At 45.0% G+C, this 138145-nt stretch overlaps 16 protein-coding genes and 3 non-coding genes across 27 annotated transcripts; 8 read left to right on the plus strand and 11 right to left on the minus strand.

Annotated features, from left to right (window-relative positions):
* Nucleotides 1-764: 764 nt before the first annotated feature.
* Nucleotides 765-4556, minus strand: LOC131258578 (prion-like-(Q/N-rich) domain-bearing protein 25). The gene is made up of 6 exons (XM_058259926.1): nt 4313-4556; nt 3393-3677; nt 3084-3323; nt 1697-2275; nt 1457-1603; nt 765-1362 (listed from the first exon to the last, which is right to left on the minus strand). Exons 1-6 carry the CDS (start codon nt 4539-4541, stop codon nt 1259-1261), a joined length of 1584 nt encoding a protein of 527 aa, XP_058115909.1. The 5' UTR covers nt 4542-4556; the 3' UTR covers nt 765-1258.
* A 9744-nt stretch (nt 4557-14300) lies between these two features.
* On the plus strand, nt 14301-15925 carry LOC131261474 (polyadenylate-binding protein-interacting protein 2). 2 transcript variants are annotated; one of them, XM_058263515.1, is made up of 3 exons: nt 14301-14510; nt 15083-15533; nt 15639-15925. In XM_058263515.1, the coding sequence occupies exons 2-3, from the start codon at nt 15127-15129 to the stop codon at nt 15790-15792; spliced, it is 561 nt and encodes a 186-aa protein (XP_058119498.1). In that variant the 5' UTR covers nt 14301-14510; nt 15083-15126; the 3' UTR covers nt 15793-15925. The 2 variants fall into 2 exon arrangements, with proteins under 2 accessions (XP_058119498.1, XP_058119499.1); XM_058263516.1 differs by having other exon boundaries at nt 15663-15925.
* Nucleotides 15926-17859: 1934 nt separating this feature from the next.
* LOC131272204 (uncharacterized) lies at nt 17860-22306 on the minus strand. 2 transcript variants are annotated; one of them, XM_058273862.1, is made up of 7 exons: nt 22239-22306; nt 21872-22168; nt 21491-21784; nt 21139-21417; nt 18971-21076; nt 18670-18874; nt 17860-18588 (listed from the first exon to the last, which is right to left on the minus strand). In XM_058273862.1, exons 1-6 carry the CDS (start codon nt 22243-22245, stop codon nt 18690-18692), a joined length of 3168 nt encoding a protein of 1055 aa, XP_058129845.1. In that variant the 5' UTR covers nt 22246-22306; the 3' UTR covers nt 17860-18588; nt 18670-18689. The 2 variants fall into 2 exon arrangements, with proteins under 2 accessions (XP_058129845.1, XP_058129846.1); XM_058273863.1 differs by having other exon boundaries at nt 17860-18363; nt 18664-18874.
* Nucleotides 22307-22696: 390 nt separating this feature from the next.
* Nucleotides 22697-27750, plus strand: LOC131266044 (uncharacterized). 2 transcript variants are annotated; one of them, XM_058268403.1, is made up of 8 exons: nt 22697-22994; nt 23060-23590; nt 23675-23962; nt 24044-24424; nt 24498-24767; nt 24888-25058; nt 25181-26782; nt 26936-27750. In XM_058268403.1, exons 1-8 carry the CDS (start codon nt 22697-22699, stop codon nt 27136-27138), a joined length of 3744 nt encoding a protein of 1247 aa, XP_058124386.1. In that variant the 3' UTR covers nt 27139-27750. The 2 variants fall into 2 exon arrangements, with proteins under 2 accessions (XP_058124386.1, XP_058124378.1); XM_058268395.1 differs by having other exon boundaries at nt 24498-25058.
* Nucleotides 27751-28470: 720 nt separating this feature from the next.
* On the minus strand, nt 28471-31334 carry LOC131266061 (N(G),N(G)-dimethylarginine dimethylaminohydrolase 1). The gene is made up of 6 exons (XM_058268414.1): nt 31261-31334; nt 31007-31049; nt 30552-30771; nt 30276-30476; nt 28891-29115; nt 28471-28784 (listed from the first exon to the last, which is right to left on the minus strand). Exons 2-6 carry the CDS (start codon nt 31045-31047, stop codon nt 28659-28661), a joined length of 813 nt encoding a protein of 270 aa, XP_058124397.1. The 5' UTR covers nt 31048-31049; nt 31261-31334; the 3' UTR covers nt 28471-28658.
* A 614-nt stretch (nt 31335-31948) lies between these two features.
* On the plus strand, nt 31949-37392 carry LOC131260770 (RNA-binding protein cabeza-like). 3 transcript variants are annotated; one of them, XM_058262586.1, is made up of 7 exons: nt 31949-32089; nt 32364-32561; nt 32872-32989; nt 33742-33776; nt 35185-35294; nt 35374-36101; nt 36185-37392. In XM_058262586.1, the coding sequence occupies exons 1-7, from the start codon at nt 32080-32082 to the stop codon at nt 36225-36227; spliced, it is 1242 nt and encodes a 413-aa protein (XP_058118569.1). In that variant the 5' UTR covers nt 31949-32079; the 3' UTR covers nt 36228-37392. The 3 variants fall into 3 exon arrangements, with proteins under 3 accessions (XP_058118569.1, XP_058118570.1, XP_058118571.1); XM_058262587.1 differs by having other exon boundaries at nt 33745-33776; XM_058262588.1 differs by lacking the exons at nt 31949-32089; nt 33742-33776 and having other exon boundaries at nt 32410-32561.
* Nucleotides 37393-37511: 119 nt separating this feature from the next.
* LOC131271431 (transcription factor GAGA-like) lies at nt 37512-41371 on the minus strand. 3 transcript variants are annotated; one of them, XM_058272858.1, is made up of 5 exons: nt 40740-41371; nt 40482-40655; nt 40209-40395; nt 39999-40148; nt 37512-39916 (listed from the first exon to the last, which is right to left on the minus strand). In XM_058272858.1, the coding sequence occupies exons 1-5, from the start codon at nt 40953-40955 to the stop codon at nt 39147-39149; spliced, it is 1497 nt and encodes a 498-aa protein (XP_058128841.1). In that variant the 5' UTR covers nt 40956-41371; the 3' UTR covers nt 37512-39146. The 3 variants fall into 3 exon arrangements, with proteins under 3 accessions (XP_058128841.1, XP_058128840.1, XP_058128839.1); XM_058272857.1 differs by having other exon boundaries at nt 39999-40136; nt 40206-40395; XM_058272856.1 differs by having other exon boundaries at nt 40206-40395.
* Nucleotides 41372-42532: 1161 nt separating this feature from the next.
* LOC131272734 (CLIP domain-containing serine protease HP8) lies at nt 42533-46340 on the plus strand. Its single transcript, XM_058274569.1, has 4 exons — nt 42533-42687; nt 42761-43032; nt 44848-45167; nt 45246-46340. Exons 3-4 carry the CDS (start codon nt 44868-44870, stop codon nt 46227-46229), a joined length of 1284 nt encoding a protein of 427 aa, XP_058130552.1. The 5' UTR covers nt 42533-42687; nt 42761-43032; nt 44848-44867; the 3' UTR covers nt 46230-46340.
* A 2181-nt stretch (nt 46341-48521) lies between these two features.
* On the plus strand, nt 48522-50734 carry LOC131272790 (lysosomal acid glucosylceramidase-like). The gene is made up of 3 exons (XM_058274645.1): nt 48522-48738; nt 48854-50297; nt 50361-50734. The coding sequence occupies exons 1-3, from the start codon at nt 48669-48671 to the stop codon at nt 50458-50460; spliced, it is 1614 nt and encodes a 537-aa protein (XP_058130628.1). The 5' UTR covers nt 48522-48668; the 3' UTR covers nt 50461-50734.
* A 381-nt stretch (nt 50735-51115) lies between these two features.
* Nucleotides 51116-66493, minus strand: LOC131259151 (myogenic-determination protein). Its single transcript, XM_058260579.1, has 5 exons — nt 65903-66493; nt 64871-64993; nt 64691-64771; nt 52232-52310; nt 51116-51712 (listed from the first exon to the last, which is right to left on the minus strand). The coding sequence occupies exons 1-5, from the start codon at nt 66491-66493 to the stop codon at nt 51216-51218; spliced, it is 1371 nt and encodes a 456-aa protein (XP_058116562.1). The 3' UTR covers nt 51116-51215.
* A 4157-nt stretch (nt 66494-70650) lies between these two features.
* On the minus strand, nt 70651-70815 carry LOC131261589 (U1 spliceosomal RNA). Its single transcript, XR_009178205.1, has one exon. It is a non-coding gene; the product is annotated as a U1 spliceosomal RNA (small nuclear RNA).
* An 814-nt stretch (nt 70816-71629) lies between these two features.
* LOC131271390 (glutathione-specific gamma-glutamylcyclotransferase 1) lies at nt 71630-78360 on the plus strand. Its single transcript, XM_058272804.1, has 4 exons — nt 71630-71923; nt 73690-74706; nt 76952-76987; nt 77731-78360. The coding sequence occupies exons 2-4, from the start codon at nt 74524-74526 to the stop codon at nt 78250-78252; spliced, it is 741 nt and encodes a 246-aa protein (XP_058128787.1). The 5' UTR covers nt 71630-71923; nt 73690-74523; the 3' UTR covers nt 78253-78360.
* On the plus strand, nt 76482-76646 carry LOC131261588 (U1 spliceosomal RNA). The gene has a single exon (XR_009178204.1). It is a non-coding gene; the product is annotated as a U1 spliceosomal RNA (small nuclear RNA).
* A 35-nt stretch (nt 78361-78395) lies between the features above and the next one.
* LOC131271389 (26S proteasome non-ATPase regulatory subunit 13) lies at nt 78396-80474 on the minus strand. Its single transcript, XM_058272802.1, has 5 exons — nt 80269-80474; nt 80035-80148; nt 79678-79962; nt 79116-79269; nt 78396-79056 (listed from the first exon to the last, which is right to left on the minus strand). Exons 1-5 carry the CDS (start codon nt 80370-80372, stop codon nt 78571-78573), a joined length of 1143 nt encoding a protein of 380 aa, XP_058128785.1. The 5' UTR covers nt 80373-80474; the 3' UTR covers nt 78396-78570.
* A 605-nt stretch (nt 80475-81079) lies between these two features.
* LOC131272809 (lipase 3-like) lies at nt 81080-88306 on the minus strand. The gene is made up of 4 exons (XM_058274670.1): nt 87899-88306; nt 83032-83419; nt 82758-82957; nt 81080-81745 (listed from the first exon to the last, which is right to left on the minus strand). The coding sequence occupies exons 1-4, from the start codon at nt 88304-88306 to the stop codon at nt 81200-81202; spliced, it is 1542 nt and encodes a 513-aa protein (XP_058130653.1). The 3' UTR covers nt 81080-81199.
* Nucleotides 88307-90267: 1961 nt separating this feature from the next.
* Nucleotides 90268-90432, minus strand: LOC131261585 (U1 spliceosomal RNA). The gene has a single exon (XR_009178202.1). It is a non-coding gene; the product is annotated as a U1 spliceosomal RNA (small nuclear RNA).
* Nucleotides 90433-90834: 402 nt separating this feature from the next.
* Nucleotides 90835-92376, minus strand: LOC131272521 (histone deacetylase complex subunit SAP30 homolog). The gene is made up of 3 exons (XM_058274277.1): nt 91900-92376; nt 91562-91777; nt 90835-91484 (listed from the first exon to the last, which is right to left on the minus strand). Exons 1-3 carry the CDS (start codon nt 92077-92079, stop codon nt 91359-91361), a joined length of 522 nt encoding a protein of 173 aa, XP_058130260.1. The 5' UTR covers nt 92080-92376; the 3' UTR covers nt 90835-91358.
* LOC131272518 (integrator complex subunit 15) lies at nt 91811-93857 on the plus strand. Of its 2 annotated transcripts, XM_058274275.1 has the most exons (3): nt 91811-91895; nt 92581-92710; nt 92778-93857. In XM_058274275.1, exons 2-3 carry the CDS (start codon nt 92635-92637, stop codon nt 93815-93817), a joined length of 1116 nt encoding a protein of 371 aa, XP_058130258.1. In that variant the 5' UTR covers nt 91811-91895; nt 92581-92634; the 3' UTR covers nt 93818-93857. The 2 variants fall into 2 exon arrangements, with proteins under 2 accessions (XP_058130258.1, XP_058130257.1); XM_058274274.1 differs by lacking the exon at nt 91811-91895 and having other exon boundaries at nt 92410-92710.
* Nucleotides 93816-94716, minus strand: LOC131272520 (ribosomal RNA-processing protein 7 homolog A). Its single transcript, XM_058274276.1, has 2 exons — nt 94668-94716; nt 93816-94607 (listed from the first exon to the last, which is right to left on the minus strand). The coding sequence occupies exons 1-2, from the start codon at nt 94690-94692 to the stop codon at nt 93865-93867; spliced, it is 768 nt and encodes a 255-aa protein (XP_058130259.1). The 5' UTR covers nt 94693-94716; the 3' UTR covers nt 93816-93864.
* Nucleotides 94717-138145: the final 43429 nt, after the last annotated feature.

A 138145-nucleotide genomic window follows, 5' to 3' on the forward strand; every position in this document is an offset into this window, starting at 1 on the left:
ACGATGACGTCAAACGACGAACTCATGCCGGAAGCTCCCCGCCGTAGTTCTCGTTAGGGCAAGGAGCGAAACAAGCTTCAGCCATTATTACCGCTGGCGAGCCGGAGGAACAGCAGGAAATAAAAATGGATGAACAAATGGGTTTTGTTCGGAGCTATCTTGATCGAACATTAGTATAATTTAGAAGTAGCAGACATGTGGCTATTTCAGAAACGGACCCTCTTCAAGATTGGGACGCTAGCGAACGCTTGGATACATTTTTCGAATTTGAAGTATCCAACGTTGAAAGCAACTAGGTGTATGTTCGAAAATCACATGAAAATTTGTGAAAGCTCCACATGTCAAGATACTAGAGAAAGCTCGTTGATTTTTACTTAATGTGTGCTATAATATAAAGCATGTAGTTCAAACGAGCTCCGTACCTTATGGTAGGATGTTTTACGTGCCCTTTTTAGGATTTTTTTTATGGACTTTGAAATCAAATTACTTTAATACACTTGAGTGTAGTATGTTCTCTTGAATATTTTGATAGTATATTTAATTATAACTCCGCATTGCCATCATGCCCGAACTATCGTCAATTTCTTGCAACTATGGTTAACATATTTAATAGATGCACGTTGATTGCAAATTAAAAAATTCCAATTTCTTTCATTATTTTAAAAACGAGCACACTCGCATTCATTCAAAAAATCAACAGCAACAGTCCGCTACAGAAGCAGCACTTATTGCTTTTTTATTATTGTTTTAAACTCTAACTCGTTTACCATAATATGCTATCATTTGTTTTAGCTCTTGGTTGTCACGTTCGTACATATGATTAATATTTCTGCGCCTTACAGCTCACACGCACGGGTAAATGGTTTTTTTCATTACTACCGACGGGTTTCTCTCTAGCTCGTTCTCTACGTGTTTTTTTTACTTTTTTTTCTTCTTTTTTAATTATTTATTGCTATGTGCAGTTTGGTGTATAAATAGTTGCGAATATTGCTCGTTCGTTTACGCTCGCCCTTTCCGCTAACGAAATATTCCGCTGCTGGTGTATGCAATTATTGTTAGTGATTTTCGTATGCTTTAAACTTTGTTTTGCTACTTAGAAACCATATTACGTCCACCCATTCATTAAACGCATGGAATCGGCTATATTTAAATTATTTCGTGGCGAAACAACCGGAGCACCATTCGCCATCAAGTTGTGACTATTCCAACGAACGCCATTTGTAACAATTCGGTGCATCCTTTTCTCTCCTCCCCATGCTTAGGCGTAATATGCGTCACGTAATGCCGAACCCGTGATGAGGACAGCGGCACTGGTCAGCATGAGGGTGATCACCTTCAGGGCGCTGGGACGGTCGGAAGAATCTGGAGAAAAAAAAGATCGGAGAGAAAATCCGTATGAAAAAGTCTGACCAACTAGTCCAGATCTGGGCACATAAGCTGGAAAACCGAATCGTACTTTTGCCACTTGGTCTAATGCACTTTTGCTGCTCCACGTCCGGCGAGTAGTCAAACTTACACTGACAAGCCGAATTGCGACATTCGACATTGTCCTGCCCATCTTCGACGAAGCACTCGCTGGATTTTCCACAGCGTTCCTCGAGAGCTGCAAAAGGATGAGAGAGGAAAAAATGCCGTAACCATTAGGAACCGCCCGTCGTCATCCTCAAACGTTTCCCTCAACCGTCCTTCGCCTTACCGATTTTGGTGTTACATTTGCCATCCTTGAAATGGTCCTTTTTCTCGTCGCACTGACAGCTGCCCCCGATGCACTGGCCCAGCTCGCCGAGTAACGGCTGGCACTGCTCGTCCGCGCTGCACTCGTCCCCGTACTGTTCCGCCTCCTTCAGGCAGCGATTGCTGGCGGTCTGGAAGTGATAGCCCTGCTTGCAGGTGCACCGTTTCGGCTCGCTGGTGGTGCTCTGCTCATCCTCCGACGGTTCCCCTGCCACGCACTCGGCGTCCGCGAACGAGCAGTCGGCCTCCGTCTCACACTCACCACCCTTGGCCGCCTTGCAGCGCTCGTCCACGTAGAAGTAGTTCGTCTGGCAGACGCACGTCTTCTGGTCCGAGCAGCGTGCATTCTCGAGTGCGCAGTCCGCGTCTCGCTCGCAGTACGCCTCGTGGCCGGTCTTCTCGATGCAGAGCTGCGTTTTTTCGTCGTACTCGGCGTACGGGTGGCACGTGCACCGCTTCGGCGAAGCCGCCGGACAGTACGCAGCACCGTACGGCGAGCACTGGCTTTGCTGGGTACAGGATGTGTTGATGCCCAAGGCGGCTGTGGAAGAAAACATAAGTTAACAAAAACGGTTAAGTTTGTCGAACAATCTAATTAATTTTAATGCCAATCGCGATAATCTCCATATTATAACTTCGTCTTCCCGTTAAGGACTTAACAGGCCTGTGACCTTTGTCTACGTAGGAACTCACTCCTTTTGTACAGGGAAGAGTTGCCAGCTAATTAACCCTGAACCTAGGTTCATTTTATGAGCACACTTCTAGTTTCAAACAACAGTTCAACCTTTTTCGAGCAAAAGTCAGCCATTGTGAATATCTGACAAAATAACTAATAACTCAAAAAGAATTTATATCTTTCCAAGAAAATTAACCATTGCGTCAAGGTTCTACAAAAGCACTGTTAAAGATTCTGTAGTATACCAAAAATTTGAACAGATAATAGCCATGTGATTTTTAAAAAAATGAACGTTAAATACCAAATAGACTTCCATTTGAACGGTCATGAAGTTACATTGAAACGATAAAGTTAACGTAGTGTTAATAATATATAAGAACTCAGTACGTTATTGATCATTTGATTGATTCAAAATGAGCTCCATCGTTGCCAGATGCTTAACATCATCGTTTTTGGCCTAACGACCATCCTGACGACTTTTCGCAAGCCCCAAAAGGTTATTCCCAAGAGACTATTCTCAAGAAGTTCATCTCAGAAAGCTACTTTTAGACACCAACTTACAAGATTCCTCAACTCAAGACTCTCTTCGTCAAAAAGAGGTTTCGAACTTAAACAAAATAGAGACTCATCACAACGCGAGAAAGTTCCTATTGCATGCATCCTATACACTTACGCTTCAAACACGAGCGCATGTTGTTGTCGTAGAACTGATCATTCCGGCAGGTGCATCGATTATTTCGGTACTCATGATCCTCCTGGCAGTACTGCATGTCGTGTGCGTATTCGCCGAGCTCCGCCATACAGCGGCCCTGCACGTTATAGTAGCCCTCCTTGCATTGGCACTGCCCGATTCGGCACACCGAGTAAGGCACATCCGTACACTCGACGCCCTCCTCGAGACAAACGTCACCATCTGAAATGAAGGTTTACAGGAACATTAGCAGGCTCCCATCCTCAAACTCTGCCAGCAACAGACACGTACAATTGCGACAGTTTGCACAGTCCTTCGCCGCCCGCTTAACGTTGATCTGTACCCGCTTGGACGGACCGACTTGGGTTTGCTGGTCGGTGTTGGTCTCGGCGTCGCGCGTTGGCGGCTCCTTCGCCGGGGACCCTTGCTCGCTCGGCTGACCGGCCACGTCGACCGACGTCTGTATGGCCGCATCGCGGAAGGATTTCGTCTGTGCGGCCGCATCGGTGCAGACCTGGTTCACGCACTGCAAGTTATCCCCGTCACAGTCCTGGTGCACGATGCATTCTTCACCTTCTGCGGAAGCAAAGCAAAGATAATAAAGAGTTTGTTTTTATTACTTGCGACTGTTTGAGTACCTTAAATGAGACAAAATTTGCTTGAAAGGCAAAACATTCAAAACCAAATGCTTGTAGCATGAAAGCACCTCTTGTCCATTTCCAATGTTTTTGTATGATACTGCTGTTTCAGTGAATCTTATAAACAAAAGTTTTGAACTTTAATTCAATCACGACGAAGTCCCTTGTCAATTCTGTGATCAATAATGTTCCCGTCGAATCGAACGCAAAACTTTCCTTGCAACAATCTAACCTACTTTCGCGTCATTTCATTGTTCTCATCCGTGGTCTCCGTTTGCTCAAGTGTGCAATATCCGTTTCGTTGTTACAAGCTCGGTAAATCGATAAACGATCAGCGATAGGCAACCCGTTCGTTTGCCGTCCACTTGATTGAATTCCATTTCGCGGTAGCGATTGTTCGTCCCGACGGCGACAGCGCCGTTTCCGCAGTTTTTCGGGCATAATGGGTTTCTCCCGGGTCGCACATTGTCTGCCGCACCTCACCCACCCGGGCATCCCGGCAGTTAGATGAATAAATGAAGCACGAAGAACACTCACCGCACACGGTGAGTACAATGGAAATGCACTACTCACTTGTCACACGCCGGCGGCAAACGTTGGTGCTGCGCCGGTAGAAGCCGTCGGCACACTCGCACGTTCCCCGGTGGCACACGACCGCCTCCCGGTTGTGGCTGAAGAAGCAGTCGATGTCCTCGCTGCACGGCTGCCCGAGATCCACCAGCTTCCGGCAGCGGCCGCGCACGTACGTGTAGTCGCTGTCACAGGTACAAACACCGGCCTCACACCTGGCGCCGGTGAGCATATGAGAGCACTGGACCGCCTCCTGACACGCTACGCCATACGCGGACTCCGGCAGGCAGCGCGTGACGTCGGTCGAGAAGACATAACCGGCCGGGCACTGGCAGTAGCCGAATATCGAGCAGTGCGCGTCGGCGACCTTACTGCTGCAGTCGGTGCTGGTGTCGCATGGCCAAATCACACTACGGGAACCTAAGGGGAGTGGGGAAATGAAGAACGGTAGGAAAGTGTGAAAAGTCAGCACCTCGACCAAACCACCAACGGACCAACAGAGCTAAGCGTGTGCAGAAAATCCCTATTTCGCAGTCGGGCTATACCATATCCACCGGGACCGTGATTCCCACTATAGCCTACTCTGACTCGGATAGCGTTGCAGGAAGATTTACGGCGATGGATAAACGAAGCCGACAGGACGCCCGATTGATTCGTAGGAAACCGCGGTTTCACATTCCTGCCCGAACGTATTGACCTTCGCGAGCCGTGAGGTGCTTGCCTTATTCCTGACGCCATAGTCGACCCCTCCGAGAACTCCTCTCGTTTCGTTCCCCGTTTGCCACCGAGCGCGAAGATTTCAAGGACTTTGGACTTTTATGAGCTTCCGTCACGAAAGTGTACGCGCACGACCTCAAAATACCGTCCCAAGCGGATGAAATAGGTGAACAAAAATTTTCTTACACCAATAATAACACCCAGCTAATGTGCCTAACCTATCATATGAGCGCAGGAACTAGGGTTCCCCCGGTCCCAAATGAGGCCTTTGGATTTAAAAATTACAATAAGTTACTTTATTCGACCTTATTTACGAGTTGATCAAGAAAGAGTCCTATTTTAATGCCAAGATTTTTAGTTTTTGCTTTTGAAAAGTCATTTTTTAACAATGTCGTGCTATTTCATCAAAGCGCTTCATAGACTTTAAAATTGGTTTCCTTGGATGCTATTTCCAAAATTTATATGTATATAAAGTCTTTTTCTTCTAGAACTCTCTCTGGAAATGAATGATTCTTTAAACTCCTTGTCTAATCGAAAGAATTGGCAGCACAGACTCTCGCCTTAAATATGTAAGTTTGTTCAATTTTTGAACTGGTTGAACTTGGTGTTAACAAGTCCTGGGTGCAGTGATTTATCATTTTGGCAATGATTGTCCTCCCACACTCGAAACACGCCTCGTCGTGTCGCGACTCGCTTTAATGACAACGAAAAATGGCCAATTTCTCTACCCACATCGGGTCGATTGCAACGATAACGAGCTGCGTCATTAAATCACCCATTGACGGGGAAATGAGGCTCCCGTTTGCAACACATTCATTCACCGGATCCGAATCCATACAGCGAGCCAATGGACTCTGAAGACCATTTATTGTAGGTGCACTGATAAGATACCAAACTATAGCAGCTGACACTCATTACGATGGCTTCGAAAGGTCGTTCAGCGGCTTATCATTGGTACTTCAACGGTACAACACATCGTTCACTTTATTCAGACTCAATGTGTTGTATTTTATTAATTAGAACTTTACCACATATTATGTATGACAGGTAATGTATTACTCTACATTTTAGGTGTCAAGACAAACCCACGTACGACGAATAAACCACTAGTTCTCCTAGCCTTATAAACCACTAGCTTCATACTGTCTTGTTTTACCTTGCACCGCCAAACAAATAAACCAAAGAACCAGAGTTAATCTAGACATTTTGAGCCGGTCACTAAAGGATATGCGCACCAGTAAAGCCTAAAACGTTACTTTCCTCACCGGGAACTGGTCGCGTACTGTACACAAAGGTGCCTTGGTTAACCACTTCTAAGTCTGATCCAGATCCAAACTTATCAACCACCCAAGTGATCACCATTCCCGTCAACCCTATCTCTCTTTCCCTATCACTTGGCGTAGATTAGGTCGTGTTTCTATCATCGAGAGGAACACCTGTTTTCAATTCGTTATCTCGACACATTGTTCCCAATCAGCGGCATCATGCGGAATATCGGAAAAGCACTGTTAATCACTGTAACTATCACTCGATTGGAATCTACCCAGGGGAGAAGAACTGTAGAATAGGTCCCTTCCACGCCTGAACTCTTGAATAGTAGAAAGGTGGACTGCAACTTATTGGGATGGCAGTCAGCCACGCCGGAGCCATCCAGTACACTTACGGACGCTCACGTCGTCGTAGGTTTCCTCATGGAAGCAAATCACTAACGGATGCGCGATGCACTGTTCCCTGATAATTATTTGTAGGCCAAAGATGACCAGAAGCCCAAAAGGACCGGGATAGGTCCGCATCGCGGCTTGCAAGAATTCAACGGATGACAATTGGTTCCTGATCTGACTTCGGGCAAAAGTTGCTACCGAACTGGTCCGATGCGTCTGTTCGTCCGTTCCGATATGCGCTGCTACTGCGGAGCGCAGCTCACCATGAGCCGCTTTGGAAAATGGGTTTACATGAAGACGTAGAAGGAGAAGAAGCGGAATTTACGAACGAGACTGGTCTGTCGGTCAAAAAGAAACACAACCATGTCGGAACCACCCGGACGACCTCAAAACCGTTGACAGACCCGGGCTTTCCCAGCTTGGAACGATACGGTACGGACCTTACTAGAAATGGTACATTCGGTTGGCACGTAGGTTGCACGTTCGGGGCCGGCAATAATTATTCCGCACCTCCGGCGACTCCTCCAACGCTCTGAAGAGTGCAGTTTTAAGTTAGCATGCTAAGCTTCACGGGGGAGGAGAAGAAAAGTATCGCATGAGCGGAAAGACTGGCCGCCACCTACAGGAGGAATGGAGACTCCTTGGAAAAGCAACCATCCAAGATGCATGTGCAATAAAATTCCAATTGTCGACCCGCTCCCGCGCCACTCGCGAAAGGAAAACGGATAACCAGGGTCACCGGCATCTACACGGTAGCGCGCCACATTTCCACCGCGCACTGCTAGACACCGCATTTAGCGAGTCCGTGGCTCAGGTGGCCTTTGATAGGCAGCAGCGAACCATCAATTTTCCTCTGGCATGTTGTTGCATTCCAAGGTGGGGCGCGCGAAACATGTCCGCAATCGGACGGGAGTGAGAAAGGCGAGCGGGGGAAGGGGAAGGGAGGTTGTGCGCCGAACAATAATTTACCGTCGAGATGCTCATAAATCTTTTCCGTGATTCGTAAGGACCAACGGACGCCAGGAGTGCACCGCAGGATACAAGGTTGTCGGAACATGAAATGAAAGTGTTGCCCGTGAAATTGAACACGTAGCACATACCAAAGATTGGCGTTGGCCCCGTTGAGTCTTTTCGACTGTTACTACCTTACGTGCTGACCTCTCGTTGCCCAGGGCATAAAAGTTTAGGTTACGGGGTTGCAGAATTATTTTTTTACTGAAACTGCACGAATTACTTGCAATACTAGCGTGAACTATAGCAATTTAATGCATCCTGAATAATAATATGTATTAGGCATTTTAAACTATTTCTGTATGTAGCTTTAGGCGTTTATGTTTTCGTTTCAAAATTGGGCCAGAAAATGACGAAAATGATTTCTGCAAAATTCAGTCGCATTTTCCCTTTTTTCTGGTTAAATTGCTACCCCTTCTCTATTGCCTTGTACAAGCTTCGGAGGAAGTGAAGAAATACGTATACTTTTGCCGGTCATTTAGTTTATTTTATTCCTTTATCTTCTAAAATTGTTGTAAAGTTTTTCAATAAATCAGTAACTATTATACGCGATGCCATTTTCCTATTTTGTTGTTAATGAAACATTGACATTAATATTTTTGCTGTTTTTTTTTTATTAACGTGTATGTCATTCGAAATCCGTGTTTATCTTAAGGCGTTTGTGGTTAACAATACTGTTTAACCCGATCAAAGTGGCTATGCAGCTCGATTCTATATCGCCGAGGAAATCTCTAACAAGCTTTGACATTTCGTCTACAACATGCACCGAGTGTGTTGGCCATCCAAAATGGTTGGCACAACCAAGGTCCTAGGGGGTCATGCTCGTAATTGTACCATGGTTGGCACGGATGTTTTGTCGCTCGTTACCAGTCGAAAGCGGGAGTTAGCTTTCCCTAGAGATAGAATAGGAGAATCGCATCGTTCCTACCCCATCGCACGGACGGATAATTGAAGAGTAGTGCTGATTGACAGGTTACATTATTCATCGCTAGCCGTCTACCCGAGGAATGAGGACGGGTCGATTATTGCAAAAACGGAATCCCATTTCCCGCCGACCGCCACGGCGGACACGTGTCGTTTTCCGTGCTGGCCAGAAAAGCCCACCAGACGGCCAGCTAGACGGTATGGAGGGAAAGTTTGTCAGCACACGCGTTACGGTTTTCCACTGACCACCTGGTCATGACGTCGGTTCGGTACGTTCGGGGCGATGTTGGGCCCGATGTATCGATCGGTGTGGAATGGAAAAGCGGAAAACCAACACGCTACTTTTCCGCCCACACGGCCAGGTCAACCGACGAATGTCACCAAAAGTGCGCCCGTTTCGTGGTATTTGTTTTCTGTTGTTGTTGTTGTTTTTTTTTTTTTAATTTTACTTGTCCCTTCATCACCTTCCTGAACGGAACAGACCATTCCGTTTTCGTTTTCGTTTCACGGCGAACAGTGGCGTCATATACATTTCACCGTCGACCCGATCGAAAGCTCGCCTGACGTCAGCAAGCGTGACAAGTTGACAGACTGCCGAAAAAATCTAATGTAATTATTCCGCACAACGAAACTCGTTATTGTTCCATTTTCCGCCGTTGTCGTACGTACATTTTCCCGCCTTTTTGGAACTCCACCTTGTACGGGGCGTTTTCCCGTCCGGCGTCTCCTGCCACTTATTGCCTCCTCATGCTTGTCCGGGAAAAGCATTGAATCGATTTTAGACGTTTCCACGTTCGTGCCGGTGGTCTTTGCGCTCCTGTCCCCAATCCGCTCTTCCAATCCGATGCAAACAAGCTTCAGCCATTCTTTCACCCTACCTACTTCATCCCACCTTTCCGGCTCTATCTTCCCACCGTCCTCTCTCTCACACTCTCATTCTCCTAACCGCAACCCCCAAACCGGAGGACGAATTATGCGAAGTACCATCCATTTAATCTCTAGTGTCATTTCGATCGTATCGAAGCGGCCCCGACCGATCATTACGCTGCTCTATTGTGCGCGGCAAAAATAAACCTTTTCCCCCGCGAGTGCTTCTGTGGCGCGTGTCCTTATCCTTCCCCGCCCGATCCCGCCTTCATCCCGTCGGCAACAACCACTGGGTTGGAATTGAATGGATAAACATTTTAATAGCATTACCCGAGCAGCGCATTGTAAATGAAAATCGTCGGAAAAACAATCGTACGTTACGATTGGGGCCCGCGTACAACTCCACGCCACAAACGGTGTTGGCAAAGGGAGAGGGGCAAAGCAGGGTCACAGGGCACGGTCTGCTCGCCCTGCTCAGGCTGTAGAGCAAATAGAAAATCCCTTTTTAAGTGGACGATCGAAGCGAAAGCGTTCCGCACAAAGTGCTGTTTTCATGGGTATATGATTTTTGCAAAGAAAAATAAAATTAAATAGAAGGAAGAATAGGGGGGGGAAAAAATCGATAAACAAATATTCGCAGGTTGGAATATTCTCGGCTAGTTTTGTTTGTATCTTATCGCTTACTTATACGTATGCAAAGTGCCAAGATTTACGAGTGGGAAAAAGATGTGTGGCTAAAGTGGGTTGCGAAAAATATAACATAGGGTTGCAATTACCAGTGGAAAGATGAATCGCGAAGGAAAATAATGAAATAGAACTGTTTTAGCATTTGTGCCATAAGTTTCTCTAGATCAGTGCAATCAGCAAACCATAGTTTTGCGATGGCATAAATATTTCAATCAAAAATGAATCTTCATGATACTCCGACGGTACTGAAAACTATCTACAAAAGTAAATTATTCGTGTTCTATAAGGAACTAGCGTTGCGGGCTTACCAGCGTACACCGGTCCGAGTACCATCTAAACCCAAATCAAACATGCAGCAATCGCTTCTATCAGGTGTCCTCTAGTGTCACACATTTTTCACCGACTTTTTTTTTTCTTCTTTTTAAACTAAAAGTCACTCATATATTATCACCAATGAAGGAGACACCTAAAGAATATGTGTTGTTTGGTCTGAAGGGGTGTGCATAGAGCGTCTACACTTCACACACCTTTCGGCTTAGTAAGAAGCACTAGCAAAGGCTTGCACCACTTGCGACCAACTGCGTGATCGAGTTTTCGGCTCGAAAGACTTGGCGGACCGTCGCGACGATGGGTGTGTCCGCACAGTCCTCGGTTAATTAGTTAATTAGTAGTATTCGTATCCATTCACTTGCTGCGGTGCTCCAAATAGGGTTTTGATATCTTTCGTTTTTTATGTATGCGTTGTCGTTAACGATTTTACTTCCTGTGGTACCTTAAACTAGACACTAATTTTTGTTTTTATGCAGTAGTTCACAGCACTAACAGAAATTTTATTTCCGACGTTGTTCCCCAATAAAGATTATGTTTGTTGGTTCTGCATCTAAATTATTTAGAATGCGACAACTTTTCCCAACCAAGCAAACAAAAATTCACCCTCTTCAAACACAAGCCGGAGTTGTTCGACAAAACACTGATGGTCACAACCGTATTCCACCGTGCTATTTTCCACCCTACCGACGCCAAAGAGGAAAGCCACAAATAACAAAAACCAAGCCATGCTTATAACCTTCCGTGCTCATTCGTCCACCGTCCAGTTTGGTCGCCGAAGGACGTGCACGAACATGCTGTGCACGCTGTTGCTTTTAACCTTTAGAACAATCGATTATGATTACAAATGCTTCCAAGTGGACGAAACCGTACTGCTGAACCAACGCGGTGAACCCGCCACCCTTTTTTCCCACCCACCGCATTCAGTCGCCCTGACCAGAACATCAGCAGCATGGGCATATCGTAGACACTCACACCGTCAATGGTCCACGGCATGGGGACCGAAAACTGACCAAATGATCACCACACGGTGACGATGACGACGACGACGACCACGACGATGGACAAACAGTTCCCTTCCGCTTGTCGCATGGTCAGTCCGCACAACCTGCACCCGCATCATCACCACGTCCGCTTTCCACCAGAACGACCTGCTGACCACCGAGCGGAATACGGGCCGAAACCGTGCACATGGTACATCGTTATTTGGAGCAAAACCGTTCCATTTGTTCGCCCTCTTTGGAACATCACTCCAATTACTCTCCATCCAAACCTCGTCCAGTTTGCTTAGCGGTTTCTTTCATGTTCCTTTAATTTCCATTTCAAATGTGGCTTGGCGGTGGCGTAGAGAGTGAGCTGGTCGGTTGTAGAGCGCGTGCCACAGACCGTTCTGCCAACGCTCCAGTGCAGTAATAAAACACAAATGAAGAGCTGAACTCTATGGCAAGAGGAAATACAACGACGAAAAAAGCCTTTCACCACTCCACTCGGTCCATTTACGACCTAAGCAAGGAGGTTAAGTTTACGTTCCGTTTGTGTAGTTTCTGTATCCTTTCCCTTGTATCATCCATGGCCATAGTGTACGGCGCATCCACGTTGTGCCTTGTTTGTGGTGCAGAAGCATAGGAGCGATTAACGATTGGCGACGGCTTTATGGGCCACCATTGTTGGGAACGTAGGTTAGAAACAGTCGCAGGCCTTATCTTTTTGTTCACTCATTTGATTAAAATCACGCAGTGAAGAGTAAAACTTCTACCTCGATAATTAGTTCACTTATTAATACCAGCTAATCTAAACAGTTTGATCTGTGCAAAACGCTTAACCACAATTATTTCCGCTCGACTCCGTTAAACACCAGGCGCCTCCATTTGCAGTGGATTTTGAAACTTCAAATGATAGCGAACTTTTTCGAAACTTTTCTTAAAATTTTGGATTGGTAAATTATTTAATGTAAGTGGCACCTCGTTTGACAAGCACGTACCGCAATCATGATTGACCAACAAAAACCGTTACTTATCGTTCGTTCAACTTCACATGACCGTGACACCGATGGACCTGTTATGCCGAATGTTCGGTAGAAACAAATACACGTTTAAGTTTGCCTTGGCGCACTTTTAGGAATAGTTAATTTTATAAAGGCAGGCACACAGTTTTGTGTGTCGAACTCCTTTGAATACAATGTGTCAATGGGGCTGAATACAAACACTTTGTATAACTCCCGCGAAAGCTCTTCCGTTACTGGCTAGTACGGGCTGAGAGTGGCAATATATTTTCCACCGAAGCCTGATCAAGTTATGCCTTCGGCATACCATTTTTCCTGGGAGTTTCTCTCTCGGTTCCTGTCCCTTTTTCACAAACGGTCTCTACCTTTTCGCTACGGTAGTAATATACTCTATTAAAGGACGGTGTTTCTTTCTCTCGAAGTTGTCTCTTTTACTGTTTTGCTTATTCTCTCTAGCACACACTTTTGCTCCCTCCCTCTCTCTCTATTTATTTTTCTTTCTTTCTAACTCTCTATGTTTCTCTATCCTCATTTCTTACAATTGACATTTGTGCAGCCCTTATCATTTACGATTATTATGTTGCTTACTTGCTCATGATCATCTCCAAAGTACTAAGTGTATTTTGGTTGAATGAGAACAATCAATATTTTTTCGATTTTTTTTTATGTTTCATGAACTTTCGTTCTCTATGAAGATAAACGCTCATCTCCTAACGGCCTTTTGTGAATTGTGTATGCTAGAAGGAATAAAGTCATCATTTTATCCATTTATATTTGGGTTGGTATGCCCCCGCCCAAACTAAAACATTTACTATGCCTCGGTAGCCATTAAAATTTATATTATTCTTCAACAAACACACATGATGCCATCCCAATAGGAGTTTACATGAAAGAGTAATACGCTCACACACTCATACAGACGACTTAGTCACGTAAAGAAAACTTTATTAATCATTGAATTTCCAATTTAGAACTAGCCTGAAAAATTAATACGTAATCTAATTCAGTACGACCGATAACCTATAAATAGACCTCGTTGTGTTGTTATGGTATGTATCAATGGAAGTGTAATAGATACATTTTAAATTAAGCCAGCGCTGGTCAAAGTTGACGCTGAATACAGGCCCGCATACCATTCTTTCGTTGTTGCTGTTGATCTTACATGAGAACTAAAAACAGATCAATTATTTGGTTGCTGACGTACTTTATAAAGTTATTAATTGACTATTATCTGGCATGTGTAGTGGTAATCGAGCAATACACTCAATGGTGTCCCATCAGCTGTATGCATAACCTCAAAGCATTCTTTACTTATTTCCAGCTACTTAGTGTATCAAATTACTTACACTAATATACGCCATTTACACTACTTTAGAACGAGATCATTTATTACGACGCACAGTTTTTGTAGCTTTACTTGTTGTTTTTGTACGTAAAAATTTCCACTCGTGTATTTAATTTTCGTTACTTCATCATTTGTCTATCTATTAAGATTATCTAGATTAGAATTAAGATTTGAATCTATTAAGATTATCTAGATTTGGAAAACGCATAATTCAAAAATCGACAAATTTTAACGGATTTTACAACCGCCAATTTGAACTACATGCGCTAAATTTCTCCTGCATAGCTCACTAGGCATACTCCGTCAACTCCTGCCGATTCTTTGGAATCCGTCTAGGGATCGAATCTTCCGACTCTTCCGAATCCCGATTCTGCCAACACTAATCGAATCTTCAAGACCAAAAAAAAAATAACAAAGCAATCGTGCAGCTCTGCCAATAGTAAGTCTACGAACGCTTTAATAGCTCGATAAAGGAGAATCCATTTTTCTCTAGTAGACGTTTCTTTGGGATACTGCTTAAATTTAGGTGCGAAATTAGTGCTTGAAAGTGAAAACAAACTTACGTCCCATTTCGGAAACCCCCTTTTGGCTAGCTGAAATTCCAAGTGGCCCGGAATTGCGACGTTATTGACTGCCTTTATTTAGCAGATTCACCTTGAGGTAATGGGCTTAAAAAGATGGAGGTTCTACCGCGACGGAAGTCTAGCTTTGTTTTCTCTTCCGCTTGGCAATGGTGAAACGGAGCGACAAAGCATTGCGCTAGTGCTTCACAAAAAACAGTTTGATTGTTACAAAGAGTTGTGCCATGATTGTGCATTACACCTGTGTAGCAAAAAGCATATTCAACGATGAACAGCCTTTGCACTTAAAATTAAATTTCATTGCAATTCACCTTGAGATAGTAAAAGTTGTCCTAGGTGTATCTTCAATGCAATCAACGACACGCAAACGGGTTAACAATCTGTGCATCATCCAACACAGCAGAAACGCTGCACAATATATTGCAGTGGTGCGTGTGGGCTCTCGAGTTTGTGTGTTTTTTAATGCTGTAAAGTAGGGTTCTCATCGCAATTGTTTATAATTAGACAAAAGCAAACATAAACAAATCATACATTGTATTTATTTTTCATTGGGTGTTGTTTTTTTTTGTCATGTCACTGATGCGGCGTATTTATATAATTAAATATGAAGTTCATGCTCTCTAAAAATATGTTGTTTTTTTATTGTTACAGAAAACTTATTCTTCATAAAGTACCAGTTGGAATTCACCAAACAAATGAAAATGAAGATGCCTGACAACAGTATCGGTGGAAGCAGCTCAAATAGTTACACGCATATTGCCATCGCCGTCGGAAACGCATTAATCAACGCGGGTATCGGTGGCGGTGGCGGAGGTGGTGGTGGAGGTCAAGGTGATGGAGCTGGAACTACGTACTTTAGTGACCCATACGACTCCGAGCCCGAGAGCATGAGCACACCACCGAATGAAGACCATTCGGCCGGCCCCGGGGACGACTTTGCCGAGTACATGTGGATGGAAAACGAGGACGAATTCGACGAGCAGGAACTGCAGCGGCTCGAAGAAGAGGAACTGATGGACCAATGCATAGAGGCCATGATCCTTGACGAGATGGCTTCTGGCGAAAGGATGACAACGGTGACCGGCAGTGTCCCAAGAGAAAGGTACGCTTGTCTGCTTTAACACGAACCGTTGGCAGAAGAGGAATCCCTTTTACTTATTTAATCTTTCTTCCCTATCCCCCAATATGTCCGTCCTTTCGATTCTAGCGGTCTGATGAATATTCTTTCTAGCCTACAGCTCGACAAAGGCTCACAGCAGCATCTATCGAAACACGTAAACGTTGAACAATCCACACTAAATCCCTTGGCCGCCGAATTTGTGCCATCGCTACGCACCCTGATGGCCCCGATCTCCTACTGAAAGGCAGTGGTTGTAAAGCATCCTAAAGGTACGCAAATACTCAAGGCTAAAAATGTGAATAATGTCCGATTTTGTACCGCTGTTGGCCCAAACACAATGAACCACAAACCCGTTACTTATGTAGCGATGCGAGTTTACTTTTCCATGAAAAGTAACCATACCTTAAAGCAATGTTCAACTTTTCAATTCAATACACACCCTGTACAGACCGAACGAATCGGCAGGTACTTCTTGATGGAATTCAACAAAAGCTTCAGCCTTTGTACTTACGAAGGCATAGAGAAGAATTTATAGACGAACATCCAAATTCAATCCTCGACACAATCAAAAGTACCCAATTTAAACGAAATTTTCTTCCCTCTCGCTACCATCACACTTTGGTATGTGATCGTTCAGCGAGAAGATCCAACGCTTCCTTTATGGCAACGAAAACACTTTAGCCTTATTTGTACGCACGGTCAGGTTGTATCCTTTCCACTTGACCGGTGCGATCCCTTAACAATCTAAGCGTGTTTCGAGAGTGAATCGACGGATCCAATGCCATGCCTAAACGAGGACCGAAAGTAACAAATCATGTTTTAATTTGCATAGCTTTTTACTCGCACATTTATTAATAACGTCAATTTTTTTATCAGTTGAGTAGTGCCAGTTCCTTTATGTGTTGCAAACTTTTTTTTTTCTTCCAATTTACAACTATCATACAGATATGTCGATTTATTTTCCTAGTAAAAACATAGAACGGTTAACGATGTGTCGCGAAGTGAAAACACATTGTCCGTAGGTCCGTCTCGTACTAGATTGTTGTTAGTGACTAGCTGTAAGAAGGGGTGGTAAATCCTTAAAATTACACACAAAAAAAGTATAAAAGAGTCAACAAAAAAGTCTGCTGTATGTGTTAGTATTATGATTGTTCGTGGCATACAGGATGGAATGCACCGGAGTGCAAGCACCTCGATTGAATTGCCACAGGAAGAGTAACATTTCTTTCGTTAAAAGAAAGGTTGATACATCAACTGTGATACGACTAACGTTGATTCATATCCGTTAATGGATTAAGTTGAAAAATAAGTTTTGTATGTTCCATTTTTTTTCTTCATCACCGAAACACACCATCCGCTACGGCAAGGGCATCGTATGCAAAATCGAAGGCCTTCTCTAAGCGTGTTCAACGGGATCGAAGTAATGTCTATCAGGGATCTGTTCGATTCGATTGAACTATGTCCACTTGCATTTACAATAGGTTGGTTCGAGCGATCTGTTGTATGTCCTTATGGGCGTTTCTAGCCACCACGATCCACGGTGACCGTGCGCTTAATTTGTGGTATGGGAACGTTAGTTAATTTTGGCGACTTTATCCTCGGTACACATCGCGTACATGACACGACAATTAGGTCTAGTGCTGCAACAGCGAAACGAAAAATAACGATAACTTAAGCGCAAACAGGTTATTTAGAGCGAATGTTTTGAATTTAACAAAACCCTAATTGTGTGATAGAGTAGTAAGAAAAAATTAACAAAACGAAGCTAAAAATTAAATAAAACAGACTGAAGTCTTAAAATTAACGCAATCATTTCGTTATTTTTGTATGGATATCACAACTTACTTTTAAGTAAGTAGTTACAACAAAAACTATCAAAACACTTGCATAAGTTTAATGATAATTATTAATTTCACAATTTAAAAGACAGATTGATAGTGGTTGAATTCTTTAAAGTTAAGAAAGTACTCATCATATAAATACACTTTTGTTTTAGAGTATATTGATTATGGTCTATCTACAGATAGTTTTACCTGACTCGTTTCCAGGGGAAAACGTTGTTTTCCGTGCAGTCTTCTATCGTATTTCTCTTGGTTGGAGATTTGCTTCCGTTTATAAATATATCTTCGAGCAGGGCACCAGACGCTCCTACCTGGAAAGGAAGCTGGTACCACTAGCCGAAAACCGGTAGCGAGAAGAGTTGACGTATGTAACTTCTTTTATATTCGTAGATTAATTGTGAAGGTGAAGTATAGTTCGCTTTATTGAATATTATGATGATTCCCTACGCTAAACTATTTACATTTGTAAAGCTACCACATGATAGTCGCCATGCCATATCATGCCTAGTAATGAATTTTGTCACTTTCTTAACTTAAAATGCTCGTGAAGTATTAACCTACTATTAATCTACTATTATGTAATTTTCATCTTGGATGAGTGAAGCAAATTGCTTCAGACAAACTAATTGTGTTTCAACTTTCACTATTTCAACAGCTCTCTGATTCAGAGCCTTCAATTCGTCATTAGGTTTTCAGAATCGTTTAAGTTTCGTTTAAATATACGCAAACGAATGACAAACGAATCCAATTCATTGAAAGCGCTAGACGGCAGTTTAAACGATCGTTGAATAAACGATTCTTCTCGACTGTTGTTTTTACTATTAATTCTGAGGACAGTTTTCCTCATACTTACTGTTCTACTTAAAATATATTTTAACTGCAGTTGACAGATGGTAGCACTAAACTTAATCACTAGATTAACGTTAGGGTATTCACTGCCACTCGGAAAGGATTCTGCAAACGGACTGCTTCTTCTTCTTGGCGTAACGACCTCTTGGTCATGCCTGCCCGTTTAAGGGCTTACGAGACTTGTTTCCCTGTTGTACGTGGATAGTCAGTCCTCTCGTACAGGGGAGGGGAGGGTCCGGTCTCGGTTGGGATTCGAACCCATGCCGTCGAGGTGGTGAGCCCCGGCGCTCATGGGACGATTTTCTAACCGGCGCTACCGCTCGGCTGTCGCGGACCCCCATCATTAGCTATTCATAAACAGTTAGGAATAGTTGGATATCAATTTGCTTAAAAATCATAAAACGACTATGTACTTAAAATACACTTACCATGCTTTGTTGTTGTCCGCTTACATTGCCACGGCCTTGCAGCGTCCTCCACTGTGCAGGTAGGTTATTTTGAGGGCTGCTTGTACTGCCACCCTGTCTTTGTAGTCGATGACACATGTTTCCTGTCCATTTATAACTCGTGTCCAGATGAAGCGTACATCTCCACACGATTTAAACGTGTCATAGATGGCAACTTCGGAATATTCTACGTGCAGAAGAGGATAAAAAGTTGAGCTTTTCAGTTACATCGAACACACAACAATGACAATTGGCAGGCCAACAGTACAATCGGCACACTTACTGTCGGCACAGGTTACACTGATGGCATGGTCTGAACGTTCCTTGTACTGTTTCTTGAATTGGTCCACCCGTATCAGCTGGCCCAGCAAGATCGTGAGATGCATATCCAATGCCCTAATCGCTTGGTAGTTAGTTTCGTACTGAATAACAAACCCTTTCGTGTTTTGATTTGAATTGGGGTTTAGAATTTGTCTCTTCTGCTCACTCACCAGCACAATGTTTCCGTATTTGCTGAAAAGTTCCCTTATGCTTCGATCATTAAGTTCCTGCGGTACATTACTAACGTAAATCCTGTTATCATCTAAAACATAACTATCGTCTATCTTACTACGTTTCCTCCTTCTTTTGCCGCTTGGTTGCGACTTCGACTGATCATTTGTTACTTCATCGGCTGGTTCGTTGTCCATTTGCCGTTTTCTCAACGCATTTTCCCGTAGCCTTTGGGCGGCACCGTTGAGCACCATCGAGCGGGATTTAACTGCAGCAGCATCATCCGATCCTGGCGAGGCGGAGCGCGAATTGATAAACATTGGAGGTGGGGACGGTGCTGGTGGTATATCTATTCCTTCTTCTCTGTCCCCGTCATCGTTGTTTGCTACTAAGACGGTACTATTATTCGCATCCGAACTGGTACCGTGTGGGGTTTCCACATCCTGGGTTAGTATCACTATAGTATTTGCTTGCGAGATTGTCGACCCCCAGGTATCCTCAGTGTACGCCGGAGCTATACCATCCTGACCCATTGTGCTGCGATAGTACGTCTCAATGACGGATAACATTTTCACTTGTTCCGGGTACGTGAAGAGCGTGAAAATATTCGTGTATTTGAACCCGTTCCGTCCGGCGATCAGATACCGAATCTTTTCGTCAGCTTGCAGTGCCAAAAAGAAGGGAAAATTCAAGCAATGATTAACGATATCCTGCACAACGTTGAACTGGTCCAGCATTGGCAACGTGGTAAAGTTTTTCGACTTGATCATCGTTTGTTCTACTGCTTGCATCAGACCTCTCATGCGAGGCGATATTTGAGGCCCACCGTGTTGCATCGGTACGAGCCCACCCATGAACGAGGGCCCCCCAACTTGCATGATCACCGGTGAGCGTTCCGGAAGAGGCACAGGTGCCGGTACTGGTAAGGGTACTTGAGGCATTCCAATTCCCGGTCCCACCGGTCTCAGTGGCAATGGGCCCATCACGTTTCCCATACTGTACGCAGGATTAGCCATGGCCATCAAATTGCCGGCGTTGTTAAACCCGGTCTGTGCGGTACCAGCAACGACTACAGTAACAAGCGGGGCTATGTCAACCGGAAATCTCCCTACACACAGTACTTTATGTGCCTTAATTAAACATGGCTCGTCAACCATACATACAATAGCTTCTTGGACTTTAGGCCGATAAACGTACTTCACGGTTCCAATCATATTAAATCTATCGTAAATATCTTCGTCCATGATTTCCTCGGTAAGATTACCAACTCTTACGCACAGAGCCGGATCGTGGAAAATCTTTCTATCCGCCATTAGGAGGAGCAGCCGCTTAGATCCCATGAATCTTTGATTCATTTTAACCACTCGCTTCGCCTCGAGCTTCGTGTCGAAGCTGATACAGGCGAAGCTGATGGGTGCCGTGGGGTTCGGCTTCAGTTCTCTTATATTGATTACCGTGCCGTATTTTTTGAAAAATTCCCTAAACTGGGTAAGCCCAAATGTGGACGGATAGTTCCACACCTGCACTTCGTTGCGGTAGAAGTGAGGGTTTGGATTAAAATACTTGTCATTAAAATCCGTCTGCAGTTGGACACGATTCCGGCGGTCTTCGGTATCAATTATTTGCTGCAGTAGCGTTTCCTTTCGCATCCGTTTCGGGTGCTTATCGTCAGTATTCTCCGGTCCCACAATCATTGGCAAATGATACTGCCGTGACGTGTATGACCGGATGTGTACGTTCTCGCCCGCTATGCAGGTGACGGACTGGGCCGCCTCCTCGGCCGCTTTGGCAGTGCCGAGGCGGACAATCGTATTATAATTTACCGTATCCAGGCGCTGTATGTACTGTACAGCACCGTATTCAGAGAACTGTTCAAAGATCTCGTCGTCTGTTAAATCTGAAAATAAAAAGGAACATAATAAAAGCAATCGCTATCACTCTGTGTATATTGCTACTTACAAACACTCGTTCGTTTGAGAATTATAGCACGTTTTGAATCATTAGTGTTGTGGCGTAGCTTATGATTGTACACTTCCAAGCCGACGCCTTGAAAACATAACGGCGCGCTCAAAAACGCAGTGCGTGCCATCTTTGGCTGCTGGTACGTTACATAGCCAATGTTAGTCATTACACATGTGGCCGATTTCTGCATTTCCCAGTCAATGATTTTACCGTATTTGCCCAAAAAATCGAGCAGATCGTCTTCTTCGGTGTCTCGAGGAATATTCGTAACCAGTACTAAAAATTAAAACAGAAGGAATAAACATCAACTATCGTTTTAACATTCACGGGCGCTGCTTTGTTTACTCACATGTTGTTTCATTCTCTGCTGCCGGATCGTAAAATAGCTCTAGGCCATCGCTTTTCTCCACAAGGCTCGCGTACACCATAGGTGTCCGCTTCTCGAGGAACATGCTTATTTTTCGCTTTACCGCTACCACGTACGCTTCAACTCCTTTTAATGGACGATACTGTGTCTTCATTGCATACTTGACCGAGTCGTTGCTTACGAACGAAACATACGCATATGTATTGGACGGTTTTTGCACGCATTCCAGTGGTCCAAACTTTTCGAAATATGTGTAAATATCTTCTTCAGTGACATCTGGAATAGAAAATCATCTTGCAGATGAATCTCGAATGATCGCAGTAATAAGAAACTGCTTTGCTTCCGGCCCCGAAAGATACCTACGTTCATTGAGATATCGCACCACAATAGTCAACAGTGGAGTAAAATACTTCTCCGCCGCCGTGCTTACTACAAGCAATCGCTTTTCTTGGAACATTTTACGATTAAGCGTAGCTAGAGATTCTTCCTCAAGTGCCTTCGCAAACAATACGAAAGCAACTTTGGTGGGACAATAAGAGCATTTCTCCAAGCGAAACTCGAAGCCAGTGATATCACCATGTCTGGAAAGGTGCGCTCGAAGTTGCTCTTCGGTGGCTTTTTTCGGGATGTTCCCGACATAGTAGTCGTGACGAACTTTTCCTGAAAGCGAACGCAACAAACGAAATTTATAATATTACGTGCTACGAATGTATTGTTTAAGCACACTTACCAGCCATTGCATGAAAATGGTAAATGAATGTTCAATAATAAGTTTTTCCTAAAAATTTCGGAAGAAACTGTGCGCATTTACTTCATAAACAAGACAAATTTGTCTGAAAACACCTTTTGATAAGACATGAGCTGTCAAAGTTAACCCGGTCCTCGCAGCCATCGTCGGTGTAATATGGACTGGTATATTTTGAAGTAAAAAGAATATACGATCGAATCTAGCATTCAATGGATGTTCATGGATTTTAAGTGATGAAAATACGATTTTCAATCACGAAAACAGATTGAGAATTAATAAAATAAATACAATGTATTTACACCGCACTTCAAACGGCGTAACACCACAAACGATCTAGAACGGTGTAAAGTAGACGTCAAACTTCATGCGACTTCTTTGCTGACGAAAGTTTCAGTGGTTTGGTTATCTAGAGTGCACAGTTTTCATACGATAGTGTGACGATGAATCCGAAAGAAGTGGTGTACATTTCCAATATTCCCAAGCAAGCTACTTTGGCAGATTTGCATGGATTTCTTAAATCATCGGGTAACATCGTCGGGGCGGCGTTCATGCGGGAAAACCGCAACGATTGCCGTACGAAAATTGCATTTGTTTTGTTTGAAAATGAGCGTCAAGCCTTGGAGGCCTGCAACCTAGATCAAACGCTATTCCAAGCGCACCGCTTGAGCGTTCTTCTATCCAACGATGACCGGAAGTTCCTGGCTGGGTATACCATCATGATAGAGAATACTTCTTCCGGTAAGTCGTGATTTAAGTTCTTTCTCAGTGCAACAGCACTGACTGCGGTTTCGTTTCATTTCAAGATACAAGCGAAGAGGATCTTTTCGAAGCATGTTGCAAGTACGGGAGTGTCGAAGCCGTCCAAATACCAACCAATTACTATGCGTTTGTTGGTTTTGCTGAACGATCCGCCGCACGGGCCGCACAGCAAAAGTTGGACAATGGTCTGCTGAAAAATAATAGGGTGCAAGTGAAGGTGCTCAACGAAGATGTTCAAGTCCGGCTGGAAGACCTGGACAACTTTAAAACGCCTCGCGTTTACAATGAGCTGCTGCGAGCTAGACAGCAATATTACAATAATCAACCTATGCAGCAGCGAAGTCAACACTCGGCACCTGCTAACATCCCTACGGTGGATGTCGATCAAGAGGACCACTATTTTGATAACAGTGAGATGGATGGTGAAGGGTTTCATAATTTCGCTAACGATTCCAATGAGTTTCAACCTATAATGGATAATGCATCCGCTTTTGAGGAAAATAATGCCTTTCAAGTATATCGGCGCGATGTTAAATTTGGAAAGCAAAGATTCACACCGGCGAATAAAACATCAGGTATGTATGTCTATGAAACAGCATGTAGGAAAGGCCCGTTCCATTACTTAATTCCTTATAACATGATTCTTTTTTTATCACCAGTTAAAGTAGAGAACGTTCCTCGCGACGTCTATGATGAAGATGTTGTCATCTACTTCCAACAGTTTGGATCCATCGTTAGCATGGAGAGAGGAATTTGTATGAGTTCGATATTCACTAAAGTGTACACCATCACGTATCAGGATGAGGAATCGCAACGCCGTGCGATAAATTGCTTTCGCCGGCAGGTGACACTGTCCGGTGTTACATGCATGATCTATACGATGAAGCCAGGAGAGGCGCTTCATCCGGTCAGATCTAAATCTGTATTGGTCAGCTACCTATCGATCCGTAAGTACAAACATAGTGACTAAGAGCACATTGGCCACATCAATAACGGATGCCTTATTTGTTTAATTCCGCGATTGATAGATGTCCTGTATGACGAAATAATCGAAGCTTTTGCAAATATTGGGGATGTGCTGTATGTTGAGAAGCGAGTGCGCAATAATGGCCCAACCATTGTGCACTTCTGCCACCCCATTAGCATTAATGAGGCGTGTCGGATAACCAATATCGCCGGCAATGTGGTCTATGTGGTTCCATGCAGCCAGAAGGAGTTCCTAAAGTTTGAGGCCAACATTGCGGCATTTAAGAAAGCAGTAAAGGGTAACTTTAAAGGAACGCCGAAATGTACCTATTTGGCGGAAATCGAAGCTAAAGAGGAGCAAGAAAAAATCGAAAACATCATGTACAAAACGGTTCACGATCCGCACTATCGCAATCCCAATCCAAGGAAGTACGCATTTGAAGGTAACGGGCTTTGTACGCAGTGGACTTTCAGTCCGATTGGATACTGATCGATCATTACATCGTTTCATTTTAGTGGTACTGTATAACTGCCCCAAAGGTACCACGATTGAACATGTGAAGAACTATTTCAAGCGGGCGGCGGAAGTCCTCACAGTGCGACAGGAACCCAGTCCATTCGATCCTAATTCGTGTAAAGTTTACGTTAGCTTCGGAAACTATCTGGACGCTTACCGTGCAGTGCGTCTCAAGGGAAAGCTCGATGGCGAGTTCGTGTACAAGCACATCGCTGCCGAGAGTCCCAAACTGGATTGCTCCGAGGCGGTAAGGATTGTAGTGCACACGGGTAAGTATCAGTTCCATTTGCGGTGCGATGGTGCCGTCTTTTTTCAGTGTCCAGCTTATATTGTCCATGTTCGTTTCGATTTGCTATTAACTGTTTCTATTTATATCTATCCATTAATAGAGGATAACATAAGCATATCGCGTTTGACACGCGGTTTCTCCAACATTGGAGGTTTGTATTTTGCCGACAAAATCGGCAGAAATGAATTCGTCGTCATCTTCCGCGATGTCAAGTATGCAAAAAAAGCTTGTGCTATCAAAAAATTCGGTAGCATTCGGATGGAGGTTTGCTGTAAGTACACGCGAACAATGATGTTTTTTTTATGTATTACCCAAAATAGGGAAAAATATAACATGCGACAAGCACACAGAAATGCCTTAACTCCGCTCGTGTTTTACATACAAAACTTCCAGGCATGAGGGAATTTCTTCGAAATAGAGAAGAAGTGAACAAAATAATGGGAACGAATGCGGAGAGCAATCTACCCGGGACAGAGCATGACGATGATGCTAAAAATCAAAGACCGTTTGTGCTACTTTCGGATATTCTGGCAGCAAACATACGCAACGAACCTCCACCCGTACCGGAACCTCCAATCGTACAATTAATCAAAGCAGAGACGAAACAGGAAAAACCACAAATCAAACAAGAGGAACCACCAGTTATTCGTATAAAGCAGGAAAAACCCGACTCACCGGAAGTTTCTAGACCCGAAACGAATTCCACCAACATGGTACCATCTGCGAGCACTGAAACTATACCATCCCAACCACAAAATCATCCAGGACCAAACAAATCGCCAGACCTTCGACATTTTCTCGCCGAGAGGCGAAAGCCGGATTGCAATGAAAAGCTCAACGACCTGGAGGAGATGGAGCGCATTATCAAGCAAAAGGAAATGGATATCAAGCGCCGCCTGGAGCAGTTGGAACGGGACGAAGCGAATGTAACGGCATTACTTCCGTCGACCAGCCGATCGGCACAGCCAGCAGACGAAAGCTCTAATGATGCTGGAGCCCAACGTAACAGAGGTTCCCAGCGCAATTCATCACCCTCCGAACGGAGCTCGAGTGCCTCAACAAACCAGCGAAGTTCCGCCCGCACTGCCGGCGGTGGCGGCGGGGACACCTCCAGTCGTCTAATGGTGACGGAGAAGAATCGTTCCATCTCTCCGTCGGACCGTTTAGCGCACGAGCGGTACGTACAAATACGCGAGGAAAAAATTGCTATCTCGCAAGAGCTAAACTCGCTGCGCCAGCGGTTCGACTATCGCAAAAGCTCCCGAGTAGAAGCACTTCAGGACCTGCTGGCCGGACTCGATAAAGAACAGAGGGACATCCAGATTCAACTAGAGGCAAAGCGACGCTTTCAGCTCCATGGTGAATACAGCTTTGGTGGAACATCTTTCGACCAATCACCGGTGGGAAGACGACACTCAAAGAGCAGATCATATTCTAGGTCTCGTTCCCCATACCGTTCGCATTCTAGGTCACGCTCACGCCATCGTACGCGCTCTCCTTCAAGGTCACGATCGCGATCAAGCCAAAGATCCCAACCGTCTCGTAGATCACGCGTATCTCGTTCACCTGGCTCGTCGTACCGCCCATCGTATCGTACCACAAGGCCCCGGACAAGATCCCGATCCAGGAGCAGAAGTACACGTTCTATTTCACCCCAGCATCGGGGGGCGTCCCTGGAACGGGATATGTACAATATCGGTCGTTACCATACGAGGCATGGCAAGTTCAGTGTTTACGTTGGAAACATCAGCTATAAGGTGAAGAGCCGTGAAATAGAGAAGAAGTTCAAGCGCTACGGTAAACTAGAAGATATTGACCTCTCGTGCAGAGCTCGATGGGGAGAGATTTACTTTGATTACGCAAACAAGGAGGATGCGTTTTCGGCGCTTGAAATGAACAATGTCTTGCTGGGAGATCGTCGGCTACGCGTTGCATTCAACATAGATAAACCAGCTAACAGAGAACAATATTCTCTGTTCTTTCGTATCAGAGAGTGTGAGTATCATTTTATTAATGATCCTTAAGGTCGATGGAAACGTCCCGTCCATATTGCTGAGGCAACTAGTCAACTAGTACTATTGGACGTTTGAACTCGTGGATCACCTATCATAACACTACGACTCGTTTTCTCCCGTTCTTATTTTACAGCGACAACCGAACAGATTCTTTACCAGACATATGAACCGTTCGGTGAAATTGATTTTATATGGTACCCGGAAAAGGCCATGTTCGGCACCATTACTTTCCGGCGCCCCGAAGCTGCTAAAGATGCACTTGCAGTACGGGATCTAATCGATGGAGTGCCAATAACTACAAGACCGTTTATAGATAAAGTTAAACGAGGCGAGTAAGTCGCGCGGATCGGTCTCAACAGTGTGCATGAAATCAAACTGTTAAAAGATGAAAACAATTTAGATAAAGCTTCAAACGGAAAACCTTAGCATATATTACAACAAAAATAGCGTTAGTGAAAGATAACGTTCTCATTAAGTACAATGAAACCGTCGAAGGAAATAAAATAACATTTCCCATCATGGTGTGGGGAATTTTGATATATGTTTTATCTGGCATAAACCTGCCCCGCTTCCGTACGGCTTTCTGAAGACTGTCATCGGAAAAACAAGCACATCAAGACACGGCTGAAACAGAATTAATGTTATGTAAATCATAAAGAATCCTCGAGAAGGAATCAGAAATGCAAACAATCGCCACCCATCTAAACTTATCCGTATATAACTGCAAGAGCAATTGCACGCAATCGAAAGTTAAAGCTACGGTCAACTACCCAATCAATACAAACTACTGAAACTCTCAATGGTAGTTTATCCACATTAGGGCATTTAAACATTATTACATTCAAAAACTGAATGCCGAATGGAATGTGCTGTGGTTTCTCACAGAAAAACATTTCTTTTTTTCTTTTTTTATGTATTATTTTGAAGACCGAAAATTATGATGCTGTTATCAAATGACTTTATTGTTCATTAATTATTTACTATCAGATCGGTAAAAGGTACGCAACGAACATTAATAGAACCGGGGGAATAGTTTTGCTTCTGCGTTTTGTCACTAAATGCATTTGTTGTACTGGAAATTTAATGCTTTATCATTATGGTATGCATATTTTGTAAATATCTAATATGCAGTTTTTTTTGCGTTATGCACTTATTAGATTCTTAATATAATAAAATACAGCTTTCTCTATCAGTATCCGCACTTACTCGAGATTCGACGTAGTGCGTAGCGCGTCTGGAGATTTAATTTGGATTATTTTTATCATTTTGAGGCCCGTTATTCCAACAAGATCGAAATTATGTGATATAACATAAGATTGATGAAAGCCAAATTTAAACTATGAGCATCATAATGCAGCATACCTTGTTGTTATAACTAGGTTGTTCGTTTTGCGACTATTTGCTTTAACATAGACGGATGGTAAAGCGGTGGAATATCTATTTTGGTGACTAGTACCGAAAGGCATCGAGAGCAAAGACAGATTAAAACTTGAAAATTGAAAATTTAAGTAGGTTACTTTAACATTGTCCAGAAGCCTTTACCACATCGAAAGAGATAATACAAAAATGGCTTAAAATAACGTTCGTAAAGAGAACAGCGCGTAAGAGCAGCACAACCAACACAAAACATGAAACTAAACAAAGAAATAAATAAAGACAAGCACAAAGATTACACTTTCTACAGGGAATATTGCCTCTGTCGGCATGTTATACAACATCGAGTCGAAGCATTCAGATGGACTGAGATTAAACAGCAAATAATGATAACTTCAAAATGGAAAGGGCTAAAATGAGTGAAGATCAAACTTTGCATCAATCGCATCAAAGCAAAATCCAGACCTCTCCCACCCGCCCGTTCAGAGGCTCTTGATGTGTTTGGAGCGTTTCACCAGAATGGAGCAAGCAGTAAGACCGTTGGAAAATTTTCCCATCTCGGACATGAAGAGCATCTGCCGTGGAGAATCGATTTTCTGCGAAAGAATCTGAGAAATGAAAGGTGCACGATAAGGTACGAGACCGCCGGTCAGTTGTGGTAAGGTACGGCACAGGTGATAAATGGTAGGGAAGCAAAACACGCGTTCATCTCACCTGAGCGGAAGCGGGAATTTCTTCGACCGATCGCGTGACCAGTGTGCCATTGATATACAGAACGTTGGCCGCAGTCTCCTCCTGGAGCGTTAGCGTATGATACGTGAAGGTGGCTTCTCGCTCGATACGTTTTAAAATTTCTTGCGATTCTTTGCTCCTGCTGACGCAGAGTACGTCCGGGCCACACATGGATACATAATACTTCAGATGATGATGCTCGGTTACCTAGAAATAGTAAAAACAGTATCACTTTTATGCCGCCCCAATATCGTGAAAAGGATCACTGTATGGAAGAAGCAGAAAAAGTATGCTGTAGCTGCATTTTAAACGTTAAGCAAGTTGTGCGGACAATGTTTTACCCACCAACAACGTCCCGTAATAAATTAAAACAGAAAAAGCTCTAGCATATTGACTATCTATAAAATATTCATGTTGCAAAATGTAAAAAAGTACCCATATTGCCCAGAAATACATGCCTTGTAAACATAACAAATATGGTTTTATAAATTTATACACATAGCGTCTATTAACTGAAGAGTTCTCGGTTTATTTAAAATTTGCGTGCATGCAAACTACAACGTGCTGGCAAGAAACCTAATGATTTTAACCGATTCAGGAGATCAATTGTTAGAGAAGTAAAATTGATTAATGCTTCAAATATAAGAATTGTTAAAATTTGGCTGATTTCATTCTAATATATTCATAACCATGTGACTGTGTAAATCAACCTGTATGACTCCACTGATTAAATCCAAGGTAATAGTGTTCACCACGTCATTAACGTCTTCTACCTATATTACAGTAACGTGTATAAGGTGCGTATGAGCCCGTCGATTCGATACCAACACAATCCGGTTACCGGGTTTACCGAGTCGGTTGAAATTTCAAGAACAGTGTTTTAACGTAAGGATCGGAAGAAAAGTGAAGGTGTTGGCGAAGAGAAGAAAAAGAGAAAGAAAGGTGAGAGAAGGAAAGTAAGATTCGAAGTGAGTAGGTAAGGCCAAAAACAGTTCCAAAATCTCCAGCCAGAAAATTCGTTCCATTTTGGCATTGGTTGCAAACTTTAGAACTAACGTGTTGATGATTCTATTTCTAATTCCACTAACTTTACTAGTACAGGCACACGTGGTAAGTTTGCTTATATCAGATATTTTTGTAAAAATATGAATCTACCAAAAATAAAGGGAAAAAATCGTAACATAGCAACGAAAATGAAGTTGGTACATATTTACATTACTGTTACAGTAGTATCAAAGAATTTATGATCGGACATATTTGGTACATCGCTAGCTCCATAATCATAAGATGATCAAGGGGAAAATGGAAAGAAAACTAACACTCAGCTGTTCTATGACATTAGCCGTATTAAGTGCAGCGGAAGGTACCTTAATTGGAACACACGGGTATTCTGGGAAGGCAGCAGCAACAGCTCGAGCGCCCGCTTCATTGGTCCACTTACTTAGACCAACAAAAAACTCTCGTCCGGTAAAAAGGACATCCCCACCATCCAGTCTTGCGTTTGGATCGGCTATTTCTGCCAATGGAAGATCCAGTTCTTTCTTGAGCACAGCCCGGACAGCTTCGACCTACAAATGTAAGGTATTAAAGTATAAGAGTATATTCTCTGAATGAAATGAAGCAAAGAAAGAGCATTCACTAACTTCCTGTGCACGGTTGGGATCGCCGGGACGACAAATTAGTGCTATTCCATTACAAACCACCGCGCAGTCTTCCACGAAAGGGCATTCGGGTAAACTCTCATCCGGTGGCAGCTCAATCACGTCCAGCCCCAGGTCACGTAGCGTTTTCACGTAGTTTTCATGCTGCAGTTTGGCCTCCTCCAGATCGATTTCACCACGTGTCCTTAAGGACAGTGGAATTCTGCAGTAGACATAGAAAAGACAATCATTCAGTTATTCGGCAAATCATTTCCATTTCGCAACCACCACGACACGACGGAAACGAAAAACAAGCTGGCAGTATGCTACTTTGATGGGCGTTGTTCTACCGGTGTTAATTGGGCGATGTTTCGAATTTATGGGCACCATTAAGTACTTACGCTTACGGGTCATGGATCAATGCCAAGAGCTCGTTAGAAGTGCAACATTACACTTACCTAGCGGTAATGGCATGTGTATAGCGGAATGGTGACGCCATGCCTGGGAATGCTCACGTTGGTCAAATTAGTACGGAATTGAATAAACGACACAGTTAGCTACCGGGATACTCTATGGGCACATTCAACACAAAACAAACAACGCTACACTGCTGAATTAAATTGTACGGGGTGGATAGGACAGGTATTTGGACTGGACCGGGATATAGTGTATTAGAAGCACAGTCAATGGACATCCACAGGAAAAGACGCACTCAAAACAATCACGCCATCAATCGATTAATCTGATTGCTTGGTAGGCGACCCGAATGGGACCTTAAATAAATTTACCCTACTCTAAACCTAAGCAATGCGAGACCTCGAACGAGAATGGATTGCAGAGGAGCGTTTTTGTTGATCTGTCAGAGAATGACGTTTATTGTATTTGTCCATCGAATTTGAAAATGTTGTTTTCATTTTGATTATGTTTATACAAGTAACGTTTAAATAAGCATTATTTAAGCACAAAAGGAATATGCTTGATGATAAGTCCTAATTCTTGTTAATGCTAAAGGTAAATCTTTTAAATTCGTTTAATGTAATGAATAGGAACCATGCATTTACCAGCCCGTGAGTTTGACGTTCGAGTTTGAAATTGATTAACACACAGGGTGATTATACGCCATCAGTGGTGGCGTAATTGTTTAGACCAGTATTATGCACAGTTTGTTTTTAGTTACTATTTATTATTAGCAACAGTTTGGGTTTTCTTTAAAAAAAAAAGAACCAAGTTTAAGCCTAATAATATATGCTATCCTTTACCATAATAAAGTTTTTCAAATTCATACTGCTCTTTCTATCCAACGAAGCCAAACGTTAGCCCACCAAAATGGCGGGCACGGAAAGTGTTGAACCTGATAGTACATCTCCCTTGTTCAGAAATGCACGACAACTAGACTCGGTCTGTGAAAAATTTGTGCGCTAAAAAAAGTGACTTCAGCTGAAAACAACATCCAACGCGGTTCGTTTCGCCCAGCAAGCGTCGGGGCAGAAAAGTGCATTTAATTCAATTCAAATCTCGCGACAGCATCACAATGGCTGACCGTAAGTTTGGGCATAGAGTATGGAATACGGATAGCAATAGTGATACGGTATTATTGGGCTTTTAGCAGCCTCTTCCGATTGTAGTGCGGTAGTGGCGGCGTCCATCTTGAAATTATTGCTCAGCATGCGTCCGCGATATCATAGCTACCTGGGGGTTGTCTTTGCAAAAAGAGTTCTCACGACCGCAAGGGTTGCAATTTTGTTTGCCAATAGACGGCGGCACACGTTGAGCTGACGCGATTTGATTTGCATTCTTTCATTTTAATTGTGACAGAATACGGCGGCTACGGCAATCAGGACTATGGCGGTGGCGTTCAGTTCAATGTACCGCCGCCATCGATTAACCAGAACTACAGTCAGCCTCCCCCGATGAATAAGTTTGGTGGTGGTGGCGGCGGCGGCGGTGGAGGTGCCGGTGGCTACGGGCCCCAGAGTACCGGTGCCGTCGGCGGTGGATATGGTGGGCAAAGTGGTAAGTCCGCTTCGTTTCCAGTTCGGGTACCATGAGGGATGTTTTAAGGAGTCGCGAGGGACGGGGTACTGGTTTCCGTAGAATATGTAAAATTCAAGGGCACTACCGAACGTTCAGGGAAGAACAAAATCGAAATGCCGATAAAGATGGTAATGACCGTGAAAAAAGGCGCGTGATATTTGTATCTTAATTTACACGTACCAATAACGGGTTTAGGTGCTTCTGTTGATAAAAAGAAAAACATATCTTAGCAGGCGGCACGACAATTCTGAAGCTAATGTGTGTTCTATATTTATCTCATCCAACGCAGATTACAATGGTGGCGGCCGTGGTAGCGGTAGCGATGGTGGATACGGTGGGGGCGGCAGTAACCGCGGTGGCGGAGGCAGCTACGACAGAAGAGGTGGTAACCAAACCGGCGGCTACAGGTGAGCATCAATCGTAGAGTTCATAGGTTATGAGCGTGTATGTCCCACTATCCTGCCGTTTCTCCAAAGATCCTTCTCTTCAATGATTTATATATTGCCGACCGCTATCAAATGTTCCGCTTCCGATGCGGATTGTCATGATATTGTACGTAAAGTATGTTGCAAGTCTAAATGAAGTCGTATGGTAACTAAGCAAGATTTCTAAACGAAGAGTTAAAGTAAAAACATTTGGATTTTCTACTTTTGTCAGTTTTTTCACAAGTTTGTATTTCTTAAATATCTACGGTCGTTTATTGTCCCTTCCTTGTACATGGAACTACGACTTTTCGCGTTATAGATTTGTTCAAAAGTTAGCAATTTTATTCATTCCATCAGTAAACCGATGGTTGCTCTGATGTGAAACATTCATTTTGATATTAACTCGATCGTGTAACTTAATAACTGATCTTCGACCGATCTTGATTTTGAGTATCTTTGGCCTACTGTACACAAAATGAACATACATGTTTTGCTATTAAAACAACAATTCAATCACTGAATTGATTTGATCTCCGTAAACAAATTCCCACTTACAACGGCGTATAAACAATGACAAACAACACAAATTATTGTGCAACCTATTTCTACTTTTACTTCCACCAACACAACCAAAACCACCATTACTCTACTTCTACTCCACTGTGTGTGTGTCCGTGTCCGTGCGATCAACAACAAATATGTAACGAAATGGTGTTTGGTTTCATGTGTTATAGCAGTGGCGGCGGCAACAAGGGTGGTTATAACAAAGGTAAACACCGAGCGACTGTTCGGTGAAAATATTATTTTTTCACTGTTCTATTCTATTATTTTACTTAGTAAATATCTACTACCAGTTATCAGTACACTGTACCTGTAAACGTTAAGAAAGAAGAGCAATAGAATTAGAGAAGATGAACTCCGTTTTGCGTATGGTATGGTATGATCTCACCTAACGCGCCTCGCGAATCGAGTCGAATCACTGATCAGATTGCTGCTAATTTACAAAGTGGTTCTTTTAAGGCTGTATTTTCGAAGAACACTTTTCTTAGCTTCGTACTCGTCTATATATTTTGTCCAATTCTGGATGTATCAATCGTAGAAGGGGCTACCATCTCATAGAACTCGAGATTGCACTGAAACTTATCACTCTTATCGCCTACCGTATACTTGTCTAGCATGTTTTCTGTTAGTTCAACTCTTTCTTTTTGTTTAAAAAGGTACGTTTTTCATTGGAATATTAATACCATGACAGGTTACAAGTTGATATACATCTTACAGTTAGTACACATTTTTTCTGCTTTTAAATCATGCGTGGCACGCAGTTAGTGCTGCCTGGACAATCATTCGATTAGAATAATGTAATACGCACCTACAATTTGGTTTTTTTTATTTGTATTGCATAGCATAGCAAAATAGGATATAAGGGTTCAGGTAATTGCGTCCTCGTTGGCACTGAGAGCTTTAGACAACTGCAGAAAGCTTTGACATATAATTTAGTTATCCAGTTTGTTCAAGTTCAATTTTTTACTTTGAGTTCTCATACGATGATCATACAGAACCAGGTGTGTGTTACTAGCACTAAATACTTAAAAGAAATGCATGAATTGAAGAATTATTACTGTAAAAACTAAAGGAAGCAACCGAAATGCTACTTGAATCGTTAACAATACATAATATGGAGTCCAAGAGACCGACCGAGAGATGTTCCGGCCCGACAGATGTTCATTGCATTAGCTCAACATGTGGCAGCCCACGGTTCTGTTTTACAAACAACGCCCTATTCTATAGAATGTTGGTTGCTTATCGGAGGTGTCCAGTGGCCAATGTGCACAATGCCATGAAACAGTTTTCTGCGTAAAACAGCGTTATGCCCTCGAAAGCTGTCCAAAGTTTTGACTGAGCTGAACCGAGGGGGAGGTCGTGAGCGTTACAGTAACAAGAGAACGTAAAGGTTTCGAACAAAAAGTGTACTTTATTTTTAAACAAAACTTAAGTTCCCGGAGAGCTGAATCAAAAAATGCACTCACATGTGGACGCGTATGCGTTTGCATCTTTTCTTCTCTATTTCTCTCTTTACCATCCCCTTCCCAATCCACTACGAACTTTTCGCCCATCTATTCTACCCGTGTTCTTGGTGCGACTCGTACCTGATGGCCCGCGCGACTCGCCCATTCTAGATGGGGCTGAAATGATCACGCAAGAGGATACGATCTTCATCCAGGGCATGACGCCGGAGACGACAGAGGAAGAGATTGCCGAACGGTTCGGATCGATTGGCGTTATCAAGGTGAGTTGAAAACAGCACGAAAGAATCGCGGCCGGCGCTATTTAACACAGTGTTTTGTCCCCATATCCCTACACCGTAGCGCGATAAGCGGACACAGAAACCAAAAATTTGGATGTACAAGGACAAAGAGACGGGAAAAATGAAGGGAGAGGCCACAGTCACGTACGATGATGCGAGTGCGGCTCAGTCGGCCATCGGATGGTTCGACAACAAGGAGTTCAATGGTGCCGTCGTCAAGGTGACGCTTGCACAGCGCTACAGCAACTGGCAGAACAAGGGTGGAAGCCGTGGAGGATTTAACAAGGGGGGAGGCGGCGGTGGTTTCGGTGGCGGAAACCGCATGGGAGGTGGCGGCGGTGACTTCGGTGATCGTGGCTCCGGATATAGCCGTGGTGGCGGCACTAGTGGCAGTGACCGAGAAGACACACGCTCCCGACCACCGCCCATGGGAGGTGGTGGACGCGGCGGCTTCGGTGGTGGTGGTGGTGGCGGCGGAGGTAGCGGCGGTCAGGATCGTGAGGGTGACTGGAGCTGCGGAGAGTGTAACAACAAAAACTTCGCCTGGCGCAATGAATGCAACCGTTGTAAAGCACCGAAAGCGGATGGGGCCGGAGGTGGCGGATCGTCCGGTGGAGGTTACGGAGGTAATCGTAACGGCGGTGGTGGTGGCCGCGATCGCGGTTCATTCGGTGGGGGCCGTGGTGGTGGTGCCGGAGGACAAGACCGTGGTGGATACGGTGGTGGAAACCGAGGAGGACGAGACAACAGTGGTGGCGGAGGCTACGGTGGTGGGGCGATGCGTGGAAAGTAAGTGTTTTCGTTTTTCCCGACGGGACCCGGTACACTATGGTCATAAATAATGGAACCGTTTTTATTTTTTGCTCTTCTAGCGAAAGGAACAACAGAAACGATCAACGGCAGCGCCCATACTAGTGTGAGAGAGAAAGTCGCAGAGGAAAGCAGGATACGACGACGATACATTGCCAACTGGGACTGAATATCACAAGCAGCTTTCACCCAGCAGAACGATGTTAACCTTTAATTGTCAATATGTTTACTATTTAAGCGTAGTAAAACAAACAGAAAGAAGCCACCAGAAAAGACCGGTGTGCGACCGAACGCAATTTTGGTAGGAGTTCTTCAAAACCGCCTCGTAGAAGATGAGCCATTTAAATAAACAAGAACAAAATTAAAAGAAAAGATATGTACCACTCCGTACCACCAACTTTTCGTATCAAATAACATTGCGAATACTATATGTCGTCCAACAGCATCACATTGGTGTCCTCCGTACACAGCTCGTGTTCGATTGTATGTCAGCATAATCACCTTGATCATCTTGGCAATTAATATGCGACACAAATACGGCTATAAAACATGCAGAAGCAAAGATGAGTACACTTAAGTCAGCCTCACCAGTGGCGGAAATAATATAATTCAGGTTTAACGTCTTGGCGGCGTAATGTTCAGAAAACAATACAACTAATATAACAGCTTCGGGATGCAAGATAACGTCAACATTCGCTCAATTATAAGATTTCGCCAAAAGGTATGCTGAAGGTTGCCCCATGCAAATCAATTGGAAGGCAGTGGAAAATAATTGTGGCACAGAACCAGATCGATTTCTTATCCCTGTTTTGGTAGAGGTGAATGATTATAATAAAAACTCCTTTTTATCTTATGACACATTGCTAGATGAATACAAAGGCATTCTGTTTGTCATCCAAGTAGAATAAATGCACGAGCATAATTCAAATGTACTGGAGAAAAGGGATGTCGGTATTGCAAAATGTATTATTTGCGTTTTTGTTTGTGCTCCATAGCGTTACATTGACAGGGAAATAGAAGTAGGCCGTAAGAATGAAGGAAGGTTGATAAGAGCAACCATAAGGAGCAATCAGGACATCAGCACCTAGTATAAACCGCACACTCGTGCTGGCGCTAGCATTAATTGGGTCCCTCAACCAGCCCGACCGCCGGAAGGGACAGCTTCGAAGAGAAAACAAACAAGAATATCCACCGTCCTCCAGATCCAACTGGACGCAGGGGAGCTTTACCATGTAAACGAACGTAAATCGGATGTGAATAAATGAGAAGGAAAAAAAACTGTGTCTCAGTTCTTTCTGTCCAACAGTAAAGAAAATGCATTTACATTTACCACAAGTTGGCTAATATTTTGAAGAAACCGGTACCACCACTATTTTTTCTTACAGTGTGTCCATAGAATTTCCATTTGTTTTATTGTACGCCCAATCAACATCATTACCGTTATAATTATTGTTATCGTTAGTTATATTTAATACTCTCTATATATGTACAATAATCAAGCTAAACTAAACATTATCCTCCAGCACGTTTAACACATGTTACGGAAGCCGAAGAAAGGGTAGATGTGTAGGCAAAACACATGTATATGCCACATGGAAAATCTAGATTCGAATAAAAACCGACCCAGCTACACAGCAGCACATAAATGAACTAATTGGGACATATACATAATTTAAAACATTAGCCTAGATCTACTTGGGTGCACGTTGCTGAATTCAATCGTGTACCTTTTTCCTTTTGTGAGTGTTTGCGCGTGGAGAAAAGAACAGGCTAAATCATCTATTTGATTTACTAATGTACACCTTCGTTGTTTTGCATAATGCATTAACATTAAGCACAAGCCAGAGTACGGTGATTCGGCTCGCATATAACGTTTCATTGCGAGAGCGGGGCAAACCCAAGACGTTTTAATATGTACGCCCAAGTGTAAAACACGATACGGAACAACGCAAATGATCGTTAGCGGAAATTAGCTATTTTATGCCATCCATTTGGCCCGTTTGCTGCAGCTAAGCATAAGTACATAGTACCTTCGTTTTTTGGCTCACCTGCTTTGGCCTCGAGCGAGAGTGATGAGGGCCACAAGAACATTTTCCCACAAATAAAAAACAAACTGGCATTTTGCGAAACATCCACCATGATTCTGTCACAGCTGCTGGAACTCATAGGAGCAGGAGGTCGGTGGCCCAGATGCTAATTCTACCGTATCACCTAAAGTAAAGTCCTATGTCAGTTTGCTTGCTTTGTACCTGCACACATGACTTTCCTAGCTTATCCTTTAAGGAAGATTAAAACGAACAAAGTATACACAAAGAAACCCAGTTTGGGGAGGGCTCCAGACGCTGTTAAATAAAATTGATCCGATCAAAGTAGTCTCCTCACCACCATGGAGTGTTTTTCGTTTCTAGAGAGACAGAAGCTACGATAATAGGAAAAATCCAATGGGGGTTGACATACGAATCGTTATGTTCCGAGTACATGGTTAATATTAGCCGTGTTTCTCACTGATTACCAATACCTGAGACACCGTTTAATCCCTTGGTTATTCCGAAGCACACAAATTAACCATGTATACCAAAGCTTCCGAACACAACACACTGTGTTCCTGCGGGACATGAACTGAACGATAATAAATTGCACGGCTGCTGGGATTACTATTGTTTCTGCGGGGCTTCTTATTGCACATGCCTAGCTAAGGGGTTTTCCCTGCTTGTTATCCTTTTGCCATGGCAACACGAGCAGATCTGCTCGTTATTGTGTTTAAAATAATGTAGTTCTGTTTCTGCGTTTTACGATAACCGAAACAGAGCGGTTGCGCGATAAGGTACTCGTAGCAGACGGGACAGCAGGGGACAGCTTCTCGATGCGATTGCTGCCTCTGGAGCACTGGACTGGAAACATTCAAATGAAACGCGAAATCCATCGATCAGCAGCGGGCATGTGATGACGGGTTGGATTTGTAAATGTTCAACGAATCTGCCCTACGCTAGCCATCGTCTGCTTCCTAGCCTATTTACCGGTTAATTATTTGATAAAAGGATTCACCAGCTGTGATGCATCGTGATGGTGATACGGGTTCCAAGTATTCGCTGTCGGTGCTGGCGCCTGTTGAGGTTGCTGCTGCTGTTGCTGCGCTTGCTGTTGTTGCTGTTGCTGCTGCTGCTGCTGTTGTTGCTGCTGTTGTGCTTGCTGCTGTTGTGTTGGTTGCGGACCTTGCTGTTGCTGCTGTTGCTGTTGTGGAGGTGGCTGTTGTTGTTGTAGTTGGGAGGCCGGTGGTTTCGTGTCGACCAGATCACCGTCGCCGGGACCATTCGGATTGATCGAGTGTATTGACGAGTAGTGTCGTTTTAGGTACAGCTCCGAGTTAAAGTGCTTCTGGCAGATGGGGCAGCAAACGGCCGTCGGATTGTGTATCAGTCGCATGTGCTGACGTAGGTTGGACACGTTCGAGTACAGCCGTGAACAAACGGGACAGCAGCGGGGCGTCAAACAGTTGGCCTTATCGTCCGCGGAACGGTTGCTGCTTCGACTGCTGCGACCCTGTTTGCTTTTGTCACCGTTGCCACCGCCCGCACTTCCGCTGCTGCCGCCACTGCCACCTCCCGGCCCACCACCGCTGTTGTACTTCATGCTCTGCTCCGAGTTGACGGAAATATTGTCCAGCGATTTTTCCATCCAACTACTGTCATCCTCCGATTTGTACTCGTGCACATTATGGCCATGGCTGCCAGAGCCACCGGGTTGATTCGGCCCCGCACCGGATACCGGCGGTGCGGTAGCTTGTGGGAACCCAGCTAAAAAAAAAACGTACACAACAAGGAATAAAACTTCGCCATCCTCATTAACGTTACAAACGCCCGCCAGCCTCAAACATACCATTGTTTATCGTCGTCAAATGACCCATCGGGTTGCGAGGATTGTTCTTGTCTGCGTACGTATCCATACTGCAGTAGGTCGGCGATTGATGGGTGCCAGGTTCACTGTCGAGGTATTCAACCATTTCCACTTTTGGCTCTACGTTAGATACTGCAACAGGATGAGAATCTCACTGTCTTTGCCAACGCAAGCGGCCGACACACTTACCACTTCCGTCCGGTGCACCAGTCGCCAACGAACCATCGGCCGTCGTTTTCACCCGTTTGATGTTGAGCACCGACGAGCCTTGCAGATCGCCAAGGTCGGTTCGTTTTCGGCAGAATTCGTCCAGTATGTGTTCGCTCTTACCGTCGAGGCGTAGCGTGTCCTGGTGGTTTGGTGGGATTATCAAATCTCCCTGCAGTTAACAGAAAGTCACGATTGAAAGCAATACTTCACGCGTAGCCAAAGGACACTCCTAACCGGGTTTTGTGTTTTACTTACATTGTTTTCTTTGCTCAATCCTCGGATCTGTAATCCTTCTGCTGTTTTTATGAACTCCTTCAGGTTCTCGTTAGTGATGTGCACCTCACCAAGATACATGTACTGTAGAATTGCCTTAAGCACATCATATTTCACATCGTTCATGAAGAACACCGGATGAGGCGAGGGATTTTTCTACGATAGAATTGAGGTTAAATTATGCAGGTTTTCTGTTGCTCTCCTTCCAAGTTTGTACCGAGACAGAACAACAAGTGTTACCTTTAGCAGCTCTTTGAAGTACGGACTGCAGGCGAATAGTACCAGTTTGTGCGCGGTTAGCATGCGACCCTCGCAGGCAAACGTTATGTCCACCAGGTCGTCATCTTCGCGTAGCTTCTCAAACTGTGTGCTCACGTTTTTCTGGAAGTTGTTCCACTTCAGATAGAACAGTTCGTCATTGTTGACGAACGATTTCTCCACCAGTCCGGACGACATTTCGATGCCCCCCGGGAGGACGGGTTTGTTGTTATGCTTTCCGTTCGAAACGCAACTTTTGGGTCGCTTCTGGGGTAGGGTAAACACGACCCACAACGGTGGCCGTTCTGACCACACACGGTTGGGTAGATTCACACCACGAAAGCTTAGTGCACCGTTTTGTTTGTTGGGCAGGCTTAGTCAATAGCTGCAACGCCTCAAACGATTTTATCGGCGGTTCAACCGTGGATAACAAACTGCTGCTTGCATGCGTTGATTTTCACTACACCATTATCGCGCACTGCCAGCGCAGTTCGAAATTGCTGGGCGGTAGCTTTTCGATGCAGAAATGTCGCACTTTTCACTACGTACACTGGCCATCGATTTTCAGTGCAGAGACACCATCGAACGGGTACGCCAGCGATGCCAGAAACAGCATTTCTTCAACGAATTAAACCATTAAAAGTAATTACTCGAGTCGTCTCTTTTTTCGTATGTATTTTTGTAAAATTGACAATTAACTGTCATTAGCGATGCGGTCGATGCCGTCCGTGCATTAAGAGTACGGTCGATGCTGTTTTCGAGCAAGCCGTGTGCCTTTATGGTATATCACGGAAACTAGTGGTCGAATTTATTTCTAAAAAAGGCTTTCCTTTGTTGATTAAAATTGAAATAAACTGATGCTGCGCTTCAAATAATTTAAATATATTTTTTAAGCATCATTTCATAATTCACAATAATCTAAATTGTTAACTGTGAGAAGAAGCACAAGTGAAAATCTGACAGCTCGAAACTATGTCGAGTAGTTTGTGTTTCCGAATTTGGTTTTGACATCACGTTGCTTTTTTCACGCAGTTAGCAATCCGCACGGTTTCCGTTTAAACAAACTTCAACTGACTACCTAGCCGGCCGGAAGAGAACCGTTGCTGATTATCCAAGGGGCCGACATGTCCTATCCAACCGTCCCGATTTGTCGTATTTGTCTTTCGAATGATGAACTTCAGGTATCTCTTTACAGTGGATACGCACAGCGCAGGGCGTTGTTGACGAAAATCCGCGTTTGTTTACCGATCAAAATCACTCCGGGAGACACCCTTCCCGTTACGGTTTGCAGCCAGTGTATCGAAAAGTTGGACCAGTTCTACGATTACCATTGCAAATCTGAGACATCACAAAGGATTCTAACAGAAGGGGAAGGAAACTGGGATGCTCGATATCATCGTATCACCCGTGCAAGACACATCGATCAAACCGCACCGTGTCCAAGCATTTCGGCAGCTCCGACAATCGCTAACCCATTGCCGGATGTGATCAAAGCATCCAAGACGATGAACGACGAAACGGAACAATTATTAACACAATCTCCACAAGTAAAGAAAGCAGCTGCGGCTGATGGCGTAAGTATTAACAGATTGTCAATATGGAATGCCATAAAATGTTATTCTCATACGTTTCCATTTCTTCTACATCTTCAGCCCAACGATGTTGCATCCGAAGGTTCGACGATGAGTTTTTTGCATAATACACAAAATAGTAAAAGGAGAAACAAACATAAGTCTTCATCAAAATATAAGGATTTCATTTGTTATTAGGATATCCAATGTTTTATTGCTCCAAAATAATCATTAAATAAATACTTAGACTACTTACGCTGCACGCAAAACATTGGACTATCGTAATATAACATCGATCACACTGACGACAACTGATACCAACTTATTTTTGGTACCGTTTGTAGCAGACGCGTCGTTTCGTAGGTTTCAAATGATTGCATCACCTCTAGTTATAAAATTCTAATAATCTGATTATTTTTCTTTCCTTTCTAGAATGGGAACTGACGGAAGCAGACTCTAATGACCTTACAAGCAACGAACCCAAAGCACGTTGTGCTCCTTTGATGAACTGTGCTAAGTTTGTAATACCTCTAGAAGGAAATACAAATAGGTCTAGAACAGTTCGGAACCTACTGTGCTCTTGCCTTATGCCAGAAGTACTGCATGTAATTGACCCGAAGACAAAGATCAAATGTGACTGGAATGGAGCACCACGCGTGTGCCCTTTAAAACTCAACTGCCTCTGCTACATTGCCAATGGTAAGGTAAGTTCCTTCTCATGTATAAACCGATCTCGGGGGTTTCCCTCCAATTATGCTTCAATATACGTGTACTATTGCCTCGATTCTTTGTGTGTAATCCAACCGGGGTAGTGTGATTCCTAACGTTTGTTTGTCGACCTCCTTATCATAGGTTTGGTTTTGGTCACGCTTTTTCTACCCGTGGTCGATTCGCATCCTGTTGCATTATTATCAATAGTTCAGGTCGGTATGTTATGTGGTAAAAAGTGTACGTTATCAAATTTTGCTCAATAAATCAGTTACGTATTTGCCTATTATTTTTCGGCGATTGCATGGCATAGTGGTTGTTACAATAATAACATCACATATTTGAATACATTAATTCTTCTTCTTCTTCTAGGCGTAACGACCTCTTGGTCATGCCTGCCCATTAAGAGCTTACGAGACTTGTTTCCCTGTTGTACGTGGATAGTCAGTCCTCTCGTACAGGGGAGGGTTCGGTCTCGGTTGGGATTCGAACCCACGCCGTCGAGGTGGTGAGCCCCGGCGCTCATGGGCCAATTTTCTAACCGGCGCTACCGCTCGGCTGTTGCGGACCCCCAATACATTAATTATTTACCTTAATTATCGTCCAATGCACCGAGAGGAAATCTTTTCTGCCCATTGATTGCCTAGAAACTTAAGTCTTGCTATACACTTTGAACATCATCATCTCCACCAAAGTGAGTTGAAAAAGACTAATACTGATAACATGTTTCTGAATTATAAGAGAAACCACTACTAAACGTATTTTAAATGTTTGCAAACAAAGTAATGGATATCGATTTGTTCAACGTATAGGTTGTAAATGATCGTAGTAAATTATCGGCAATCATGAAGGGACATTACAGGGATTTTCAGATGATATCATAACAGCAGCAGCATTATTTCTTACTGCAGCACAGGATATTCCAACTGCATCAGTTGATTTTATAACGCGATCATGTTTATAATAACTTTGCCAGTTGAAGTCAGAATCGTAGCAGTTGATATTATAATCCTGGTACAGCAACTTCAGCGAAGTACGCAACTATCATAGGTCTCCATCCGGTTGAATCCGGTTGAATCCGAGGTGCTTCTACTGATCATGGTACCATAAATGCTTCCGAGCAACACTGTTGAATACAGAACAAAAGGCATGCATCGAGCAAAGCTGGAGGATAGTGAATCAAAACGAAACTTGTCGAACTAGTCGATTTTAGCCTCCGCATTCGCGTCCTTCTTATGCGGCGATGGGGACATATGTTAGTTGCGTACTTCGCTTAAACTGCTGTACCAGGATTATAATATCAACTGCTACGATTCTGACTTCCTTCGATTGGTGCCTTCGATTAGTCAACTTATTTCTAAGATGAAGTTGTTCTATATGTGTAACAATACAGTCCCCAGTTGTTGCTTGCTGCAGTCTGTGAATACATATGATCGCGCATGGTGTAACATACACTGAAGATCGTTTATCGATCCTATACGATGTGTGTGTGGTTTCTCCGTCTTATATTGCAAACTAAAGAATAAAAAACCCACTCCGCGGTGGCAATTAGCAGCGAGATAGGCGACAAAAATCCCCAGGTCTGCGCGATAGGGAACCACCACGAGATGAGATGGTGCGTACTGCGAGCATGGAAGGTTCAGTCGAGTTGAAACCTTCGTCCTGGGCAGTACGCTAAATTCAGAAATGGATCCCATCAAATATTTATTGCTGCTTTTAACAGTCGCCACGCTCCGTAAGTTGCAAACAAAAAGTCGTGTGTGTAAAGTATTGTGCTTGGTTTTATGGGCATAATTTGCTTTCCTTTGTAGAGTGGACACTGTCTGAGGCAATGCTCACATGCAACGACGCCAAAGATCGATGCGTCCCTTTGATGAACTGCAGGCAATTTTCGAAACTTGTGAGAGCAAATAGAAGTAAGGAGGCATCGTTTAAGAAGTTATTGCGCCAGCGTATTTGTAAGCCGGAAGTGGAAGTACAAAATACACATGTATGCTGTCCGAAGCAACAAATCGAGTGTGCATTCAACGGTAACGGCGTGTGCGCTTTGAAAGCCAACTGCCCTCTCCTGCAGTCTATGGAAGAGGAAAATATTCCGCAAGAAAGCCTGTGCTACGTCCGCAATGGAAAGGTAACGTCTTTCTCATGTACAAACCGTTCCCGGGAGCTTTCCTCTAATTGTGCTGTTGTACACATTTTCCGATTCTAGAGCTATTACTGCTGTACCGATCCGTACTGTGTAATCCAACCGGGGTTGTGCGATCAGGACCATACGGATAAAATCCTTGTGAGCCCTCCATCAGCCTTTCCAAAGTGTATGATTAAACGTAAGGTTGGCTCGACGGTACCAAAACAGTTGTGTGATTATAATTATGCGCCATCTAATTCAAACGATCCAGCGGACTTGGTGTGCTGTGGCAAGGAGCAACCGAATCGATTGATAGCCCATATTAAGGCGGCAAAGCTAGCGAAAAAGCCATGCGGTAAGATCGATTCGAATTCGAACAAAGTATGGAACGGAACGCATGCTGAGGAAGGGGAATTCCCTTGGATGGCGAGTCTGGTTTATCGTAGGCGCGGAGTATCCTGCAGTGGAACACTGATTCACCCATCATATGTGCTAACGGCATTGCACTGCGTTAAACCTGGCCTGACCAAGGTGCGTCTAGGATTGCGTGATCTAAGAAAAGCCGGTCAATCCACCGAAATGCAAGAAATTTCCATTGCCGAGCGTATACCTAATAAAATGTACGACGTCGCACTCCTACGCCTGACCAAACCGGCCCAGATCGATGGTTCTTTGGTACATCCTATATGTCTACCGCTGTACGCTAGCCTTCGGATGAGCGTTCCCAAAAGGCTCACCATTGCTGGATGGGGTTTGACGGAAAACCAGAAATTATCACCCATTTTGCTGAAGGCAGACACGCCCGTTGTTGCATCAGGGAATGAAGAATGCCCGAAAAAGTTTGAAGTATGCATCGGTGGCGAAACAGCGCAGAGCAATCAGTGTCCTGGAGATTCCGGAGGTCCGTATCAGGCCTTGGACGTTTTCAACAATGAACACATGCGGTACGTCCAGTTCGGTATCATCTCTAATGGTCAAGCTTCATGTAGATCAGCACAAAAATTGAACAATGGATTGCTAGTTGGATACGTTATTGACTGGATTTTGGACAATATGATAATCTAAGACGGTCGCTTGGAAATGTTGATTTCCAGTGTTCTAGTAGTTAAAAAAAAAACTCAAAACGACTGTCGTTATAACTGTAATCTTGCTGCCAAACAAACATTATTATGGAATGGAAGCATAGAATGGGAAATGCGTTCCTTCTACCTTCTGTATGATACTCTTTTTCTTCCTAAGAAGTTAAAATAATAAGAAATGTTTATATTATAGAAGAATTTGAATAAATATATTTGATTGAAAACTATGTTTAGTCGTTTTCGATTAACACAAATCAATTGATCAACGTGTCGTAATAACTTTGCACTACTTTTTCTCATTTGCAACTGATAATTTACTTCCTTAAATTACTTGAAATAAACTCTTTTTTATTTCGGAAAAGGACTCCGGTATACGGGTTTTCTCGAATTAAATTTGTTATTAGCACTGTGCAATTAGTTAACTAACAATTGACGTTTAATAGCCCTGTTTACATAACATTTCCACTTGACCCGCTTCAATTGGTATTAGAAATTCGTTCCATTATCTGTGGGCACGTCGTCGTTTTATAAATGTTGCTATTTCTGGCTGACATCTCTATCAACTGAACGGCAATCCTGTGTAAAAAAGAAAATTTAAAAAAATCGACACGACCGCATTCGGTTTTTGTAAGCGAAAATAATCTTGTAGGTTATCAGTTCCATATGCTCGCAATTTAATTTTGCTCCCTCCACTCTAGTGCTTGATAATAAAGAAAAGGCTGAAATCCCAAAGCCGATTATGTCGCAATTTCGGAAAAGGCAACATCGGGGTAAAGCCGCAATGCAGCTTCAAATAAACTTTATCAACAACTGGAACTTTTAGGTTCTGGAGAAGTATGAAATAGAACAATCTCATCTCATGCACACTTGCGGTTGCACCATCGTGCAGACGAGCTACCATAGCAACGGAAGAAGTAGAACAGAAAATTGCAAAAATCGATTCAAAGTAGCAAAGTCCGTATGCTCATGACATGTGTAAACACGGCCCGAGCATGTCTCGGGATGCACAATTCGCTTCATTGATGAAACTCAGAGGAATCCCAGCAAGCCGAAGACCGGTTAGACGAATTATGAATCATTCGTTCTTTTTTGCCAGTCTCTTTTGCACTCTTCCGTCAACAGGGGACTCCCCATCTGTGACCCATTGAGTATGCATGCTAGAAATGACCAATAAAGAGTTCATGCTGAGGGTGTGCAAAAATCCCCCCAGTTGAATAAGCATGCTTTTATAGTGGTTTTAAATACCAAAATGAACAATTTATGTACAATAAAAATAAAATAAAACATTAAAGCCCGCCAAATGTTCGCTTGCCAACATGAAGAGCGTGTTGAACCAGTACGCTATAGCGAAATGAAGAAAACATAGTTTTTGCAAACCAATTTTACGTTAACGGCGTTGGACCACGCCTCAGGAACAAATTCGTCAGAGAGATGAATAGTCAGCCATAGCTTTCATATATGATGTAGTAAAATTTATGACAAATATATAAATACTTGTACTAGCCTTAAAATGAACTAGCCTGGGCAAGTACCTTTTGAGCGGCAAATATTATTTTACATACTTTTGAATCATATGCGGAAAGTAAGGAATGTAATCAGAAAACATCTTTGATTCATCAGTCGGTAGTATTACACTACTTACGAATCATTTATGAGTAACAGCACAGCTTCAAGTTCCCAACCACGTGGGAAACTACCGTCGCGGTGCATGTGCAGGGTTCCCACGCGTTAAATTCTTACGAAGCGCTTAGATGCAACGGTTGGGCAGTCCGATCTAGCGTCTCGCATGCGTGACATCTTCTTTCTTGAATATGTTTTGAAAGGTTACATCGAGTGTGTCGTCCGTCCGCAGGATGTGCGCGCACGGTTGAACAGATGCGTACGATATGAAGGAAGCCCCGGCGTGGGCGTCTACAACACGACGCAGTATTACGAGCTGGCCGTGACGTAGAAAGTGAGAAATAAATAAATGCAAACACCCAGCAAACCGCCATCGTCATTCTATGCTCTGTGGTGGAAGTTGGTTTGTGACGTTCTACACTTCACTAATGCGCATTGCACGTACTTGCTAGACGAACGAGACATGCCTCTGAAACCCGGTCCGCCATACATATCGATCAAAACCGGCTAGTGGATGCTAGAAACCGATAATTCTGTTTACACTGGGTTTATTAGGTATGATTACTTTTCAACCCAACCGCCACCATCGTGAATGGATCACATTGTTGACGGCTCTTTTCCACCCCTCAATCAGCCATGCCCGCGTTATCAAGACTTACTCTACTGAGGCACACACACACACATAGGAATCCGCCGAGTTGGAGAAAGTGATACTCGTTTACGCGTAACGATCACCGACAGAAGGAGGCTCGTCCCGCCACGAACGCCATCAGTCGTTAGGTGAACGTTCCAAGAGTGACGCACAATGTGGTACCGGACAATTCCGCTCGTTGCTGTCATCGTTTGGGTCTGGCTGGGACTACCTCAAACAACTGGTAAGTGATTTATCCGCCCAAGTACTCAGTAACCGCTAGTCGTTAGCTATGGCCGAGTGATTGTGCAATCGCCATCCGGATGTAATACTTTATTTCCACGACACTTCCCCCGCAGTGGCCACTGGGTACCCTTGCGCGTTGCGTCAGTATTCGAGTGGATCGGTCTGCGTGTGTAATGTGACGTACTGCGACACGCTGGAGTTTGAGGATCCGACGGTGCCGGGCAGCTTTGTGCTCGTGTCGAGCAGCTCCGGTGGTCTGCGATTCGCCTTGACCAAGGGCAGCTTTTTGCGCACCAAAGGCGGACCGTCGTCACCGCCACCACCGAGGAAGCGGTCGAGGGCAACCGAGAATGACATCACGATCACGATCGATCGGACTCGTCGGTATCAGACGGTGGAAGGTTTCGGCGGTGCCTTTACCGGTGCCGTTTCGTACAATTTGGCCAAGCTGCGTGCGCCGCTGCGGGAAAGTCTCTACAAATCGTACTACTCCAAAGAGGTAGGAATCGGCTACAGCTTCATGCGCATTCCGATCGGTGGCTGCGATTTCGATCTCGACCCGTGGGCCTACAACGAGCTCCCGACGAACGATGGTGCGCTGTCGAACTTTACCACCCTGGACGATCGAGATTTGGTCAAGGTGTCGCAAATCAAGCAGCTCATGGAGGTAACGAACAACAGCGATATACGCGTTATTGGCGCTGCCTGGAGTCCTCCGCGGTGGATGAAAACGAACAACGACTGGACCGGGGCGAGTCGGCTGAAACCCGAGTACTATCAGGCCTGGGCCGACTACCACGTGCGCTACCTGGAGCTGATGAAAGCGGCCGGGCTAGAGTTTTGGGCCATTTCGACTGGAAACGAGCCGCTCAACGGGGTGATCGGTTTTCTCTTCATCCACTTTATGAGCCTAGGCTGGACGGCACCAGAACAGGGGCGCTGGGTCGGCCAGTACCTGGGACCGACACTGCGTAAATCTTCCGTGAGCTCGGTAAAGCTGTTCGGTTGCGACGATCAGCGGTACACGTTTCCCTGGTGGTTCAAGTTGATGGATCAGGGTCATGCCAATGCGACCAGCTACCTGGACGGCCTGGCGGTACACTGGTACTGGGATGGTGTTGCCCCGCCGGCTCTGCTTGACCAGACCGCCACCAGCTACCCCGGCAAGTGGATCTTCAACACCGAGGCGTCGCTGGGCGATAAACCCCTGCAACAGCATCGGCCCATTTTGGGCTCGTGGGAACGGGCCGAATCGTACATTCTTTACGTGCTGCAGGATTTGCAGCACAGCGTCAACGGGTGGATCGACTGGAACCTGGTGCTGGACGAGCGCGGCGGTCCAAACTACGCGAAAAACTACGTCGAAAGCGCGGTGATCGCCAACATTACCTCGAAGGAGGAAGCGTACAAACAACCGATCTTCTACGGGCTCGGACATTTCTCGCGCTTCATTTTGCCCGGCTCGGTGAGGCTGGATGCTCAAAGTGCAAGTAGCAACGTGGTGGCATTGGCCTTTGAACGGCTGGACAACAAAACCGTCGTGGTGTTTTACAACAAGTAAGTACACTCAAGTAGCGACTCTTGAGTAGAGGATTTCTCAGCTTCTATCTTATCTTTCAGAGCCAATACCCAGTCAATTGTGCGGATCGAAGACAAACGGTATGGCAGTATTCGACTCCAGCTTCCCGGAAAGTCGGTCCATTCGTTCCTATACGCTTAGGGTTAAGATATGGAACAATTTTTTTTGTTTCAATTAGGCTATATAAGGATTAAAAATAGAACAAACAGATCATACGTTGGACATAAGGCATTGCCGATTTACTGTCATTGAGGTACCATCAGAAATATCGTCGATTAAGCGAACACCAGTAATGCTAACATATCATTGTCATTATAATGCGAATTACTCTAAATCATTCTGAAAAATAAGCACCTAGTAGCATATTCAGCAAAGTATGATACATATTAATGATTATTTTAAAGGCATACACATATATGAAATAAAAAGTTCCTACCTTCAATGATCAAATTTTTTTCAGGTTATTATTAACTATTCAAACTTGACTAAACTTAAAAAAAACAAAAAGGCGATTATGACGAAGCGGTATGGCTTCAATCGCTTTAAAATGTATTCGAATATTATTTTTCAAAAAGGGCGCATCAAAGATTTATGATAGTAACTGTCGAATTAGTTTTTATTGGCTTTAAATTATTTTATTTTATTAAAAGTGTATTTTATTATAAATTATTAATTTCATGGCTTGTACCGTAGCGGATATACAACTAGAGTAACACTAATAATACCACTTTCGTCGCTCTCACACAGTCGTTATTGCATTCACCAGGTCATCCGTAAATCGGCAACCGTACGCGACTTGTTTTCCTTTGTCAACATTTGCACCGAGCAGAGTATGTACATTTAATTAGGGGTGTTTTTTTTTAAAGTATGCATCAAAATGCAGAGCGGTGCATCGTTTACGGTAACGAAATGGATGACGTCGGTGGAATAACGGGTCGGGTGTTGCCAATGCTCAGCTGATGGTGGGACCCTACCGCCACCAGCGGTGGTGACATCGGCGATGAGGAGGATGAGGACACCGAAGATGACGAGGAAGACGAAGATGAGGACGACGACGACGAGGATGGGGAAGAGAAGGTGCTGTACAGTAGCTGATGCTGGTGCAGTTGCATTTGTGGCGGTCCATGGCTACCGGTGGAGGTGCCAGTACCGGGGGGACCGTTACCGGTGTTGTTGCCGATGCCGTTGTTCTGATGCCCGGTCGGGCTGAGTGTTGCCATCGATTGACCGCATGGTTGTGCCGCATGGACCTGCTGCGTTTGTTGTTGTTGTTGTTGCTGATGTTGTGGCGGCTGATGTTGCTGTTGTGCGTTGGTTATGCTTTGTACGATCAGATTTAAACAGTCCAAACTCGAACCACTAACCGTCCCGGATGGCGCCGTTTGACTGTATCCTTGAGCGCAAATCAGGAAAAGAAACGTTAACGTTCGATTAGTGACGAATTTCTCTCGATACTCAAGCGACGTTGTTAGCAGTAGGCGTTAAAAGCCAAGGGTTGAAAGGGTAACCACAACCTTGCGTAAATATAGAATCGTTTTACCTCTTCCGCCCCTATCTCGGTCAAGAGATGATAAATCAACGCACGGATGAATTCATAATTTTCTAATTTACCAACCAGAAAACCGCCCAACCGCGGGGTCCAACGGCGGTGCCATTTCCTTTCGCCAGACAAGCTGGCAATAATGCATGACCGTGCCGCGTTTTCCGCTGCACACAGTTTGGGGAACCTTCCAACCTTGGAGGAGGAGGGGGGGGACTGTATGTTGGTAACGTTCGGGAAGGATGGGAAGGATGATGGGTTTTTGAGCAGGCAAAGAATTGCAATCTCATGCCGAGTCGGCTTGGTTTGGGGCTTGCAAATGTTGCATGCTGCGTTACTTGGTGTGGCACACCGGTACAGAACATTTCCTACCTGTCAGGGGTGAGTACCGGTCGTTGTCCTTTCCTAGCTGTCCTAATCGCTCCCGCAGGTATCCCGTCTGGCAGCAGTTCTGTGAAATGGAAAGGAGCAAAATTAGGCGAAAAGCATAAATGATCATTTTCACTTGGCCCAACCAAACGGTGCAAAAGCAGAGGCCGGTGGCTCCAAAACGGACGGTACGAGGAAATCGCCCGCAAATGCCGGTAAATGAGCTTGTAGACATGACGGTAATTTGTACGCCCAGACGCTTGGGGCCACGTGTCGCGTTTTGCAGGAAACCTCGCCCTCCCTTTTTGCTGGCGAGTTTTGCGGGTTTCCTCTTTTGTTTTATTTTTTATATATAAAATTCGATTCACGAATTCTTCCTCCTCATCAACGGCGTGTCGCGTGTTATCCCCTATTCCCGCAGATCGCGATTCGGGAACCCTAGGACCCCACAGCTCGTACCGTAGCGTTCCGTGTTGAATCCGTGTTGTGAACCCGAAAATAGATTCCTTCCCGTCGTACCCGGGACCGGGTAGCGTCATTCGGTAGCGCTCCAAACAACGGCCAAGCGGAGCGAACAAACTGACATTTGTGATGCCTAATTTAGTGTAAGTTATTCTGCCCGAAACCGGTGCCGCACACAAACACTAGCGGCGGCAGTGGCACACTCCAAAAACAAATCCGCGCCATCCGGGCCGGGGCGGTGCGAACGGCCAGGCCAGGCCGCTAGGTATCGGGGACACCGTCGACCGTGGACCGTGTTACCCTTCCCTTCGGTTCGCGCCGGTACGCGCTTAGGCAGCGTTTACGACGCGATTCTATAACGTCAATTAAAAAAGATGACATTCGGCAATAAAATAAAATGAAGTCGTCGCGATCGGGGATCCGCTGCGTCTCATGGGTGGTAGTTGACTTTGGCGTTTTCGGGGCTACCGCCGTGGACACCGATGAAATGGTGGTTGTGCGCCACGAAATGCGGTATGCGTTACACAAGCGATCTACGGTTGGCCGCTGGCGTTGGGACGGTTGGCGTTGGTGTGTATTGCCACTTAACTCTACAGCGAACATCAAAAGACGCTCTGGTAGGGGAGGGGTGGGGTTCCGGATGACCGGGGCCGGGTAGGGGTGGCGTGACGATACGCATGACAATTTACAAACTACCATCCGGAGGGTGTCCGTTCTATTTTTGGCCATCCACGAGGCCGTTTCTTTCCCAGTCTTGACGAGTCAACAATGATGATTACAATCGTCATCGCGCCTTAACTCATTCTGACTTCGAGATGTCGACTGCGCGGACGCTGAACAACATGATCACTTCAATCCAGATATCCTTAACGCTTTCAGTCGACACGTTGCTTCACGTTCAAAGTCCTCTGCACTTCGTTCGTTTGTAATCCTTTCCCAAACTTCTAGCCCGGGTATCAGTTCAAGGAATCACTCAACTTGCAGCACGGTTTAATAGCCTCACCTTTTATAACCACTTTCATCAACCGCATTCCACGTGCGTTACGATCTGGCATTTACGATGCAATAATTTTGCAGTGGTCCTTTATTTTCGATCTATTTGCACCGGTTTCGCAGGAGCCGGGAACGAAGAGGGGGACTGTCCGCGCAAGTTCCCGTCGACGGACGGAGACGTGTGCGAAAATTGTCAGCATAAAATACACACGATTTATGTGCATTTCGTTACTTGGCCCGAGACGGATCCGGGGCCGAGGTGCGCTCGAGGTATGGAGATCAAACAAGGTGGATCAAACATTTGTCGACACGTTTTGTTGGCTTCCTCCACCGACCAGAGGCCGTCTTGCTGTAGACGGCGTGAATTTATCGCTCAAATTGGAGCACATAACATGTTGTTTATTTAAAAATATGTTTTTTAATGTTTTCTGGTGGTTCGGGAACGAGCAGTGCATTTGCAGTTTATCGGTCGTGCGTGATAAGGGTTTTTTTCGGGGCCGAAGCTATATAAAGATTTGGGAGCGTTTTTTATCTATTTCAATAACAGCATTTATGTATTTCAATACGATTTGATAAAACTTTCGTTTGTGTTGCGGTACGTATCGTTCGTTAGCTAGTCATCACTTCTTTCAAAGATTCCTTTCTATCACTTCTTTCTTATCAAATTCTTTTTCGAGTTTTGATAAAATGTGGCACCATCGGTTCTGACCGCTCGGACCTGATGGTCTTATATTTTAACATTCATTTGTACATAAGTGTATTTACTCAACTTTTGTTAACCTTGGAGTTAAGCTGGTATTTGCTTAACGTACATTAAGTCGTTAATGCTATAGCATATTTATTTCATGTTCATTCAAAGTCTACCAAGCACTAAGTCATAGTTTTTATTTCTATTAGTTTTGTCGAGTTGCTGCCATGGAACGAAGGCAGCATAACAATGCTCAAAAACATCTAAAAAAGGTTTATTTATTGAACGTGCTGTCACGAATGTTTCAGTACATCCGCTGGCATTACTGGCCCAAGGGAGACACGATCGTGTCCTGTCCCGGTGTGGTACTTGATCGTACCATAATGTGACAGAACATTTCCAGGCTTTGCTGCCTTCGAAGCAGGATTTCAATGGAAACCGTGGTTGACTCTCCTGAGAGCTTGTGTGAGGCTGCAAGGACCTTACAGTACGTTTAAGTGTTTGATGCTTCTCCTCAAATGAATGAAAATATATTTGTATGTGTGTGTGTGTGTGTGTGTGTGTGCGTTTTTTTTCAAGTGCGAACATGAGTGTCATTTAAAGCAATCTCTAAACAAGGTTAGACAAACGCAATGTTCGATGGTACTTGAGAATGACACAGTTTTCCACTACCGATCCGAGATCGGCCCCGATTTTCGTCGCGATAGTGTCTCAGGCAGTGCGTCTCCTTTCCCTTCCTTTCTGCCCCTCTACTTCATCCGCACTTTATGCACCCGAAACCGATACGGTTCGATGGCGTCACAACTAATTTACGGAGCGGGACGTGCGGGTTTTCCCGCGTAGGTTCGAAACACAAACACCCATTGGGTGACGCGCGCAACGGGCTGGCTGGTGGAAGGGAGTGGAAGCGGGAGAAAATATACCGGCTGCCCGGCCGCCCGAAGGACGGAAACTCCCGAAAGTGTCGACTATAATACGGACCACTTAGCGTAAGATTTAGGATGGCATTTAAAGTCACATATTACAAAATCATGTATCCGTTAGACAGGCAGCTATTTGTATCGGGGCGTGTTCAATGGTGCCCGCGTGCGCACCCAGCTTCCCTCCCCCCCAGCCGCATCCGGAGGGAATGGCTCTACCTTCCGGGCCTATGTATTTTTTCGATACATTTTCACTGTTGTTGTTGTGCTTTATTTCCCTCGCCCAAGGGCACCGATTTTCCAGCCATTCGAGAAGGATAGGGCCATCCCGAGGTGACAACTATCGATCGAACCATCGGTGAAGCAGTTAACTGGTGGCGTCTCGGGCGTACCTACCGGGCGTAAGTGGGCACTTCCCGCAGGAAACCCTTGGGGTGAATGAGAATCACAACTTCACCGGCACTTCACGCCGCCAGAAGAATGCTCAACGCCATCGCTAGAGAAGAAAGGAAGAAAGGAAGGAAGGAAGGATGCTGGTACCGTCGACTGAACGATCAAATGTCACTTTGAGCCCGAAGACTTACGATGATCGCTTCGAAGGCGGTGTCATTTTTCATACCCATTTTTTTTTCGTCGCTCCTTCTCCTTCTTCCCCTTTGCCTACCACCCATTCGCGTTCCATTCTCAAAGTGGCCCCCGGAGGATAGCCGCGCCGGCGACGCGACGACAAACGGTAGCGGAATTCATAAACTTTCACTCGCCGTGACAGATTCAAAACATTGCCTCCCGTCCATAGATTTCCCGGCGTGGGCCACACGGCGCAGCCAACCCTTGGGACGCTAATGACAACGTGCCGCACATTGCAACGGGGACACAAGAAAGACACCCGTCCTGGGTTCGGGTGTTTTAATCCAGGGGAGGAAATATTAAAAAATAATTTATCGAGAAATGATGGCTGGCCCCGGTGCAGCCCCCGGGGTTGCGAGTCTTCCTTCGCCTAGACGGCCGGCTCTGGGGGCGCCCGATGCACACTCGGCCGTCGGTGGGCTTGCCGCCGGGCGTGATTAGTTTGTTGCTCGAGACGTTTTAAAAATAAGCAGTCTTAACTTTTTAATACTTTATTTACTCCATTGAGCTGGCCGCGTATCGAGCCGGGGTTTGCGTGACGCTATTGACAAATGTTATCTGCGAGATGGGACTGTGTGTGTTGAACTCCCTTGGGGGAGAGCCGACTAAATACATTATTAAACACAAGATCAGCCGTCCGTGATGGTTCTGAGGTGGGCGCATTATTTAAGAAAGGAAACTCTTTCGTTTTGTTTCAGTTTCACCAAAGTACCGACCGATGGTGGAAGAAAAAATGAAAACAAATTCGAAAACCCCAAACGCAGTTCTAAAGTGTGTTTGTGTTGCGATCACGTGGCCTTCTTATAACGACACATTCCAGCTAGAACGAATGGAGGCCGAAAAAAAAATAATAAAAAATACAGCAATAAACCGATGGTCCTAGCCCGAGGATTTGGCTCGAGGATTTGATGCAGCTTGGGTGAATCTGTGTGCGTACGATGGGTGAAAATTTATTACACTGAAAATTATTTGCCGTTCTGTTTTGCCGAAGCTGTGACAGATCGGTCGTAAAGTAGAGAAGACACGGCCGCAGATGGACACGATCGCGTACAAAAACGTGTCCCCTTGGCATATGCCGTGCGTGCATGCGTACGTTCGTGCGTACACATACGTTTATGTGTGTGTGTGTGGGTAGGAGGATTTGGGATTGGCCGGGGTGGATATTAGGAAAGTGGAATGGCTTTAGTGCGATTGTTGCCCATAAACTTGCCAACGCTCGTTCCTTGGGTGGATTAACAACAATGACTCATGCCAGCTTCTAGTGAACTGCCTGCTAAAAGCCTGTCATCATAACGGAGTTTTTAAAATCTATCCAAATTTTCTTACACAGAACCTTGCGCCACATCGGTAACCGCAGAAGTACGTCTTTTTTCGCTTGTGATACCACTCTTTCTACTTCCACTCATCAAACTCAGCTCCCACTAGGTATCCACCATTCGAGATGGTGCCAACAGATCTGTCAGGAGAGGCGAGAGATCAAAGGAACGCATTTCCTAGATGGATGATTAATCCCTCTTAATTAGATCATAATTTGTTAATCATGCTCTTCGACTTCCCTTACCAAGCCGCGCGGGGGCTGCACGTATTCTGCGCCGAAACGCTCACGCCAGCTCCATTTCGGAGGCCGTAGCTGTGGCGCAGCGGAGGGTGACTTAGAGCCGGGCTGCCGGCTTGTCAGCGTTATTTTATGACACTTTTATGTTTCCGCTACCTGAGGATCAAAAATTCATGGACGTAAGTGATGCAGATAAAAATATACTTTCGCACCAAAATACCTTGGATCTTGAGAAAAAACGGTGGAGAGTAATCTGCATGCCGGTTGCAGCAACATGTGTTGTAGATTAAGTAGCTGACAAAGTTGATTAGAACATGTATAAAAGAAGGAAAGCTCGTGTTTGATAAAAGGAAGAAAGTTTTTTTAGTGTCCGTCTTCGTCTTTATGCCTGAAATAATGATTTCCTCCCCATTTATAGACCCTCAAAGTATTAAAAAAAGGAATCAGTAACGAAAATATACATACCAGCACTAGCATTCAATTAACGCAAACCGATGTATTCCTCTGCAATTACCCCGTTTTGTTTAATGAAAATGTCCAACATACCACTGCACGCTATTAACATGCCAACACGGGGTAGCGTCCAGGGGAGCGAATAGTTGTGCCAAAGCATTCCAGCCCAAAACGGACTAGTACTCCTTGGAGCACGTGCCACGATAGATTCATCGAGAGTAAAAGTGACACGCAAAAATGTAATGGAAAACATCTTAATTTAAATGCCATCCCTGGGCGGACCGAGGGTTTGGCCACTGGTTCGTTGCGCAAACTTCTTGCGGGTGGTTTCGGATGACCAGTGGCGTAAAGGAAACCGCGAGGCTCAACACTGTGGACCTCAGGATCAAACACCAAACTTGCGGTCTGCGATGGTGGTGCGTGAAGGTCTTGTTCCAGTTGCACGACGCGGTGCGTGGTCGGATGGTACCCTCTGACGCGCCGTCACGTCAACGCCGGCGAGCTGTCAGATAAGAGGACCCCGATGCCGCCCGATGTCGGGACTTTTCGCATGAGCTAACTCACTCGCGGGGATATTTTTCGGCGGGCAAAAGCCCCCTGCGTTTGATATCGCATCCGATGGCAAGGGAGCTAATTAATTGCACTTAGTGCGGGGCTAATTTACTAATTAATCAAAAGGGAAGAACCTACGGGTAGGCCGACCACGTTCGTGCGGATTATGCCGCTATCGCACGCATTACTCTGTGCCAAGACAACCGGTTCATTCAGTACAGCAGAGGGGCTGTCCTTGCGATCCTCCACGGACCACGAAGTCTCCCGGCGCTACGGGCACGAGCGGCCGGGAATTGTTTGATCCGCTCTGCTGCGACCTCTGCTTGACGTTAATGAACTTTAACACTTAGCCTCCTTGCGATGAAAGAATCCTTGGGCGGCCTAAGTGCCTTAGTGCAGGAGGGGTAGATGGAAGAATTTTCCACCACCAATGTGCCACGCCACCCGGATAAGTCACCATGTGGGCCTGAACGGAACAGGAGGGACAGGCCGACAACCGTAAGCAAATCGGTAGGCGATGTGTGCCGCGCAATTAGCACGTACTCATTAGTGCGCCCATGGGCCGGAGCGGACGGAGTTTTAATTAATCCCAGCTGAGAAGAATGTAGTGCACCGATCGCATCTTTCCAACGGTCTAGCTTCTGTGAACGCAGTTTGAAATCACGAGCGGTTCTCGGAGGAAATGCAGTAAGCGATGCTATGCGCAAATGAGGAATTATTATCGTGTCTAGGAATCACACCAGCATAGTTCAATCGGAAACGTGACGGTAGGGATGAGGCAAGTGCAGTGCACAGGAATTCAATTCCGTATCAAGCGAAATGGATGTCTTCTAAAATTGCATCACGGTTTTATTAAAGGCGGCTGAAAACAATATATTTGCAGCTGAATGGTACGACAAGAGATTTGTATGGCATTCGCTCGGCTATAATATCTATATTAGTACAGTTGCTACTATAAAGATTAAGCAGGACAACATTGCTACGTATTCTGTCAATATAACACTACATAAGAATTTAACTTACATATTATTCCGAACAGAGTATCTGTAACCGATCGACGGTATATTATAGATCAATGGTCAGCTGTTCATAATACCGGGGAGTGCCGGACTCGGGATTCAAACGCACACCTCTGGCAATTTTTAAGAGGTTGAATTTCCGACACTTGTAGGATGTTGCTGATTTCGAAGTACAGAACTTAGTTTAAACTACCTCATATTGAACATCTTTGAAACCTACAATAGGACCAAGGATATCGATGGCACTATAAAATCATTTCATTACCACCTAAAGGTGATTTCACTTAGGCCTAAGTCCGGGGCGAACCGGTTCGTTCATCTGAAGTTAACATAAAGTTTTAATGAATTATAAAAAAATAAAAATTAAAAGAAAGAATTTTAATTCACAGCTTCTAGTCTGAAATCATATCCAACTCATTTTTGCAAAGCTTCGGGTAGACCGAATTAATTTTATTAAATGGGCATGGCGAAAATGGAGGATGGAGAAAAAGTTCACACATAGACACGTTTTTAAAAGTAAAAAATTGGAAGAAATTGATTGAAGAAAAGAAAAAGTTGTGACATTCTTCAGAGTAATTATTTGAGTCAAACGATTGTTTAGGACTTATTGGTCAATATGAGTCTCCTCATCCTTAAACCCTGCTTATATTCAATCTACTCTGGCATGGTGAGGGATTCGTTCTCGCAAAAGACAATAAACATTGTATCTTATTTTCTCTATCCAATTGAAGCGCTCCAAGCATCGAATATCGGTAATACTGCGACGGAATACCGTCAGTCTTAAGCCGCACCATTAGTATTCTCTAAGGCAGTCCCATTAGCAGCGTATTACCGGACCAACCAACGGCGTCGCCCGTCTCTGACTCGATTTATGTTGGAGGTTAAAACGACCTGCCGGACTAAATTAATGAGCGTCATCATACGAAAGCCAAACAAGCGATTTAAAATACCAAACTGCCCACCAGCGGACTGTCGGGTGGAGTATCTGGCATGATAGAATTGTTCTAAAACGAAAGATGACACTCCGATTACGCCGGTCACGCTCGAGGAATCCCACCCGATTCATCCCAACTTTACGAAAATCCTTGTGAAACTGTTTGGTGGCCTTTCCGCCGTTCCCGCCGCGAATGGATAAATGGGACAAAATGGACGCCAGCAGCGAGACGTAGCAAACACATACAAAATAGAAGCGAAAAAAAATAAAGAATCTCTAGTCAAGTCCGTTGTGCAGAAACCAGAAGCCAGATTCAAAACGACATGATTTCTTTTGCTTATTTTTGGACACACACGCAAATGCAGCATACATGTTCGCGCGTTCGCTTTCATGACGCTCGGTGGTGACAGTTGTAACAAACGCTAGGTCACTTTTCACCGTCGGCACGCTACAAGCCTTTTCCGAGGCCCGGCTGCCCCGCTGACCTTGAGTGGAATGTCAACATCGGATCCATCCGGCCGGGCAGTCATCGAACGGAACGGAAACCGGACGCAACGCAATGCCCCGCCGTCTGGGTCGTTTCAGGAAATCAGGAATGCGCCGAACGACATTCCACCGTTGACAGGCCGAACCGGCCCCGAAGAATTACGATCCCTTTTTGCGCCATCGTAGCCAGGCACCGGATGTTCTAGCTTGGTTTGGTAGTCAGGACAACGGCAGAAGTGTTGTGGTCAGCCCAGGGGTCATGGGTTGGGCGCACGAAAAACCCGCCACATGCTGTCAAAACCTAATCAAGTGTGACATCTTGTGCCGACCGATACGAAGTGTTCTCGGGTATTTGTTTTCAATTATGTCTGTAAAATGTGTAGCTCTATTAGAAGCAGTCATTTTGAAACACAGTGACATAGATGTGGCATGATTTGGCGGGGAGAAACCCATCCTCAAGCATTTCCGGTGAATTCTGGTGAAGTGGATCTACAATACCTCAGGAACCAATTTGGTTTTAAATATCCCTGGATCAGCAGGAAAACATTTGGAACGCTGTTTTCCTTGACAATCCACCAATACTGCTTTTTATATTAACATTTTCCGACTTCCATGCAACCATATAAAGCTTAAATTTACAGCCACCCTGCTTGTAGGTTGACAAGCAAGTTTTCAGTGCGCAAAAAAAAACCGCCACGAAATGGAAAGATGGACATAAAACACGGTCCTGCGCAGCCCGTGCGGGCGGATTTCCTTAACGTGTTCCACGAAATCCAACGACAAACGACAGACCATGTTAAACTACGTGCAGGTCCGTATTTCAAACCACAACATCGTGCCGCACGGTACGTCAGCGGCTGGTAGAAAATATAGGAACCGATTCCCTTTCGGCGGGAAGCAAATGCCGTAAAGGAAGCGGGATTAAGAACGTTTTGCTTTGGGCTCATTTTTTTTTTTTTAATGCATGTTGGGGAATTTTTCATCATTTCCCCGTAACTTTACGACCGTCAGACGGTTGAAGATTAAACGAGCAGCAAGATCGGTGGCGCACAAGATAGCGATGCACGCCGCAGTCTTATCCCCCCGGGGGTCGGGAGAATACGCACCGAACCAGATGCGACGATCCGCGTCTTCCCGGGGCGTGCGTGTTTGTGTGTGTTGTGCATCGGCAAAGGGCGCACATTTCGTTCCGTCATCGGCGGAGTGCGCAACAAAATCTTGAGGAGTCTGCCAAAACGTCACCCCGGTTGCGTGTTTTCCTGCTCCTACGAGCACGAGCATCGGCAGGGCCGGCTGGAACGGGGTTTTCCCGCTGGCTGTGGTTGTTGCGGGCAAATTTATCGAAACATGCAATTAAATCTCATTAAAAACGATGTACCAGTTGAAAAGTTGCGCCACAGTGTCACTTCACCCGAAGCGCTTCGGTGATGGAGGATGTTCCAAAATTAAATCTGAACCGTTTCATGTTCCCCCAGACCCCAGCCGCACGTCGTATTACGGGTTGATCGTTCGAATGACGATTTCCTTGCGCCCGTCGTAGAGGCAGAGACATTGGAGGGTGACACTCGCGATGCAATGTGTGTAAATAAATATCGCTTCAAAATTTTTGACACTGGTCATGGTAGACAGTCCTGTTAGTGATGTACTCCCGGGGCGTTCGAATGGTGTGCCTCTTAATTGTGATCGATCGTTTCCTTCTCACGTGCCTGGCACGAGCGAAGGATTGAAGGATTAGCTTCATAAACCAGAGCTACAATTTTTCTTGCAAACGGCACCACCGTCGAGCAAGAATAATAAAGTCGTCCAGCCGTGAAACGACACTCCGACCGTGATCTGTCGCCGTTCTGGCTGCAGTTGCTCGACTGTAACGCCCTGTGCCTCTGCCCATCGAGACCTCATCTCGGAAGACCGCGTTCAGAAGCGTCGGAACGGAAAGAGAGCGAGAGTGTCCACCCGCGGGTACGATTACACAGGCCGCCACCGACGCGCTGCTGTCGACGCGATCATGACACCCCGATCGTCGTCGTGTGCGGTTTGTTTGCTCACAAGTCCTAACATTTCAGATAGAGACACGGACGCCTTGGAGGGCTCGGATTGCGCGCTGTCTGAATCGATCCGGGGCGCATAGGTTCTCCGGGTATGGGGCCGTAGGCCGGCCGTGCTGCCGCTGGGACAGCTGGAGTGGTGGAGTGGGCAGACAACCGACCAGCGACCGGCAGTGACAGTGACACAGTGTAGCAGTGTGTAGTAGCAACGCATCACCCGGCAACCCGGTAGGGTACGCTCGAAACGATACAGAAGCGATCGCCGTGGGCTACCGACCGTCACGTTCGCACGTACCATTTTCCGGTGCCAAGGACCGTATGCGTATGCGATAATAATATCTTCTCCTCCGGGTCTAATTGTACTGCTACCGGCGGTGACATTTGTCGTGACAGTTTGACATATTATGACTGCGGAGGGGGAGATAAATGATCGAGCATTTTTCACCCGAAGTTAACCCCCGTTTGTTCACCCCCGAATAGTGCTGGAAAGGTCGATCGTTGGACAGTTTCATATCATCACTAGAGATCGTTACTGTGATAGCAATCTCTAGCATGTTGATAGATTCACACTATCCAAGGAACGATTTCCTACAAACTTTCTGGAAAGGAGCACGATGCGTCACTTTTCACACCCGCGCCACCTCGTTCAAGGTACACCTTGGACTCGGTTCGTTCGCTCAATTTGGCTGATGAAAATGGAACTAATTATGTTTTCAACGCAAGATCATCCCCACGTAAACTGACAGTGTCATGAACCGCGTGACAGTGCACGCCGAAATCGGACGAGCAAAACAGCGGTACGGCGGAGGGCAACAAATATGTCGCCCATGGCGTTGCACGTACGGTTATTCTGCAAAATCGCAGAAGAAGGCTGGGAAGAATTTCACGCTCTCCTACCGGATAGGAGGTCTCCCGCATTTGCCCCTCGAAAGGTGAAACATTAATCTTCCAGCGTTGGCGCGTTCGAGAACATGACACAAGACGCGATTTCCTGTTGCGCTGGCGGGATGAAAGTCACTGAACGCGGTATACTGGGGCTTCGGAGGTCTCTGGTTGCGGTGGAAAGAGAGTGCACGCAATACAAAGTGAACAACCAACGTGCCCATCGTTGGCCACACACCGGAACGATTAATGAAATCGGTAGTCTATTCGGGAGTGCCATAAATCTCTTCGCCAGTTCACTTGCGAGGGGGGGTAAGGTGGGGGGTGTACAGGGAAAGACAAGTGCCAAAGAAAAACGAAAATCCTCCCCCAGCAAATGGTGAATTCATTTAACGTTCTTTACCCACCGCCAACGCCTGCAAATGTGGCAAATTCCATCGTTCCGAACGTATAATCCAATCCACCGGAACCTTCCAACGGAATGGATGATTGGAGTTTATTTTTGCCACCCGTTGCAGAAGAAACATTGCCGCCCGAGGCCCATATGGCAATCGGTATGTTTATCAACAAACAATTAAATCACGATAAATTTCACCAACAATGAAGGGCAGGGGACGGGGGTCGGGGGTCAGAGTGTCACCGATCGGTGGGAAAAAGTGCAACAAGTGTGGCCCGATCCGAACAAGGCGTCAGCTGATGGGAACGAGCTGCTGCTACTGCTGCTGCTGTCGCCCATCGGGTGTGAACCGATATCCGACAAGCAGCTTTATGGGCGTTAATTAGTCACCGGGAACCACCGGTGCCTGTGAGCGTGTGAGCACACGGTCCTTTGCGCCATACACTTACCATATAGTCCTGAGGTGTTGAATGAGTCGAACCGCTGCCGTTGGATGTGATGTCCGTGCCCTGGTGGACTGGAGGTGTTTCCTGGGGAAGGTAGTAAGGAGTAAAAGGGATTGTTTGTTCGCACTATGCGTATTTAATGGAGCCCTCGCGATAACGGACGGATGTGACACCCGGGCTTACCTCGAGAAGTGCCTGCAGGCTGTCGATGTACTCGATGGCGTTCCGGAGGATTTCCACTTTTGGTAGTCGCTGGTTGGGATTTGTACTGGTGCGCCGTTTCAGAACTTCGAAGGCTTCATTTACCTGTCGTTTAGTGGCCAATGAGAAACAATTAAAGCAACTTTGGCATGTTAACAATTTTGATAAACAATTACAAATCGTAGGAGTGCTTTAGAACCATCACCCAAAGCAATGTTTACATTTGTTAAAAATACTGTTAAATAATAGATTTGATATAGATTTATTCTTTGCAATTCACAAAGCAGGGAATATGTTGACTGACTGGTTGATTATTTGTTGTTTGTTTTCGAATGGTCAGTACCAAATCCCCCAGGGGTAATAGATTTTTCAAAAGAGCACATAAACTTTATCAATCAAATAATAACCTCTTAACCAACAACCTGGTTAACATAAACCCGAATTGGATTATAACTTTATAATAATTTCTTACATTAGATGATCTTTTCGTTGTTTCATTGGATACAACTTGTTGTCGCTTGCCTAAATAATTTTAAAATGAACTAAAAACGTATTTCAATACGTTGGTATCTCGATATGTGGCTGATTAATTGTGTATTTTTTAAGGAAAAAAATTATTATTAAAAGAATAAATTGCTTTTATGACCAAACCATATGATTTGAAAGACATACTATTTTTCTATTTCATCTTAATATTATTAGTAAAAACGAAAAGCTTATGCACCAAAACAACTAAACTTTATTAGGACCTTTCAGAGACTGGGTCATTCAAGAGTGACATCGAGAAGCGAATCACGGGATGCGTTCTTTTGCTTCCCAGCCGTCGTATCAGATCAGATCGTAGTAGATCAGAGTATCAGTGACCGCGTTGTTTTGTATTTCAATTTGTTAACCAATTGTTAGGCGTACGTTCGTTTTCAAAATAAAGCAGCAAGATACAAAACATTTAAAAAAAGCATCCGGCTGCATATCGGTGTCGTATGCAAAATCCAACTGGAGTAACACGACACTAACCTTCCGCAAGCGACGCCTCTCTCGCAGCGTGGCTGCTTTCCGGCGATCGACGGCAACGCTCTTTTTCTTGCATGCCTTGCAGGCCCAGGTCAGGCATGGCCGGTTCGGGCTCGCCATGCACCCGGAAACCGGTGCAAGGACATGCTCCTCCGAGCTGAGGCTGTTGTCGTCGTAATCGGTCAGCTGCAGCTGGCGCTGTCGGATGTGAAGTTGTTGGATGTTCAGCTTCAGCTTCTGCTCAGCACTGAGATCATGTAAATAGCCACCACCACTACCACCACTACCATTTCCCCCACCAACACCATTGTGACCCATTCCCGGATTACTTCCATTCCCCATCGGGACACTACCATTCATCGATTGTGCACCTTTATGCACTCCATGGGTGGCGACACTATTTGCACGATCGATCCCACAGTTGCCCGTGCCGCCGGCCACCTTTCCGTTCGCCAGTGGCATGGACGATCCAGCGGGTCCCGTTGGCATCAGCCCACCGAAAGGACGATGGTCAACCTCGTAACCCTGCTTGTAGCCACCGAGCTCAGTTTTGACCGCCGGTTTGCGGCTACCGTTTCGGTTGAATTTGGTCATCACGATCGAATTTACTACACTGACGGTATGTTCACACCGAAGCCCAGCACCACCAAGATCACCAAGATTTCAAAAAATCACACATTGACTTTGCCGAGTCACTCGATTTGTGTGGAGCGAAACCACCGCGGACACTGGACAGGGAACACAAGACATTCACTGCGGTGCGTGCGTCGCTTACACGGGGTGATACCTTCGCCGGTGAAAAGCACGATCGTACTGATCGCTATATGTCCGGGAAATCGTGCGAGTGACGGAATGCACGAATAATGGCGTTAAAGTTGCTACTAAGGGGCTGCGAATGCGCAAGATCGCGCAAGAACGGGACAACGATAGGGAATCCTTGGAGAGGCCAAAGAAAAGTGTCGCGCATTTTCCTCGCGCATCATCGCTTCTACGAAACGCCGGCTGTTTTCCCCCGAGGGTGCGAGAATGAGCCAGCTACTGTAGCGTTCGGATGGAAATTGTTATCCATTTTCCATCCACTACAAGGACATCAGGAATGTCCTTCGTTCATCTTTGCTTCTTAGCTAAAACAGAAGTAGAGATGGATCACAGAGCAGATTTCCAGACAACGTCTTGGAAAAAAAAACACAGATCCTTCGTGTATGCAGCGCTATTGATCATCGCTCTTGTTGGTTGGGATCGAATTACAATGAACCTGGGTGGCTGAGAGTTCGTCTACACTCTGAAAGGACACTTAGCGATAACAAGGACTAAAGGAAAGAGAAACACCAAACAAAACAACAAACGACAGTGTTAACTCCGCCTTCCGGGAAATAGAGAGAGTCGAGTTTTCCTTCTCTACCCAAAACGTGTTACTTTTGGGGGAAAATCTCGTGCAGACACGTAGATAAGATCTTATCTACTTGCAGGCGCGTTTTTAAAATGCAATCGTTTGAAAAACATGCAAATGTTGGATGTGTTTGTGAAACGGACATTCCCACGAGCTCATAATTGGAAAATACAAAATAAAACATATAACTTCCCACTGACTAACCGTCCAAGTGTGGAGTCCATAAGCTAGCGAAGAGCGATCAATTAACCTCAAAGGGGGGATTTACTTTCGACGCCAACAAAACAGAGCGGATTTGAATGATTCCAGTGCCGATGGTATATGCCGTATTTTATTCGCTAGAATTCCTCTGAAGTTAATCAATTAAGAAAATTGGAAATCCCGATAATAAGACAACGTATCATAAATGTAAACTAGTGAGTGAACTATCTCGATATGCATGCATGAATTCTACTTATAAGAACGAGTTGATAAAGTCCCTCACATCCATCATTGCTGTTTCCCAAAGTTTTCGGCTTTCCCCCCATCTTACGATTGAGAAAAATGTAGTCTCCTCAACATTGTGCATCGTTTCATGGCACTCAAGAATAGGGAAGAAGAAGGGGATAGCAAAAATAATGAATTGATAAGCCAGACGCACAACCGTCTCCAAGTTGTGTGGCATTATTTTGGCACACGATTGCCACTCATTTGATAATGAAGTTTTAACGTGTTTTTTCCAAAACAAAAATCCAAGGAAATCTGGTATGGGTTGATAATGGAAAGAATTTCTCATACCAATTAAAATGGGTCGAGGGTTAAGTGCAAGTGTGCTATTCATAAGGCTATTAAAAATCAATTGTAAGAAAACATTTCTCGCAACAATAATAACAAACCTACTCTGAATAATTGATAAGCTCACGATTGTACAACATGGTACAGGAAGTCAGAGACCGTTCCAAGTTAATCAACGAATGGGAAAGAGCAGTGCAAAGTTGTTAGGATTAGTTGATAAAAAAAAAACTCAAGATAATGAAGTGTAGCAATGAATGGACGAGTGGTTTGGGAAGCTGTTTTCGGGCCCGATTTTAGGACTAGTCATCATGAAGTTTATATGAAGCGAAAAGGTAACTCACTTTTAACTGTATTTATTGAAATATGATGTAATAGATTACTATTATTTATTACAACTCCCGGGTCCCGACCACGGGTTGCAAAATAAAGGTTGTAAGAATGAACATACTTTGTATGTTAAGCTTGCTGGTGCACTCAACAGTTTAAAATTACCGTGTTACAATATCATACTATCTAAAATCCAGTCAATAACGTAACCAACTAGCAACCCATTGTTCAATTTTTGTGCTGATCTACAAGAAACTTGACCATTAGAGATGATACCGAACTGGACGTACCGCATGTCTTCATTGAAAACGTCCAAGGCCTGATACGGACCTCCGGAATCTCCGGGACACTGATTGCTCTGCGCTGTTTCTCCACCGATACAAATTTCATGCATTTTTGGACAATTTTCTGGTGAAACCACGGGTGTTTCTCCCTTCAGCAGCTCGTTAGAGCCACGCATTCTCTCTGTCGCACCCCATCCAGCAATAGTGACCGTGTTAGGAACTCGCATTCGGAGATAGGCATACAGCGGCAAACATATAGGGCGCACCATGTCACCGTCCACCTCGGCTGGTTGGGTCAGGCGTAGGAGTGCGGCGTCGTGCATGTTATTAGGTATGCGCCGGGCGATGGAAATCTCTTGCATTTCGGTAGATTGACCGGTTTTTTTTAAATCACGCAATCCTAGACGCACCCTGATAAGATCAGTTTTAAGGCAGTGACGAGCAGTGAGTACGTATGATGGATGAATCAGTGTTCCACCGCAGATATAGGAGCCACGATAAACCAGTCTCGCCATCCAGGGGAACTCCCCATCCACTGTGTAATTTCCATTGTATATTTTAGATACATCGACACTGACGACACCACAGGACATGCTTGCCAGCTTTTCCGCCTTATGATGTGCTATCAATCGAGTCGGTTCTTGTTTTTCGCAGCACACCTGATTGCTAATATCTGCTGACGAATAGTTATAATCGCATAACTGTTTCGGCACCAACGACCCATCCTTGCCTTTAGTCGTACAATTTGCGAAAGCTGACGGAGGGCTTGCCAAGATTGAAGTAAAGTCCTGATCGCACATCCCTTCCTGGATTCTACACCACAGATCGGTACAACAGTAATAGTTCTAGAATCGAAAATAACAGCACAATTAGAGGAAAGCTCCCGGGAACAATTTGTACATGAGAAGGTCCTTACCATTCCATTGCGAATGTAGCACAGGCTATCTTGCGGAATATTTTCCTCTTCCATAGACTGCAGGAGTGGGCAGTTGGGTTTCAAAGCGCACACGCCTGGCGTTTTTTTCCATTCACATTTGATCTTTTGCTTCGGGCAACATACATGCATTGTTTGCGCGGGTACTTCCGGCGTACAGATATGTTTGCGCAATAATTTTCTATATTTGCTGACCTTTTCTCCCTCAGGTTTTTTAAACTTCGCGCAGTTTTTCACGGGAACACATCGATCTTCGGGATCCGCGCAGTTGAGTGTGATGTCCTGTGCGCTCGTAATTGTCCATTCTACAAAGCAAACAACCATATTCGCATACATTTAAATACCAATCATTACACGGATAACTAGCACCATTATTTGCAACTTACGAAGCGTGGTGGCTGTTAAAAACCACAGCACGAATTTGACGGGATCCATCTCTGGTGCTGAACGGAACGAAGGCTACAACTTGACTGAACGTTCTACGCTTCCGAAGTTTATCATCTCAGCTTCAGCCTTTTGCAATTAAAGAAACGGGAAAACCGCACACACATCGTAAAGCATTGATAACCGATCTTATACAGTGTATGTTTTCGACTCGATGCTCGATGAGGTTAGCATGCGGGTTATCACCAATGTTTGTGTCATCAACAGAGGCTGCATTCAAGCGCCTGGCAGTATGCAACAGGCATGACATGGCTGGTGGGATGGGTGGACCTTTAAATATGTTATGTTCGCCATTTAAATAGTCCAATCTCCACTGTCAACACATTGGACCTTTAACCGACTTGCAAGGTGATGTACTATACTTTTACAGAATAATACCCAGAACATGCTCTTTCAAAATATCCTTAAATTCATATGCTTGTTTTGTTTTTATTTTTGCATATCAGCACCATTTTAAAGCTATCGTTCTTGCAACCGTCTGGAATCCGTTTGCTTTTCTATTTCCAATACTGCAAACTTCCCAAAATTATGGGAAGTACATACAGGTAAGAAAGAGGTTTTAGAGGAAAACGAAATTATTTGTTTTGTGTCTCTTGTGTCGGGATGTGCGCGGACGCACTTCCCGGCTACCAAAAATTTCGCATACGAGTTATCCACATGAGGGATAATCGCAGGGGTCAACCCGTCCCAGAGTGCAATGGACAGGCCTCGCCCTGGGGGAACCGCCATGTTGATCACGGTAACCCCTATGCCAGGTAAGTATGCTGTTTGCTGGTCAGCCGCGCTCTCCGGACCGAACGTCTCCATGTTGCTCTAGCGACGGATAAGACGGGTATCTTACGTCTGGAACACTTTTCCCTTTCTTCCTACCCGCAGCAAGACCGTTTTTAAGCATGTCCTTTAGATGTCCTTGCAACCAACACTGGTGCAGTACCGAGAAGATAGCGAGAAGCGGAAAGGGAAAATATGATTAGCAACGATCTGTTAGGAAATAAGTTTCTATATGATATCTTTTTTTCTTATTCGTACTCTTCACAGGCACTCTTCCCGAAATAATGTACAAATGCATGTAAAACTGAAAGCACTGTATGCCTAGCGAGCTTTAATTACAAACAGAAGCTTTGATCATCAAGTCCTGCTGACGATAAAGCTTTGAATGGTGCATTCGTGCATCAAAACGTCATCGGCAAAACGAATGCAATACGCTACGCGATTACATCAGCCAGTTTTGTATCGAATGAAAGTTGCCATGTGGAAACAGCTGTTCATCTACGCTTTCCCTCGCACGTCATAGTAAGACGAGCGTCTGCTCGCGCAGTAACGGTTCATTACAGCGAACTCGCGATTGCGAGGAAACGCGCACGTGAGGTTCATCCGCCAACTCGCGGCATTCATCGACGCACAGAAGGGGTTGCTTCGACAGACTGTTTCAGGCAACTAGAACGATTAGATCGTTCGACCGTCTCCTCCGTGCTGCTACCGCGAGCAAAACGTTCCACCTCAGTTTTTGCAAAAAAATCCCGTCCACGTTGACATTGTCGGTCGGTATCGATTTGTAAAGTTTTTGCTAGCTGACTCACTCGCCACTCTTCGGTTGTAGGGCAAGTGCAAAAAGGTCCGTGAAAGCTGTGAAACCACAGAGACGTCCGATTTTCGTGCGTTCGGCAGTACCTCTGCCCCCCCAAAAGCTGTACGAACATTTTCTTTCGCTTCTTCATTGCTGAACGGTTCAATTCGATACGCAGTTAATCATGTCTCTGAACGGTTGTGCCTGTTGTGGTCGTTTCTCGTGTTAGTGGTACAAACGTTTCTCGTGCGGCATGGCGGCTACAGTGCAGGAAAATTGCATTCGCCCTCGGCAACGGGCCAGTGTAAGTATGAAAAACCCACCCCAAGCGCCTCCTACCGACGACCCCTTTTTGTTAGCTTCCTCCCGCCCGCCGATTGCATTCCAATCGCGCACCGTGCACAACGTTGCAGCATGGCCTTCATTGTCCCCGAGGCTAGCGAGTCAAGTTCACGGACGTTTGCGAGCAGTTTTATGCTGCTCCGTTGGTTGCGTAGCGAACTCTTTTTTTTGTTTTGGTTTTGTTTTGTTGAACAACAACCTGCAGCAAAACATTGAACTACGCGGAAAAATGCAATAACATAGCAAAACATCTACACCATGCCAACGCGTAAACTGAACAAATGAACGGATGAATGCGCATCTCCGCCGAAGATCCCGTTTGACAGATGGGATTTTTTTTCGTATTTTCTTCATCCCAGAGAAAATTCATTCCTTGCGGCGGCGCGTTGACGTTCGCGACCGCGAACACTTCTTCTTCTTCTTCAATTCGGCGAGGATTTACTCCAGTACGGCTATTGAATCCAGCTTCCTGGGCCTTCGCAAGCTAACCTGGAGACATAGACCTCTTTAGGTTAAGGACTGGCAACTAAAGGCCATATGTCCTGATTTTCTGTGGTTTTCGATTTTCTGTAGGCGTCGCCTTTTGACTGCCACCATGCGGCCAGGAGCACTGCTAGCCAACCACGCTAGTGCGCAGTCAAAATGCGGCTGTTCACCCGCCGTAACGAAAGGAATATTTCCTTCCGTTTGTCAGATCGCACGAAACTCGTGATCCGCTTGATTACTCAAACAGCACGAGATGTGCGTCGGCTAGGATTTCTCTGACTTGAGCTCCAGCTCGGCGACACCACGCGGCCGTGCCTAAGATAACCTTACTTTTCAGCTAACCCTTTTCAGGAACCTCGTGCACTGCTAACCATCCGCTCTGATGCGACGCCGAACTGGAACTACCGCGAACACTTGCTGACGTTTGTTAGCGCGAATGCTCACGAAAGGAAAAAAGGTCCGTTGTTGATGCTGACCCAAACAGGACATGCCGTTTCCGCCCAGGAACAAATGCAACTACAGCAACCGTGTTTCGACGTCGTTACGGATGGATTGTATCGAACGTTCTAATTTATACACGTGGAACAGATTTTTTGCATCCTCTCGTGCATCCCCTCTTTGTCTCGCTCGCCACGTTGGTTGAACAAATTGATCGTGTGCTTCCCGTCTTGGCATTGTCCTGATCGCGTTGTTGATCGCAGGTGGTTTGTTTTATTGTTTTTGCATTTTTGGCTCGATGCCCTATGAACTGTTCAACGTGGCAAGTAATTGGCATTGCCAATGGCACATCTTTAATGTCTCTCCGGGTTAGTCTGGTCGATTTATCATAAGCATAGACACACACACACACACACACACACAGTGGAGCGCCACGGAAACGCCCCACCGTGCGCGCGGATGTTTGCGCACGGTCCACGCGCGCACCAGCACATGGGCGCGTGATTATCTGTGCCCGTGCGCTAACGCACACCACGATGGCGTCGCACACACGTTCGAATCCGGTCCCCGCACACACAACCCTCCATCCCTTCATCCTACCCCCTTTCCGTGGCAGACAAGGTGGTGCGCTTTGTCTCTGCCATCCTCCGTCGGATCCCGGGCGCCTTCCCTACACGGCGCTCGCAATATGTTGCTGCTGGTGTGCGTCATCGTACCATGTAACTGATCTTTCTACTAACGTTGAGGTGTGTTTTGTGTTTTCCTCTATTTTGTGCCTGCCGTCTTCTTCCGTCGCTCAATCAGAATATGAAGCCTTCGGCTAGTAGACAGGGCAAACCAGCAGCACCAGTATCCATCCGCCTGCGGACATCCGCGTCAGTAGTAGCGATAGAGCGAGCAGCAGCGGCGGCCGCAGCAGCCGGACCAGCGCTCCGAAGGCAGCATCAACATCCGGCGACCAGGCTGGAACGCAAGCAGCAACCGAGACGACCGCGGCGAACCATCCCACACTTTGACCATCGGATGCAGCCTTTTCCCTTCCGCTTCGGAACGGCCGGTGGAACAGCTCTCTAGCATGGAGTAGGCGAGCGGAAGCGGAGGAGTGTCAAGTGCGACTGGACTGGACCGAAAAATTCGTCGCAAACGCGCCCGGGACGTGTGTGATCGGGTGTGTCGGTGTATGTTGTGTTTGTGTGCGACCGTGCAAAAAAAAAAGTAAAAGTGAAGCCTGAAAAAAATAGTTTACTAAATACTTCCAACTAATTAAAGCAAAACGAAAAACAAATATTACCTCCTTGATATCGGACTTGGCGGACGATTAACATCAGGCCTCGGGAAGAATGTCCTAGTAAGATCGATTTGTGCACGAAAAGCGTCCTTTACTCCCGCGTTTGTCTACCTGTCTACCCGACACCAAGTGTCCCGCTTTCCACTGCCAACGATCACGCGAAAGGCGTGTGCCCCGCTAGTCATCTGTCGCACGGAAGCTGCAGAACGGTGTCACCGAGAAAACAAACAAAACTTGCGCTCAATCAATCGGACTGTTTACTAAATAAAAGCTGCCTCCTGCCACACCACCGCCATCACCGCGGGAAGGACGATTCTAACGACCGAAAGTAGGGGAACAACAACCCAAGGATGGATGTCGAGCAGCGCTCGTCGCCAGCGGATGCGTCCGAACCGGCGGTCTGGGTCTTTGGCTACGGATCGCTCTGCTGGTATCCGGGGTTCGACTACTCCGACTGCATCACCGGCTACATCCGGGGGTACGTCCGGCGCTTCTGGCAGGGCAATGTGACGCACCGTGGGACGAAGGAAAAGGTAAGAGTCTACGGGGTTGGGTTTTCTTCGATTTTTCTCTCCAACCCGGGGTGGAAAAGCCGGCCGGCAGATGGGTGTTTTCTTTTTCTTTCCAAACCCCCTGGTCAACCTCGTTGCGACCCCTTTCCACGCTCGCACGGCCTGGACCTTGAACCTACTTTTTTGGCGATAGCAGCCAACGGCGTTGCGCGGAAAGATGTCCAACCGGCGCACACCAACGCGGACTCGGGATGTTATTTTTGTTATCGTATAAAAAAACCGAAACGAAACAAAAAGAAAACGAACCGAAAATGAATTTGGACGACAACGAATCGACCCGGCTCTCTCGTCTCATCCCCTCATCAACCACGCGGACCGTCTTCCCCGCATGGCAGGCGTGCTTTCTTTAAAATATGCTTGTTCGCGACAAACCGTGTCTTGAATCGTCCCCCCGTTCCCCTCTTCCACATTCGCCCGTACGCGTCTCGCACTGCGAACCGAGTTAATCCATCGAATTGGGGTTGGTGTTTGGGTGTTGATCGCGAAAACGCGCGGCCCCGCGGTGTTGTGTGTTTGTAAACAGAACGATCGACCGGGACAGGCTGTTCCGTTGCTTCGGGGGCGCCAGAACGAGAAAGCACTTATCCACCCTCCGAGTGGGGGTTGCTTAAGGTATTTTTTTTATTGCTTCAGCAGAGCGTGTTGGTTCAGCTTCCTATCTCGTTCGCCCCAGAAGTGTCGTTTAGGGCTCGCCTAATCGCTAACCCGTGCACATCACTATCCGGCGACATTCACAAACTTTAAGCGGAGGCTCGTGTGTGTGTCGTGCTTTTTTTTGGGGTGGGCTTGTTCTAGCCCGTATGCTTCGGGAAGCTCGCATTGTTGACTGCCAAGACACGTGCGACGCATGTGCTGAAGGGTTTTCGAATGGAGAACGTTCTGATTGTTGCTACCTTATGATCTTGCCACTTTCCTATTTGTTTCGCTGCGTGATTAAGAGTAATCTGCCCATCACCGGTTACGTAGCCGTCGTTCCGTCTTGCCAGTCATCGTTAGTGTTGCTGATGGGTTGATAAGAGTGTAAGACGCGTGTCCACGATGCGGTGATCTTGCCATCTCCGGACACCGTGTAATCTTCCCAATCAAACGATCTGTGTAAAACACGCCCCGTTCGATCTTGGTTCCGTTCCGGAGTTAAGGCGTGTGTGGCGTTAAGTAATCATTTTGATGATCGTTAATTTAAAAATTGACTCTAAATAGTGCTAACAACGTTGGATCCAAACCCATCACTCAACATGCATTTCCATTATGATAAAAGGAACCCTATACCCACTTACCCACCCGAAGAAAAGACAGAAATGTCGGTTTAAAACAAGACATGTAAAATTTTATTGTAAATTTGCCAATATATAGATTGAAATCATAATGTATTACGTGTTCGGTAAGAAGTTTTCTTCGGAAACATTTAACAAGTCTGTATTTGTCGATAGATTTATAATCCTATCGTTGGGAATACGTAGTATTAATAGTTTACGGAACTTTATATTGTTGGCCAGGTATGGACTTCTACTGTTTTCAAAAGCCCTTCCATATTCATTTTAATTTCCTTTCTATTCGTTTGGTACGGCATTGCAATAGTGTTGGTTGCAAGGACATCTCAAGGACATGCTTAAAACGGTCTTGCTGCGGGTAGGAAGAAAGAGAAAAGTGTTCCAGATGTAAGATACCCTTCTTATCCGTCGCTAGAACAACATGTAGACGTTCGGTCCGGAGAGCGCGGCCGACCGGAAAACAGCATACTTACCTGGCATAGGGGTTACCGTGATCAATATGGCGGTTCCCCCAGGGCGAGGCCTGTCCATTGCACTCTGGGACGGGTTGACCCCTGCGATTATCCCTCATGTGGATAACTCGTATGCGAAATTTTTGGTAGCCGGGAAGTGCGTCCGCGCACATCCCGACCCTAATCACGAAACAAAATATTTCCGATCCTTGGAACCGACGGATTGCATTGTCTTAAATCGGATAGATACGTGACCTGGTGACCTCACCACGTTGGAACCTTTTTGTAGCATACTTTTCCGGCTGATCTGGCCCGGCTTCATTGTTTACCCTATCAACCGAAGACGATGACGAACGTTTTATGCACGCACGCCGTTGCTCGACGCTGAATCCGCTAAGACGACTAATACACGCATTTCTGTTTCTTTTTTCTCTCTCTTCCACATGCTCTTCCGCCGCCGCCGTGCCGTGTATCGATGTGCAGCCGGGTCGCGTGGCAACTTTGATCGAGGACAAAGAGGTAAGTGGCAACCAACAGGTTGGCAAAACATGATAAGAGTGCACTCTATTTGCATGATATCGGCGCCAGCGGCATCCTCTCAGACGAGGGTTTGCGATAAGGCAGGGATAAAGGGGGGTGTTATCTTGCCCATAAGTGTGTGGGCGTGATTTCATCCCACTCACCTGGCGTTGAAGTGGTACATAATGGCGGCCAGACAGTCTACCGTTATCGCTATCTTGATTGTAACGAGTGGCGTATGTTTAAAATGTGAAATGTTTTATTTAGAGAAATGTATCTAATGAGAGTAAAAGTTAAACTGTAAAATAACTTTCTTCCAAAAAAGTAATTGTGGTAGTAGCAGTCGCTTCTAAGTAAGCCCCATTGTGTAAACCACCAGCCCCCGTAAAGGAACCAGCAATTCTCAACATAACTATCGTAATGTGGCACAGATGTTCTTTGTCTGCAGCGATTTCTCGCTACCGAACGAACGCATCAATGAGTTGTTACACTCCGACTTTTCAGTCGCATGCCCGGGGACTTTTCCCATGGTAAGCTCCTTAATAGGAACTATGGTAAGAGTTACGAGAACTCGTATGGCACCACGAGAGTTGAGCTAGAAACGACCGCATGTCAGTCAACGTGAGCCGCGCTGTATATATATGAACGACGTAAAATTTCAGTTCTAGCGATGAATAAGACAGAACCCTACAAATGTTGCTCATGCTGTGCTGTTCTATTTTTATCCCTCTCCGAATACGCAGGGTATTACGTGGGGCTGTGCATTTAGAGTAACCGGCAGACATGCGATCGACTACCTCAAGCAGCGTGAATGCACCCTCGGGGGGTACGCCACGGAATACATTAAATTCTACCCCCGGATTGCGACCGAACAGTCCGGTATTAGCGGGGAAGCTTTTCCGACGCTCGTCTACATTGCCACGCCGAAGAACGAGTACTGGATCGGCGAGGAGCCTGTGCTGGTGACCGCGCGCCAAATCGTCCAGTGCCGCGGCCCGAGCGGCCACAACGTCGAGTACCTCATCCGGTTGGCCACCTTCATGCGCGACGAGCTGCCCGGGGCAAGCGATGAGCATTTGTTCGAGCTGGAGGGTCTCGTACGCCGGTTCGTGGCCGAAGCGAACGAGAACATCGAGCGGCTGCTGGTCGGAAGCGTTACACCACGCAGCATACGGCGCGATACGCACGAGGAGGTGCGCCGCCATGTGACGTTCGAGTACACGTCCCGCGTGCCCGACACCAAACTGCGCTGTCTGCATATTTAGGAGCATCTTGATAGCATCGCCAAAAAAAAAAAACAAAACATTACCTACCACCCGCTTTAAGCTTCCGGACAGATTCACGCACAAATGCATCCCGCGAGTGTTTACTACTGCTAGCTGATAAGGATAAATGCCACAGTTGACAATATTGTTTTACGTTTTAATGAAATATAGTCTTATTGATTTATTTAAGTATAAACTTTATGAACCAAATTGAAAAAGCTATCTCCACGCACGCTGTTCATTCTTTCGCTCTCTGTGTTACGAGTTTTTTTGTGTTTGTTGTTTTGCTTCGTGCTGAACGATTTTTATTCTACGACCTTAGTTCGTCAGGATTTCACTCGCCCGACTTTCGATCAGCTTCTCCATGGACGTGATGGACGCCATCCAGGTGTCGAGGGTCGAAGCCATACCGGCCACCTGTTTGCGATCGAGCACGCGGGGCTGCACCCAGGTCATGTTTACGACACCGGCCACCTCATCGATTGCGCCCTTTACCAGTCCCTGCGCCAGCGCCTTCATGATCAGTATTTCCACCTCCTTGATGGGCAGTTTCGCTTCGCGGGCAATTTCGTCGAACGTGATGGTGCGCTTGTTGGCCGGTCGCTTGAACGTCATCTCCATCAGACAGAGGAGCGATATCTTCTGCCGCAGTTTCACCTCCTGTGCGGCCAGGTCGGCGATTGCGCTCCACTTCGGTTTCATCTGCTCGAACTTGACGATGTCGCCGGAGTTGAAGGCACGCAGTAGCTCCACCAGCCACTCGTTGTCGGTACCATTGAGCGATTCCAAAATTGGGTGAGCCAGCTGTAGAGAAGAAAGTTTCTTAATGCGTTCTTTTCTGGCTTATGCGAGTTCGATCATACCAGTTCTCCGATATTGTAGATCCCTTCGCCGAGTAGCGCGGCTAGACCGAGACAGAAGGCCTGCTGGGCCCACTGGTCTTTGGGATAGGTATCGATGGAACATCCTAGGAACTGCAAACCACAACGGTAGTAGTCGCTGTGCTGTCCTACCAACCTGAGGGACGATAAAAAGAAGAAGAATAAGTAACAATTACATAAGAATCATAAATTAAATAGAATGAATTAAACCTAACAAGGCAAAAAATAAACCCTACTTTCATCGTGTTTTTGAAGGACATAAGACTCGCTTTCTTTCGCTGTCCAGGAGATTCATGTTTCGAATCCGGGTTACTAATCTTTTTTACAGAATCATCAATCGAGACCGCAGGAACGAACAATATCGTATCCATTCTTATATGCGAGAGATCGGCAATAACGCTGCTGTCAAATGACTATTTTTTTTCTGCCGACCACAACGTTCAGGGTTCGAATCCCGTTTACGATTCAAAACTTTTTTTTTGAAACGAAAACATTATTTGAATCTAAAATAACTGAATTCAAAACAAACCACTTTTCAACTTACCGATAGTAATTGGCCGCTAGCATGTAGTATTTGCCGTGAACCGGTGTGACGTTGCCCGCCTCCTCGAGAATGTCTTTCAGATCTTCAATGATTTTCTTGGTCTCATCGAGCTGGTTCAGATGCTCGAGATGGATCTGTCCCTGCAGCACTTTGCACATCCATACGGCCTGATCGCAGACTTTCACCTTATCCTTCAGCTTCTCCAGAAAAGCTATCGCTTCCTTCTTGTCCGAAATGAACGAAATCACGACGGTCAAAATTTCCACCAAACCATAGGGGTTAATTCTGCAAGATAAAAAAAAACGGATAGTTTATAAACCGTTGTGTGCGGGAAGTTGACCGATGTTCAAAATATACTTTGTTTCAAACGATGCGATGAAGTTGTGATACAAGGCAAGCAATGCTTCCTCATTCTGTAAGGCTGAATGCTTGACGAAGGTGTCCAGTTTTATGGTCAGTTCATTCCACAGCCTGCAGGAAAGGGGACATAAGTAATGCATTGATTATTTTCTGCAACTGTAATTCCATTAACTCCCATAGGTAGATCGTCCGACGCCTTTCTATTCAGATCTCACACAAATGGTTGCTTACTTCTCATTGTACAGTTCCTCGATTTGGGTCCATTCGTCGGCTAGCTCTTTATCGGAGGATTTCTTCTGTTCAGCCAAATAGTTTGTAACGTTTGCGTTGGACATTTTACCAGCAGAAGCACTGCTTCGATGATTAAACAACTGGAAATCGCGTAAATAACAGCGGTCTCGGAAAAATGATTCGCTATTTCGGCAGTTTCACACGTTTTGACAGCACGCAATGATTTGCAACAACTTCGCCGAAGGTTTACACGAGTAGCTTGACTTCTTCATTGGTTGAACCAGCTGGGATGAAAAGGGACCTGCCAAGCGTGTAAAACGATGGACTCTTCGAACTTGTTGTATAAACGCAAATTGGTAGACCCAGTGAAAAGAGCTTGGTAGTTTAGCGTGTTCATATTTTTATAGCACTCATTTTAAAAATGTCGTTAGATCTATAAGCAGCGAAGAACGAAATGATGCAAAGCAATTAGAATACATATTAGTTTGGTAAATTCTCCAAAAAATATAATAAAACATTCGCAACAAGATGTATGTACAAGAATCCAATAAAAGGAGTGGTTGCCGAACTTACAAAATGCATTCCAAGCCGCCTATATACATTTGTAATATTAGATTCAAATTATGGTATGTTTAAAAAAAGATAGTTAGTTCTATGCCAAAGATTTTTCGATCTACCTTGCCCCTTATTAGAATTTCTTTTTCATTGAATGGTCATTCTCAAGAGCTTATGTGATGCTGTTTTCTTTCGTAAGTAGATAACTACTCTTTTTTTGTTCTTCTATACATTAAACATACAATTTATTCAGTGTCTTAATCATACAACTTTTCAATCTGAAAATGCAGTCGTCGGCGGTCACGCTTGTCACCGTAAGGAATTTATGTCTGTCGTCTGTTCAACCGTACCGGTATGGCTGTTTTGTTTTTTTATATTACTTGTATCGCTGCATCAACATCAGAAGCTGCTTGTACACCACCTCCGGTGCGTCGTTGCCCCACAGGAAGTCGACATGGTTGAAGTTGTCGTTCGGTATCTTAAACATCCCGATCGAGGTACGGTGCAGCTGGTTGAACAAATTAGCGACATCCATCGGGCCCGCCAGCCAGTCGTTGTTGGCGTAGAACAGCGCAATCGGGGTCGATATGTTTTCCAGGTTGTAACCGGGCGGTGTGGCACGCCCGTACCGTCGCTGGTTTTCATGCTCCCCGTAGTCGAACAGCTGGAAGTTACCCTCGTTGTGTATTTCCTGCGCATAGTGGACGACGGTCTTCGTGGACGTACCGGCCGGTGTGTGCCCGAAGATGACCGGCATTAGGGTGGCATTGTACTGCTCTTTGTCGAAGCCGCATAGGACGAACACGGTGTTCTCGCAGATGTACTTTTCCGCCTCGGTCAACTCGCACCCGTACTTGGCCAGGTAGCGAATGATCTTGTTCTGCGGCATGAACTCGTTGCCACCGAAGAACTTTAGTATCATCTGGGGAAATACACGCACATACCCACAAAGATGGTAAAGTGAAACTGGTGAAAATTTATATCCTCGTCGTCTTTAGCAGGGATACAATATAGTGTAATAAGTTTAAAATTTACAAAATTGTGAAAATCATTCGTAACTCTTCTTATTCCCAATGGTGGTTAAATAAATCGTTCAATCAGTAGAATGTCGGAAAGAAAACCGTAACCGCGAAGAGGAAAACATTAAAAAAACATATTTACAAAAACAAGTTTGCAAAGGAGCGATTTAGTGCAATACGACCAAAGTTTTGAGACGTTTTTTTAAAGCGTATATTATTATGCATTAAACGATGGTAATAAGTTTTAAAGAAACCAGCTTATTTTCTTACTCACTCTAGAAATATTGAAAAAAATATTAACTGTAGGAAAAGAGTGTAGTATGCAAAAGGAACCAACATTTTTAGCAAATGAAGCTCCATTCAAAACGTTAGCATAATGAGGGCACATTTACAATGCATTACCGAAACCACCGGGTGCGGGAAAGGACGCCCCTATTCACCACCATTTAAACACGCTAGCCGGCCACGTGTGCAGCAGAAAAGGTCGGGAAAATCCCGACGGAGAAGGGTGGAAAACGTGTGTACCGGTCCGGATCGTCCGGCCACCACCACACTCATTCGTAAGACTCACCAGCAGTCGCAACGAGAAACGCTTAAGAAAGTCGTTCGCGAAACCGTCCACCCAATTGGGAACACGAAGGTTATCGAAATAGTTTAGCGGTATCTACTGATACGCCAACGTGTTTATTTGAACCGCGCAGGACAAAGGTGGAGCCGGGAAGAAACGGAACAATATGGGGGGAAAAGAAAAACAGAAAACACACTGTAGAGAAATGGCACTGGGATGCAACGGATGGAGGGGACCAACGGACGAACTGATGGCTGCGGGGCGACAAAACATCCTTGTTGCCTCGGGGCGGTAGAATAACTCTTGGAAGGTAGGGTTTCCAAACAATAAGCGCCATCCTTGCTTACCTCGATGTCGTGCGAGAACGGAGCCAACAATCGTATGGGACTCTTGACGTGACCCATGAAGGCGACCGGGGCCAGCGCAAACACAGCCTCCAGCTTGTCGTTGTACTCCGGCCGGCTCGCCAGCAGCGCGAAGATCATCGTCGTGCCCATCGAATGGCCCACGTAGAGCAGCTTGCGAGTCGTATCATTGCGTTCCAGCTCTGCGAAATAAGGAGAGGAGTTAAATATTAACCTGTACCGTAGCGCTTCACAGGATCTTCCTACGACCACCTACCCCGCATGCCGTACACGTAGTCAATCTCGGCCGGTATGTCGTACATCGCCATCTCGTGCCAGCTAAAGTCCCAGAAGGCCGTTTCGTCGCTGCTGAAGCTGACGTGCTTCCGGGAGTAGGTGTTGCCACGCGCGTTACCCAACCAAACGTCGTAGCCGGCGTCGGCCAGGATGAAGGCGAGCGCCTTTTCCGGCCCACTCAGCAGCCAGTCGGCCGAGCTGGAGAGCAGACCGTGCTGGAGGAATACGGGCTGGCCGGTCCCCTTGCCACCTTGGGCACCGCAGCCCACCCGGCCGCAGGGTAGCCGGTGCACGGTCAGCAGATATCCGTCGGCCGTCTTGAGTGTGTGCGATTCGGCCTGGTATCCGTGGCGGACGGCGATTTCCGGCTGCAACGGGGAAGACAGACAGTCCAGGAATTAGGAGCTTACTCTAGGGTTGAAACATAAATAACCGATCGCTGATAACATTCATGAATCGGTGAACTGACCCAAATTGGGAGAGGAATTAAACGTAAACAGTAATGGACCTGAGACCATCAAACCGAGCAACGTATTTTTGAACTGGTTTCTCAGTGGCTCTTCCGTGCTAGTATTGATGATTTAAATCATTTTGGGAAATCTACAATTCATATTGGGTCCCAATCTACCTTAGAGGTTTGTGTTCTATATGTAAATTGTCAGTATGGTTGTCCTAAGGGAACAGTTCATTAAGTTGAAAAAAACGTTCTTAAAAAATAATAATAAATAACAATTACCGATTAGTTGACCCAAGCAAGCGTTATAGAGGTTGCAAACGTTAAATGTTTCTCTTAAGCCCCAACTAACCAAATATATTAGGATCTTGCTTCATGCAACAGCATTCTTCTGTAAGCTGTTAACTAATTAGCTTATTTTAAAAATATCGTAAAATGTTTACAGAAGGTACAGATTCAGCAAAAAGTCTTAATATACACTATTTGTAGGCCTTACAAATGAAAAGTAATGTGCTTTTTATGATTTACATCCTCGCTCAAACAAGTTCAAAATGATCCTAATGGTGCTGTAAGTGGTTATAAATTTGTCTTACTTCGTTGTACGTTTTTTTGCTTACTTAAACATGCATGAGGAATAAAGAACCGTACACGGGTTCGCAGCAAGTGGCAAGACAGAACACGGAGCCACCATCGGTTAAGAATCCGTCCATAAGCCATAAATCGCCACTGGGTAGAACTAAAATTTTAAAACTTCATAAAACAAGCCTCGACCTTCCTCGCGCGGCAGGCATGCCCACCGTCCTTGACCGGCAGTCAGCCTTCGGCCTGACGCTTCCTTTACCCGGGCATGGTCACTACAATTCCAACGAAAGAGTGCCGCATGCAAACGGCCAATTATAATCACCATACCACTCCCTAGACGACACGAAAGGCCTCGGTTATTTTTTCTTGGACACCTTGGAAGGTCCTTTCCCCTCGCAACGACGATGAGTTTAATGTTTCACAGTTTGCCTCGTATCGGAGAAGGGGTGTATTGGAAGAAGCGTGGTCGAAATGGCCGTGGGGGTTGATTTCCTTTGGACAACTAGATGGACACGGTGCGCATTACTGGATAAATGCTACCTTAGCCCAAGCCCACGTCCAACATCGGTTTCGTCCGGGCGAGCACACCCAAAGGACCTTCATGGCGCATCGGTCGATCGATACGATACAAAACATACGTTGGAAAGTTTAAAAGCTACAACATACAAATGGAAAAGCTAACAATCGACCCCAAACACGACCACCCGAACGGAAGCAAACGGACAGACTTCATAATTGACCGCCCTCCCTGACTTACAGTGCAAGAGATGAAGCGCATGAAGAAGAACGGGTTATTTATCGGTCCAATTTCCTGACCATTATTGGCCTCGCAAGCCTCCCCCCCCTCCAACACCCCACCCAGTTGGTGGTGATCCTCCGACCAAAAGGACTATTGTGTCACTGGAGCACGTAAACAGCAACTGCGGCAGACGACGGCTGACATGGACTAGTTCGATAAGCTGCACGAAATGGTACCGCTCTCTTGGGTTCTTCGATTCTGCTCCGTAATTGCATGGAAGTGGAACTGGACTGCAAAATGTAGGTTTGAAAATTTTAACAGAAGCGAATAGTCCATTTCACTTTACAAAGCGTTCAGTGAAAGATAAGATCTGTCGATGTTATGTTGTTTTGATTGTTTGAACATGGGTAGATTATGGTTGGTTGCAAAAAACTTACCAAACTTACAAAATATATTGGACAATTTTCCAACACATATTTTAAAATTTACTTTTAAGCAAACAAAACTAAACTTCAATCCTTCACTTCAACTTTTGCAAGAAAACTTAGAGAAAATCAAACGCAAAATGATTTGTTGTAAAAATTCGTGTATCATATAAAGCTACAAGAGAAATGATGAAAGGAGAGATGAAAAATTAAATTTATAGAAAGTTAAAAACAAAGTTTACACTAAAATCTATGAACTTATCAATCCTGTTGATGTTCATTTGTCATTATCTTTTTTTCCAACATCAACTAAAAAACTGTTTTAACGTTCGCTTATCGATCTTTAAACTTTTTAAATGGTCAGCATATTTTTCGCAAATATTTAAAAAAAAGGAAGCACATTTGCTATCATAACTTTATGAGCCGAAGGAAAAACATATCGAAACTTTTCCAACGTAATGTGTTGTTGACATTATTTTTATCAAACCACCATAACTCGTCGGTTGCGCCCGCCCGGTCCACGGGAATGTTTTCCACGACCTCGCCTTTTATTCAGCGATTTTTCTTTTCGTTTTCTCCCGCAACCCTCCATATCCCGGTCATTTCCGTCTGCCAGCCCTGGGTGTATTTGTTTGGCGTGGCATTTTCCTTTGGTGTTTGCTATCATTCCGAATGCTAACCTTCCCGCTCCACAAGGTTCACCGGGCCTGGGAAATGCAGTTCCCGTTCCACCACACTCCGACCAACTGGGGCGATGGTAACAGAACTAAGGAACGCCGGCATGGCCAAGGGCTTTGGGAGGTTGGAAAATGGGTTAGAACGACGGTTGGGAACGTTTGTTAAGCCGTGTGTGGGTTGTATAGCACGGTTCCGGAACAGAAACAAGGACAAACAAGGGCAAGCAATGGCTCGGTGGCTAAGAAGGCTGCTCGGCGCAGGGGGCTGCGGGGCCCTCCGGCAGGACTATTTCCCTTGTTCTAATGGCGTCCGGCTCTAATGGCGATGTTTCGAGTCACGAGGCCGACGGACAGCGAGTCTGTTTTAATCTTTTATGGTTGCTATTTTTATGAGTCGTTCGGGCAGAGAGGGAAAAGGAGGGGAGCACAGCAGCGTCCACCCAACCACCCACCCAAATCCCGTCTGGTCAGTGGTTGTTGTCCGTCGTGTTGGCTTGGAAATTCGTCGGCATTAGCATCGAAAGACAGCCGCGGTTTTCTCATATTTCGTGTGTATCCTGTTTCCCGTGGATAAGTTATGCTGACTTACGTAATTAGCAAACCGAGGTGCTAGCGATGGTAATAAGGGCCACTAAATTATCGCAACTTATCGTGGTGGTTAATTTGATATGTATCGGCTGCGATTTGTTCGACCGGTGGGATACTCTTTTGTTTTCTTCCTATAGTAAAAGGCAGACACAAATGTCCACTTGGGGATTTAATTTCCCTTTGATCGATCAGTTGTTGGCTCCGCAAGACCCCATTCTAGAGACTCATGTAGAATTTTTTCACTCAGTTGCTAAGTTTTTTTCCCGGATCGGTTTTGCAATTTCTTCCTCATCTCAGTCGCATCGTCCATGCATTCGTCTACGTTGCGCTCGTAATCAATGATTATTGGAGCAATTAAATTAGCCACCACGGTTCGAGAACGCCAGACGCAACGAGCCGTGCCGCCAATCGGTCGGCGGCGCGCACAAGACTTTGGCAAATTGGATTAAGATTTGCGGAAAGCATCCGGATTACCGTTATACGGCCGTTGATTCCCGGCACCCCACCCCGGAGATCATGCAATCTGTGAGCGGCTTTTTTCCCATGTTTTTGTTTTTCCTTGTTTTGTGTCCGCTTTACTGTTGCGCGATCTAATCTAATTTCCCTGGAGCTAAATGAATCATAGCCGCCGTTAATGGAACGAATGGAATAATATACGTGACGATGTATTTTTTTTCTAGTTGTTTGTTATACTTTTTCGCTTGTGTATGTTTTTGTTGATGCAGTAAACAGAACCATTTTACAAGCGAAGTGAATCATGCCACTGACTTGATATTATTGAAAAAAAAATGTTGTGATTACTATGGCATATTTTAATATTTAAAAGTTAAATATAGAGCTATGATTTGTTTCAAAACCCAGTTTAAAAAATTATCCAATATTTTTGAGCACTTTAAAACACCGATAGTGGTTAAACAAATGTAGTCTAAAACGAGTTGATAGCGAAAAAGTTCCCACTTTCATATTTTGTGAATTTATTCCAAAATTATTTAAAATATCTTTATTTACTTGTTCCAAACAATTGAAGGCAGTATCGGCTTGTTTTGCTTTATAAAACTTGTGTTATGATTTTATTTATGATTTGATTTTTTTGATTGTGTTATGAATGAAATGTTGCCAATGTAAACTTAATTTTTTCTTAATTATAGAGACAAGTGGAACATTTTGGTTACTAAGCTAATTTTATACGAAATTTAGTTATTTGTATGCAAATTAAATTACGCCAACTAGTTATGAATGCACCTATTTAATCGACAACGAATTCATTTCTGAATTTGTAGACTTTACTTCAAAGAATTTTAACAATTTGGAGGGGCAATTTCCCAATCGAATAAATTGCGAAACTGTGAGTTGGTAGGTCTGAAATTTATATTGTCACTTACCGTACTAAGATCGGTGTCCGGATTGTACGGAATGGACGGAGATTTCGGTCGCAACCAGACGAACGGGTTCCAGAACGGAAGCGGTGCACGTGTGCCGTGCGTTGTCGATCCCGGTTCGAAGCCGGTCGTCGTTGACGGTGTCGTCGGTAGGAGCTCGTCGCCCAGCTCCATCCCGGCACCCACGGCGGACGCGGTAGATGGCGGAACCGTCCCGCGACCCTGCCGCTGGTCGTACGCCTCCTCGAGGAAGTTTTGTGCAGTCGCCGCCGTTGTCATCAGCTGGGAGATTAAGTTATCGAACAGGCCATCGGCGGCCGTTTGTCTGGTGATCGCTAGCAGAGCAATTAGCGTGACGATCGTGCGACTTTTCACACCCCCGTGGGAGCGTACCGTTTTCCCAAGGCTCATGGCGTTGTGGGAGGAGTGCTATTACACTTTCCAGCTGTTTAGTTGGATGATCGGACGGAACTGACGGAACCGATCGAGCCCCCGAAGTGAGAGCAACAAAGTTTCACTGGTGCAGACGGATGTTCCAGCCTCCGGGTGGAGGCACTGTGCAGCACTATCACTGCCCGTGGAGTCTTTGGCTTCGGCGGTGAGTCAGTCCGTCGCCTCGCAGGCGTTTTTGTTGCCACACGGAGAAAAAGTGTGTCACTGAATCGTGGGATGATTCGTTTATTTATGTTTTTCCTTGTTCTCTTTTCCGTTCAAACGGCCTTTTTGCACACCATAAGCCACGCTACGGACCAAGACCGGAGGACACGTCGCACACGTTCTCACTGCGATGATACACCACCGACAACGTACCGTTGTCCGATCGAAGTGCGTTTTAAATATATTTAATCCACTTACGGTTACATATTACCACGGTCTTATCGATTTGCGGTTCAAAGTTCTGATCGCGATCGTTCTCTTCCAGCCACTACGATTAAACCAACCGGCCACCGTTTATTATGTAGTAGGAATCGCTCTGATTAATACGGGGACTTTGGCCAGAGCCACAACTGATACCGTTCGGAGGTTGACGCACAATCCGCGCGTGTCCGTGTTAATCGGAAACGGAGCACGGTGGAATCAGCGGCATCGGACAGTAAAAACCTTCCCTGTCCGACTGCAAGCAGCGTACTGTGCGCGTGTTATACCGTATGGGAACTTTCTTTTTGTCTGCCTAGCCCGTTTGTGCTCGTCTCGGATTCGTGCAATAAACGGCACCAGTTCGACTTTCCGGAACACTTTTAAATGCACCAGCAGATCATCTGCTGCTGAATGCGCTGCGGGATGCACTTGCACACACACATGCACACTATCGGCACGTTTTGGTAAACAAGCTGCGGCTGGTTTCGCGCGTAAGCTCTAGGACAAATGCGGGAAGCGCAAATACGTACACCGAACCGACGCAAAACAGTGGCGGGCAATAACTGACTCGGCGTTCCTTGAAACAAGCTTTTCAACTCTTCGAAAATCTCCAAATGTCATTTTCATACAATCCCAGGCCGGCAGAGTTCGAAAGGTCCCGATGCGCAATCTCTCTCTTCGAAAGAGAGATTTTGCGATGTTGCGAGAGCATTTTCAATTCACTTTTCTCTCTCAAATTGTGCGCATAGTGGTGGGTAGTTTCCTCGGAACTGAAATGAAACAGCTCCCCCTGGGAGCGTATAGCGATAGCGATGCAGATGGTCCTGGGGACCATTCAAAAGCTCGATTTAGCCTTTGGATCAATTCAACCATTGATTGTACAATTGTTAAAGTAACAAATAATATGAAAAATCGGTAAATTTGGTAGGCACGCATGATATGATGGATTGGGACTCGGATTCGAAGATCCGGATCTCAGAATGGATTTGAATCGAAAGATTCGAATCCCTGTAGGGATTCAGTTTTCCCATCACTACTCGGCGTTCAAGGCGAAGTTCGTTTATTACCGACGTTTCTTCGGTGAAGTTCGGTATGTTTGACAACCGTGCACAGGCTGCTATGTTGCCAGGTAGTGCAATGGGGAACGATTTGACATTTCTCACCACCATTAGATGTTTGACGTCTAGAGCAACCCTAGCAAAACCGACGCCAATTTAACATTTGGAATGAATTTTACATAGGATTGGAAACATATCGATGAATTGAAATCGTAAAATAAAATGGATCGAACTAGCCGTAATGTGAAGACCCATGGGTTAAGAAAGAGGTATGCCAACAAACTTTTAAAATGAATGAAGTTGTTGCTTGCATCTCTAGAAGAATGGAAAATGCAATCGTCTGCAGCATCACATCCTGAAGTCTAAGAAACGCATCATTTTTGTTAAATTCACTACTTTAATTAGTTTTCCCATCATATATGTACTTGTTACAACAGGGTTGTGTTTAAGATTAGATCGGGATGTGCGCGGACGCACTTCCCGGCTACCAAAAATTGCGCATACGAGTTATCCACATGAGGGATAATCGCAGGGGTCAACCCGTCCCAGAGTGCAATGGACAGGCCTCGCCCTGGGGGAACCGCCTTGCTGATCACGGTAACCCCTATGCCAGGTAAGTATGCTGTTTGCCGGTCGAACGGACCCTCCCTACCAAACGTCTACATGTTGCTCTAGCGACGTCTAATGTGGTAAGGGTAGAATGATGCGCTTGCTTGGCAAACCTTGGTCCTGTAGAGTTCTATCTCTTTTCCACACAACAAATTTTCTTAAAAACTACCAAAGATAAAAATCTGTTGTTAGACAAAGTTGTGTGTCTTGAAAAGGCTTTTCGAGTTGTAAAATTGGCCTAGGCTATAACAAGTTATAAACAAATTAGCTATTTCAGTCATTATTTCAAATTGTGCCGGCTGTGGTGTATCTATAACGCAAAGAGAATGAGATTTATAATAATGAGATGAAAAGTATAGACGATTTCTTTTTTAAGATACGGTTTATTGAGTCAACAAGAATTTCTCTTAACTAAACACTTTTGAAACACTATTTTAATGAACATAAAAAAATATTTTCATGTATCCAAAATATTGCACAGCAACAATATTTAGTCGAACATATATGTGGAAAAATATTACTTTTTACTTCTTGAACTGGTAAATGTTATCGAATCTTACGCCGGAAAGATGGAAGTTGAATACTTTAATAAACTTTAATCATTATCCTCCTTCTTGCATTTAAGATGCCCATTTGCAAAATAAAATCCTTAATCCGGGTGTTGTCGCGAGCAACACTTGATTCATTTCGTGCTAACAATCAAAATGTGGATAGAACGTAAAAGAACTTTAAATGAAAGCAAAGTGAAGAACATATCAAAATAAAACTATCAAAACAACAAGATGATTGGTACACGGTCGGGGCAGTTCCGTCGGTCGGACCAGATTCGCTCATTTTGTACACGGTATGGCTTAATGGGTTAATTACGATCGATTTCGCAAAATGCCAACATCCACGGGGCGACGGGACAGGGACTGCAAACTCTAGACACACCTTCTCTACGCCTCCGCGTTCGCGTTGTTCTTTTGGTCCAGCTTGTTGGAGTTAGATTTTACCATATAAATAAAGTATGTGAGAATTTCCTTCTCCTTTATCGGGATCGTCTTGAAATGCTTCATAATTGTCTGCGGAAGGGAAATGAGAAGCGGGCAATGTTTGTTAGAAATTGCATTAGACGCACACATCGACGCACAATACGTACCTCTGATAGCTGTGCTTTGTTGATGCCTGGCCGTGTCGACACTTTGTAGAAACGTTTGTACCTCCGCAGTGTGTTCACTTGCAGCTGGTACAGGTCCACTTCCGGAAGATCGGTGTCCGTCTCGTTGCTATCGTCCTCCGAATCACGCCGGCGTCGTTTCGTACGAGCGCATTGTATACGTGCTTTGTGAAAGTCGCAGATGTATATGTGACGTGCCTGTATAAGGAATAATAGAAAAATAAAAGAAGTGCTTGCATGAAACAACTTGTTTTGGAGGACAGAAACAAGCACAACAAGGTGAATCGGTGGGCCGTATTGTGGCCGAAACGAAAACGTACGTGGCTATCGATGCTTAATTTTAACCTTCGCTGGGTGACCGTCTTCTGGATGCGCTTGCTGTAGGACGCGTTGCCCGCCTGTTTCCGGCATCGCTCGCCATCGTCCAGCAGGCAACATATCTGGTCCACTGGCCCCCGGGAGTCTTCCTCTCCCGTACTGAATCCGTTATTATTCATCATCGAAACACGGTTAATCTAAGCAGAGTTCTGCGTAAACTAGTCCCTACCGCAGGCCACGGCGGCGTTACCTTACGATTTACGTATTCACACGCAATGTTATGCACTGTTTTTGGGCATAGCAGATGCTGATGCTTCACAACACAACAATCACTCGAATATCGTAGCGAGTAAAAGCCCGATGAATAGTATAGCACCACAGCACAGTCACGTAATGCACAGACTACCAGAACCGCGTATCTATTGGCGTTGTTATTGGAAAGTTTCGCACAACCGGAGTTGATGTTGTCGGCAGACGATTATTACATTTCAGCTTTTAACGCTAAGAAAGAGATAGCAGAAAAATGCTTAGTTTCGTGTCTGTCAAAAAAAAAAAAAAGAAACATGGCGAAAAGCCACAGTTGATGTGACTGCTAGCGTCAAGCTGACGGGATTGTTTATGTTTAGCTTGCCGCTAGGAAATTGATTCCACGTAAAATTTAATGATAAACATTTATTGAAAAGATCAGGACAAAGGCGAAATAGTTGTTGAACCGACCCGGAAAAGAATTGCTCAAAATGTCTAGCCAGGAACGTGGATTGTTGCGGAAAATGGAGTTCCCGGACATGGCCCGTGATGCTTTACCCATTATTGGTGAGAAACCAAACATAACTAACATATCTTTGTAGGCAAACATTAATAAAACAAATGAAACTTACAGAAAATCTCATCAATCGAAACAAACATGATCAGGCGATGGACTTGATAGGCGAGTTTGTGTTCCGGGAGCGTCGGGATGAACAACGGGGCAGCGGTCAGTTTGGAAAAGTGAACACAAACCTGCCCCGGCTGTCCTCGATCGAAGAGTTTCAGCTGGTGCTGGTACTGTGCGAGTTCTTTTCCCGTCCCGGACCAGATGCCACCCGAAATGCCGTGTTTCTTTCACTTTTCGGTGGCTCCGTCATTCGTACGAGTGTGCTAAACAAGTTGATCAGCACGGCGGTTTCGGGTTCGATCGCACCGTTATTGTGTGCCGCCGGTACATGGATGCAACAGTTGGGTTGTACTTCCCCAGCAAGTCTCGAATTGGCGCAGTGTATCGTGCGTGATTTTGTCATATTCTCGAAGAAGTCTTCCGAGCAGCTCAAATCGCTGCCCTTAGTGGCTCCCCGGTTTGCTGCCAATTTGATGACCGCTGTAACGGACCTTTATTTGAACGGCTCCGCGAAAACGCTGGATTCGCCCCCTGATCTTCTGTTGGATGTGATCACCGAATGGGTGTCGGAAAATCCGTCACTGTGCCTCGCTTCCCAGCAGCAGTTAGCGTTGCCGAGTGGGGCTATCGCAATGCCGGTAACAACACCCCTAGCCGGGCTTATCAGGTGGTGTGTTCTGTCTCTGCTCGTAACGGACAAACAGGAATTGTACAGCAAATTGCATCTGGCGGTGCTTCAAAGCTTGCTCGATGCGACACCTCCGGTAACAACACCCCCAACGCTACAACCGATCAACGCTCAACATTTAATGCTGATAGTGAACAGCCTTCAGACCGAAATGGATAACCACTTGAAATCAGGAAAAAGCCTCGACGAAGAAAATTTGCAGAGTTGCTTGGAACGATTTGCTCAAGCTGTCCAGGTCGGGCTTACATCACGTTGCATCTTCGGCAACATCACTCAACTGATTTTCCGTTTGGAGTCGCTGCCCGGGAAGAATAAACTGCTTCAAATTGTTATCAACGCTAACAAATCTAGTTTATAAGGCGATATCTGAGTAATATAGATTTTATTGTACATCCATCGACACTACTAGTACGGTTTGAAGCGTTTTGTCTTTTTGATTTGCTCCATTTTCTGTAGGTCGCGGTCGTACTTTTTTCGCAAGCTTATGATATCGTTTTTCTTAGCCTCTCGTATTTGAAAGGTGTAAAAGTTTTTCAACTCCTTCGTAGAGCTATCATTATTCAGTTTTTTCTCTAGCTTTTTCACAACCGACTCCTTTTGGGAAAAGGCGTTGGAATTTTTCGTTGATATCGTCACCCATCCATCCTCGCTTTCGTTCTTGGCGCTTTCCTCGATCTTTTTCTGCTCCATCGTTTCGTCGTACGACTGCATGTACTCATCAATTTCCTTCTGCAAGGCAACCGGATCGGGCACCCGCTTTTTGTAGGTCTGGATCCATTTGGGTACACCGGTCAGCAGTTTACCATCGGCGTTTAGGGCGTTAATTTTTTTCGATTTCAGAAGTTTCTTGAGAGATGCTGATTCCTCGAACACAATGTATGCTACTTTGAACTTAAACAGATTCGAGGCCATCTCGTCGATTGAGGCCGACTCTTTGCTTGATGGTCTTTCCTGCAGAGCCACCCGTTCCACATTGCCGGCGGCTGAAAACGCCAGTTGAAGCGATTTTTTCGTCGCGTACGGTGGAACATTCAGTACGTACAGTGTTCTTCCGATTGGTTTTTGCTTGCATGTCACTTTCGAGGCATTTTCCTTCACAAGCAATTGGTGTCCGCTTTCGTCGCTTTCAACAAATTTCAGGGGAATAACTGTAATACAAGTAAAACGTTTAGTTTCCACAAAATCAAGCTAATTAATGGTGTTCTTACCGGTAAAATCCTCGTTTGTGGACATTGCGGAAACACAGATTCGTGTGTTTTTTAAAAACAAAAAACAACAATCGAACACGTTTGTTTGACATTTGTCAGAAAATGACATTAGTCGTGACAACTAATGTCGAGTCAACTGTGGTCAATATTGTCGACATCGGGCTTCGAGAAGATTTAAATTGGCGGTTTATAAACGTTAAAAATAGAAAAATTAAAACTTTAGGATAATTGGAAACTCATATTGAAACTTTAAATATTTCATAAACACACAGTTTTTATAACTCATCATTGCTTTGCGAATCCGTTCAATGGTGTTGGTTTGATATAAACTAACACTAGCGTCAAGCTATCCTTTTTTCGTTTGGACTATAATTTTCAATTTGGATGTGTAACCATAGAAATGTTAGCATAACATGAATAGATATAAGCAATCGCAGAAATTCACTCATAATTGTACATTATAAAAAAGAAGCAAAAAAGCTAGGCTTTCTAGAGGCGTCATACTTTAAAATACTATATGCATTTTAGCAAGTATGTACCTAGATTTCTTAATACTCATCTCGTCTTCATTAAAATGGGAACAACAATGTTATACTTTGAGATTTATTTAAAATAAACAACAAAACCAAAAAAAAAAAATGTTATTACATGCCTCAGGAGATTTTGTTTCTTATTTTATTCATGAGCTCTGATTTTTCATTCAGCATATTATACTATTTTCACATCGCTATTTTGCCCTGTCGGAGAAGTATTTTCAAGTCGCTAACTACTTTCTCAACACTGTGTATGGATGGAGGCGGCAACAGTGTCTGCCTTGTGTTACTTATAAAATTTGTTGTGATGTGTTGCTGTAGTTTCATGAGATGCTTAACGATTTTTTTTATCTTGTTGTTTGTTATATTGTTTTTTCTGCACAAACACATATCCTGGTTTCGCCCGTTGCCTGCCTTGAGCGATTGTTTTTTCAAAGCTTTTTTACGGGTAAAAGTTTTTCTTACAACTCGTGAAACTTTGTCTTCGTTTATTTGATTATGAGCTACTATAAAACGGTTATGTGATAGTATGGCTCTTTAGGGGTAGAAGTTTTTCGTGATCTCATTACTTGATCATGCCTTTAGCAACTTCCTGGTTTAGTTGATCCGATGGATCACGCTGCCGTTCGCTTTCGCTAACATTCCCTTAGTACTGTTAAAGCGGTTTACTTGATTTAGAATTGAAATATCCTAAATAGGTAAAGTTGTTCGTCTTAAACGTTATTGTTTCCAAACCATAGCTTTTCTAAGAAGTTAAAGAAGAAGTTGATGTGCGCTATATCGCTTATGGTTTACCATTAATATGTTGGCTTATGCTCTCGGAGGCAAGCAGATTAAAATTGCACCAGCTCGGCTCCAGGCCGTGCCAAGGTACGTGGTTTGTTCCATGTCGTTTCGCTCGCTTGGCAAAGAAATTGAATTTCGGCGCCCGTTGCAGTCGGTCCGAGGGAGTGGTAACGGAAATAAGTCAGGCAAATGGGACATCCGCGTGCCGCTGCCCATCGCCAGCCCCAAAAGGTGGCCAACCCTCTGTCGCACACGCTTTGGTCAAGTGTCAGCTTTTCGGCGTGGTTCGATGACAGCCCCCCGGGAGTCCGCTCGAGCAGAAGACAAGTTTTCCGTGCGCTGCGAACCGGCAGGGCAACTTAAGACAATCCATGCATGTTGCTGGCTGGCTGGTCTGTGCATCGAAATGGAAACGGATCCGTATGAGCGTTTGGTGTTCGATTTGGGTTCAGGTTCGACAGCTACGAAAGTAAAACATCTTGATTTATGAACACGATCCAAAGATTTATATGGGGCAGCAGTTTTCGGTGGAAGGGCGCTCAAGTAGCGGCGAATATGCAACTCGCCGTTGACGTGCGACCTTTCAGCGGATGCGTATGTAATGGAGTTGCCCGGTGGTCTATGCGAGCCCGGTGGAATCCGCTACATTCTGCCAGACAAAGGAAACCCATAGTTTGCACAGTGAACTTTTGGGAAGTCTTCTAGAGAGTAACTGATGAAGAGCAAATTTGCTCATACGTCTACGTTATAAAGTTGTTGGTGTCAATTTCATATTTTAAATTATTTAGTCTGTGTATTTATTGCTGTCAAAAAAAAGTTGTTCTATTTCGCAAAAAGATATTTAAAAGTTCTCTCTGTTATTTTGATAATTTTTAACAAAAACTTTAAAACCTATATCGTTTTGTTCTTACAATTTTTGCAGGAGATCCCTTTTCTAACTCCAACTAAAAGGGTGAAATTGATTCGAAATTCTTGTTATTGTACCTTTTTCTGTAACAAAATGCACTGTTCGGTTCCATTTTATTCTATTTGATCCACCGTAAGACATAAGTTGATGTTGATTATTCATTCATGCACTCCACCGAGCATGACTAACTCGTAACCATTCTTTCCCAACGTGAAAAGTAACACCATTGATGTTTCAATTTGATTTAACCCGGCGACATCGGGTCGATCTGGCAGACAATGTTCCCCATGCTGTGACAAACCCACTCATCCCCAAACACTCCACCGCTAGCCAGCCAGCCAGTCAGACAACTAACCAACCAACCAGCCAGCCAGCCGGTTACCGATGGTTCCCTCGGGAACAATAATTTACCGGGCCGGGCCAAACGAAGTACAGCGCAATACTACCACGGGCCAAAAACTGCACGCAATCTCGTTCGATTGCTTGCTTGCAAACGAACAAACTATCTACTCCAGGCCGCGTTACAATACACGACGAAAAATAGGCCGATACGGGACGAAATTCACAGTCACCCGTCGATGATAAATTTACGGCAACGGCGGGTGCCATTTTTCAGCGTTTTTCAGCCAGCTCCATTTTCCTACTTGCCGTCGCACGGAAACGGGGTCGGGTGTCTTGTTTTGTACTAAACACTTTGGCTTTTCTTACCGGGGCACCATTTTAAAAATTGAAAAATAATAACAAAACAAGATAATTCTTGTTGCCACGAAAACCGTTGCCAAAAAGGGGGTTTGTTTTTCCCTGCCTTCATTGACTGTTGACAAATAATTTGTTGGGGAACAAGAAAGTCGGTTGTGTGGTTTTTATTTCGGCAAAAACACACAAAGGAATATGCAGATTGAAAAATACAAAGCCAAAGATAAAAAGCCTGTGCGGAAAAGGATTGATTTTGTATTCCCCGTCTTTGCGGTGAAATTCTTTGATTTTTTGGCAACATGCTGCCCTCCATGCCGGAGCAAAGAAGACACTTGCCTTCCGATTATCCTTATTGCTTCCTTCCTGTACGGCAATGCAGCTCTCTGAATTCCTTTGCCCCTGGGCCTGCCCTGCCTTGTGTGTATTTTCCCTCCACCGCCGAAGGGCCAGGCTCAGCCGTCCACTGGAATCGTAAGAAATCGGAAATAATGGGAGGACACCCTTGGACGCTCCCAACGTACACTCGGGGTTCTCAATTATTCCGATTGTTGATGGTGATAGTATTGGCATTCAATGCTGCTTTTCCGCTTTTCCGTGCCTGGGTTGAGGGGTTCCCTTAGGCGACCACGGAAACGTGTTTGAAAAAGAGATTCTTTGTTTACTGTGGGAACGAGCGAAGAGTTATTTATGTTGTATTCGTAGGCTGTTCCTTTTCCCTCCCGGGCCCTTTAGTTTTGCACATTTAATCCTGCGTTTTTATTTACGCTCGCGTGAGGCATTTAAGGGGGTCCCAATTTCCACCCATTGTCTTTTTCCCGTGCTGAAAGGCCGCGCGCGCGAAACGCTTTCGTTTACTTATCATCTTAACCCCTTTTGTTTCGAGGAATGCGTTTTCTTGTGCGCCTCTGTTATTGTATCATTTTGCGTATTTTTATTTTCAAAACACACCGAACCCCAATCGAGCGAGGGCTTCCGGTGCCGGTGGCTTTAGTTAAATGATGGGATCCAGAATAAGAATGCCTCCGGCTGCGTACCAACCGATCAGTGCTGAGTTGAGGATTCAGGAACAAAAAATTTGAACCGAGAAATTTTCACAAAAAAATGAACCGCGAGTAGAGGACCGCTTTTGGTTTGGGTTGTTGTTCTTACTTTTCTCAGCTTTCACTGTGAACCCGTTTTACTTTCTCTTTCGAAATTAGTTTTCTCCTACACTGCTTCTTTCTATTGTTCTCTAGATGTGTTGGTCGGGCGGGGCAATAGATAGCGTTGACAGCCTCAACCGTCCTGCCCGGAGTGCGCGATGTGCTAGTGATAACTGGAAGGGACGCGTCCGGTTCCGCTGGCCAGCTGGCATGGGACAGGCGGACCAAATTAAACCTCTACCTCCCCCTACCCCCCGCAGCCACTCGCAGTGGGTGGAGGTTTTGAAAGAAAGTCCATTTCGCATTCATAAAGAGACGAGTTTATTGTCCCGAACGATAAGTCGTTGGGATATAATCCTTTTTGGTCCCATTCGGAAACGTACTCGATGAAAGGAGTGCGAATGGTGGTGGTGGGTAGGTCCCGGCAAGAGCACGGTGGGATGGAAATTGTCAGCTGGAAATGACCCGACCACCAAACCCGATGGTGCAGACGTTCGCATCGTGCTCCTTCCCGGTTTGAAGAGGGATCCGGTTCGGATGGCCGTTGTATTTCTTTCTAAATGAGTCATGAACTGTCCGTTTTGGTGCGGATGAGTGTGCCGCTGGCAGGGGGAAACCGGAGTTTGTTTATCCTTGCAATAGGGTGGTGGAGGAGGAAGTGACAGACAAAGGAAAAGGTTAATGATTCGTGGGAAACCCGTTTTTACCCAGCAGGCAAATGGTGGGAAGGGGGCTGGATTACTTCTTGGGGTCGGTTCTGGTTAGGTGTCTTATCTGCAGAAGAAGTAGTAGGGTTAGTCAAATTCAAAGAATGGTTGGGAGCAGGTGCAATATAGTCATATTGTTAAAGTAGGTTTCAAAATATTCCTTACATATGTAAGATATGGAATATTTGATCACAACTTAATTCATTTTTATTTGTAATACAATTTTTATTTCAACCAAAAGTATTGAATTGCTTTCTCCGTGGCTTTCTAGTGTATTGCTTAAATCTGAAAAATAATTTCATCATGATTTGTTTTACTAATTGCTTTAACGTTTAGACTCAAATTTATTTCAGAGGGGACGAACTGGCCGAATTTGCGGTATCTGAATAACATTAAATTTATCTTTTCGCACTGGGTTTCGCTTTATTAATACATATTTGCAAATAATACAATTTCACCTTTCTTATTTCACCAATCGAAAACCGAGACCGGCCTGCATTCATGTTAAAAATTTTTTTTTAGCTGACTGGGGATTCGCGAAAGCACGGCATTCCATTTTACAATCATAGGAAAAACGGCTTCACAGATTGGAAGAGAGAAAATCATCAAACAGGTTTTTTAATATAAATAATTTTTCACGAATGGGATTACGAGGTTTACTAAACGACGAGGTGGGGTAAGGAAAAAATGTACTTCGTTACAGGTAATCATTTGTGTTTCTTCCATGAATTTAATTGATATCCCAATGAATCGCTGAATAATTTAAATATAAAACGTCCATAGCTTGTTTTGTATAGTTCATTTGAAGTTCATTTATGAATATCTAGAGGTATTTTTAAAGTTAGAGGTAGAAAATTGAATATTTACTACCTTAAACGCGGTCAATTTCTCAATGTACATATGCCTTTTAGAACATTTATCTTAAAACACTTCCCATTTTTTAAACTTTTAAAATTTCATACATGCGTTATAAATAAACTTAAAGGTAAAGAATACAAACATTTACTAATATCGTCACCTCACTTCATCAAACAGCGCAATCTGTGACATGTTTATTTCATGTTCGAACGAACCCGTTGAAGAAATTGATAGATAATTAAATGAATATTAATGTTATCGACACTTTATTTAATTCCCTCATCGCCGTGCCCACCGGCGCTCGCAGAAGAATCTCATTTTCCGATCGCCATGTCGACAATTTCTGCAGCGGTCTGCATCACTGTTCCATCCCCGTTGCTTCCGGTCCAAACCCGGTGCCGACAACCGCGCAAAAAGTAGATCGAGGCAATATTTCTTCAATTAAAATCTACCCTCAAGGTTGTTGCGAAATATTTCATCGATTGCGTTCGATAATTTGTTTGAGTATTTTATTTTTTGCCTACCTTCCCTATCCCTTGCTTCATATTTGCGTTACATTCATTCCGTGCTCTCTTTTTCCGGTTCGGGTGCAGCGAAAGGGTAGAGCGTGGAATGCAATGGATCACTTCTTTCTGACCATGATTAAGATGGGATGAATTCTTGGACGTTCCGTTTCACCACCAGCCCCGCCGGCCCAACCGGTGCGTTTCTCTCTCATCTCACTGGAGAGAAGTATGAAAAAGCTAGTTACGAAGCGTCGTGCACAGTTGAAGGGCGAACGAAATTAAATTTTATATTGTAAAGTTCACCCCTTTTGCTGGAGAACTCGTACCAGGAAGTCAAGCAAATAGCAATAACGATGTTAACGAGAAATAGCGGTCGTGGATAATGTTGATCTATTTGTGAATTGACATGCATTGATGCTGTATTTATGCTCGTAATCCATCTGGTTGGTTGCATCTGCTCGTCAGCGTCAGCGTACTCTCTAGAAGGGAATTAAATAGAAGGTATATCTTCATATCCGGTGCGCTTGATTGTGCTCTGAAATTAATCAAATGCACCAATCTACGATAAGATAGAAGTAAATTCTCAATACTTGACCCTTCGATAGTGGAGTTTAAATGTAGACTAGATAATTGAACAGTCTGATTAAATAGCATATACGGCAAGCATTATGGATCGTACAAGAAATTCGCATATATATAATTGAAAATATTTGCCAATGATTGGGTCGATTGAAAATTCTAGAATCCGGAGCAAAGGGTAAGTCATTACTAATCCCTTTCAAAGGAGAGTTGGTATCTTGTGAACCTTCAGCATGCAGATGCAGGTGGGTTCAGCAAAGGTGAAGGATCAAAAACCCACCTCTCATCCTATTTGTTTTTTCCTTAGCGGGTACATTCTTGCAATGAAAACGTAAATACATTATCGATTACCGGCACTGGCGTACGCTGGTATTTGATGAAATTTTCCCTCCATCCACAACCGTAGCCGACCGTGTTCGCGAGGGAAGTGCTCGGGTTTGCCCGGTGAGACTAACGGGGACCGCGCAACCGAGCGAACCTTCATTTTAACTTTTGTGGTAGCAGCATGCAGCAGCCATACTACCACCCAACAACGGTGGTGGTGTTGGATTTTCTTCGGCACGACCGACGGCGAAAGTATGTTGTTGCACAAGTATCGTTACTTTTTAATCTTTGCGAAAATGGTAAACTTCTTAAATTTACATCAACTCGTCGTTGACGCACGGCAACACGGGACGGGAAGGGAGCTTTGGACGGATTGGAAGCGCTGGCGAGGGAAACCAATGAAAGGATTGCACAGAGATGCATTTTTACGTGGCGCGGGAACTTTCGTCCCTCCCAACTCCGGTCACGATCACTGGAAAATCCGGGATCAGCCCCTCGTTCGTTCGGGGCGGGTGGTTTAGTTTTTCTTTAATTTTATTGCTACTCGTCCGCCGTTCGGCATGCTTTTCTCCGTTCCAATCGCAAAAATTTCGCGAACCCACGAAACTTTCCGCTACATGTCGGATTGTTGCCTATCTTTGAAGTTTCTTTCGTATTAAAATTTTCACCTACAAGCAAAACACACGCTTGCATCCTTAGAGGAGGAGTGTAGGATGCAGCCATCTAGCCGCAACCATCCGCATAAACTTTAGTTTCCGAAACGAACTTCCCGTGGCAGGGTTTTTCTACTGTTTCTTACTACCACTCGATGTTGTTTCGACGACACTTCGAGCAAGGACGGCACAAGGGGGGATGGGCGGCGCGGGTAAAACCTGTTAAAAGCAATTTACGTTAAAATTTAAGTGCCTTAAATTACATTCCCCGTGCCCGCTCGATTGCGAATAATTAGACGATGGAAAAATAACTTGGAAAACATTTCGCCTTCCCTTTGGATGTGGCGCTCGGGTGCCGTTTCGGATTGTACCCGCGGGTTTGCTCCCGGGCCGAATAGGGTGTGTCAATGAGCCAGGCTGATTAGCTGATTGGTTGAATATTTTATTGGAAACGGTGAAGCGCTGTAACCGGGACACGAGTGTTGCAAATAAGCGCCGTCGTTTGCGATGGTTTTGGTTCGTTCCATTTGCTCGATTTTCCGGGGAGCTGTGGGCAAGCCATGGGAGAGGGGAACGTAGGGAAGGGAATAACACAGCGAGGGTGATAAAAACGAATAGAAAACTGGCCACCAGATCCGTTCTACTCGATGGGGTTCGAACGTACGACGTAGTTCATGTGCTTGGTTGAATATTGAAATTGCGAACGATTGCGATCGGGTTCCTTTTCTAGTTGCAATAGAACCGAGTACCTAGCATCCATCACCGGGGACGCATTCTAAGCATCCGTACATCCAGCGTAACAATTTCGACCGTATTTCTTAAGTTGTGCCATCTATATATTTGCCTGTGCTAGCTATTTCCGTTTGCGTTCTTTGCCGCCACAAACAACAAATGACCAAACGGACAAGAAAAAGGAAGCGCCTGGGGTCAGCTGGGAGCTTTCGGGCAGGGGGCAGGGGCGAGCCAGCGTGCCACATAACTTTGCCCGTTTTGGTCAATTTAGAAACCCGGCCAGCGGGACACTTGGCTACCATCGAATCGATCTTACGTTCCAAATGCGAAAGAAACCACCAACCGCCGACCGCCCGAGACGATCGCCCGGTTTTCCCCAACCCGAGGCTTGAAGAATGAATACCATTACTCGGTACGGGACGATACGGTTCTTATCTCATTATACGGACGAAGCGAAGGGGCATTTCGAAACCGTTTCGATATGTTCTGTTATGTCCCGTCCCTCGGACACCGGAATGGCTAGTGCTTCGAGCTTGGCGTGACAAATTATAATGGCATAAATTTGGAACTATTCCCCCAAATCGGCGTCCGCTTTCAAATCCGCCGCTATCCCGGTTCCCGGACGAATTCGAAACGGTCTCACAAAAACACTGGATAAGGTTATCGTTATCGGGACGAGATGAAGATGTCGTTTCTTAACTCACGCTGTCGGAAGAAACGAGAGGAACTTTTTATGTCGAATGATAAAATCATGAAGCGTTAGTTTTATCTCAAATTGGTTATTAATGGAGTGGAATGGGAGATCTTTGTAGGAGTACCGTAGGATAATAATATTAATAGATGGAAGAGAACAGTTTGGAATTCACTATTACTTTTTTTAATGTTGATGTTTTTGTCAGCTGCATCCGTTATTATTCCAAAAGAAAAGTTTTTGATGTTGTATTGTTCTTTGTATATAGGTTGAATTATTAATTTGTAATTTTTTTTTGCGGTTTGCAAATTGTGGCTACATTCATATTATTTTAATAAAAAAATTGCTCATTGCAACGCCACTTAAATAAGCTTACTTCCTATTTGCACAATCCTTTACATGGAACAATGAAGACCATCATTGTTTTTAATGATGCGGATTATATAGTGAAAAGCGAACGCCGAACAGTAATCCATTGAAATTCACATAATTATTCATTGGCTTCTTTTTATTCTTAAAAGCAACATAATTTAAAATTCTGTAGCTTGTCATTCAGAATTTTTTATAATTTTTTTAAGACACCCAGTTAACATGGTATGTTACTGTTACCCAAACAGAGAAGAATTAAACTTTAGATCCTATAAACTGACGAACAGGTTTGTGAAATCGAAAAGGGCCGCTGCGATTGCGTACGATTAAAGCGACACTGCCTTTAGTTGCTCGCTGATGAACGGTGTTTTAACAGTTATTAAATTTTTCCCTCAATCCTTGCGATAAATATCCAGCGTACCGTCAGGCGGCGGCCTAAATAACACCCTCGAAGCTGTTTCTGCACCTCGGGCGTTGTTGATAAGCATAAATCAGCCAAGGTGTTGGCGCGGCCACGACGCGTTGCCCTCGACGACACCCTCCAATCCCCGGTCGCAAGCCAGCGTCGGCGTTCTCGTGCTCAAGAGTCATCCAACCCGCCCACCCAGGCTGGCAACAATAAACTGCCGGGAAGGAAGATGTAAGTGAAAATAAAAGTGCTTAGGATATATTTAATATGACACCGCTTCGTGGGTGGTGGGAGGGAGAAGGCTGGTCGCAACAGCGGGTCGTGGGTATAAGTCTCTATTTTTCAATTTACAGTTCCCAACAACCTAAGTTTAATCGCCACCTTCGTGCGCAGCACACGGCGAAGCTGGTGGTGCTGAAAAACGAAAGTGTGAAAAGTGATAAGGGCATGATAAGGGTGTGCGGTGTGGAAATCTATCCACCAGCCGCGGGACGGCGGCGGCAGCACCGGCGTGAAGCCTCTTAGCGCCCATGTTTGCAATAAATTTCGTAAAATAAGATAGGTGTGTAATATTAAGGAGCAATCATAAATTAAACCGTTGAAGCATCGCTGCCGGCGCCCGTTGAGTGTACCGTAAGGAGATGAGTAATTAGCCTCGGATGGGGCGTTCCGGTAGCGAGTGCTTGCTGATCAGGGGTGCTTGAGCTGAAGTAGTGTAGCGGACGCTTGAACCAGACAGCTATAGAAGACCAATTCTGGCGGCTCTTGCAGCCCAAGCAGCAAAGGCAAACATGTTACGATCGGCGAAAATGGGATACAATAGAGCTATACGGGAGGGGCTGGGAAGATGTTTTAATTTGATTGTTCCACACTTGTGTGCCTTGAGAAGGAACCATGGGAGGTAGACCCAGGAAAGTAGTGGGCTGGGAATAATTAGAGATTAAGCTAATTTATACTCCGGAAACAATATCATTAGCAAACCTACGTTCCTGGAATAAATCGAATATCAATAAAACTGTAAACGAAACAAGACCAGCAACACGTTGAATGATGGATATATGATTTTTTTTCATATCATACTCAATCACAAAAAGTAAATTGTTTTTATAATGATGTAATGTATGTGTGTTTTCTGTCTAAATATTACAGAAAATGAAAAAATAAACAATCCTCAAAAATGCTTGCTAATTAGCTCTGGTACCTATGAAACTTATTGTATTTTTAATGCTTACTGTATTTTATTAATGCTTATTATTTTTTTAAACATTGCATACATGTAATAAATGTGCTATATTTCTAAATTTCAAATAAAAAATAAAGAACAATAGCATTTGTTTCGGTTTGTTTCGCAAATTTATTAAAGCTTCAATCAATTTGATACAAGAAAACTTGTTGCTTTCAGAGTTTATAAATGTTATCTGCACCTAGCATTGTGTTGAGGTATTCAAAAATTAATATTCAAACTCTCCTGACCAACGCATTATCGAAAACAGAGTAAGTCCCGGACAGATTTACAAAGATGAATGAAACAGTTGAGATAAATTGAATCATGTGATGCTGCATCGCTATTTTCTGCAGAGTTACGCAAATTTCGCCATGGGTATGAATAGACATTTTTTCAATTCCGTTGGTCAAATCTATTGTTCAAATGATTCATTACGTTTGGGTCTGTACCGGCGGGAGTACCACGGGACTGAATGGCTCCCGGTGCCGTTCGTACAAAAGCGTACTTGTTTTTGCGCCCCCCCCTTCGGAACGTTGGCGGTCGAGATAAACCGATCAAAACATTATTCCACCCAATAGAATCTCGCAATCGCTCAGCATATGCACGCGAAAAGCAGGATGAGCACGGCGGTACAATGTGCGAAGGCTCCCGTGTTCCGCGGGGTCGGAAAATTCTAATTAAACCACAAATGGTCCCCGCGTTGCGCTCGTTGCTTGGTGGTGGATGGAAAAATACTGCAATTTCTCCAGCATTCACTTCACTTCCCGTTCGTCCTTTCTGATCTCAAACCCACGCCGTGAGGATGAGGGAAACGAGAGCCTCCCACTAGGGTGGGACCCACGAACGAGCGGTAATTCTTTACCGGCGATGAAACCACATGTCACACCGCAGGCTTTATCAACAATCATCATTACACTGGCAGGGCGGTGTCGCTACTACCTTCCCATCCCGAGGGGATGTACGTTGACTGGGGGAATGACTCGTCCAGCCATCCTGTTGCTGCGGACGGCACAAAAAAGCCAAATGGAACCAAAATCAACCCCCCCGGTACCGATCGACGGGGAATGGTGGTATGCATAATCAGCACCATAATATCGCAACATCACATCGATTTTGCCGACCGTAAACCTTTTGCATACGGGGGTGTTACGGAACTCGCGCAGAGTATCCTCGAGCATCCGAGCAACCGCAGAGTGATAAAAGTGAAACATCGAGGAGCTTATGGGAAGGGGTAGCTCGAAGGCTTCGCATCAAAGTATGAACCTTGAAACAATTTATTTGGGATAACGCCGCATGCAGAACGGTAGTAAACACAAACATCACCAAACGGAAACGCTACGGACAGCGAGCGCGAAATGAAAGAAGTAACGAAGCAATGATCAAAACAACGGCAAAGCAAACAAAACGATCGGTAAAGAAGCGGGTGCTAACATGCAACACCCCTCAATAAACACCCTCCAACAAACACGCACATAAAACAGTGGTAAACCATTTGCCAACCACGTGGCCATACACACGCCACAGTGTGGACGAATCAGACGCGTCCTGCTACCAACTGACCATTATTTGCTCAACAGGCATTCACTTCGAATCGGGTTGGCAAAAAAAACGATTAAACATCAGCCGAAAATTTTGCAAAAAAATCTGTGGAAAAAACTGGTTGGATTCCGGGTTGAATTCAGCAAGAAAAAAACCCGACCGGAAGGGTGGGGGGGGGGGGGGGGGGTAAGTTGGTTGCGTGTGATGGAGCGGGGTGTGCCTGTGTGGTGGATAGCGGACGACAAATGTGCCACAACAGTTAACCGCAATCATACCATTAGGAGGAATAAAATTTATATTTCAAAACGCGCCCAACATTGGCACCTCGAAGTGGCTGACGATGGTTGGGAGCATGGGGGCATGGTGGAGGGCGTTGCGGGAGGAATCATAAAAATCGCCACTCGGAAAGGGGACAAAATGACACCCTGACACGGAGGTCCGATGGGTAATTTTTGGTTTCGACCCGTCCCGGCGTTCGAAACCTGATGCCCCGAAGGGGAATGAATGGTGGCATCAATCTGCACGACATCAGGTGGGGAGGGGTTGAAATAATGGAGGCGCCTGGTGGGAGGTACATTTCCCTCCCATCTTCCTGCATCGTCAGAGGTGGCGCGCAGAGGTTTGCACAGGAATGTGGTGTGCGATGCGGTCAATCGGAGAATCAATTATCTGCATATTCGTTCGCTTGGTGGTAGATTTTTCAAGCTTCGCCAATCTGACACTGAATGTTCCTTTTTCCCGCCCGGCGGCGGGGAAAACACCACGGGAAACATACTTGGACCGATTGGTTGGGACATGCAGTATCCTTCGTTGGAATTGCAACCTCTGGAATGTGGAAATTTTAATGGTCATCAAGATTGCATTGTAAATATTATGAATAAATTATCCTTTTAGTAGCATTCAAACAGTGATGAGTGATAAGATGTTGTTGTTATCAAACAGAAATCAAATACGGTATCGACATGGCAATGGAATTTAATCGGTCAATTAAAGTGTCATTCCATCAAGAGTTACAAAACATTCGAATTAGATTCGAAATACCATTTCCACTGATTAAAACAAAACATTCAATTGGACACTTTAGAGGGGTACTAAGAATGCAACAAATACGTAATCCACCAGGTAACGAAAAAACTGAAACAATTTATAATAAAGAAAAAGATTTGAAAAAATCTATTTGTTTTTACTATTAACATCGGCAGGCTTTATTTGAGCCTGAAAATAAAACCTTATTCCGCTACACTGCTCTGAAACGGTACATAGTTGGAGATTGTTGTTAGGCGGCTTTTGAACAGATTACTAGATGCCGGACTGGGCAGCAATTGGCATGTAAACAGAGCACCCGAATATACGAAATAGGTGTCGTAGAATTAAATTCTATGCTTTTTCCGCACATTGATAAGCCGGTTGGTCCTTTTCGGTGCATCTCAGTGGTGGCGAATAATATATTATCAGTCGCGATCGATAAGTCAACGAGAGCAGACGTATTTCTGGTACACTCCACAGAGAGTAAATTCAATTATCGATTAGTCGTAGTGATTCCGCGAGTGCTACAGTGATTCTGTAACGAGAGACACTACCACACACGAGGATCCTTGAGTATTGTGCTCCCTCTCCCATCATGGGACGAGGTAATAGAAGTGGCGCGACGAGCAGCCGCGCCAAGCAGGGTGCTCCATTGGAGAGCGTTAGAAGTCGGTCTCGATCTTCGAACAGATATGCCATTCTCAGCGATGAAAGTGATAAAATGGAGGAGTCTGTGCAGCCACAAGAGCTGATTAGCCAGCCAAGAACTACGGCTACCGAGAGATCGGAAGAAAGGGACCCTCAACGGTCATTGCCTCCAATTGTAGTGAAAAGCACATCTGTGTACGCAGTACACAAATTGGTATTAGCAGCGGGTGTGAACAAATATTTGACAAACCAATCACGCAACGGCGTGATAGTGAAAGTGACAAGCAGCAGAGACTTTCGAACCGTGATAAACCATTTAAAAAAGACAAATGTGCAGTATCACACATATCAACTGGATGAAGACAAAACAACGAAAATAGTGTTACACGGACTAATAGACCTTCCTACGGAGGAAGTAAACGAAATTTTACAAAACGAAGGTATAATGCCCTCAAGCATTAAAAAGATTTCTGTAAAGCAGAAAAGGTATGACGAACATGCGGTATACCTTTTGCACTTTCCGAAAGGCACGTGCAATATCAATTTGCTAAGAACAATTCGTGGTCTGTACCACTGCAAGGTCACATGGAGCTACTTCTCCACAAAAGCGGGCCCAATGCAATGCAAAAGGTGCCAAACATTCGGTCATGGAGCAGCTAACTGTAACAGATCGATGACTTGTAAACTGTGTGCGGGTAGCCACGAGACAAAAATGTGTCCACACAAAGCCGGGCCATCGACTGGAGATGGTCTAATACCACAGCACAAGCTGAAATGCGTCAATTGTGAAGGGAACCACTCTGCAGGGTATATTAATTGCCCTAAACGTCCGCAAACTATCGCAAAACAAGCGAAACCCATACAAAAACAGCAGTTCTCACTGCAAAACGAAAAATTCCCAATCTTGGCAACACCTGCTCCGTGGGCATTTATGTGCAATCAGGCAAACGTCACCAACACACAAACAAAGCAGCTAGAAACAGGTCCCAATGAGACGAACAAAAAGTCGGGTAATGACACGTTCTTGCCATCAGATATTCTTCCGATTGTCACGGAAATCTTTAACAAGTTACCAAAGTGCAAAAACAAGCCAGAGCAGATTGCTCTAATGTTCGAAATAGTCCAAAAATATTGTTTATAATGAAACCGCTACCGCATAATCTAAATACAAACAGGCTTAAAATAGCCTATTGGAATGCTAACGGCATTTTAAATAAGTCCAGAGAACTGACAAACTTCCTTAACAAACACAACCTAGACGTTATGGCGATCTCTGAAACGTTTTTAAAACCAGGAAATAAATTAAGCATCCCCGAATACGTAGTGCACAGACTAGATCGGTTAAGTGGTCCCAAAGGTGGGGTACTAATTATTATTAAAAAAGGAATCAAGCATGAATTACTTAAAAGCTACCAGTTAAACATTATAGAAGCCATAGGCATAAAAATATTTACTCAGAACTCTCACGTGATTATCACTAGTGCATACCACCCTGGCTCCAACAAGGATATCACCAAATTCAAAACTGATGTAACAAAATTGACAAACTACCCTAGTAACTTTTTCATCTGCGGTGACCTGAACGCTAGGCACAGACAATGGGATTGTACTACTTCGAACTCAGCGGGCAAAATACTATACGAAATTTCACAATCAGGCAAATTTACAATCCAACACCCTGCTACCCACACATATTATCCGGCTGACGCTCTTCGAAACCCTTCTACAATAGATATTTGTCTTACAAATAACCTCGTAGACGTTTCAACTCTCATAACACACACAGATCTAACATCAGACCACCTACCGGTAATCTTTTCTATAGGAAACGCAAGTCACGATAATTATCGAAATCAACTTATCTTTGACTACAAGAATGCAAATTGGAATCAATTCAGAAACGAAATCAATAGCAAAATAGATCTTGCAAACTGCCATCTAAGCAATATTATTTCAACCAACATTATTGATCAAATGATCATCAATCTAACAGACATAATGCAAACTGCTCACAACAATGCAATCCCAAAAACAACGCCGGGGAAGTACAATGTGAAATTATCCACGACCACTCTTTCACTTATTAAGATCAGAAATAAGTTTAGAAAGAAGTGGCAAAGACACCGTTCAAGCTGGTTCTTCAAGCAAGAGTATTACTCGTTAAAACAGGAAATAGAAACAAGAATTGCGCAAGAACGAAATGATAACTGGACAAAAACGCTTGAAAGTGTAAACTCACGAAATAACAACAATAGTAAAATTTGGAAATTAATAAGAACAATAAAAAATAGCAATCCAGGTGTCCCACCATTGAGAGACAATAATAAATTACTAATCACAAACGAGGAAAAATGCAACTCCATAAAAGAACATTTCGAAAAGGCCCACAAAATCACATTTGACACTATCAGTCCAATAAGGAATAGAATAGATTCCCGTAACAGTAGTTTCTTTACACTAAACACGGCTCCAACATCTGATACAATAACCTTTCAGATGATAAAACCGAAAGACCTTATGAAAATAATTAGTAAAATCAAAACAAAAAAATCTACAGGCCCGGACAACATAAATAACAAGACAATTAAAAACCTTCCAAAAAAAGCTATAGTGTACCTAACTACAATTCTGAACAGCTGCCTCAAACAGGGATATTTTCCTGATAACTGGAAAAAAGCTACTGTTATTCCGATACCCAAACCTGGGAAAGACAATACAAATCCATCAAATTATAGGCCAATAAGCCTCCTAAGTTGCATAGGGAAATTATTTGAAAAAATAATTGCATCACAAATTAAAAATTTTACGGAGTCAAACAATATCATACCTGATCACCAATTTGGATTTCGTGAAAATTTTTCAACAACACACCAATTGCATACACTTAAAAATAATATTGTTGAAAATAGAAACATTAAAAAATCTACAGGAATGGTCCTATTAGATAGTGAAAAAGCTTTTGATTGCATTTGGCACGAAGGTCTAATTTATAAACTCATTACACTTAACTTCCCAAAACACATCATTTATGTAATTAAATCATTCCTATCAAACAGAAAGAACTCTGTTAAAATTTGTAACAAACATTCGGAGCCCTTTACCCCGGTTGCAGGTGTGCCACAAGGTAGCATATTGTCTCCTATACTCTTCAACATTTTCATGGCAGATATGCCTAGTTTGGAAAATTGCACAACTTATCAATTCGCCGATGACGTTGCAATAACCGCGGAAGGAAAGTCTCCTAAGCGCATAATCAAATCGCTCACTAAGGCCCTAAAAACATTCTCCAAATTTTGCAACAATTGGAAACTAAAAATAAACAATTCCAAATCTGTAGGCATTTTCTTCACAAGAAATCGCTGCTCACGTAAACTCCCGAACAGTAATATTAATTCTAACAATGAACAAATTCCTTGGAAAAATAGTGTCAAATATTTGGGGCTCCACCTAGAAAAAAATCTCACATTCAAAACGCACATCGAAAATACAATACTGAGAGTGAATAATTTAACAAAAATCCTATATCCGTTCTTAAATAGAAAATCCAAACTTAACGTTAAAAACAAAATTCTTTTATATACATCATGCTTCAGACCAATAATGTGCTATGCGGCCCCAGTATGGCATACCTGTGCTAAAACTCACCTAAAAAAACTACAAATCATCCAAAACAAAATATTGAAAACTATAATAAACGTTCCTCCGTGGTTCAGCACTAGACAACTCCACCAGCGAACCAAAATAGAAATGCTACATGATTATATACATAAATTAACAAACAAGTACAGGTTGAAATGTCAACAGAGCTCAATCAGAGCACTAAATAGTTTAGCTAGATAATAAGGTGTGGGTAGTTAGGGTTAGGGTTAGTTACAAAAATTCATAAAATTCTTCTATTTTTTTTTTTTTTTTTATGCCTGAGGTTTTTGAAAAATTTTCCTTGGAACCAAACAAAGTCAGCAAAAGCGTATAATAACTAGCAATAAGAAATGCCTTAACGGTAAAAGAAGCCATCAGAATCACAGAGGAAAACAATTGATGAACCCTGTAATATAAATGTAAAGTGTACTATGTAATGAATTAAATTGAAGACCAATAAATCACAAATAATAATAATAATAATAATAATATATTATATTTAATAATTAGGATATGTAGTTATTGATACTATACGATACGATGGAAACGTAGAAGTTTTGAAAATTTAGATTATACGGTAATGTACTTTTTTGTAATGGGTTATAATTTTACATCGATTGTCACGTAACGAATATGGCTTAACAGAGGGCGTTAGTATTGTTTCAAAATTGTTTTATATCGTAGGCATTCCAATAAATAGATGTAGGTAGCTCTAACCGAATTACGGGTTTCACCAGCTCTGGTATAGATTACGCTTCGCAACCTGTTGGGTTGGAATAATCGGTAATTTACAGGTTTGGTGTTTTATCGTCCATCCAAAGGCGCATCGACGAAACGAATCGGTCGGCGTGCGATACGTATTTGCACACCGATTTTATTCCTAAACATTTGTGTTTACCGATCCGCAACCGTCAAAGCCCTTTTGCAATCTCTGATATTTGCGATAAAATGTGTAGCAAAATCACATGTGTCCTGTGTACAAACCTTGTGACCGTAGAAGGCACTGATTATCGTAAAGGAAATGTTTCGCCAGACATGCTCGAATTCCTTTCACTTGGGGCAATAAGATATGGCTAACGAACGGCGTAGTTTTCTGGTGTCGCGACATTTGTTAACTTAACTATCACCAATCGACAACCTCTCAATAAACCCGTTCGTCTTGTAACACTTTAAATGTTAAAGGAAATTGCAAATGTTAAAGGAAAGTTTCACTGCTACTCATCAGGTTGTTAGTTGGAAAGGTTTTTTTTTTCACAGGTTGCAAATTGATTGTAATTATTATCAACTCCGATGTTACACTAGAAAACACTCTATAAACACATGAATGGAACATGAATAGAATAAATGATAAGGAAGGGGAGAGGTGGAAGTGAGGAAGGTTATTGTTTAACTGAACCGAAGCGTACTGTTATAGTAAAGTGTGCCAATTGCCATGCTGGTTTTACTGGGAAAAGGAGAATGTCATATTTTTCTATGTATTACATTTAATTACTGCATATTTCAAGAGTACATTCCTTTTCAAACATTTCTCATGGCCTTTATAGTTCATAGAATGCAATCATAACTAGTAAAGTCATGGTTAAACCCTTTTTAGTTTTAACTACGAACAATTCTATGGCGGATTTTGTTTTGACTTACAACGTTTCAAATCAAAAGTGCATTCAAATGTCAACCACTCTGTAACACACGTCTCCCAAAAGGCCTCCTGGAGCAGCAAAGCAAAGTTCCTCGTAATCCGTTTGATCGTCGGCAGCAGCGTTCGGCTCGAGGGTTGGTGAAAAGTTTGTCATGTAAGCCATGCATGTACCACTGTCCCCCACGGGATTCGCTTTTGATCGTACGAGATTTTTGCGGTCCACGTCCGTTTCGGGGCGAAAGTTTGCCGTGGAAACGACGGCTCCTTGTCCCGACCCGATGAATGATGCGGTGAGCTGCTGGGAGTACCTGAGGTTTTTTTCTCCCTCTCCTTCAAGCACACCTTACGCCCTTATCAGTCCCGATGCTAGCTACCGATTTCAATGTGTTTGTTTGCACGGACGAAAAAAAAACAAAAAAAAAAAATAAACCCGGAAATGACCAACTGTCACATTCGTAAAGGCAAGCCCATCCATCCAGCCGGTGCGCTCCGGAAACGGTTTTTGGGGGCCGGAAGTTTTCAGCTGGCCACCGTTGTTTCGCCGTAATGTATGCAAAACAAAACCCATCCTAGACGTGACCCACACTCACACACATAGCAGGGCCGTCCACCGGGAGGTTGGAGCTTAAGCGTTGCCGGTAGCGAACTATTTGTATTTAATTAACAATGTTTAAGAGAAGAGTGTAAGAATGAAATGGTCAGCATTCAGCATCCCACCCGGTGGCATGGGAATGTGCGAGTTGTTTTTCCTTGTCGTGAAAAAAAAGGTGAAAATGAAGTGAAAATTTCGTATCAAAATACCATCGCAATACATCCTTGTTCCTGGCCCGGTTCGGAGTTCCACTGAAGAGAAGTTGCACACAACCAAACACGACTCACCCCACGGAACCGCAGACGCCTGTCTTGTGTCATCTTCAAACCCCAGCTCGTCCCAGCTCCAAAATAGTGCCCGAACCCGTGCTCGTTTGACTGCAATCGTTGCCGTTGATGAATGTGCACGTGCCCCGCGGGACAAACTTTTGATATGTGACCGGACGAGATGCGCCTGAGACGGGTGGCAAGGTGGCTGGGAGGTTGAAGAAAAGCAAAAGCACAGCAGAGCCGGAAGCTAGCGAGCCTGGGAAAAAAAAACCCGAAAGGGACAGGACCAGAGGGGACGAAATTTCCCAAGCCCTTTGATGACTGGCGCTGAGGTCAAACGAATTTATATTTATTTTCTCCTTTCCCCATCGCCGGATTTCGGATCGTACCGTTTCCGTTTTCTAACCGGTTGCAGTAATGAAGTCAGTAATAATGAGGGCTGACAAAGTTTGGGAGAAGGACGAATGTTGCCGGGGGAAAGATTGTGTTTAGTAGCGTGAATTCATGCATGACGAGCACCTTCGCCACTCATCTGAATCGTTTCAAAGTTATAATAATCAAGTGGTACCGATTTTCACATCTCATTGTTACATGTATTTGAAAAACAAACCCTTTTAAAGTAAACCCGAATGATCTGTGTCCATAGCGGGTGGGAGTCGGCAGTACCGGCATGATGAAACCCGGCGTAAACAGTGTCCTAATTGGATTTCTCATGCACCTTCACTAATTAGTAACGGGTTATTTTAAGCTTGCCCCAGTGAGTTTGCGTTTCCCTGTTTCACCCTGGGGTGGTTGTTTTTCCTTTTTAGTTTGTGTTTCAGCAGTTGAATGTTTTGTTGTGCGTTTGGTTCGGGATTTTTATTTTCTCCCTGCATGAAAACTATCCATTTCCCGCCGATGGCAAACGCTTTCAAACAAATTAGCTATAAATCAACGGAATCGCGCTTGTTTATCCACTCCACTCGTATCATCGAACTGCTTTACATGATAAATTGTGTTCTGTGTCCACCAACGCGGCTCGTTCTGTGGCTCCTGTCGACAAACCGATGCTGGAACCGATTACAAAAGCGAAAAGCATAACAAACCCCGTGCCTTTCAACATTCAATAAAGTCATATTTTCTTCCCAACCTGCAACGTTATTATGCTTTGCCGCTGGTGTATCCTTGGCGGGGTAGCAGCTTCTGGATGAGAATTTTCCCGATTCGGCTCTGCCGGTGACACCTGGCCGGGCCGTTATTTCTTGTGTCGGTGCCCCCAATCGATCGGTTCGGTCGGTGTGTGTGTTCGTGTGTCCAATTTATGCAGGTCCCTCCGTACTCCCGGTGCCTTCGCTGGCGATCGACATAAGGCACGCCCGACGATGGCAAGGCCGGTTGCCGTTTCCCGGTTTTTTTTTTCGGGTCCCAGCAACGCTACGCCCGCCCCCGTTTGGCCGGGACCAATTGAGGGCAATTGAGTCGTTGTCGTTGGCACTGGCAGGCCAACGCCACACCACTCCTTCCTCCGGGCTTGCCTATTGTTAGGCTCTCCGAAGAAAACGCTGCTTTACTATCCCGGCAGTGGGCAGGATTTAGTGGCATGCATTTCCCTGGGAAATGATCGAACGCCTTCCGTGCCGGTGTGGGCGAGAACCCCCGTCCGGCAGGGGATCCGTCGGAACAATAAACAACCGGGTACCTCCCCTTTCCGGAACGCGTCCGTTTACATCCTTTCCACTGGTGGGAGTGACGGGTGGAGGTGGGTGGGTACTGGAGGGAGTGTGTATGTTGCCGTTTTCCGTTGCCAGTACAAGTGAGATGTTTGCCGGTTAGCGGTTCCCGGGGCCGTGGTTTGCCAATGCGCCCACCGACAGCCGTGCATGAGATGCATTTCTTCGTGCCAACCACAATATATTGAAGGTTGCAAAAAGATAGAAAGAAAAAAAAAAAACCAATGCCGAGCGTGAGAAGGAAAATGCAAAATTACGAAACACACCGAAAGGACCGAAAACCTTTTCCCGGTGAAGAGTTCGAGCCGTGCAAAAAAAAAAAAAAAAATAGGGAAAGGCCCGGTTTGCGCTCGTGGGAGGGAAAATTATGAAAACTAAGTTTGAGAAATATATTTATTTTATGCATAGAAAATAAATATAAAAATTCACTCGCCAGCGGTGCAAGCAACACGAAAATCAGACGATTCCTAGTACGGAGTGTTTCTTATGCCATTTCTCGCCATTCTTCTTTTTTTGCCGCTTCTTCCTCGAGCCCTCTCTCCGTGTCATCATTACCCGGCGGAACGATCGGAAGCATGGCTTGAGTTCTTGCCACTTCCGCATATCCTGAATATGTGTGTGTGTGTGCGTGTATGGGTGGGTGGTCACCCATTTCTGTTGCTGGTTGTTTTGTTTACTTTGCCAACAGGAACGTTCTGATACGACGCGCGACGACGGTCTGCAGCAGAACGGGAAGCGGTTAGGTGAAAAGTTCCGGTGCTGGAAATGTCCTTTCCCGCTCATATAGCTGCTACCCTGCACCACTCCAAACATAGAGCATGCCGAGTGTGCTATGCGTCTGTGCGTTTTTTTTGCTGCCTACCCTTCTCTATTTGCATCGTCGTCGTCGTCGTCGTCGGTTTGCATCATCTGCATCATGCACCGGGTATTCGAGGTTCACATTCATTCACACGTTCAGCTCGGTGGGAAAGGATTGGGACAGGACGAACCTTGATTTTCCACCGTCCTTGCCGTGGCTCGTGTCGAAAAGGCCAGTGGAGGGTCGGGCGCACGCTTTTAGAATTTCTTTTATTCGCCCACCGTTGTTGTCCCTTGTGTTTGTGCGCTAGCTCGTTTTTTTTGTATTGTAGTTCGCGTACGCCGAATGACGCTGGTGCGATTTTTTCTCCGCTTTTCTATACACTATTTTTTTGGACTCCCTTTATGGTTTTTTTCTTGTCCAAACCAGTGGTTCCAAAATCATTTTCTTCAAAAGCCCCACTTCCATAGATAACTATAAGTATTTAGGTTCCATGTTTTGTATATAGTGTTGTTACATTGTTATTATTGAACATATCTAGGATATTCTCTAAAAGAATGACGAAGCAGAAAAAAACTTGTCCATATAATACGGAAGGAATTGTTTCCGGGTGACATGTAGTTTAAAATTAATAAACATGATTGTGAGTACACAAATAAATTAGGTCAAATAATTTTGCAAATATTGATATTTAATTATGTACAATTATTGATGAAACCATCATCGTTATCACGACTAAGAGCTTTTCTCGTTTCCCATCGTTAAGTTGTACATAACACCGTAAGCATCACTGATCTAAACGTTGTGAGGGATTGTTTTTTATTTGCCTCCAGGAAGTTGGGAGGGCAGGGCACATTTGTTGTACTATGCCGCTGTTACTGTCGTTGTTATTATTTAGGAAGTACCGCCCGAATGCGTCCCCCGCTTTTTCTGGGCGCACACAGCACCACACGATCGCTAGCCCGCTGAGAATAGAGTTCAACCTGTTTTCGTTTGTACTCGTTCTTTTTTTTCCCGTACCTCAACCGAAACCTGTTCCCAAGGACCCAGGGAGGGGAGCACAGAGGAGGAAAAAAAAGAAATGTATATTTGCGAATGGGAATGCTGCGATTTTCGGTACCTTGTTCGCGGTTCATCCGAAGCTAGAACTTTCTTTCCTAGTAAAAACGGCCCCCGCCTGGCGGGGGATGAAGCGGGGGGAGTGTATATATATTTGGCTGGCTTCTTTTTATTCTATTCTCCTCTGTCAACTCAGGATATTTAAGGGCAGCCTTCCGCACCGCTCCACTACGGGGAAGTTGGGATCGGGGAGCCTACGAACGTTTCGACCGGTTGGCGCTATGCATCATGTTTATGCTCCGATATGCATACATAAAATGACACGTTTATTCCCCACTTTAGGCAGATTCATCGTCATTTTTCCACGGTGCCAACATTGGTATTTGTTTACCGACGGGGGTTTCCTGCCCTTCCTCGCTGACGCTGGGAGACGCTCTCCACCCGCTGTGGCACGTTTTCCGGTGAGTCAGTTGTCACCGCGTGCCCGGACCGGGATTAGCTGCGCCGTGTGTGGGTGGTGGATTTACAATTAAGAATGGTTTGAGGAACCGGATCGTACGCTACCGATCGGTGGGGCCGGAAGTGGCGTTATGGATTCATTTGCAGGAGACACCCGTGGAAGAAAGCAATGGCTGCTCTCGGAAACAGCACGAGACTCAACGGTGCGCCTTTCATTCTCCTTGCTGCGATTCAATTCATCTCTTCCGGGTTGTATTTTACCCTCGGATTTTACATGCGGCAAGGATGGAGCGGGTGTAAATTTATTGGCAACCCGGGCTCGTACAATTCGAAACCGTGCCGGCCGCGAACATGCTGGTGACACTTTTTCGTATAGGTTCGGTTCAGTGCAAGTGCGCGCGAAAATTTGCAACATTTTTCTCCCAAAGACAGCCCTCCACGGAACACCTTCACCCCTTTTTCCAGGTGCATTAGCGACATGGGGAGTCCCGTTCGCTACAAATGTTTGACTTGCAGCGGAATGGCGTGATCCTGGGTTTTTTACCCCCTATTCCTGCTGCTTTTGGTACCGGTATTGTAGATCCATTTTTAGTTCCATTCTTTGCCAGACTTTGAATACCGGTTCACGCCAACACACCAACATGCAGTGACAACCGTAGAGGGTCGGCTTTGTCGGTAAAAATGCTTCGGAAAAAGGGGAGCATAACTTCAGTTCCTGTCGGTTTGTGTGTTGTGAAATAGCTAAAAATTGACTAATGTCAGATGTATAAAATATAGATTTTCCAGCGAAAGGTAGCTTGGGTTTTCGTAAGTTATGGCATTGATTCGATGGTTTGGTGGTGAATTGTGCAATTTATTTGATTATACAACTTAAAAATTTCCACTGTTTGCATAAAATAAATAAAATGATGGCGAAAATATGTTTTCATGTTTGCATACTAACCACAAGAACAACATTGTGCTTCTTTGATACAACAATTGATATTTCAACCAGTTCAGTACCTTGTTTGATTTCAATCATCTCTCTTTTAAATTATATGATTGGTGCTAATTTGTCACATTTATCTCTCCCCCCCCCCTTCCCTCCAAAACAAACACACCGTGAGACTCGATGTACCCCTGGAGCTCCTCACAAACGAAGAAGTCCTGCTGCTGCTGCTGCAAACGGAAGTGCATTTGTGGATACAACAATTTTGTCACTATTTTCACTTCTTCCGCCTTGTCGCACAATGTACCGCACGATCCCTGCTGCCGAGGGTGGGTTCCATTTGCATTAGTTTTCCTTTTTATTTCATTGCTGGTGTTATGTATTGATTGCTTGTTCCGTTTTTGGTATTCGCGCCCGCCGACGTCGTCAGGTACAAATCGCTATCGAACGGCGTTTCTTCAGGACGTTCTCGTGCAGGCGCTCTCTGCCTATGTGCCAGTTAGGAGTTTCTGGGTTGGGGGCCAAATCGTCTGGAAAACAAATAAGCGTACACATGCACGGGTATGATGCACCTTTGTCGTGCAAAAGTGCATCCATGCATACCGGGGCGATACGGCACACCGTCGATCGTCGATGCGAGAGTGGAACTTTGGTCGGCAAAATGTAGTGGCAAAAATCGTTCGCTAAATGATCGCTTTTGGAGTGGTGCACTTGTTTGCTTTCTTTCGCGTTTGCATTTCGTGAGGTTGCGAGGGATCAGTTAGCTTTGGTAAGACGATAACGACGTATTTGTGGATATGATGATTGTCGTTGGAATGTGCTATTAAGTGTCAAGCCGAATGGGAAGCAGTGAATGTAAATAGGTATAGGTTGAGTCAACTTGGTCTCATGTTTAGGTAGCCAGTGATTAAGGATGTGTCTCGAAATTATTTGAGATTTTTCTTCTGATAATTAGAAAATAATAATAATAGGTTTAAATTTCCTAGCGGAGATTACTCTTGTCAATGCCCTCATGATAGCGGAAGCCTTAATAAACACATTGGCTTATAATGACCGACAATCCGAACATGATCATTCGTATTCAATAACCTTTTAGTAACATGTTAGGGCAATCTAATTGATAATAATATTGAAGTTGTCTACCACTTCACCGCCACAAACGTTTTACTTACTCGGTGCGTAAGGATCGGTCGCCGGTAGGAAAAGAATAACTTCCGTTCTGGTTTGTCTCTGATTCGAAATGAAACACAAACACTCTGGGGCTCACATCAACACAAGACAGATGATAACGTTGCCCCAACAGAACGTCGAACAAGCGATAGGGCAAAGAAAAACACACCCAACCAGCGCAGATGTGCCTTGGCCAGGTATAATAGATTGCCATTCAGTCGAGTGCATTTCGAAGCGCACTGCTTTGCCGGGGATCGGTTTGATTAGTTTCATAATTTCTTAAACGTAAGGTGGCAGCACCGTATTTGCTCTGATCCGGTCGATTGGCCGTACGGATTAGTCCGGGGTGAGGGTGTACAAGTGCTCGGGAAATCCTAGTCACACAAAGCTTACGGTAGCCTCTACGACTTTGCGGGTCGAGCAGTGAAGACGGTGAGGATGGATTATAGCATAGTCAGCAGCGTTTCCTGCTTGCATCGGCACACATACACTACACACTCACCTATATATACACACTCAAGCACACATACAGTGCCGACACAGCTGGGCTGACAGGAGAGCACTTAAAAAATGTAAGCATTCTTAAAAAGTCGATTACTTGGAAACATCGGTAAGTGATTGTAATTGAATCGAAACCGACTGCAGCGACCGTTCGTCCATACGGCACCCATTGTTTGGCCACTCGGAGTGTAACAATAATCGGTACGGACGCGCCTCCGCCTTCCATCTTCCCCTCGCTGTGAAGAGTGAAGATTATGGTGCATTCCTAAGGCAAGTTCTCAGCCGTGGAACGAGGTGGCTGCGTGGGGCGAAGCGACGATCTGCACACGACTTGGCTGCCAACATTCTTACGCCAAACGAAGGAAGCCTGAAGGTACTTGAAGGTACCAACTCTAGTGCTTTCCGGTGAAGGGAGCACGAAACGGAATTCAAGGGAAAAACGATGAACCTAGGACTTCGGACTCGTATCGATGAAGCGACGAGCTGGAAGGGAGGCAAGGTGGAAAAATCCTTTCTCAAACATATCGTGGCACGGCTTACGCATACGAACGTGTTGTGGAACCGTGGGGGGAAACATTCTGACGGTGGGTGAAATTTTGCGAAACCATAATTTTTCCTGTGACACATCTGATCCGGATAACAATTTATTCACTGCACTCTGTTGCCTGCAGTGCCTCCCCCTCCCCCCCTCCCCAACCCACCTCACGTCCAGGAAGAAGTGGTTCACAATGTTGTGCTTTTAATATAAACCCTTTTTTTAGGTACCCTACTCTACTTCCGCTGCTCATCTGATGACTCTATCACGTCTCACATCCATCCGGGGAGCTCTTTTTCGGGTGCTGGTCGTAAGTGCGCCAGGCGTTTCTCGGGTGCACCCGATGCACCGATGCAGCACCGGGACGCACATGAGTGCACGCTCATAAATCGATGAGTCTCCGTGGTAACCCCGCACCGAAAAACGGACGGACGGGATTGATGGTGGTTCGCAGCATGCAAATGAATAAATTTGCAAATCAAAACCCTCCGCGTCATCAAGTGCCCGTTAAAGGCTCGTGCGGCGGCAGAGTTGCATCTGACACGGGTGCAAGTGCACCCGATGGTCGGTGATTTGGGGGTCGTAATGCGGGACAGCTTTAGCGTGTGGAGAGCGCCTAGGCTGAAGGACGGTTGAGTTTGGCCTCATTTTTTTTTTTTTTTTGGTTTTTGTTCGGTTGTTTGCATCGTTGCCTCTAAAATTCGTCAGCTTTCGTCACGATACCGAAAGCCGGCCGTGTTGACGGTGTTCCGGATTGATATCCGGGTTCGAAACCCGCTCTTCCGCTAGACGTTAGCAATAATTTCTGTCGACGGCAGAACGTGTAGCGATTTGTGTCTACTCGCGACCCGGTCCCCCAAATACACACTCTCACACATGCACACCCTCCGAAAGGACGACGAAACCGACCGGTTGGGCATCGTTTTCATACGTATGGGTACGCACGTGTTGCTAATGTTGATATGGTTCCTCTCCTCTCGGTAGCGCATCGTCTTGGGGCTTGCCTTGGAGAATCGAACCACTTGAACCACCACCAGGCCAGAAGAAGGCTTGTGGTTGCGTGAAATCGCTCCGTACCGGGTTCGATCGATGCCCAGCGACGGCGGACGTGAAGGCCAGAAGACTTTCACTCGACGTGCGGGTATCATTATCGACAGCTTTTCCCGCATGGGCACCGGCGTTGCTTAACGAACAAGCGAAAATTTGCAACGCAACCAGCGTCGTACACTGATGTCGCTCGTTTTCGTGGCGAAGGACATCGCCAAGGCGGGGTCTCCGTTCCGATTCGTGTGTGGCGCGTTAAGTTTGACAAGGAAATCATTAATTTATGGCATGATCAATCATAAACGTATCGTTACTCGATTTCTTTTTCCGTAATTTTAGGCATACTTGACGGAAAGAACCATCGCCGGATCGAAACATTCAAAGGTAAATGTATGTATATCGATTCCACAAGTATAAGAGTATTTAATCGATATTTTATTTTGTATCAACAAACGATCAGTATGGTATAAACAAAGTCTCAAGGTAAAAACTCAAGAAAAACAGGATATAATTCTTATATCCAATATATTTTTCTACAACAAATTTATTGTATAGTTCTAAAATCAACAGCTGAAATCTAATTTTGCAATCAATCTTAGAACTACCTCAACTATCAATGATTCAGTATATGCTTGATTACTTACGATGAAAGTAATATAACTTCTAAGTTAGGTACAACTGATTCCTACTTTAATTTTCATTTATTATCGACAACGATTTGGAAACTTAATATCTTTTATATTGTTTTGCAATGTAAAACATTTGATTAGGTTAGACAGTTTAAAATTTAGAATAAACTAGGATATTTAATCAAACCCTATAGTACGTGTACGATGCTTACGGATCCCGTCTCGGTTTGGTTAACGTGCCTATCATAGGATTAACACGCTGTCATGCATATCCGCCCTATTTCTCATTTCCTTCGATGATATCGCAAATCATATCTTGGAACGTCCCACGCAATCAATTGATTGGTTGGGACAGATCCTGATTATCGTAACGAACCATAAGCAGCTCCTTCCAGCGTAAATACCCCACCTTCGGCGTGCCCGACGTACAAAGGAGTTGTGCCGAGTTGCGCCGGTACCACCGCCTGCTGTAATCGATGGATCGGGCCACGGCGACGGATGGCTGTCGTCCGCTTGATATACGCGCATACCGTGTGGCACGCGGCATCAAACAACCAAACCGGAAAGGGATCTGTTTGCGAGTCACGAGGTGTGAAAATATGTTACGCCCGGTGGCAATCGCATTCGCGGAACGATCGTCGACTGCACGAGTAACGAGTTGCATTCGGGTACGAATGCTCCTTTCGCTGCTCACCTGTCCCGGTCCTGGTTTCCACACCACCCGAAGGGGGGGCGCCGGGAAACGCTGGTTTGGTATATTTATTTGGTGACAGTCGTCTGTCAGTTTATATCGCGTCTATTTAATATCCGCGTATCCTTTCATCGCAATTGGCGTTTCGCTGTGCGCTCGAAGTTTTCCTCTACCCCCCCCCCCCCCCCCCCCCCCCCCCCCCCCCCCCCGTTTCAGCTTTTCCTCACCCGTGGTTTGACGTCGGCAGCCCGGTTGGCTGGCACTCGCCATGGAATGGAGAAGACAAATCAATCGCAGCTTGAAATGACGTGCCATCAACCGACCCTTTCCGTTTTCTCGCCGCACATACACGCGAGCGAGATCCCGACCGGCAGCGAGTGCACCGTAGCTTGACGCTCGATTAATCGAAATATCCGCCACCGACAGGCCTGGCGCCTTGACGGTCCGGTACCAGCTCCACCGACGCGGTACCAACCGTTTCGCAAACTGACCTAATTGGGCCCGGCGAGCTGAATCGGGGAAATCCGGCGCATTGAGCTTTTGTGAAATTGCTGCGGAGTTTCCCGCTTCGGACCGGGGTGGCGTCGGCTGTAGTCGCTGACACAAGCCAGGACCGGATGCCGGCGGGCACAAAAGGGCACTGCAACCGTTTGATCAGGTTTTGACAAATAATGAGAATATCATTATTGCGGAAATTTCAATAAGATAAACACCCGGCGGGATCGGTAAGGCCCGTGTTCAATACCACTGCAGTCAAAGGCGGCTGGGTCGTTGAAGCAGCTAGACTTGCCGGAAGACGCCAGCGCCAGCGAAACGGCAAAAGGTAGCGTGAAAATGGCCCCAAGAGCCGCCAAACGCAACGGCATGGTACTGCGCACGTGATAATTTCCACCCAGAGACCGGGGCCGATTGCGGATAAAGGGTTTCGAGAATCGACGTATTTGTAGGACGAGATGTTTTTGTTCCGCACTAACTAATTTATCTTAATCAACTTTCGCAGTAAGGAAGCGGGTGCAGTGATTTTTTCACGTTTGCTTTAAGATGCAGCAAATAAAAAGTTTAAATACATACAGTTACATTGATTTAACCTAGATCTAACAAATAGATTAAATCATAAGCCACACTTATCAAATACATTTCAGCAAGAGATTTGCGTGAGTAGAGCTTTTCAGGATCAAGTAAATAGGATAATATATGCAATTTTCAAACATGATCATTCATTTTTGTCTACAACTCTCTTTCGCGAGTAGTTTTAAAACCTTTTTAAATAGATTTGACCAGATTAAAATGTGAATTTTCCTCTCATGTTCGGCCGGGGAAGAGCATTAAAAACTGGGTTTTCACCTGCGACACTTAATTTCTTTGATTTTCTATTGTCTCAAGCCGTTCAAATCGGTGCGAATCGCTTTGTTTGCCCAGGACAATTATGCGCAATCAGTTATAGCACAAATTATTCCGCAAAAGGCCGCTGTTCTTAATTGACATTTAACGGTTCGGACGAGGTGAAACGATTTCTCGCCGAACTCTTTGACGCTATCGGGCGCCATAATCATTCTCCGGTTGGCAATTCCCGCCAGAAATTGAGTTGATTAATCAAATTAGCACGGCCGTTCGGCCGTTGTCCGACTTGTTGTTCGAACAGAGGTGCGTTTGGGGAAGGGCGCAAAATATACAACTGGCGAGCGAACATAAACACCGCGCTCGGGCGAAGGCTTCGAACCGTTCGGCCACCGGTTCCATTATGAGCCAACATTAATCATAAACCCTGCGCCAGTGACTTTGCTCCGAACTTTCGGGTACCGGAAATTAACGAGACAATAAGTAAGTGCACGTGCGTTGACGAGTTGGAGACTGGGATTCTTCACCAGCCGGCGGTGGATCGGTGGACCGCCAACCAAAGGGACACTAGCTCAGGTCGTCGGGGGCTGGGGAAAAAAGAGGTAGCGATTTTATGTTCTAAAACGAGTGGACGAAGGACGAGGAAAAGTGGAAGGGCCTTGGCCCGATTTCTCAAATCGCAAAACACAATGTGCCGCAAGTTTCGCGAGCAGCTGCATTTTCGGAGGGTTTGCGATCGCCGCCGGGGAGGGGAGGAAGAAAAAGGACATTAGGTTTGAAAAATGAGTTTCCCTAATGAATAATTAACAACTGGTGCTGTTGTTGGAAATTAATTGCTTTGAAATCAACAATTACTTTCAATTGCAGCTTCCGGTTGCGCCGTTTCCGGCGCCGGAGCGGTAAAGCTGTTTTAGATTTTCTACCTGATTTCAGATGAGTTATGTCCCGCTTTTCTTCGGCACCTTCCTGCCACACTGCGGGCGTCTGTGGGCGGGTTAGGGAAAGCTCTAAAAGCGTTCCGTCACTTAATGATATCTGTCCGTAAGAGGATCTTCCGTTTCAGGTGAAAAACAAAAAGTGAAAACAATGAAAAAGCTTTACCTTATCATTGTTTGCCAGCTTATGCCTTAAGCTGGTTTTGTGTTTGTGTCTGGTTAAATTTAAAAAAAAAAGGTTACTAAACCTCAAAAAGGTTAAAATAATTCGTTCCATTTATCGTTCACCGAAAAAGTTGACATTTGTGGCTATCTTTCACATAGCATTTTGAAAGTCGAATAAAGACAGCAAGCCGCGTCGATTGTTTTTCTGTAGATGTTAAGTAATTGAAAAGGGTTTTGAGCAGGAAAGACATTTTTCGCAGTCAAAAACAAATACACCTGAATCGTGTCGAAAAACTTGTGAATACAAAACGTGTTTTCCAGTGCTTTGCGGGGTACATACTCGAAAGTTTTCGTAGCTGTGAGGACGAAAAAGGAAAGCCAACGCCAGCAGATTCTCCTTCGATTCCTGCAACACTTGTCCACCCCTTCCAGTTTGTCGTCTCGGTCAGAGGTGTAAGAAAAATCTTTTAAAATACTTAAACCACACACATTTAATCATGCCTAAATGCTGGTGAGCCAGAGCTCCGACCGAATGTGCTGGTGCGAGACGTTAAGCAGCGCTACGAAATCGGTTCCATCCGGTGAAGGAGGTGCGAAGATTCGGTCGGTTAGTTTACTGGCGTGCCAGTCGGATGGGAACTGCGGTATTTAAATCAAAGTTAGTGCCGTTTCTACCCACGCCTCCGGCGGTGACCGTTCCGTCTCGTCCCTCGTCCTCGAGGAGAGTTCCGTATGCGTTCGTATTGCGGTGCTAAGTGTCGCTTTTGAGCCGAGTTTGGGGGCAACAGTAGTTTTCTCCCGGAGTTCGATGGGATCGCCCAGTGTACCCGGAGCTGAAGCCGGATAGGTTCACCCGCTCGGTAGCAGCCGCTTAACCGACGCCCTCAGAAGCAGCTTCAGGGTGTGCGGGAAAGCCTCGAAGCCCCAGTGTTGGCTTTCGAGTTCCAGTTTTCAGGTCCGAACACTCAACTGGCAGCGTGTGCCTTGGGGGGAAGACCCAATGGTCCGATTTTCGTTCACGTTTACTGGTCGTTTTCTCTCGGCATCTCGAAGTTGTAATCCAACCTAAAAACATATGCACTTTTACGTATTCTAATGACTTCAATAATTAAAGAAGTCCTTCGTTTCGTAGATGAGCCAGCTTCAAGCGAGGGTGGAAGTCTCAGCGGTACGTGACGGGATGGCAGGGCAGACCTGAACCGGGTACAGTTGCAAGCCACTATAAGTCCCGGGGATCGGGAAACTGCCCGGTCGGATTCCCCCCCCCCCCACCCAACTCCGATTACCCCGCACTTCCGGGGGTAGAAGTATGACGAAGGGATTGCTTAGCTGAAATTAGTTTCACTTTGCTGGCTTGCTTGCTTACGAGCTTGCTTACGCCTCATTGCCATTCGGACAACTTTGGCAGCACCGGACACAGCATCGGGGTCTCCACCACCGAAGCAACACAAGGGCCGATGGTGATGCCCAAGGTAAAAACATCATGTACATATCCTTGCCAGTGCACGACCGTTGCGGGCGTGCGAGCAGGACATTTACGTCCGGTCCATGAGCGAAGAACGGAAATGGAAAATATTAACACTCGCCAGACATAGATCCCAAATTTGTCCCCTCTTGGGGGCCGTAATCGCCTCCGGCACCTACCCCGCTTACCTCGTCTCCCACGTGTCAGGTTAATGTCGCTCGAGCGGCGAGTCCAATGAAGGAGGAACACGGCTTCTCTCGTTTTCTCCCTTGTGCCCCCGCAAAACTGCAACACGAAACGGAAATGCTACGATGGCGTTTTCCTGGGGGCTCGGTTGGTTTGCGGAGTGCGTACGTACCGGCTCGAAAGCCAACGCCATCCAGTGGAAGAAGAGTTGGGCCGGTGTAGAGTTTTATTCTACGCACCGGTCATTTAGCCGATCCGACGGTACCGGAAGGCAGTGTTGGAATCCTTTCAATTGCTTAGAAATTTGCAGTTTCAATTCCTGCACAGCCCGGGATGTGGTTCTCGTTTCGCCTCAAATCCGGCACGCCTGCAGCCCCCCCGGGAAAGGTTTCGGTTTGAAGCGGTGCTGGTCGGCTTTCGAGCAGGTCGGGGTGTGTGTCTGTGTGTAGCACTCGGATTCCTGACTTTTCCTGAACGGCAAAGAGAATAAGTGGGATTAGCATTAGCCTCGGGAGGATTTAGGATTTAAGGGATTTTTTTGTTTTTTTTTTTCCAAAATCGACCCTCACTTCCCGCACCAACCCGCCACGATCCTCGTCACACGAGGGGATGTAGGGTGAGTATGAATTATACGGCCGTATGGTTTTAAGCAGTAAGCTGTGTTGCAATAATCGGACTTGCTGTGGTAGGTTTTGTTTGTTTTCAGTTTCGAGCGGAAACACGACGATGCTTACCGGCGGCGGGGTGTGGAGCGCCGGCAAAGACGATCTGTGTTTTTACCCTGTCCTGGAGCATGGCAATATTTATTTTTAGAGCATGCTTTTCGGGAAGTGCATGCATGTATTTTTGACAAACGCATCTCCGGTGGGAATTGGGATCATTTCAAACATTTACTACCTCGTGTTTGCGAATATCCGTTTGCAAGCAAACCGAATTGGGTCGCTCAACGCTTTCCTAAATTTGTACCACAAACAAATGCCCATGCATGCAGAAAAACAGTGTAATGAAATAGAAAAGCGAATTTAAATTTTAATGGTTGGGAAGAAATTTTAAAGGATAAAATAATATTTTATCAAGCAAAACCGAACAAGGTTAAGGATGTTAATACAAAATAGAATATTTTTTGCAATAAGCATCAACGATTGCATAATTAAGTACATTCTACATATATTGCAAAGAGATCAATTTAAAACGCGAATGTGTTTACAAGAAGGTATTAAAATAGTGAGCATGTTATTTTACACAATATTTACAAAACATTTATGGAAAAATTTCTGTTTTTTTTAATTAAAAAAAAACCTTTATGGAAAATTTATTTCAATTGAAAATTATTTCAATTTATCTAATAATGCGTATATAAAAGACAAGTGTAGATAAGTGTATGTACATTCTATAACAAATAATCAGGATGCTACAATTTCTCCATGGTGTTTTTGTGACGTGAAGTCTACGTAAATTATATTCCAACGTCTCATTTCCACCGGATGTAGTTACCGAGACAGTTTTTAACAATTTCATTCATTTTTTCCCCTCTTCCCATTCGCACTTCATCAGCTTTTCTACATTCTTAACGAAAATAAAAACTTTCTTTAGTTGCAACTTTTTTGCCCTGCATCAAAAAAGAATTAAAAGAAAAACCGCCTCACAATCGGCACATCCCTCAATAATTCCCACGTAGCGTGATGGGGTGGAAAACTCAGGGCCTTCACTAAGCCTCCACTGTCACTCCGCTTCCCGTCCCCTACTGCAACTGCCTACTCGCACCCAATTTCCCACGAGGTCGGTCCTTTTCAAATCCCCTCAGGTCCCCCTTTTCGACTCGTTGACTCTCGCTCGATTCCGACACGCTCGTTCGTTCGCCTTTCCGCCGCGCGCTCACCGAGGTCACCGTCCGCTTCCGTTCGTGTGTTTTCAGCGACCGGGGCCACCCAGCCAGCTAGCCAACCAGCCAGCCCTTTTTCTAAGCCCACCGGAAACCCACCGTCACGCAATTCGTTTTACGTTCGTTTGAAAAACCACTCTGCGGAAAACCCATTAACTCACCACTTAACGCAAACTCTTTTTTGTCCCGTTCCCACTTCGCACACCATCAGCATCGGGCGTCCCGCCGGCCGGGCGGGGGTCCCGGTTGGTGGCGCCCGACGTGCGCGCGCGAGCCCACTTGTCCTTTTTATCTGACTAACGGACTTTTTCTTCATGTCATAATTGGTTACTTCCTATCGGACGATCGGACGGTTCGGGCCCGGTTAAATGTGGCCCGCGTGGTCGGGGCAATCTTTTTTATTTTCCTCCCGGTCGACCTCCCTGCTCGTCCCAGGCGGGCACGTCACTGTTCGTCAAGACTTGTTGTTTCTCTTCTGTGTTTTTTTTACTTTGCTTCTTCTTTGTTTTCGCCGCCGCGTAAGCTGCCCTGGTGGAAGCTGGTTGGCTTTCCTATTAGCTTTTCGGTCCACGGCTAACCAATACGGTCGGCCCGCATTGCTATTGATGGGCGAGTCGGTGCCAGTACAATATGTGTTGGGTGGACTCCGTGGGCACCGAGGTTGTGCTAAAGGGCGGAAAATGCATGCCAAAGAGTATCTCCACACCTAGCTGATGGAAGTTGCTGATAAATCTTCATAATAGGGTTAAGTTGGTGACAGCCGAAGCAAAGCGGCGACTTTTTTTTTCCTATCCTCACTAAAAATCCTGACTCACATCAGGTCCGGTTAGGTTTCGAGCAAATGGCGACGTTTAAAAATAGACGTCAGTTTGTATTTTAATCAAATGGTAGGTGGAGGGATATGCTTCACGATTATTTAATAGTTTCCATTGACAGACAGACTTTTTAATTAGGTTTGATTTCTACCTTTACCGCTTCTTTTGAATTGGATTTCAGATTTTAGTTTTTCAGATAATCTAATTTTAAAAAAGTATAAGATAAACGTTTGAACTTATAGCTGATACTGATATCCAAAATGCTTATAACATTTTTTTTAACGTTTTGAAATGTTATTTTTAAACAATATAGTAATACTTTCAACAGTTGATAACTGATGCTGACCACCACAACTTTTGCCGGTAGTTGCCCGTTTTCATGACCTGCCTCTATTGAGATGTTACTTCGTGGTGTTCATTCGAAACAACTGTCATCTCTCGGATGTCCTCTCTCTGTTAGCATCTTTTTATACCGAATCGCTCGCAACATCGGTTCGGAAAAGTAACCTTCACGTGGGTTTTTTTCCGTCGAAAAACAATGCAAATAATAATGTGTAGTTCGATTTATTATTTGAAAAGAAACCCCTTTTTGGGATTAAGATAGTCCACACCTATTATCGATAGTATGTCATTACTAGCGTGGTTAACGAAATCATCAACAGAGGTTTACCCGTGGAATGTTTGCAAAGTTCACTCGCGAGCGTTCGTTCGATCGTGCTGAGATTTACACGACCCTCCACAGAGCCCTTCGCAGCATTGCAAACAGGAAGAGGAAGAGAATCAACACAAAAGGATACCGCCGAACCGGGCCCCACACACGGTTCCACGGCCCCATGCCAGCGAAGCGCGGGTTTCGTTCAAGATTGTTCTTTTCCCCGGACCGATCATTGTGCGCATGGGCCATGTAAATGGCGATACGGGGAGGGGAAAGGTTCGGCTAGGTCGGTGTTTGTTTATCTTCTACCATCGGGACGTCCGGGGTGGTTCATTTCGGAGGGTGGTAGCATCGTGCCCGACCGCGAACCGAACGGGATGAATCTGCGAGCTGGTCCTGCAAGTGAAAACTGCTCCGAGAGGGCACAAGTTTACACTCTGATGCTGGGTCGTTCATCGCACCGACCTCTACCCATCGGCTTTTGGGACGACTCATCTCGTGTTGAATGTACAATGCTTTCCAGTTCGTCGCCGAGAAATGAAATAATAACAATAGCAATTGCGTAAGGGCTAACCGTGTTTACTATTTTCGTTTAGGTTACTGAGCTAAAGATGTAGCTTGCGGGCATTGATTTTCGTTTGAAGATACCTTGAAGTAAGACTGTACTAAGCCAGTTACTAACTTTATCTTTTTGTTTCGAAATAAAATTGTCATTTATTGTTCATTTGTCCAAACACAATTAATTTGAAACAAGAGACATATGGAGTTGAAGGCTATCAATATTGAACAAATCCGTCGAAACTCGTGTTCTACATGTTCAGCTTGGTCTCATAAATGTTTTGTTTAGATACTGTGACGTATAAATGCTACGTTATACGTTATAGTATCTTAAATAGATACCGGGGTTCTTCAATATCGGAAATGACGAATCCTTCAAGTTGAACAAATCGGAGCCATCCTTGCAGGACTTCAGCCGTTCGATCGTGTGGAAATCCTTACGGTAGGTTATTTAAGCACTCAATAAGTGGGATGAAATAATAAATGACCCGGGAAAAAGCTGAAGGAAATTAAGAGAATTCCAAAACAAATATCATCTGATACTGCTTCGGAAATTAATGTCTATGCTGTTAGTTCGTCTGATTCATAGCTTGTCGAAATCTATTCGTTAGCACCAGCATCTCATCGGTGAGGAGGTGAGAAATTCCGAACTTCCCCTTAAAGAAACCGTTCATTACTCTCTGCACCCCGAATCTCTCTTCGTTCATCCTAGCGAACAGCGTTTCTCTTTCGGAGCATCTGCTCCATCTGCTCGGGACTCGCAGCCTCCAGGCGATGGCCGAAAGACGAACGTCCTCAGCCGTACGGCACAAAAAAGAAGGACACGCTCCGAACCCATCGGAAGCGTTCGGATGAATGCGTGCTCGGCGCGGATGCTGGCACGGACTCCAGTTTGGCAACGTCCCGCGACGGTGTAACAGCCTATCGGAAGGAGTGTCCTTATCGGTCGATCGGTTGCCGTGCCGTGCGTCGACATCGCTGTCGCTAGCGCTGAATTGTTCCACCGTGAGGTACCGTGCGGTAGGTACAATCTACCATCTGGTCGCTGCCGTTACGGTGTTGCGCCGGGAAAAATCTTTCCCCCGCGTGGCCCCGACGTCCAGCGCGCTTGTGCTGGTGAAAATGTTGTTTCTATTGGACTGTATGTAGTGCAGAGTGGAGGCGTGTGTTCGGGCGACGTACTGACACTTTCGTCGGGGGCAGAAAACCCCTTTCCACGAGGAATAAAAGTCCCGTAACGAGTGATCTCGCGCATCGTACAACCATGAACCGAGAGTTGTCGAGTAACGGCCCAAACGGAACAGTACAATGAATCACTTCTGACACCAGGAGCAAAATGGGCGAGCTGAATGCAGCGGCCCTTCGCAAACTGCAAACGTCGTTGCGTAATACAAGCGTCTACAGCTGAGCTTCTTCCCACGCGACAGACTCCGTTTTCGGAACCTCCGGTCCCTCGGCTTCCACCGCCAAACCCTTGGCGCCATCGGAAAACTCTTCCCGGACGGCCGCCTTTCGGTTCCGTCTCGCCAGCGGGAGGGGTTGTTGTTAAAATTTTGAAATCAATACCATCAATAGGCAGGCAGGCAGGCATTATCATTACCAGCTTCGTTAGGATTACATTGCTCGTTTCTCGTCGCTTGCCCTCACGATCGTCCGCCATCGGAAAACTTTTGTCGCAAAGGACAGACCGAACCGAAAAAAAACAACCCCACATTCACTCACACACACACGCCAAACCGAGGCCGGGACGTCGGTTGGATCCTTTTGCTTTGTAATCGAATCGAAACACAACCGCGAGTCGCCCCGAGGCGCCGTGAAATGTAGAGTATAAAAAATAATCACACCAGACATACCCACGGCCAACAAACCGGGCCCTCTTCCGAGCCACGCAACGACATCGTTAGCGTGCTGTGCGTTGGTGCGGCCTTAAGAGAACGAAATCCAAAAGAATCCGCCCGCGCCCTCGCCCGACCTCGCACTGGGAGGGGGTGGGAGTGGGATGGAGGTGGTGGAGAAATGGAATGACTTTTCTTTTATGTAAAGTGCGCCCGTCTTACACTCGACGGCAGTTCAAAGCGCGAGCAGTAACGGTCGCGCATTAGCGGCCGTTTTGGATGGCGGCGAACTGAAAAGCTCCATTGCTGCGCCCGAAAAACAGCCTGAGGATACTTTACTTTACTCTGATAACAGCAGAGCGAAGAAGTAGGGACGGGGAAAAAGAACTACAACGACTGGCCAATACTTGTCGGTGACAAGGTCGGGCGGGGCGTTTCGGGGGGGGGGCGGGCTACTCGGATGCGTAAATGTTTTTGCTTTTGCAAGCGTTGTGCAGGCAAACATTTTTCCAACACATTGAATCCATCCCGAGGTTGTTTGATTAATTATAAAACCATTACGCAAATCCTAAGCACACCGAGAGCGACGAGCGAGCCGGACCAGATGCGCTTCCCTTCCGGCGGATCCGGGCGAAAGTGACTTCCCATTCTGCGGGCCATTTGTTTTTCAGCTTAGCCGGCCCGATCTAAGTGACAAATAATGTGAGGAAATCTTCTCACCGACGCTGAAGTAACGAAATTGAATTTAATCTATCAACTCCCACAGCATCGGGCACAAGGAGGCAGTGGAAACACGATCTACGGTGACTTTGGATGTAGGAAAACTTTTCAGCATCCTGGCAGTGGCACGACGGTACCTGGAGTGGAAAACCACCCCGTTCTGGACGCCTCTAGTGCGTCGCTATCCTTCGTTCGGAAGAACTCCGGAACGAGTTCACGACTGTTTTACCAATTCGTTCCAAGCCCTTCCTGGAAGTGTGTGTGCTTTTGTGCTGTGTGGTGTGTTTCAAGTGTGTGTATGTGTGTATTTAAAAAAATAATTTTTAAGTGCGTGAAAGGTGTTATTCCTTAACAAATCGGTGAGGAAAATATTTCCCGGTAGTGTTGAGTTTATGGAGGTGCACCTAACGAAAGCGATACATACAACGTTCGAGTGTTGAGGAGAGCGGTTACTCTGATTTTCGAAATCGTTTAACGTAAGTGCTCACATTTTAAAGGCGCAAGGAAGAAAGAGTGCGCTGGTGAAAACAAACATCCTTCGAAGCGCCAGACAAGGCTTCGGCGTTAAACAGTGTCCGCAAACAAGGAAGGAAGAAAATCCTGCCGACATCACGGGCCAATAGCGTCGTTTGAAATAGGTCAGTTATTTTTACAAGCTTCTCCTATTAAATTCCTTATCTACGCCTACCACATGCGTCCGTTCGGCTTTATGTATACTACGTCGTTATAAAGTGTACGACTTTATTCTCCCCGTGCAACCACGGGCACGATTAGGGGACCGGTTTTGCGGTCGTTCCGTGCACTGCACCCACAGTTCGCAAGGATTAATACCCGCAGCGAGGCCGATTGCTGGCCCACCCACAAACGGAGCTCCCACATGGCACGGGGCTCTCTTCCTTCCGTCCGATTTTCTCGTAAGACACCGATTTCTAGCGAATTCTCCCTGGACGGTGCTTCTTGCCGTTGGAGGTGGAATTAGCATCACCAACAGAAACGGCACCGAACTTCCCAGCGAGCGACCTTTCCTCCGTGGTGTCTTTGTCCTCGTTGTACCCTCGGTCCGGAAAAGCATAACATTTTCCACCACTCCCGCGGTGTCCCGGTTGCAGCTGTTGCTCTTCCTGTTGGCCACGGGCTAACGTTTCGCTGCTCATTAAGTGCTGTTCTAGGAAGGTTCCCGTCCATCCCCCATTCCTCCGGCCCTAGAAAGGGCTATTGTTCTCGTCCACCCTGTCGGGCGATGCTGGGGTGGTGAAAGCATAATCACTCCTTTGTTGGCCTCGAAAGCTCCGCCTGAATGGTGGAGAGATCACGCCGGGCGCTTACTGCGACGAAGCTTTCGGAGCGAGCGAGAAACACTTTCCATCAACCATCTCTACACCCCCCTCCCCTTCCCGCCCCTTCAACCCTATAACAATGACCAGCCAACTAGACGGGTCCTTAAGGGGTTTTAAATGTGTCGGTTTTGCCGGTTGCTTGCCTAATTAAACGTGGTGGCCCGTCACTGATGGGGCTTCTTGCGCCTTGGCCCGCCACGGTAGGCTTCGGCTCGGACAAAAGGGCAGGGATTAGATGACGGACAGTAATTACAGCGCGCGCCTATCGTCACTCGGGAGACCTTGGCGAAAGCCTCCGGCAGCCGCACCAGCCGTCCGAACCACCGACATCAAGCCATCTCCGGTGGTGATGTCGATTGATAAGTAGCAAATGACTTTGCGGTTCGTTGCGCCACGGGCTGATCCGTGCCATTAGAGCGCTTACGATGGCGGATTAAACAGTAATTTGCAGTGTTTGTGGTTTGCTTAGTCTTGGAGGGAAATCTCCGAGCGAAAGGTGGAAAATTTTGGTTCCTGGTAGCAAACCTTGTTTGAGCTGACGTGACCACATCAAAGTGCTGACAGGTGTGGTTTGCTTGAAAGATGAAAAATATAATAGATGTTTTTAATTAAAAATTTATCAACTTATCAATTTAAAATCTGGCTCGTATCAAAAATATGTACGAACAATTTTGCATAACAAATTATTCATGTAAGTACGTACAAACGTATGCTTCTACTTTGTTTTCAATTAAGAACATAAATTGTTTTTTGGTTGAACATGTTTTTAAAGCATTCATGTTCTATGACTAAAAGACAAAACAAAAAAGAAAAAGTTGTTTGTTTTAAAATGGCTTATATGAATTAAAAACTGACCCAAATAATGCCAAAAGGCAGCACACGTAGACCGAAGGCCTTCAGGCCGCGGGGTATCATGGTGGTATTTAAATTTCAAATTTAACCTTCACCTGAAATCCGAAGGATAATTGTCTGCTCTTTTTTTCCCGCTGCTCGTAAAACCGGCCCGCTATAATTTATTCCATTACTTCCATTCTCTTTATGGCTTAAAAAAACCATACGAAACAAAAAAGAAAATTATCGCATCATACAACGGAACGGATATTCATCCCCGATCCTCCATTTTTCGCTGAACTTTTGTACAAGTTAACCCTTTAGACGCGACCGGTATTAAAGTGCAGCCCAAAATAAACAAAAACAAGCAAGGTATAATTTTGGATCGCCCGCCGACTTACCGAGTTTTCCAAAGAAAAGCTACCCTGGTGAGATTTGTGCTGGTCCACAGTGGAAGGGCGTGACGTGCGGTCCACACCCACTGTCAAAATGCTTCTGTACCTTGCGATGGAAGGTGGTGGTTACTTCTACGTGGGAATGTGTTGAAGTTTAAATTTGATAAGATGTTTGGCTTTGGGTCACCGAAATCGAAGGCGCACTGTAAACGAACGAGTGTTTTCTAGGTCGTGACAAAATCGTTGCTACTTTCGTTACTGATCCTTCAATGTGGAGCTTTAATTGAACATCAAATCCAAGCTTTCTTTGCACATAAAATGCTATAAAAGACGCTGTGTCGGCAATAGGCATTCCGAAGACACGACTAAAC

This window comes from Anopheles coustani, chromosome 3 (assembly GCF_943734705.1).
Source record: "Anopheles coustani chromosome 3, idAnoCousDA_361_x.2, whole genome shotgun sequence".
NCBI classification, from domain to species: Eukaryota; Metazoa; Arthropoda; class Insecta; order Diptera; family Culicidae; genus Anopheles; species Anopheles coustani.

Bases quoted from the DNA above. Each gene is read 5' to 3' on its own strand.
- LOC131258578 (XM_058259926.1), bottom strand. From the start codon at position 4,541: ATGCTCACCGGCGCCAGGTGTGAGGCCGGTGTTTGTACCTGTGACAGC. The intron at 2,276-3,083 runs GTAAGTGTATAG...TTTCTTCCACAG, and splicing joins CATGCGCTCGTGTTTGAAGC to CCGCCTTGGGCATCAACACA. The intron at 1,604-1,696 runs GTAAGGCGAAGG...ATCCTTTTGCAG, and splicing joins CAAATGTAACACCAAAATCG to CTCTCGAGGAACGCTGTGGA.
- LOC131261474 (XM_058263515.1), top strand. From the start codon at position 15,127: ATGAAAATGAAGATGCCTGACAACAGTATCGGTGGAAGCAGCTCAAAT. The intron at 15,534-15,638 runs GTACGCTTGTCT...TTTCGATTCTAG, and splicing joins GGCAGTGTCCCAAGAGAAAG to CGGTCTGATGAATATTCTTT.
- LOC131272204 (XM_058273862.1), bottom strand. The intron at 21,418-21,490 runs GTGAGTAAACAA...TTTAATTTTTAG, and splicing joins AGCAGAGAATGAAACAACAT to TACTGGTTACGAATATTCCT. The intron at 21,077-21,138 runs GTAAGTAGCAAT...TTTTATTTTCAG, and splicing joins TCTCAAACGAACGAGTGTTT to ATTTAACAGACGACGAGATC.
- LOC131266044 (XM_058268395.1), top strand. From the start codon at position 22,697: ATGAATCCGAAAGAAGTGGTGTACATTTCCAATATTCCCAAGCAAGCT. The intron at 22,995-23,059 runs GTAAGTCGTGAT...TTTCATTTCAAG, and splicing joins GATAGAGAATACTTCTTCCG to ATACAAGCGAAGAGGATCTT. The intron at 24,425-24,497 runs GTAACGGGCTTT...GTTTCATTTTAG, and splicing joins AAGGAAGTACGCATTTGAAG to TGGTACTGTATAACTGCCCC.
- LOC131266061 (XM_058268414.1), bottom strand. From the start codon at position 31,047: ATGGCGTCACCATTCCGCTATACACATGCCATTACCGCTAG. The intron at 30,477-30,551 runs GTTAGTGAATGC...TTACATTTGTAG, and splicing joins ATCCCAACCGTGCACAGGAA to GTCGAAGCTGTCCGGGCTGT. The intron at 29,116-30,275 runs GTACCTTCCGCT...TACTATTTCTAG, and splicing joins ACCCGTGTGTTCCAATTAAG to GTAACCGAGCATCATCATCT.
- LOC131260770 (XM_058262586.1), top strand. The intron at 35,295-35,373 runs GTGAGTTGAAAA...CCTACACCGTAG, and splicing joins GATCGATTGGCGTTATCAAG to CGCGATAAGCGGACACAGAA. The intron at 36,102-36,184 runs GTAAGTGTTTTC...TTGCTCTTCTAG, and splicing joins GGTGGGGCGATGCGTGGAAA to CGAAAGGAACAACAGAAACG.
- LOC131271431 (XM_058272856.1), bottom strand. From the start codon at position 40,955: ATGTCGTCCGGACTGGTGGAGAAATCGTTCGTCAACAATGACGAACTG. The intron at 40,656-40,739 runs GTAACACTTGTT...ATTCTATCGTAG, and splicing joins ACTTCAAAGAGCTGCTAAAG to AAAAATCCCTCGCCTCATCC. The intron at 40,149-40,205 runs GTAAGTGTGTCG...ATCCTGTTGCAG, and splicing joins TGGTGCACCGGACGGAAGTG to TATCTAACGTAGAGCCAAAA.
- LOC131272734 (XM_058274569.1), top strand. From the start codon at position 44,868: ATGCTCACATGCAACGACGCCAAAGATCGATGCGTCCCTTTGATGAAC. The intron at 45,168-45,245 runs GTAACGTCTTTC...TTCCGATTCTAG, and splicing joins GCTACGTCCGCAATGGAAAG to AGCTATTACTGCTGTACCGA.
- LOC131272790 (XM_058274645.1), top strand. From the start codon at position 48,669: ATGTGGTACCGGACAATTCCGCTCGTTGCTGTCATCGTTTGGGTCTGG. The intron at 48,739-48,853 runs GTAAGTGATTTA...CTTCCCCCGCAG, and splicing joins GGGACTACCTCAAACAACTG to TGGCCACTGGGTACCCTTGC. The intron at 50,298-50,360 runs GTAAGTACACTC...CTTATCTTTCAG, and splicing joins GTCGTGGTGTTTTACAACAA to AGCCAATACCCAGTCAATTG.
- LOC131259151 (XM_058260579.1), bottom strand. From the start codon at position 66,493: ATGACCAAATTCAACCGAAACGGTAGCCGCAAACCGGCGGTCAAAACT. The intron at 52,311-64,690 runs GTAAGTGTATGG...TCCATTTCACAG, and splicing joins CAACACCTCAGGACTATATG to AACTGCTGCCAGACGGGATA. The intron at 51,713-52,231 runs GTAGGAAATGTT...TTTGCGCTCAAG, and splicing joins CCGGTACTCACCCCTGACAG to GATACAGTCAAACGGCGCCA.
- LOC131271390 (XM_058272804.1), top strand. From the start codon at position 74,524: ATGGATGTCGAGCAGCGCTCGTCGCCAGCGGATGCGTCCGAACCGGCG. The intron at 74,707-76,951 runs GTAAGAGTCTAC...ATCGATGTGCAG, and splicing joins ACCGTGGGACGAAGGAAAAG to CCGGGTCGCGTGGCAACTTT. The intron at 76,988-77,730 runs GTAAGTGGCAAC...CCGAATACGCAG, and splicing joins CTTTGATCGAGGACAAAGAG to GGTATTACGTGGGGCTGTGC.
- LOC131271389 (XM_058272802.1), bottom strand. From the start codon at position 80,372: ATGTCCAACGCAAACGTTACAAACTATTTGGCTGAACAGAAGAAATCC. The intron at 80,149-80,268 runs GTAAGCAACCAT...CCTTTCCTGCAG, and splicing joins GAGGAACTGTACAATGAGAA to GCTGTGGAATGAACTGACCA. The intron at 79,963-80,034 runs GTATATTTTGAA...TTTATCTTGCAG, and splicing joins ATCGCATCGTTTGAAACAAA to AATTAACCCCTATGGTTTGG.
- LOC131272809 (XM_058274670.1), bottom strand. From the start codon at position 88,306: ATGAGCCTTGGGAAAACGGTACGCTCCCACGGGGGTGTGAAAAGTCGC. The intron at 83,420-87,898 runs GTAAGTGACAAT...TCCCCGTTGCAG, and splicing joins CGGACACCGATCTTAGTACG to CCGGAAATCGCCGTCCGCCA. The intron at 82,958-83,031 runs GTAGGTGGTCGT...CTTATTTCGCAG, and splicing joins CTACGTGTACGGCATGCGGG to AGCTGGAACGCAATGATACG.
- LOC131272521 (XM_058274277.1), bottom strand. From the start codon at position 92,079: ATGATGAATAATAACGGATTCAGTACGGGAGAGGAAGACTCCCGGGGG. The intron at 91,778-91,899 runs GTACGTTTTCGT...TTCCTTATACAG, and splicing joins AATTAAGCATCGATAGCCAC to GCACGTCACATATACATCTG. The intron at 91,485-91,561 runs GTACGTATTGTG...TCCCTTCCGCAG, and splicing joins ACAAAGCACAGCTATCAGAG to ACAATTATGAAGCATTTCAA.
- LOC131272518 (XM_058274275.1), top strand. From the start codon at position 92,635: ATGTCTAGCCAGGAACGTGGATTGTTGCGGAAAATGGAGTTCCCGGAC. The intron at 92,711-92,777 runs GTGAGAAACCAA...TGAAACTTACAG, and splicing joins TGATGCTTTACCCATTATTG to AAAATCTCATCAATCGAAAC.
- LOC131272520 (XM_058274276.1), bottom strand. From the start codon at position 94,692: ATGTCCACAAACGAGGATTTTACCG. The intron at 94,608-94,667 runs GTAAGAACACCA...CTTGTATTACAG, and splicing joins CACAAACGAGGATTTTACCG to TTATTCCCCTGAAATTTGTT.